The following is a 105132-nucleotide window of genomic DNA, read 5'->3' as shown; positions in this document are numbered from 1 at the left end:
AAAGAGGAAGAGGTTGAGTTCACCCTTGGAAATGCTTGAGCTTGGAGTGCTTTTGTGACCTGTGAATAGAGAGTACAACCGGCAGGGTTATTAATGGAGGTCTACTGTCCAGGAGCAGGATTGGGACAAGAGACCCAGATTTTGTAATTACCAGCAGAGGAGTGGTAGCTGAAACCACATCAGATGAAATTCCTGACAGAGATGGTACACAAAGAACCAAAGAAGCCCTGGTCATTCAGACTTTCCACTTCCAGCAATTTATTCTAGGGAAGGAACAGTAATTCACAACAATTCATAAAAGGAGATTCATTGAAGCACTGTTTATAATTTAAAAACAAGTAGAAACTAAATGTTCCACAATGGAGAATTGGTTAAATAAATGGAATATACGATGGAATACAGTATAGCCATTAAAAATGTTGTCTTAGAAGAATAATTGTAATGGAACATTGTTTGCAATGCATTAAGTACAGAAAGCAAGTTACAAGACCACAATATACAGTATGATCTCATTTTAAATAAAATAGATGAATATATAAGCAGAGAAAAAGAGATAATATCCCATAGTGTATCTTTGGGGTGGTAGTGTCATGGATATTTTTTTTCTTATTTTTGCTTACCTACATTTCCTAGATTCTATACAGTGTTATATAACTTTTACAACAAGGAAAAACACCTATTATAATTTTTTAAAAGTACCTAGAAAAAAGCCTGTGGATTTCCAGACCGTATAGAGTGTGGAAGGCAGAAAAGGAAGTGGCGAAGGAAATAGACACTTGGTACAGAATCGGGGTCATACCCCAGCCCGGCAGGAAGGGGCTGAAACTGGAGCATCAGCCAAAGTGGAACTGTCTGAACTCTCCCAAGGGGCCTTTGCATTTGGTGATCCAATCATCAGTGACTGCTCTTGAGAAGTGTGGAGAGAAGGAGGAGAGAGGGCAGTCACTCCCTGGTCCAAGATGTCTCATGACCACAGAGCTGGTCCCTCGGCAAGGCCCCTTTGGTGTGGGAACGCGGTCCCACCATGCACCCTCCATGCTGGGTGGCTATTTTCTTGCCCCTGCCCCTGCAGTGGGTCTCCGTCCAGGCTTGTTGCCAAGATCTTTAGAACCACCATGTTGCAGACTCCCTCTGTGGCAGTTGCCTCCAGAGGTTGTTAAATGCAGATTCCTGGCTGATTCCCAAACCATCTGAATCAGAATATCTGGGGTGGGGACCCAGGACTCTGCCTTTAAAAGTCTCCCGAGTGATTCTTATGCATGGGTTAGGTTGTGTGTTCAACAGGCCTACTTCTCTAGGTTTCCAGCAGAGTCAGAGATGACTGAACCTGAGAATTTCTCTAAATAGCACAACTGGGCATTTTTGTCATAAATCAGTAAGTCCAGAATATGGAGAAAATATCTCGGAGTCCAGCCGACACCACAGCCTTGCATGTGTCCTGGGAGCCTTTGAAGCTGGGCAGCAGCACACGACCAGAAGGAGAGGGCTTGGCTCCTGGGAGTGATGACAAGGCTTTCAGTTGATTTGCCAACTGGCCTGGGCGGGGGAGCTGGTGCAGCTCCCTTACTGACCAGTCACCAAGCAGCAAGAACATGGAGACCAATCCATGGAGGCTCTCTCACTCTGGAGCCGAAAAGCTGTTAGAAAGTGGTTAGATCAGACCAAGCCAGGGGCCTCTTGATGAGAGACTGATCTGGATAAAAAACCCAAAAGTTCTTACTGAACCAAGAGAGGAAACCCCAAGGGGTACCCATCCATCACATTAGATGTATAAAGACATTGTGCTAGATCGCGTTATGGCTTTTAGCAATTTGGTATACCTCTTGTAAAAGGCTTATATTCCCCACCCGCTGACATCAGGCTTGCCCACGTGATGGGGTTTTGGTTTGGGGTTCATTAACTTGGGGTAACGTGAGTGGAATTAACAGAAGCCACTTCCTTGCAAAAACGTTAAGATCTGTCATCTGGTTCTGCCATCTCTCATTTCTTCCCTTTGTCACAAGACCAGCATATTCCAGATTGAGGCTGCCCCTTAAGTCTGTGTGCCAGAATGAAGATGTAGCCATATGAAAGACACATAACAGAGCAAGAAGTAAATCTTTTTTGCTATAAGACCCCAAGATTTTGGAGTCATTAGTTATCAGAGCATAACCTAGCTAGAGCTGAATTATAAAGAAACAGTCTTTTAGGATTGTACAAACAACATAGCAGTATTGACGAATTTTTAAAGAGAGTTACCCATAATTTATTCACTAGCCGAAACAGACCTCTTTATCAAAACCGAAATGGTCTTGATTTCTACATGTGCCTACATGCGAATGTGCTGAAACAGACCATTATGCTTCATGTTGCGTCTCCCCCTGAATTTCTTCAGAGAAAGAGCCTGTGGTAGAGGAGCACCAACCCCGCCCCGCTAGAGGAGGCCAGAGGAAGGGCCTGTCTGCGGGGCCCATGCCCAGCACAGAGCCGGCTCTTGTCAGGCAGTGGAGTGAATCTGAGAAAAGCCATTTCCTCAGCATCATTTGACTCTTGGAAAAGTAATGCCAATTAATTTCTTCTACAAACAATCTGTCATGCCTGTTTACTGTCCTGCCAAGGCACAGCTAAATATCAGCCCTGTTCTATGAGCTTTCATTTCCTGAAATCCTGGTCCCACCATAGACCGTGAACCTGCACACAGTGAGGGAGAATTTACAGGAATTCAGCAGCGGACAACACAGGCGTCAGGTCTGCGCTCCCAGAGCCTTCAGTCTAGTGGGGTATAGAAATAAATACATTTAATATTTTTAAAAAATCTATAAAAGAAACACACAGGATACTGTAATAGATTGGAAAGGAAGAGACACTAGGAAAGAATATTTAAAACAGTTTTCAAACTGCTGACTGAGAAACATTAGTGAATCATGAACTCTGTTTAGATGTTGATGACCAGATTTTTTTAAAAAAATGAAATAGAACCGAATGGACATGAATAAAACAGAAGACATTAGAGTATGTCACATGTGGTAAGGGTAACTTGTTTCAGGAAATTACTACTTCTGTTGTATATATCCCTATTGTATATTTATGTAGCACCTGATTCATGATATAAAATGTAGTTGTTATAGTAGATAGTGGTAAAAATAAGCTTGAAAAAACTAAGATATGGCCTCAGGAAAGACTGCTCTGAAGAGGAAGACATTACATTGATGACTAATGAATTGGTTGACATTTTTTTTTATTAAGTAATGGAACTTAATACTCATGCTTATATCTATAAAATGAAACAGTAGGGCTTCCCTGGTGGCGCAGTGGTTGAGAGTCCGCCTGCCGATGCAGGGGACGTGGGTTCGTGCCCCGATCCGGGAAGATCCCACATGCCGCGGAGCAGCTGGGCCCGTGAGCCATGGCCGCTGAGCCTGCGTGTCTGGAGCCTGTGCTCTGCAACGGGAGAGGCCACAACAGTGAGAGGCCCGCGTACCGCAAAAAACCAAACCAAAACAAAACAACAACAAAAAAAGAAACAACAAAAATCAATGCCAATCTTTTATTAAAGGAATCAAAATTGCCGTGAGTTGCTCTTTTCAAATATTAATTCAATTGTTTTGAATAGAAATACATCTTGAGTTCTAAATGTTAATTAATAGCAGTAGGTCATTAAAAGACCTCTTCAGAACTTATTGACAATGATACAAATGTGCTACCTAAGTTTCAAAAGTAGTTCTCTTCTTTTCCAGAGCAGCCAACATGGCCTTCAACCAACTCTCATGTAGCAAGGAAGCTGGCATTAAAAACTGCACAGACATTAGAACATAAAGTTTAAACTTAATTCCCACACTTTCTGCTTATTCTCAAAGACTTAATAGAATCATGATCACACAGTCTTGAAACACTCCCAGATGATATTGCAGGTCAGTTCTAGGGGACATCTACAGCTACTGCTGCTGGGCACAGACAAGAGCTCACCCTGCTTTCCCCAGGCACTGAATCCAGCTCTACCCTCTCCATGGCTGCTTTGAAAGCTAGCTGTCTCCCCACCCTTGTCAGAATGAAGTCTACAAAGTGCTTGCTGCTTTTCACCACTAGCTGCTGAAACAGAATGGCCGAGCTCATCTGGTCAGTGAAGTCTGGGTCCCTTGCATATATAGCTGCAAGAGACGCTGGGAAGCAAGTTGCTGGATTCTACTTGGGGAGGTGCTGACTCATAAAGTTGGAATCCTCAAGTTTCGTAAGAGTGTTCAAAGGCTCTGAGAATCATCCAAAGAGTATGATGACCGACAAATGACATATGTCCATAGAGCTGGCAGACATTGTGTTTGGCAAGCCCTTCTCACCTTGGCATAATTTCTTTCAATCTTCTTAGTGTCCCTTTCCCATTATGATAACATTCTAGCTTCTTCTAAGATTCTTTGAAATTGGTGAATTCTCACTGGGAGTTTTCCCTCCTTATGACTCAATGTCCTAATAAGCTGCTCCCATGGATACTGATGGAGTGTGTAGATTCTGTGAGGTTTGATGAGATGAGAAATTGTTTGAGAACCACTGCTCTGAGGTGATGAGAGGGAGACGGGTGTGTTAGGGTGGGGGGAGAAGATGGCAGATGGGAAGTGGGACAACCAGGTGCCAAGGCCACAAGGTGGGAACAAGCTTGGTGTCCTCCAGGACAGAGGGAAGGGTAGTGTGGTTGATGCATGGAGAGCAGAGTACAGTCACAGATGTGGTCAGTTCAGTAGACGAGGTGGCCATGAAAAGGAGCTCGGATTTTACTGGAAGTGACATTGCAAGGTTTAAGAAGAGAAGTGATTTTAAGGTTACTGTGTGGAGTGTAGCTTTTAAAAGCTACTTTAGAAGCCTTACTGGTTTCCTCAGGCAGAGCCAGTCTCTCCTTGAATTCAGTGTGTTTTGTTCCCTTAGACAGGTACATCATTTATGCATCTTTCTCTGCCAGTAGACTGAGTTCCTGGAGGGTCCCCTGGGCAGCCTCCAGTCCTGAGCTGCCACCATCATTCTTCTGGGGACGAAGTGGGATAAAGGGAGAGCCTTCGAAGCCTGTGGTACAGGCTGTCCTTCCAGCTCACAGGGGGCTCTCTGGGGAACATATGTTTGACTTTCTAGTCCTGGTAATATAAGTTCAAATGTTTATGGATTTTTGAAGCTGCGATGAAAGCATGTCTATTCATGCTGGTAGAATCTATGAGCCTTTTTTAGTTTTAATTTTTTTTACAGAAAGCCCACAGAAAAACCTGGGTTACTTGGTAGGGGAAAGCAATGTAGTGTGAGGATGGAGGTGAAACCTTGAGGCAGGCAAACCTGAACGGAGCTGGACGGCAGAGCTCGGGCCTCCTGAACCGGGAGCCTGGGGCCCTGGCCAGACGAGTGGGGTCGACCAGGCCCCGGGTGTACAGCGAGGCAGAAGTTTGGAGGGAGGCAGAGCCCGGCCGGGAGGCACCGGGCCGAGACCACCCAGACGAGACCGGGCCGGCGCAGGGCAGGGGCGGGAGGGGCGGCGGCGGCGGGCCGGAGTCGGACACCGCGCCGCCGGCCGAGAGGCCCCAGACATTCCACGCCAGCCGCGGGAATGCACTGAGCAGGCGGCGCGCGGCCCCGGACGGGTTCGCTGGGCGGGGCCTACGGCCGAGGGGCGGGACCGAGGGCTGCGGGGCGGGGCCCACGGCCGCGGGACCTTTAAATTGGCCGCCCGGGAGCGGCGCACGGGCCCACGACTGACCCAGCCTGCGAGGGAGCGACGACCCCCCCCCGACGGACACGGGCAGCAGCGCCAAGCCCACGATGCTGCGCCATCTGCCGGGACTGCTCCTGCTGCTCTGGCAGCTGCTGCTGCTGCCACCCCCCGCCGTCCCCGGCCCCCTGGACCGCCCCGGCTTCCTGAGGTTGGGGACCCGCGGCCCAGGGGGCAGCCCCGGACGCCGTCCCGCTCCGGCCGCCCCCACCGGCACGCCCTATTCTGGGGCCGGCCAGCACGGCGGGGCCCGCGGCGCAGGTACACGGCCTGGGCGGGGACGGGAGAGGGACCCCAGGCCGAGAGGGACCTGAGAGGGCCTCAGGGAGGGACACCCTCCAGGAAGGAGGGAGATCCCCGGCCGGGGCCGGGCGGGATGGTTGGGTGGGCAGGGGCATCAGGCGTTGAATGAGGAGGAAGAGCCTCCGTCATCCACCAGGTATTCCCTCCATCCCAGCCGGAGCCAGACTGTGGTGCAGGAGAAAGATCCCCTCCCCGATGAATCTTGTGGGGATACTGAGGTCCAGAGAAGGGAAGAGAGAGATGCCCAAGGTCACTCATAGTCAGGGCTAGACTTTGGGTCTCCTGAAGGTCAAACTCCAGCAACTGCCCCCTGAGATTTGGGCAGGGAGGATGGGGCAGCCGTGGGAACACCAGGCGCCTCTCAGCTCTCTGTCCTAGACCCACCTCTGGTTCAGCTCAGTAAACCTTTCCTGAGATTCTGCTTTTAGTTCTCTGGTTGAGCAAAGCTCCTAGAGCAGCAGAGAGGGAAGATCATCTGACACAGCCCCTGACAGCACATATAGGGAAACTGAGGCTCGTCAAGGGGAGGGGACACAGCAAATCAGTGTCAGAGCCCAGAATAAAACTCAGGGCTCAGATAACTCAAGCATGGAACTTTCCACTGCTTCAAGCTACCAAGCTGTCAATATGGTTTACATAAGGTTTTATCTTCATTACCAAAAAGTCCAGCATCAGACTTGTTAAAGTCCTGCTTTAAAGAGAGGCTGCATCAAACCATTTTCTGGATGTCCAGTCTCATCTGGCCAGTGATGCTTCATGGCCCAGGTTGATTTGTGTTGTCTACCCCTCCTGCACCTTTCTGGATAATGTTGAGGAAGAGCACAAAGGATTCTTTCCTGCATCAGCTCCAGTGGGCTGGATTTGATATGGCGAGAGCATTGTCATTGAGACAGGGAGTGCCAGGGTTCACCATGGTTCAATTCAGTTAGTAACCAGTTGGTTGCTCCAGGCCAGGAATGGGGGTAGGGGAGAAGCCTTTCTCCCAGAAGTTAATTTTACCTCTTGTCCTGATCCACCTCCCTTGGGGAAGCATCTGGGAGGGAGAGGAGGGATTCTGCGTGGGGTGGTCAATGTTCCTCCTATGCAGTACTGGTCCTTTATTACCTGAAACCCAAACCAATATTGAATGATAATTCTTTAATAAACACAACATTCCACCCTTTTTCAAATTCACTTCTTTTTGCACCCAGAAACTGCTAAGCTTTGCTATGGGCTTTTATTTCTAGCAGAGCTATCAGAAATGGACAATTATTGTGAGTAAGGAAACATTTTAGGAAATTCAGATTCTCATTTTCTTGGTTTCTGAGAATCAAAGTGCTGTTATCTAGTAAAGGGGAGTGAGATTCAAAAACAATTAATGATGAGGGCGTCTGAATCAGGAAGTAAGCAGATGCTCACAGAATGTCCTGCCATCTGAGTCAAGCCCCCTGTATTTTCTATTCCTGCTGTAATAAATTACCATGAACTTAGCGGCTTAAAACAACACACATTTATTATCTAAGAGTTCTGTGGCTCAGAAGTCTGACACTAGTCTCACTGGACTAAAATTAAGGTGTCAGCAGGGACATGTTCCTTTTGGAAAGATCTTAGAGGAGAATCCGTTTCTTTGCCTTTTTCAGCTTGTAGAGGCCGCCCCCATTCCTTGGCTCGTGGCCTTTTCCCTCCATTTTCAAAGCCGCCAAAGGCAGGATGAGTCCTCACATGTCATCTCTCAGATCTCCTCTTCTGCCTCTCTCTTCCATTCTGGGAGCTGTTGTAATTACATTGGACCCACCAGAATAATCCAGGACAACATCCTCAATCTCAAGCCTTTAACTTAATCACACATGCAAAGTCTCCTTTACCATGTAAATTAACATAATTACAGGTTCTGGGGATTAGGACATGGACATTTTTGGGGGGCATTATTCCTGCCCACCACACCCCTGTGACCTCCCATAGATGATTCCATGTGAAAAATCAAGTGAAGAAGCAAGGAATCCTGCATATTTACTTACAAGAACATAGCCTCGATATTAGTAAGGACACCACTTGGGTGTTAGTGACATTATTGTCAGATATGGGTTTGTATCACATGTAGTTTTCCCTTTACTCAAATTATGCAAAAACGTCCAGATCCAACTCCTGGAAGGATTTTCTTCTTCTTTGCTTTCGATGCATGGTAATTAGGGATGAAATGAAATTCTGGAGGGTTTTTTTTTTTTAAAGAATTAATTCCTTTTGACCTAGCTAAATACATGACGCACAGCATATTTCAGGCTGGTGGCTCAAAGTCACCAAGCAGGATGTTTACTAGGTACATGAGGTAGTGTTAATTTTGGTAGTAGAAAATGTTCCTTCAGAGAGAGGCAACCATGAAATGAAAGGTCCCTTTGGGCTGGGAGTCAGGAAACCTGGAGTGCAATCTACCGCTATTTTCTACCACTTTCTAGGTCTTACAGCTTCCTGAGACTCAGTTTTCTCGCCTGTAAAATGGGTATAAAAACAATCTCTGCATCTCTAACTTCACAGGGTTGTTGTGATGGAATCCTGTGATCCCTCAGTGTTATTGAAAGTAGGATATTATTTATTGTTTTAGTTAATACCTCTAGGAATCAGGCTAAAACCAAGAGGATACTTTTCAGTTTTTAAAAGAAAACTATACAGAGGCATAATTCCTGCTCCAGACTGGGCTTTTTCTGTCATCAACTGCTAGCCTAGGAATTTATTTTGAATGAATAAATACCTACACCTTTTCCCCCTACACACTGAGTAAATTCCTTCTTAGAGTTGCATCAATTTCCAGCCCCCTATTAGGAAAGAAAAGAACCCTGAATGACACTTCATGCCCAAGGATCTCATTTCCATTCAGGGCTTGGTGTGTGTGTGCATGTGCGTGTGCGTGTGCGTGTGTGTGTGCGTGTGTGTGTGTGTGTCGAAAGAAGAGGAATGGCTTCTTTCTTAGCTAGTCCTGACTTTTGGATTTGATTTGGGTGGCTAGGAGAGGGAGGAGTATAGAACGAGATTAGAGGAATAAAGGATAAGAAGGATGTGCTGAAAACAGAAATGTATTGTGTTGCTGTAATGTGCCAGGTACTTTTGTGTGGGAACGATGCAAGTTTCTTGAGGGCAGGGAATCTGGCTTATTTGCTTTTGTAGCCCCATGGCTTAATACGTGGTAGGCTCTCAAAAAAATATATTTGGTGAATGAAAAACATGGAAGAGAGGTGACTGAGACACTTTGGTGGGGGCAGTAGGACAGATACTAGGTCAAAAATCTCTGCTTCTTAAAACAAGACATGCTGACAAAGATGGAAGTCAACAGGGACCAGATTAAGTTGTTATCCTTCTTTCCACTTTCAAACTGTAACTCAGGGCTAGTTGGACCTCAAAGTTCACTAAACATGAGTGAATGGCCAGATGGAGGGAGAATTTAGGGCTACTCTGGAGCAGTTTTCACCGCCTTGGAAGTGGAGTAAAAGAAGGAGGCCAGCACGAGAGCACCAGTGTGCCTTACCTCACACTCTGCCATTGCCCGAGGGGCTCTGAGGCCTGGGCAGGCAGGGGAGGGCACAGTGAGGGTGCCCTGAGTTCACCTTTCACACGATTCAGGGTCACTGTCCCATTGCCTCTGATGGCCAAGAAGCCCAAGAGAGGTCTGGAATCCATTCATTCCTGGGAGTCTAGAGGAACCTTTGAACAAAACTTTAAGCAGAAGGATACGGTTCCCAGTGAAATTTCAAGACTCAGCCAGCCTGTAGGGGAGATATTTGGGGAAATGTCACACCTCTATGTGCATTCTCACTAGGGAATCCTGAAGGCCTCAGTGCTTTCAACATCCAAAGGGAGGGTGGTCTTGGGGAAGACAGCAGACAGTGGGGTATTTGGGATCAAGGGATGCTGGCCAGAGCTCTCTGGGTGGGAGAACTGACCCCCTTTCTTTCTTGTTTTTTTTTTTTTGTGTTGGCCTGGCCGCACGGGCATGTGGGATCTTAGTTCCCGGACCAGGGATCAACCCTCGCCCCCTGCAGTGGAAGCGTGGAGTCCTAACCACTGGACTGTCAAGGAAGTCCCAGAACTGCCCCATTTCTGACTGTGGTCTGCTCATCGCTTAGTCATGTCTGTTTCTCACACCCTTCTTTGCAGGTGTTTGCAAGAGCATGCCCTTGGACTTGGTGTTTATCATTGATAGTTCTCGCAGTGTACGGCCTCTGGAGTTCACCAAAGTAAAAACCTTTGTCTCGCGGGTAATTGACACTCTGGACATCGGGCCGGCAGACACGCGGGTGGCAGTGGTGAACTACGCCAGCACCGTGAAGATCGAGTTCCATCTCCAGACCCACTTGGATAAGCAGTCCCTGAAACAGGCCGTGGCGCGGATCACACCCTTGTCCACAGGGACCATGTCGGGCCTGGCCATCCAGACAGCGATGGACGAAGCTTTCACAGTGGAGGCAGGAGCTCGGGGACCCGCTTCCAACATCCCTAAGGTGGCCATCATTGTGACAGATGGGCGGCCCCAGGATCAGGTGAATGAAGTGGCGGCTCGGGCCCAGGCGTCCGGTATTGAGCTGTACGCCGTGGGCGTGGACCGGGCAGACATGGAGTCCCTCAGGATGATGGCCAGTGAGCCCCTGGACGAGCACGTTTTCTATGTGGAGACCTATGGGGTCATTGAGAAACTTTCCTCTAGATTCCAGGAAACCTTTTGTGGTAAGTCTTTGCTTCCAACTAGAAAAGATGTTATATAGTCAGACATTGTGTATCCGAAAAAAAAGATTTATTCTTTTTTGGTGGAAATTTATGGAAAACTTAAATATAAGCAATGCTTTTTCATATGTGTGTATTTCTTTTTTCTTCTTTTTTTTTTTGCGGTATGCGGGCCTCTCACCGCTGCTGCCTCTCCCATCGCGGAGCACAGGCCTCGGACGCGCAGGCCCAGCGGCCATGGCCCACGGACCCAGCCGCTCTGTGGTGTGAGGGCACCTCCCAGACCGGGACACGAACCCACGTCCCCTGAATCGGCAGGCGGACTCCCAACCACTGCGCCACCAGGGAAGACCTTTATTTTATTTTATTTTTTTTTAGCAACTTAAACATACTTTGTTGGTTTAGAAGTATAGAGCTGCCTTATATATAACTTGGTTTGCTCATAAAAATCTTCGTGTTTGCATTAGAAATGTGAAATTCTGGAAATATCCAGGGTACATGATCCTGCTATTCCCTGATGGGGTCAGAAAAAAATACAAATACAAAAATCTCCAGACACCTCTCTTCTCCCCTCTGCCCACCACATTTTTTCCAGATATTTTCTTTAGTTTTTCCATCTCTAGATTTAACAGAACTCTGCTTGTTTTTGGGCAGAAGACGGGGACTGTGTCTGTCTGTGGAAAGATCAGCTGGCTTCTATTCCAGTGTAACTGTCAGTCAGTGTGTACACTTAGTGAATACTCCAGTTTTCAGATTCAGCTCGGTGTCTGATCATTCCTTGTGGAGGGAGAGGCTTAGGGACCAGGAAGATTAGGATTTCAGCTCACTTGTGAGATAGCAAGAAGCAGGGTATTTTTTGTGTTTTTTAAAAAAATTTTTAAAATTATTCTGTTACTGTTCTTCTCCTTTCTTCCTTTAGGTTGGAGCTTAAATCCAGGCATGCTGATTTAATTAGAAGTTTTAGCATGAATCAGCCAAACCCATGAATATGAATCCATTCAAGGCTCGGGTTTATCTGTAGTCACTGACCAGAATTATGAATCTGTGGGACTCAAACTTTTTAATTTTTACTTTAAAATTTATTTTTATTTTTCATTTAAAAATTTCTGTCTTCCTTTGTTTCTTTCTTTTTATAGTCATGCCTTATTTTTTATCATTTAGAGATAATCTTTCAAAGCCCTCTGTGGAATTATCTAAGCAGGTGTGGACAAATTTCTAGTTCAGGTGAATTTTAAAATGTAGATACCTTTTGCTATATAATCGATTTCACATTTGTTTTTTCAACACGTGTTTATTGATCACTGATGATACAAAGATAAGGTAGTCCCTCCCTACCATCAAGCAACAGTCTGCGGCTGGGGATGAGACAAACAAGTGAACCAATAATTACAATTGTAGATTTCAAGGAGACTTTATATATAAATGAATGTGAAACTCAGCAATCAACAATTTGTCAGGAAATGAGAGACTAAGTCTTGGTCTGACCTCATCTCAACCAGACCTGGCCGGGGACCCTTTATCTTTCCTGCCCTAGGACACTGGGTCTTCACAAGCTGTCCTTGGCTTTGGTGGCATTGACTCAGCATTCATTGGTTTCCCAAAAGAAAATAGCTTTCTTTCTCCCAGAAAACCCCCCTGTGTTTGTGGGTGAGAACTTTTCCATAAAGATGCTGGTCTATGGCAAGGCTGGGTCTCAAAGATAGCACCTGGGGTTGGGCTTGAAGAACATAAAGTAACAAGTGGTGAGTGGTCATCTTTTCATTCTGGTATGAAAGATCTGCTTGTTCTGGGGGGAAAATACCCTCTCTATGGAAAAAAGACTGAGAGGTAGCTGTTGTAGTCAACGAGCTGGAAAGATTATTCCATGAGAAGGCCCTTCTTGGGAAAATATTAACCTGTCCTGTTGCCAAAATAGTGGAGGCTGGGTGACCTGCCACAGGGGTGCCAGCCTCCTGCAACAGGCCTCCTTGGTTTCTCAGAAATGACTAAATTCATTGATTCTTTTATCAAAACACGTCACTGGGGGAAAAAAAATCTGAGGTTAAAAATGGCTCCAGGAGCAAAAAGATGAGGATGCAGTTTAGCTAATGTAATCTAATTTGTTGTTTTCTTCCTTTTCTTTTTACTGGTTTGTATATAGCATGTAAGTTTATTCTCCTGGCAGATATGAGAGTCGCATGCGTATACATTTGGGCTTAGGAACTCATGCCGCCTATTCGGAAGGCAGTTAGCTATGTTGCCCTCCACCATTTGCAATTTCAAACATGTATTGCTGCCCAAGAGTGAGTGGGTTCCAGGCCTAGAGGAAAGCCTGGGTGTGAATTCTGTTTAGACACAAACTATAGAACCCTTGGAAACTGTGTTCTGGTGGCAGTGGGACCACTAGCTCATAGAACTTCAGGAATGACATTACTGTTCCCTTCTTTCTGTTGGGAAGCAAAAGTCTTTTTTTCTGGCTAGGTGGATACATTGAATAAAATATCGAATTGCCTGATTCATGTAAAGTGTTTGGCTTCAGCTCCAAATTCAAAATTCCCTTTCTTTTTTGAGAAAGTCAACCACAAGATCTATGATTTTAAATTAGTTACAATTTAAACATTACTGAGAGTGGTGTTTATAATAAACCAGGGGCAGGAAACAAGTAGCCAATTTTTAGAGTGAACTAAAGGTAGAATCAGAGAGGAACCTGGAGAGTGATTTGTTTTGACACAGGAGGAAGTATCTGAAATGCTTCTTACCTGTCGGCGCTGACTGTTGTAAATTTCCTTTGCACAGCTCTGGACCCATGTGCGCTGGGCACACACCAGTGCCAGCATGTGTGTGTCAGTGACGGGGAAGGCAAGCACCACTGTGAGTGCAGCCAAGGATATTCCTTGAATGCCGATAAGAAGACGTGTTCAGGTGAGGCTGCTTAAGGGGTGGTGGTTGATGGAAACTTATCTGGGGACTCACCCCAGGCTTTGGACTGGCATTATGCTTTTCTCCTAACTGCCCTGTGGTGGATTTACTGTTATCAATGACTTTTCTTGAAAAGGAACATGAGGAGAAAAGTGAGGTAATACCTAAAACAGTATGTAATACTGTAAGTAATGTAATAGTATAAGTACCTGTTATAATACTTATTACTAGGTTTAGAGAGAAGGGTTAGTAGGGAAAAGGGCTAGTGAGGAAGGGGGCCAAAACTCTTCGTCCTTTTGAGGTTTTGGATTTTTTTTTTCCTGGGTTTTATTTCATTAAATACAAGCTCCTCTTACCTGTCTGTGACCATAGAAGATTCATGGAATCTAGAAGTGGAAGAAAATCTAGGGAGGTTCTCACTCATCTGCTCTATGAATACTCACGTACAATCAATGAAGAGTGGGAATTAGGTCCAGTTTGTTAAATCCTAGAAAAAAGTTTTAGAGAGGAAGAAAACTTAGAGATCATTTAATTCAACCTGCTCATTTAATAGAAAATGAAACTGAGACCTCCACAAGAAGGGAGAAGACTTACCTACCCATGTCATGGGGTCTGTTAGTGAAAGAGTCAAGGCGAAGTGGGTTCCCACCCAGTCCAGCAGGCTTCCTCTCGTGCCAAGCTGTCCCATTTCATTAGCACTGTGTGTGTGTGTGTGTGTGTGTGTGTGTGTGTGTGTGTGGTGTGGCCCGTAGTTATTTATTTGCCGTGTTTTCCATGTGTTGACATTTGTCCTGATCATCTTTTGATAGTTATTAATAAGTGTGCTCTTAACACTCACGGCTGTGAACACATCTGTGTGAACGACAGAACTGGCTCTTATCATTGTGAGTGCTATGAAGGTTATACCTTAAATGAAGACAGGAAAACGTGTTCGGGTAAGTGGGGGCAGAGGCTTTACTGTTGCCTCCCTGTTTACCTATCTCCCTAGTCAGTGTTTGGCGGGGGTCACATCCACGGGGAGCTCGGTCTCTTTTCCTCTCTTGCCATCTTGGGCTTTTCCCCTTTCTTATTAGAAAGTTATAAATGGCAGCATGTGTGTCTCATGACCCACATGTGTGAGTGTGTTATTTCCTTCTCTGTACCCAGCCCTAAGAGTCCTTTCCAGAATCTAAAGACAATTTAGTATGTGAAAATCAAATAACAGCCCACAAGGAATTTACTACTTACAGAAAGAAAAGCAGTCATTCCATAGTGGAGAAACCTGGCAGACACCACGTCAACCAAGACATCAGAGTTAACATCACCAGCAATAACACACAGTGACGTCATGCATCTCCTGACATGATGTTCTGAGGGCACAATAGCACTTCTGTGGTATTCTTGCTAAAAATTCAGAATCATGAGGAAACCTCAGATAAACCCAAATTGAGAGACATTCTACACACTAATTTTTCAGTAATTTTCAAAAGTGTCACAGTCATGAAAGGCAAAGACAGACTAAAGAAATGTCCCAGATTGGCGGAAACTAAGGAGATGTGACAACTTAATGCAATGTGTGATCCTGGATTGGATCCTGGACCAGAAAAAGGACATTAGTGGTGGAACCATTGGCAAAATTTGAATAAGGTCTGTAGGTTAGTTAATGGCATTGTATCAGTATTAGTTTCCTGGTTTTGGTAATTACACTGTGCTTATATAGGATGTTAACATTTGGGGAAACGGGGTGAAGTACTGGATTTTTTTCACTATTTTTGAAACTTTTTTATAAGCCTGAAGTGATTTCAAAACAAAAAGCTCAAAGATAAAAAAAAAAAAGTTAAAAAATATCATGTCAGTACAGAGAAAAATACATTGAGTAGCAATTTGGGTCTTGAGTTCTGATGCTGTTCTGAGTCATTTGGTCTACTTTGGACTCAGTTTCCTCATTTATTACAGGAGAGGGTCGAGCTACAGTTTCTTCAAACTCTAATTCTATGTCTTTCTGATTCTAGTATAATTCGTCCCACAGCTGTTAGAATCCCTCTGATTCAGCATAAATACAACAAATCTAAAAGGAACGCTTTAGAAAGTATTCATGAGATACTTCGATTATAAGAGCTCAGTATAGGGCTTCCCTGGTGGCGCAGTGGTTAAGAGTCCACCTCCCGATGCAGGGGACACGGGTCCGTGCCCCGGTCTGGGAAGATCCCACATGCCGCGGAGCGGCTGGGCCCATGAGCCATGGCTGCTGAGCCTGCGCGTCCGGAGCCTGTGCTCCGCAACGGGAGAGGCCACAACAGTGCGAGGCCCGCGTACCGCCAAAAAAAAAAAAAAAGCTCAGTATAGATGATTCTGAAAAGGGGTGGGGAAAAATAGAAGCATAAGTATTGTGTGTGTAGGAGTTTGTTTTACTCAGCTAATTCCTAGTGAGAACAGATATTACTGATGACTTTGAGTGGTTTCTAATAAGTTTGCCTCTCTGCATTGCTAGCTGCAAATAAGAAGATTTCTATATATGGCTGATAAAAGACATTTCCACGTTTAACATCTTTTCTTCTGGACTTCTGTTGGGCAGCTCAAGATCAGTGTGCTTTGGGCACACACGACTGTCAGCACATTTGTGTGAATGACAGAGCTGGGTCTCATCACTGTGAATGCTACGAGGGCTACACTCTGAATGAAGATAAAAAAACGTGTTCAGGTAAGGTCCACTCAGTAACTTCTTTCATCCAGGGCTCTTTCTACTGCAGTGAAACCAACTTGCATTTCACCAAGGGAGAGATTCTTAAAGGTAATGTAAGGAATCGGGCTTCAGACATTCTACCATGCTTTTCAGACCAAGGTAAACATTGCTCAGGAGGCAGTGAGCTCACTAGGTTTTGCAAACATAGCTCACTTCAGAAAATTACTAGGTAATGGGTAGGGAGTGGGGGATATAAGAAAAGCTAATTGAATGTACGGTCCTAATCCAGGAAAATTTTATAGCTCTGTAAAGCAAATAGGAAACTTTAGAGGAAGTCAGCTGGACAGTAAGTATTTGGTGTGATAGGCTGAACTGATCTTTTTCCAATTAAAACTTGGCCTGGAACTTTTCTGTAGCGTTAATCTTAAATCCAGATCGTTTTAGTAAAGGAGGCTTTGTAAATGACTGAATTAGACCCACACAGATCTTCCAGTAAGTCTGAAGCAAGTCCCTCCCTGACAGTTTCTAGATGATCAGTCTTGGGTGAATGTGAGACTTATAACTTGGCGAGGAAGCCCTTGCCGGAACTGCTAATCCTCATTAATTTGATTTAAACTCACTGACAGAACAGAGTGGCATTTGTAATGTAAAACCACTCCTAAGAGAAATTCCTAGCTCTCAGGGTGGTGTTTAGTTTGGGCATATTCAATACTTTTTTAGATTTTATGTATGCTTTCCTCTTCCTTGAGATGTGATGTGTGACCTTTTCAAGAGAGATTAAAGGAAGTGGCATATAACTAATTCCCCTTTTTTTAAAAAAATGAGATCAGTAAAAGAGTTCTGAGCACCTATTTTGTTCCCAGGACTCTGCTAAGCACTGTGGGGATGTAAGGAAGCGTCAGCTTCTGCCTCTGAGCTACGTACAGGCTGGGTGCAAGGAGAAACAGCTCCTTAAGAAAGCAGGGACTCTTAGCCAGGGAGAGGGACCGACAGTGACTAAGGGCGGGAGGGGCTGGGAGGCAGGAGGTCTGGGATGGACAGAGGGCTGGGACTGGAGGTGGGCCTCGGCAGGAGGGCGGATAAGGCTTAGATGAAGGAGTGGAGAGGGCAAGGGCAAGGGGAGTGGCTTGCACTGGTTTGTTCAGGGGCTGGGACTAAGTCAGTTGGATGGAAAGGAGTCAAGGCTGCACTTCTCAAACAGTTACAAGTATCCCTCTTGGTACTTTAAGCAGGACCTTTAATCTGAAGACCTGGGAAGAGGAAACAAAAACACATTTACATGTAAACTAACAGATATTATGGCATAAAATGGACCATTTTATTAAAAAAAGAAATCAAAGGAGATTTTCAGTTAAGGCAGACTACTCCAGGCAACACTTCCAGATAACGGTTTGCCAACATTCTTCAGTGCCTACTGGGTACCATGCACGGTTCTAGGCATTTTAGGCACAGTCACACATTTACTGCTCACAGCAACTTTACTCACAGCAACTTTACAAGGAAACTGAGGCACAGACAAAGTAACTTGCCTATGGTCACTTGCCTAGTGAGTAGCAGAGCCAGGATCTGAACCCAGGCACTTGCTCTGGTGGTTACATATGCTCTCAAACACTAAGCTACACGTCTCATGGTGCAAAGCACAGGACAGCAAAAGGAGATAGAAGAAAAAGACGAGATGGTGAGAAGCTGGTATTTATATATTTTACAGCAATAATGGATGCCATTCTAAAACTGGGTCAGATCCCCTCTAATGGCCTGCCTTCCCCTTGCTGGGCAGTGGCAAGGCCTGTAAATTAAATGTGGAGCCCCAGATCACGGGTCAGGGGCTGGAGGCACATCCACTTGTTATCGCTAGAGTCGCTGCTAAGCTGGGCTGAGGGGAAAACAAAATGTTCTGCTAGTAGGCATTTTGCTGGAAACATCTGAATTGTAGTAGTGAAGGGGAATATCAGTGTGAAAGTTGGAAAGACACTATGGATAGATTACCTAGGGCCTTACGCTTCATGAACAGCTGTTTTATAGGCAATAGTGAGCCATGGAAGGTTTGTGAGCATAAAATGACACTTAAGAGGAGAGTTAGAGGAGAACAAATAAAGTAGTTTGGCTTCTGCAATGGCCGAGGAAGAACCTATGTATCCCAGGAAGCCCTTGTTCCTTGTAATGTATTTACTTGTGACAGACACAAATACTTCCCTATCCAGTCATACACACCATCACCATCATCATCATCATCATTGTTATTATTTTTTCTGTGTGTGTGTGTGTGTGTGTGTGTGTGTGTGTGTGTGTGTGTGTGCAGGCCAGTGTTTTCTGTCCCACTTTAAGCATCAAGGGCAGGCCCTTGGTCAACATAGTTTTTGTGCAGCATCAAATGTAACTCCATGTGCAGGTAGGTCCCTAATAATTTATTTTTGGTGATGGTGAAAATGATCTGTGTATAGCTGGAGAGGTTGGAGGCATTCATGGTCATCAGGAAAGGCTGGAGATAAGTTCTGGAATAGAATCAAGACTCAGTGCAGCCCCAGGACTGCAGATAGCAAAAAAGAGAAGGCACCGAGATAGCTGCAAGAGATAACAAGGAACAAGGAACAAGGAACAAGGAACAAGGAAAGGGGTGTGGGATAGGGAACGGGAAAAGAGGCTCTCTCCTTCTGAAACATGGGAGACGCATTGCTGACGACTGTAGGATTCATTTGCTGCACTTGTTGGCACCGAACGAAAGCTTCTTTCTCCCGGAAGTCTGTGTTTAGTTTCCAGTTGTAATTTGTGAATATTCTCTTTCCTGACCCATTCCTGGTCAGTTCGTAACCAGTGTGCACTGGACTCTCATGGGTGCCAGCACATCTGTGTGAATGATGGGGCCGCGTCTTACCACTGCGATTGTTATACTGGCTACACCTTGAATGAAGACAAGAAGACATGTTCAGGTAAAGACTGTCCCTTTAAGCCTAATTCATGTGCTAGGACAGTCTTAGGAGTGAGCTTTCCTGTCTCCAAGTCTGAAGCACGCTTCTGTGTCTTGCTCCTTGGTCAGAATTCTCCAGTGGTTCCCAAACGTCTTCACAATGCAATAATTCTACCTTTCCACCAGGCATCCTACCCTCCATGGTCTGATTCCATTTTTTTTCCTAATTAAAGTCTCTCCCTAAGTCCAGGTTCTTTTTTAATTACAGTAAAATATACATGACATAAAATCTAGCATGTTAACCATTTTAAGTGTAGTCCAGTGGTGTTAAGTACATTCACATTGTTGTGTAACTATCCCACTGTCCATCTCCAGAACTTTTTTTTATCATCCCAAGCTAAAGCTCTGTACCCATTAAACAAAAACTCCCCATTCCACTCTCCCTACCCATGGTAACCACTCTTTTTCATCTTGTCACTACATTTGGCACCAGATTCACTCCTTCTCTCCAAGACCTGTGATCCAGCCACATGGACTGTTTGATATTCCTGGAGCATGCCCTGTACTCACCTGTCTCCATCCTTTACTGTAATCTGCTTCCCTTGCCTCTTCTGCTTGTCAAAATCCAAGAACCACATCCAAACCTTGTTTGGTTTTGTTGGATTAAACTTTTGTCAGTCTGGTAGATGTAAAGAAGTATCTCCCTGTAGTCTTTCTTTTCCCCATTTCCTGGTTACAAAAGAGGCTAAGCTTCTCTTCTTATATTTATTTGTCACTTCAGTCTCTTATCTGGAAAAGCTATTTATGCCTTTATTTTTCTATTGGGTTATTTATATTTTTCTTACTTATCATAACAACTCTTCACATGTCTGGATATAAATTCGTTGTTGTTTTTATGTGTTGCAAATATCTTCTCCTAGACTGTATTTATATTTCCACTTCTTAAATGACGTCTCTGCAACAGCATTCGTTATGTTTTAATTCTTAAGTTGTGCAGTGGGTTTATCATGCATTCATTTTTATGCATTATGAGGCATTTGTCTTTATTATGCATCTTAACTTACATCAGTGTCCTATAAATTACTTTTTGTGAATCAAATGTTACAAAATAATGTCTGTTTGTTTAATTTCCAGGACTAGCTCAGTTTTTACCCCCTCTCTGTTACAAAATAATGTCTGTTTGTTTAATTTCCAGGACTAGCTCAGTTTTTACCCCCTCTACCAGAATTCCCCTTATTCTTCCATTGAACTGTGTCCTCTTTTTCAGCACTGGATGCCTTGTGTTGAGGTTACTTGTGTGTTCCTTCAATCCTTCCTTCATCCAATCAATAAATATAGCGTCTGCTATGTTCTAGGCACTAGGTATACAATCATGAACAAAACAGGTATGGTCTTTGGTAACAGTCTAGGGGGAAAAGACAAGTACATAACACATTTATAAATTAAGAGCAGTGATGGAAGAGAACAGAATGGGGGTTGGGGAACCTATTTCAGGTTGGGAGGGTCTCTCTGAGGAAGTGGCATTTGAATGCTGAGGATCAGCGGCAGGTAGGTTGAGACTGGAATGCTGGCGGAAGGAGGGAGAGCAACGCCAGGTCCTGAGTGGTGGCTTTAGTGGGGAGAGGAGGTGAAAGGCCACCCGTGTGACGGAAGCATGACCAGCCAGGGATAAGTGTGGGGTAAGGCAGTTTGGAGAGTTAGGCGGGGTCAAATCATGCTGCTGCTCTGGGTCATGGGAAATTCTATGAGAAATGGGAAGTCACGGAGGGTTTGTAGCAGTGGAGCAGCGCAATGCTGTTTATATTTTTAAAAGTCACTCTAGCTGCTGTGTGAACAGCGGATTGAAGGGGATGAAGAGCAGAAGACGACCAGTTCGGGGGCTATTGCAGTTGGGCTAGGATGGTGACAATGTGGTAGAAGTAAACTGATTCCAGACATGTTTTGAAGGTAGGATGAACGGGGCTTGGTGACAAACTGGATGTGGGGATAGGATGGGGGTGGAGTAGGATGGCTTTCCTATTCCACTTGAGCAGCTGGAAGGAGGGGGTATCTTTACTGAGGGGACTGAGAGTGAAGCAGATTTGGGGAAGAAAATGCAAGTTTTGGACTTGTGGTTTTATGCTCCTGTAGACCCCAAGGACCACGGGTAGTAGATTTTGTCTGTACTCTTAGCATCTACCATAACACGTGACAGTTACTCAGCAGACACTTCTTCATTTGAAGTAAAGTGTGGATCAGTTTCTTGGGGAGGGTGAGGGTTAATAAGGAGCAGCTTGCTTGTAGAATTTGAGTATTTCTGGGTGCTGTCTTCCTATCTTAAGTGTTTAATCTTCAGAAAAATCAGTCTTGGGCACTTTTTCTTCTCCTGGAAGGTGAGGATTCCAGAATGGTTTATAATGGCTTAGGCTCTGACCTCATTTCTTTAGCCATTCACCTATTTATTTGTTCAGCAAGTATTCATGGAACTTCTGTTCTATATCTAGTACTCTGTTACATCCCGAGGAAGTAACTGGAGACAGATTAATGTTTTGTGGTTTGCACTGTACAAGTCTTTGCACTACTTTTGTTACATTTATTCCTAAATATTTTATTCTTTTTGCTGCCAGTGTGAATGGATCCATCTCTCAACTTTCAATTGTGCAACATCCCAGTTTTCTATGGGGTGTTTTAATGAGAATATTACACTGAGCCCCTACCCTCACAGAGCTTATAGGCTATCAGGCAAGGTATACTGGAAAAGTATCATAGGTACCAATTTTATACTCTGTACAGGTATGATGGGCATGTACTTGATATTCAGTAGATACTTTTTGGCTTACTAATTAATTTACTGATCGAGATGGGAATTTGAGCTGGCTGTCCCTGAAAGTTTCAATAGGATTTAGACAGCTAGATAGATTAATCAAGTAAATTTATGGTCCTCCAGCCCTGTATCTTATCTTTGTATTGGGTTGACCAAAAAGTTCGTTCGGGTTTTTCTGTAACATTTTACGGATAGAATGTGGGAGAAAATGCAAGAGCAAAGGACTACTCTTTGTCTCCAAGCAGTACTACTACTCAGTTGGAAGCTTATTCATCAGTCTTTAGATCTGGAAGTTACTCTTATTTCTCTTAGGCAACTTTAGGGGCTATGATATTGAGTAGGAATAGCCGCCTCACTGAATTACAGAAAGCAATTGGAGTTAGAATCATCATTCTCCCACGTTCTTTGCTTAAATGTCAATACAAACCTGAATTTTTAGTTCCAAAGTATTTATGGGTAAGTAGAATTTTCAGTTCAAACCATTCAGTAGAATAATAGTCTGTGTAGGAAATCAGGAATTACCTAGTTTTAAACCTTGAAATGTTTTGGCCACACAAATAGAGGACTGTTTTCCTCATTTTCATTTTTTAAAATTGAAGTATAGTTAATTTACAATGTTGTGTTAGTGTCAAGTATACAGCAAAGTGATTCAGTAATATATACATATATAACTTTTCAGATTCTCTTACATTATATGTTATTACAAGATACTGAGTATAGTTCCCTGTACTATACAGTAGGTCCTTGTTGTTTAACTATTTTATATATAGTACGGATATGTCTTAATCCCAAACTCCTAATTTATCTTCCGCCTTCCCCCAATCCCCTTTGGAAACCATAAGTCTGTTTTCTATGTCTGTGAGTCTATTTCTGTTTTGTAAATAAGTTCATTTGTATCGCTTTTTTAGATTCTACATGTAAGTGATATATGATATTTGTCTTTCTCTGTCTGACTTACTTTACTTAGTATGACAATCTCTAGGTCCATCCATGTTGCTGCAAATGGCATTATTTCATTCTTTTTATGGCTGAATAGTATTCCATTGTATATATGTACCACATCTTCTTTATCCATTCATCTGTCGATGGACATTTAGGTTGTTTCTATGTCTTGGCTATTGTGAATAGTGCTGCTATGAATATTGGGGTGCATGTATCTTTTCAAATTAGGGTTTTCTCCAGATATTTGCCCAGAAGTGGGATTGCAGGATCATATGGTAGGTCTATTTTTGGTTTTTAAAGGAACCTCACACTGTTCTCCATAGCGAACATTTTCATTTCGTAATGAGTACACAGTATCACAAGGGATTGTCTTATCTCTGCATTCTTGGCTTCTCCCTGCATCAACTTAAATATTTACTTTATATCATGGAAAATTTCAGACAATTACAAAAGTATAGAGAACAATAGAATGAACTCTCATATAACCATCACCCAGCTTTGACAATTGTAAACTTTTCCTCAACATCTCTAACTCAGTTTCTTTGGTGACAAAGTCCACAGTACTTCCTCCTCTTTCCATGTGCTCTTATATTCTTTTATCTCCTAGAAAATGCATTTAGGTAAGAATTAAAAACAGAAGTATTGGACTTCCCTGGTGGCGCAGTGGTTGAGAGTCCGCCTGCCGATGCAGGGGACACGGGTTCGTGCCCCGGCCTGGGAGGATCCCACATGCCGCGGAGCGGCTGGGCCCGTGAGCCATGGCCGCTGAGCCTGGGCGTCCGGAGCGGAGAGGCCACAACAGTGAGAGGCCCGCATACCGCAAAAAAAAAAAAAAAAAGGAAGTATTGAATCACAGATTTCCTGATTTGCTATGATTTCTAATTAGCTATAACATTTTGTGTATTGTCATTGTCTTCAGCCATTGCAGAAGCACGAAGACTCACCTCCACAGAAGATGCGTGTGCGTGTGGGGCCACACTGGCATTCCAGGATAAGGTCAGCTCATATCTGCAGAGACTGAACACCAAGCATATCCTTTCTGGAAGGGTTTCTGCTTCTGCTTGAAGCCAGCCTAGGTACTACAATTGAGCTGACATTTTAGGACATTCCACAGGACAAGTGCCTTATTCATTAAGTTTTAAGATGAGCCATAGTAATACACAGCTTTAATTTCTTTACTTTAGAGTTCTTTTAAAATGTTTTAAGACCGTTACACCCATTCTTATTTACATGTAAGAGCTGTGTAATTATTTATTTTTCTAGTGCTTCTCCATAGCAGTATAAGCTTCTAATTGCACTCTATTTGACAGTGCTATTACCCTGATTCCTTAGTATGACTTTCTTATTCAGAATCTGTACATGTACAAATCGAGTCAGCTGATTAATGGAGTGTGATAGTTCAGACGACACATAGCTGTGTGCTTTGTCTAGCCAAGTGGTCAAAAAGCAGATTTCAAAATGTAACACGGTACTACCTCAGAAACTTTCAAAATCAGTTTTTTAGCCAAAGGAGTAATTCAGGAAAAGTACTTTTTCTTAGCGTAGTTCAAGTTAACAACACCTTTCCTAGGGATCTTAGAGGCATGGTATTCAGACTGTGATAGGGATACCCTAGGGGTATGCAGAGACTTTCCAGGGGTATGTGGGGACACAGAACATTTTAAAGGAATCAATTTCCAAATCCTTCACTTCCTTAAATCGATCTGCCTACAATGCAACTTGGGGTCAGTTGGCATTCTCTTTTCCCATCTCTCACTTCAGTGTCACCATTCTCTTAAATTTATACAAGAAAGGCATACCTCTTACTTACCCTGAACTTTACTAAGGTGAATTTCTTGGAAAGGTAAACTCTCCAGAGAGCTTTTAAATTAAGCCTTCATAAACACATCTCCCCCAATTCATCCCATTAGGAGATACCTTTCTAATTACAATTCACCTTTTATTTTTAATGATTTTATGTCAAAATTGTGACTTATTCGCTGTTTGGATCAACTGTGTCCCCATAATAGTTGTAATGGTAGCTCAACTGAGACGATTAAAAAAACTTAGCACCTTATGGTCAAAGAAAATTAATTCAAAGGTAATTTCAATATAAATGTGTATGTGCTTGTTGTTTGTATTGTTTACACCAGAGAAGTATAATAGAGTGATAAAGAACAGATTTCCAAGATTCAAAGTAGAATAAAATTGTGGAGGAAGTAGAAAGGAAATACAAATTCAAGGAAATATTTTATTTTAGAAGAACAACAGTAGTAACAATTCAGTATGGTATTAATATTACATGGGATACATTTAGAAGACTGACTTAAATTTTGTTTTAAAGCATCAATATTTATAATATAGCAGAAATTGCATATTTGCAACTAAAACTTATGATGAAAATTTTCATGTAATCTAAATAGGCACAAGATTCACTTATTTGTCAAAATTATTTTAGGGGACATATGAACAAAAAAATGTTTGAAGACCACTGCTTTACATCATGCTCGCTAAAGAACAGAATATCTGAGTTTTAGATAGATTTTTGGTGAGAAAACAATTTCACTCTTTTTGTTCAAAATAGAACTTAAATATATATATATATATATATATATATATATATAATCTTGTATTGAAGTGTTTGAAAGTGTGTTTGCATTTTCTAATGTTTAAAAATATACGGTGTTAGCCTTAACAACTTAGCCACTTGATGACATTTTGGAGAAGTTGCAAGCAAATGAATATGGACAAATACATCGTTAAATTCCTCAAATTTTTTACCTGGAAATATGAAGCATTTGGTGTATTTAATACTTTGGCATACTCCAGTGTTCCTGCTAGTAATCTGCCATTACCAATGCTTTAATGTTACTGGATAAGTAGTATGAGGATCTTCTGGAGAATCTGTATCATTTTTCTAAGGAAATAAATGTCCCTTATTCAGAGCAAATTTTAGTGTCTCTAAGCTATGACTGTGAAATGGTAGGAAACAGAGTGAAAAGTTTCATAATTTCTTTCTTTCTTTACTAATTGAGCCATTTAATTTTTTAATGTCTATATTAATAAGATAAACAGGCTTAAAATGTGAACTTTTGATCTGTTTTCTTGATAGTATTTATAGTGTAAACCAGTCTTGTTACTTTAGAGTGTAAATTGTACAGGGTATTTACACATAAAAAGTTCATATAATTGAATTGAGATGAATACGATTTAGAACTATATCTTCATCACTTTTTGTTTTTTTCTCATTTTTGCCAGAGTATTGTTGAAGCTGTGATCAGGAGATTGTAATACACATGCTTAAGTATAGTTAATACAGATTAAGTGAACTGTTATATGTCATTTTCAATTCATTCTGATGTTAGAAAGAAACACACAACTAGTTGTGAATTAAGTGTTAAACTTTTTACCAAGGACAAAAAACCCTAAATTTACTTTACTGTTTTACTCTAGGATCCAGTCAATAAAATTATATATTTATAAATACTGATATAATAAGTAACAAAACCTAATGTCTTTTAAAATGTTAATGATAAGCCTAACTCTTTTTTTTCACTTACATATTTGATAAATTTTTTTTCCGCTTTTATGCTTATAACTTTTAGAAAAAAATAGTTCTTTAAATTGTATACTACTCATTCTTTTCTTGGTTTATGTTGTGTTTAGTATAATAAAAATGTCAATATCTTTATATATTATTGTCATGCTTTTTTTGGGTAACTCTTATATCAACTTTGCCTATTAACATATTTTCTTAAATTAAGCTGAATTACAATTATTTTGAATGAAACAGTTTCTTGTCAAAGGACACAACACTGTGACTCCTCCTATAATTTAATCTCATGCTCTTAAAATTAAAAATTTAAGCTCAGGTTAAACAGAAAGGCTTTAATCAAGATTGTTGTGGGAGAGGGAATAAAACAAAATTACATAAATTCAGATAAAATAATGATGAGGGTACATTAATATATGCACTTGAAAAGAAAATATAACCTACAGGTGCAAACCCAGAAACAGTAAAAAATCTAAAATATAAACTGTAAAGGGAAGACATGAAAAATGAACACATCAAAGGCAGTAAATATTATATGAAACCTTTATTGTTATTGCTCAACATTTTTGAAAGCACCTGACATAGAGCAAGTATTATTTTCCAAACTTACTTGAGCACAAATCAGTTATATTAATATATCACAAAGAAATGGTGTTATAGGAGGAATAAATGAGAGCTCATGTGCAAGAACTAGGGAAAGGTATTTAAAGAGAGACAAATTTTCAAGAGTGTGACCATCAATAGCTTGAACTAATCATGTCTTAAGCTTAACCAGTTGACTGGAATCCCCTGGCTTAGATAATTGATTTTTTTCTTGAGTCCAGTATAGGGAGCCCGTGATCCGGTGCCAACAAACATATCTTAGGGATGTAGTTGGTGCTGAAAAAGATACACATTCATTTGAAAACAAACAAATTATCTGAATGGGATCGGGCTTAAGTTTGGGAAGGATTTCTCAGGGAGACCTGATGTGTGCGTTTGGCTAGGCGCAATTGGCCAAGGAAGCAGGAACGTCATAGGATATATAAAATGACCTTGGAAGCACACAGGAATAGTGGGATTAAAAAAAGCATACTGGCTTGCTTAAAGTGGGGGCACCAAAGTAAAAACATTTTAAGACCGAAGGAAGATCTGATTTTAGCTTGGGTTTAGATTTAATAGGAAAGGCTAGTACCATTGTCAGTTTTCGAGTACGCTGGGTGAGGCAAGAGACTTGGGTCAAAGGATTTGAACGTTATTTGCCTGAGATGGGGAAAGACGCTAGGTGGGGAAATTAGCTACCGTTGCATAAAGTACACACTAGATTATACAAATCAACAGGCGTAGCCGCAAATATGGTAAAAGGTAAAACCAGAGACAAATTAAAAAAACAGATGAGACTGAATAATTTCATAGGAGTTTCTGCGCTATGTCTAAAATTGTGGTGGTGTGTAACTCTCCAAGCATTCAGAAAGGACAAGGAGAATTGAAGAAAGAAATAAGGTAGAAAAAGAATACAGTGGACCACAGGCAAGAAAATACTAAACACCTCAAGTACTTAAAAATGGGAGGCTATGCCCCAATGGCAATTATATTCTGTAACAGCCCACAGCTCACACATATTTTTTTCTTTTTAAAAATTAAAAAAAAAGTTGAAGTGTATGTAATTTACAATGTTGTGTTAGTTTCAAGTGTACACACTTAATCTTTTTATAAGGACCCTTGGGCTGCAGTAACAGCTTAAACAAGTTGTTAAAAAGTACTAAAACAAACAGAATTAACAAAATCTCCTACCCCCAAATTGCTCCAGGGGGCTCTCCCATCCCCAAAGGCACAAAGGAAGGTTTGCACGCTCTGAAAATGCACGTTTGTACCTTCATTTGGCCAACGGCGCCAGTCTACCAAATACAGTAAATAACTTTTTCCTTTCACAATATTGGGACTTCGGGGCTTACAGAACACCTCATCTTTACGACCTCATTTTAATGGGCGCCCTTACTGACTTGGTACTGACACCTCAGTCGAGTTCCGCCGCGACCATCCGAGGTGTGGCCGGTCCTCGAAGCCCGCCCAGTCGGAGGGCAGCTGAGGCTACGAGCCAGGGCGCTGGGCAGAAAAGCCCAGAAGCAGAGCGACCAGGTCCTAACCGCGACAGCGGGTCTACCAGCCCCGCGACGTCCGCGCAGGCGTACGACGCCCGGCGAGACGAGGACGACGCCGGAAGTGTCCCTCGGCGCCCCGGATGCGACCCAGCGGCGGCGGTTGCCAGGGCGACCGGAGCTTCCAAGAGCCGCGGGTACTAGCGATTGGCGGCTTAGAAGAAGTTTCCTGTGTCGGGCTTTATCTGCTGTCGTCGTCCTCTCGGGGTTCCCAGAATGTTCTTTTACTTGAGCAAGAAAGTGAGTTTCCCGGGGTTCGCCCTCGCTCCTCCTCTGGTCTCTCGACCTGCGGGCGATTCCCGCATCCTGCCGGAAGGGCCATGAGTGGTGATCCCGGCTTCGACGTCCCTCCGCCCACCTTCCTGCATGGTCCAGCCTCGAACCTCCGTCTGATGGTCTCCAAGACCCAAATAATCCTTGGCGGAGACAGCAGCCCTCTCGCATGATTCTGTCCCATTCCTGCCCCTGGTTAGGTCCTTTTGGGGGGCCTGCAGGGCTGATCACTTCGTGTTTCCCTATCTTTCCTCCTTCACCTGTTGCTTATCCAGGTGATTTAAACTCTTTGGATCATCACAGGCCTCTGGGCAGGAGAAAAGTAATAAAAAGGTAGCCAAAGTGTATGCGGAAAGGGAATATGAATTGATGATAATAGATTTATACTTCCGTTATCCCTACCCCCTTTTATTTATTTTTTTAAAAAATATTTATTTATTTATTTGGCTGCACAGGGTCTCAGTTGCAGGACGCGGGATCTTCATTGATGCCTGTGGGATCTTTTGGTTGCGGCATGCAGGATCTTTAGTGTGGCATGTGGGATCTAGTTCCTTGTCCAGGGATTGAACTCAGGCCCCCTGAATTGGGAGTGGGGAGTCTTAACCACTGGATCACCAGGGAAGTCCCCCTCCCCCCTTTTAAAAATCCATCAGGTCACTCCCCATTGGGTTCCTTTGCAGTCACTGCCCTTCTCTTTGTGGGCAGTCCTTTCTTTCCCAAATGGGCCCAGGGCAGTTCAGGGGACTATGCTCATTTTCATAACGGCTCACATTTCTGCAAGGCTGGCCGTTTTTCTTCTTCAGGCTTCGTGTCCTGTAGACTCATTCCCAACCCCTTGGTGAAAAGCTGTGAGAGTGGGTGTGGTTGCTTTTCAGATTGCCATTCCCAATAATGTGAAGCTGAAATGTATATCTTGGAACAAGGACCAAGGATTCATAGCATGTGGTGGTGAAGATGGATTACTGAAGGTTTTGAAATTAGAGACACAGACAGGTAAATGAATGCAAGCCCAAATGTTTGAACTTGATGGAAAATCATTTGGTCAGAGAGATTTGCCCATGGTATTTGTCAGTATGCAATTCTAATTCTTTCAAAAGGAAAAAGAACAAAACCCCAAACATTTTGGGGTGTTCTTCTAGAGTATTTTTGTAACAAAGTTCAGAAAATATTGAATGTAAACATCAGATGGCTTTTGCTGAAATTATTGATGGCAAATGAAAATGAATGAAGAATGAAAACTAAGTCATTATGTTGTTTTATGCTATGTGTATTGGTTGTGCTATATAAATAGGAGTCTAAAATAAATAAAATAAAATAAAAATGATGTGAATCAGCATTTCAGTAAGGTCACAAAAATCTCACGTTTTGGTAGATTATTTACAGGCCTATGTTGTCCTTTCCACTTTTCAGATGTGTTAATAATTATGCACCTAGTTCCCAAGAACAGAAAATGGGATTAAAAAAACCATTTTTAGTAATAAGTCTCTTGTGTTTTACAGCTTGATTTCTCTTTTTCTAGTTCTCTGGAATCATAGCAAACAGTTTCACATTTTTTTATTATCTAATATTGCTCTAGGTCGGAGAGCTAGACAATTTCCAGTCTAAATTGGAGATTTAGATAAGGAGATTGGAGTTGGAACCTCAGCTCTGCCATAAGACTCCTGAGTGTCTTTCAGCAAGTTGCTGAGTACATCTGGGTTTTAAGTTCAGTCTTTTGTAAAATGAAGGGTTGAACTAAATTACATTTTGGATTCCTTACAGCACTGCTTCTCAAGCTTTATCAGGCATAAGAATCATCTGAAGAGTTTGTTGAAACAGATTTCTGGACCCAAGCCCCAGAGTAGATCTGGAATTTGGTCTGAGAATTTGCATTTCTAGTGGTGCTGGTGTTGCTGAATCTCAGACCGCACTTTGAGTAACACTGCTCTACAGCTTTGAAGTGGTAGTTATAAATATTTATTGAGCACTTTCTATGTCTGGGGTGTTTAACCTTCACTATCTAATTTGACTTCACAATAATCTTGAGAGGTAGGTATTCCAGATGAGAAAACTAGGTGCTGATCAGTTAATAACTTGTCCAAGATCACACAGGAAATAAGTGACACAGCTAAGATTTGAAGTAATAGGAATAGAAAAGAATTTTATTTGAGCCAAACTGAGGACTATAGCTGGGGAGGCAGCCTCTCAGACATCTCTGAGGAACTATTCCGAAGAAGATGGTTTTCAGCATGGTTTTATCTCTTGTCAGAGCAAAGAACATCAAACATGACAGGGGTACACTCCTTCAAGGAATATATTTGCTTCCTACACAGCAAGTCAGTATGGCTTTGGCACCTGGGAAGGGAGCCTTATCATCGAAGGAGTACAAGCATTGAGGTCCCAGGAAGGGAGACATTGATCTCTGTCTCCAGAATGGATATTCTTTACTTCTGGACGATGCACACTTTTCTTTAATGGCTAAAGCACATATAGAAGATATGTGTGATAGGCTAAAAAACAGACTGTTCTAATTAGCATAAAGTTTAAGCTAAATAATATGTAAGCCAGAATGACTTCGCCATACCTCAATATGTGAACATTTCTTCCATCAAAACTTAGTTTGTTTCACTTTCAAAGCCTCATTTTTACCCACTATGTGGAGGGCTCATGGCAGCCTAAGCAAAGAGAGAATAATTGTTTTGATGTGCTAGATTAACTTTATGAAATAAAAGGCAAATTTGGAAGGTAGATACTTATGTACCAATCAGAGTTTGGCTTCTGATGTTTAGTAATTTAATCTCTCAACACTTTAGTTTTCTTAACTGTGTTGAAAGAAAATTTTTGTCTCTGTTATATTTCTCAAATATATGTAAGTATATGTACATATACATATTTTTTGCCTTAAAATATGTGGGAAGTTTTAGTTACGTTAAGAAATGCATTATGTTTAATATTGAAGGCTTTTCAAGAAAAAAATTACTTCATTTCCTGTTCTACACTTAAAAAATATATATATGTGCTTTTTAAATTGGTATTTTATTTATTTATTTATTTGGTTGCACCAGGTCTTAGTCGCAGCAGGCGGGCTTCTTAGTTGTGGCTCACAGGCTCCTTAGTTGTGGCTCGCCGGGTCCTTAGTTTCAGCACGCGGGCTCCTTAGTTGTGGCACGCGAACTCTTTGTTGCGGCATGCATGTGGGATCTAGTTCCCTGACCAGGGATCGAACCCTGGCCCCATGCACTGGGAACACATAGTCTTATCCACCGCGCCACTAGGGAAGTCCCTGTTCTGCATTTTTGATGAAGTGTGGTTAGAATATTCTTTGAAATTAGTGAGCGAGATGGAAAATAGTTTCTTGAGAGCCTTGGAATATGGAGTAAATTATTTGTTTTGGAACTTAATGAGTGTAAGTCATGTTGAAAGAGATAAACATGAGAAATATTGTTGGATGATTCTTAAAAGGTCAGTCTATTGTATTTCATAATAATAGTTGTGATGCAACAGATCCCTCCAGTAACAATCACCAGATACTGCATATGCCGAGTACATTTGAAGCACTACTTTGCATCCCCTGTGGTGGCATTCCCAGTTTTCATTCCCTTGCCTTAGAAGGAAAGGAACTAGAATCAGCGTTTGCCCCAGCTTCTTACATCAGGTTAAGATGGGGAGGCAGTATCCTTCTTCTCTCACAGGCCAACTTCCACAGGTTTTGCTGGAGCCCACCTCCTCTCACCTTCTCAGGGACCTCATCACTTTTTTATCCTCTCTCTATTCTTGGAGTATTAGTCTGCTCTCTCCCTCTTTTTTCTCCCTCACCAGTGACTTTCATTTTCCAAATCTCATGGACAGCTTTTTTGGGTTCTTATCAGCATTTGACCTTTCCTTCTGTCTTGAACCATTATTTTTCAAGACAAAAGGAGAATAGAAATGTTTTAAATTATTGTTATATTTATACATATGGCTTTCCCCTCCTTTCCTTTCTGGTAAGTTCTCAGTCTCTTTACTAGATTCTCCTCTAACTGTACGAATTCCTGAGAACTTGGTTCTGGGCTGTCTTCGTTTTACTTTCTCTTTAGACTTGTTCTTTCATTCCCTTAGCTTTAAATGCCATCTATGGGGTGACGATTCCTAAATATATATCTGTAGCCCAGTTCTGATTTTTCAGACTTGGACATCTCCACAAGAATCTTTCACAGGCATCTCATACTTACTTTGTTTAAAACTGAACTCTTGACCTCCCATATATCTTCTTTCATTTCTCTCCATTTCAGTAAATATCTTAAATTTCACCCATTTGCTCAAGCTAGAAGCCCCCTTCTTCCCACTTAACATCACCTTCATCAACAACCCTATGCTTCTATCTCCAAAGAGTATCTGAATCCATCCTTTTCCTTTGTCCCGTGCTACCTCTCTAGTCCCAGCCACTATCAGCTCTCACCTAGACTGTTGTGAGAATCAGCTTCCCTCCCTGCATTGTTTCTTGCCTCTTTCTAGTCTACTCTTCACACTCCAGCTGTTGTGATCTTAAAAAAAAAAAAAAGGAACCAGATCATGTTATTTCCCTGCTAAAAGTATCTAAAGGGCTGCCATCTTGGGCCAGAGTTGCTTGTGGTGGGGTTTGAGGGCAATGGCCCCGACTAGGCATCTCTTGCTCTTCCTGCCACTGCCGCAGAGGGTGCAGTCTACTCGTCTTCATTAGAAGACGTATCACCCTAAAGCAAACATTCGGGTCAGAGAAAAAGTGTTCCAAGACCATGCAAGCCAACTGTAGCCACCTGCATAGTCCTTCAGGAACTGCAGGCAGCGGGAGTGCCTCGGCCTTCTGACGTGCCCATGTAGCGAGACGGACGCGCGAAGCTTCTTGCCTTTGTTCTAGAGATGTCCATAATCCACACCAACTGCATACCTAAAGAATGTGCTGAAAATCCAAGCTCCAGAAATACCAGGTCAGGTGTCCATAGCTGTACCCATGGATGTGCACATAGTCACTTGTAGCCCATCACGCAGAGAAGCAAGGCAGTCAGGTGATCCTGCCAGGGAGTCTGGAGAACCCATAGCAGCTCCTTCTCAGAACCCCACCCTCTCTTCAAGTGTTACCAAAATGTCTTCCATATATTTTGATCCTGCTTGTAAAACTTACTATGCAGCACATAACAGGAATTTCTTTTGGAATTGGGTTGCTAACAACTTTTATGGATGCAAATAAAAGCTAACAAGTTTTATGAATGCAAAATGTAAAAACAGATATTTATGAACGTCAGCCGGGTTTTCCTAAGATAAAGCTGCTCAGAGATTTAGTGTGCTTGGTTACTGGTGTTCTGAGCAGGGTCTTCTGTTCTCCTTTGTTGTATCTCTCATTCTCAGTCACTTTATGACAGTTTAATCTTTTTTTTTTTTTTTTTTTTTGCGGTACGCGGGCCTCTCACTGCTGTGGCCTCTCCTGTTGCGGAGCACAGGCTCTGGACGCGCAGGCCCAGCGACCATGGCTCACGGACCCAGCCGCTTCGCGGCACGTGGGATCTTCCCGGACCGGGGCACGAACCCATGTCCCCTGCATCGGCAGGCGGACTCTCAATCACTGCGCCACCAGGGAAGCCCCCAGTTTAATCTTTTTAAATCCTTTGGACTTTTTGAGCTTCTGGGGGATACTTTGGATGGTTGGAATTACTGATTTCATTCCGAAATCCCTCTTCATGGGTTTCAAATGCCTTCTTTTTTTGGTGCCTCCTTTCATCATGCCTTTTAATTCCAAGGGTTATTGGTATGTGCTTTTAGAAGCACATACCATGCCAGTTTGGTTTGTTTATTGGCCATGGGGAGTTTAATGTAACTCAGTGGAGTCTTGGGATCTTGGTGGCTTTACTCCACCTCACTGAAAACTTCTGACTTTTTTTTTTTGGACATCAGAATTTTCAGGTAGGTTTTGCAGACATTTTCTGCACGATCAAGTTCTGGAGTTGCTGCCAGCAAAAGACAGTGTTCAGATGTGGATGCTGTTTGTTCACCATGTCAAGTAGAATTTCAAAAACTTATTGTCATCTGTCAGAATATATTTTGTTAAGAGTCCTGTACTTTGTGGTTTAACAAAGAGAAGACATACCCGCTATGCAGAATTGTGAATTCAGACCATATAAACAAATGGAAAGATGGAACTACTTCCTCACACTTTCAAATATGTTAGGTCCTGCAAACCCTTGGAATCATATATCACTAATTTTACTTGGTTACAGTGACTATGACTATAGGCATTAGAATGGATTTTCAGTGCTATAAGTTAAGAAGAATGTTTGTATCAAATTTTTTTTAGAAGAGTAGAATAAGGCTTAAGTGTGTAGTACAATCTTTAAAAGAGTCAATGAGTGAAAGAACCCTCTGTTAAAAAAATAATGTTCAACCTAAAATGTATGTCAACAACATTTATTCTATCCTAATTGTTTGACAGATGATTGTGACGTTATATATGTGTATTATTGTTAATGTTACCAAGACAGTAACTGGATAATTAGAACTAATGGTTTTAGAGGAACTCAGGTATTTTTCTTTCCCTGAGATTGTTTTCAGAATAAAGAATATTTTTCATAATTTTTAAAGATACATGTTATCTGAAAGGAGAATTTTCTTCAGCATCAACTTTTATAATTCCCACTCTCACAAATTCTTAAGATTTTCATAAATTTGTATTTTTAAATGAATGTTTTAAATGTTATATTTTACATGTAACAATCAGATTTTCTAAGTGAAGATTCATTTACTGAGACGACATTTTATATTATTGTATTCTTCTCTATAGTACGATTAGTAATCAAGGAGAATAAGTCACTTCAAATAAAAAACAGTCTTTAAAGGCTTACATTGCACTTTGGATAAAATCTAAAATTTTTATCACTTCCTGCAAAGACTTTATAATTTTTTCTGTGCCTATCACTTCTGCCTTATCTTATGCCATTCTCCAGTAATTCAACCACATAGGCCTTCTTTCAGTTTGCCAAAGGCTCTATACTTCTACCCAGGGGCCTTCCTAGCCTGGAATACTTTCCCCACTACCTGGCTTGGCTTTTCCCAGTTTCTCCTTCAGTCTCAGTTTAGATATTGTTTCTTCAGAAATCCTTCCCTGGTTCTCCCTTCAGTCTAAATTAATCCCCTTCTGTTACTGTCTCCTATTATGCCTTTACTTCCCCAGTTTATAATTTTATATATATGCATGTATATTTTTGTGGGTGTGTGTGTATTTAATATCTGTCCCCTTAGTAGACTAAAAGCTCTCTGAGGGCAGAGAGCTTTTGTTCATCATTTATTTTCAGAGTCTTCCACAGTGCATAGAAGAGTGTAGACATTCAATAAATATTTGTTGAATGAATGAATGAATGAATGAATATAAGATTCTGCAAAATCTAGTAAAAACTAGTTTCCAGGCTCCGGACGCACAGGCTCAGCGGCCATGGCTCACAGGCCCAGCCGTTCCGCGGCACGAGGGATCTTCCCAGTCCGGTGCACGAACCCGTGTCCCCTGTATCAGCAGTTGGACTCTCAACCACTGCGCCACCAGGGAAGCCCCAAAGTCTTTGCTTTTTGATCCCTCTTATGCTTTAGAATTCTCAATCTATATGTCATAAATACTTCTATTTGTTATCTTTTGGCAAGGAATAAGTAGCAATAATATTTACTAATATATTCAGTATACTGAATAAACAGTGTTCTTTTATACATTTTGCTTTATTTTGCCAGAATAACATCTTTGCAAGGGGGTAGGTGTTATTGTCCATGTTAAGAAAAACAGATCAGGATAAAGCATGCTTTAAAAAAATCTTTCTAGGGGCTTCTCTGGTGGCGCAGTGGTTGAGAGTCCGCCTGCCGATGCAGGGGACACGGGTTCGTGCCCCGGTCCGGGAAGATCCCACATACTGTGGAGCGGTTGGGCCCGTGAGCCCTGGCTGAGCCTGCGCATCCGGAGCCTGTGCTCCACAACGAGAGAGGCCACAGCAGTGAGAGGCCCGCGTACCGGAAAAAAAAAAAAAAAAACTTTCTAATATTGTCCAGGAATAGGAACTCCTTTCAAAAAAAGCAAGAAATATCAAAATCTTATAATCTGTCACTTTTATATATTTTCCATAGTATTTTTTGTTTTTGTTTTTGTTCTAGATGATGCAAAATTGAGGGGTCTTGCAGCCCCTAGTAACCTTTCTATGAATCAGACTCTTGAAGGTCATAGTGGTGAGTCATGTACATTTTTAAATCATATTTGAATAGTATTATCTTTAGGTATTTAGAAGCCATCTACTTAATGCAAAAATGTCATCATTTTAAATGATGGTAATATTTAAAGTAATCATTTTTATTTAGCCATAATTAACACAGCCTAGAATCATTCAACAACTTTCACATGATTAAGTAACGTCTTCAATAGTTATGAAAAAAAGTAGCTGTAATTTTAAATATTAAAAATACTGTTATCTGTCTATGGATAGGATATAATCCTTTTTTAGAGTCTGTTTTATAGTCCCAGATAAAAGTAGACTAAAGAGACCTGACAACTGAATGTACTAGATGATCCTAGACTGGATCTTGAAATGAGAAAAACAAGTATCTATAAAGGACATTATTTGGACAATTGATAAAACTTAAATGTGGACTGTGGGTTGGAGATAATATTGTATCAGTGTTAAAATTTCTAATTTGTAAAATAGTTTTGAAAGAGAATGTCCTTGTTCTTAGGAAATATACAATAAAGTATTTAAGGATTAAAAAAACTAAAATAAAACCATTTGTACCTATAACCCAGAGGTTTAAGAGCTGCTCAAGAGTGTGTTACTACTAGAATGGAAAACAAGGTGTGGTGCAGGGGGAGAGATTAGGGGACATATTAATGACAAACAAATACCGCCTCCCCCAAAAAACAAGTACTTAGTATGATGTCCTTTGGGCATAATAATCTTGGGGAGTCAGGCAAATTGGGTAAATCTTACTTAGGTTTGTTTCGGTCATCAGCTCTTGCAGCTGATGGTAATTGGTACCGTAGCTGGCACGAAATAGGAATAAACATGAAAATTAGTATTATGCACTATTGTAGAAATGAGTGATAATAGTGACTGCATCCTATGAACATTTCTGAGTAATATTAAAGACTCTTAATTGCTGTTTTTTGCCCAGGAGCAGTATTGATTTTAACATGCTCTTAGTGTTTATTATAAAAATATAAATTTGAAATTAATTGTAGCTCTTTTTTAGTTTCTAAACTGTCTTATAATTTTTTAGGTTCTGTTCAAGTTGTAACATGGAATGAACAATATCAGAAGTTGACTACCAGTGATCAAAATGGTCTTATCATTGTTTGGATGTTATATAAAGGTATCTTAGGAGAGCTGATTTAATCTTTCCCGAATTGGAGTCTGGATTACAGTATTTGAATGGGGAAATAACATCTTTGAAATAGACCCTTTTTAACTGGCAGTAGGAGTTCACAGGGGTGATATTTCTGGGTTTATGGCTTCCTACTTCTCCCTTTAACCTTACTTCTTTTGAACTGTGACCTTGCGTTAAGAAAGTGAATTATGTGACTGTTGGTTATCTTCAAACTGAACTTAGGCTCCTGGCAGAATCGTTTCTCCTTGAGATAGCTCTTTTTTTCAGGTTTCCAGTAAGATTAGTTTCTCTGTGGTCAGTGGCTGGAGTTAGTTCAGCAGATAAAAACACATTTATGAAGATGTCAAAGGCAATAATTAATTTCCTTTAATGAGTCAGTTAACTTCCTTTTCCTTCTTGGATATAGATTTTATCTCAGCTCTGACTACTGGCTCACAATTTGTGTCTTTTGCCCACAAGAGAGAATAAGAGAGGGATTAATTTAGGTGCATCACCATTACCAGAAAAATAACTCATAAAACATGTTTTCTTGGGGCCTGTAGCCATCATCTTTAAAAGAACAGTGTACCTTAGTTTATGTGTTTTGTTTTAAAAACATTTACGGTAAAAAAAAAAAACAAACAAAAAAAACATTTACGGTGTATACCTTTTAAAAATTCTTAATTAAAACATGCTGTAGTACACAAACTCATTTATTTATTTTTAAAGTTTATGTCTGTGTATATGTGTGTAGTGAGTAGAATGTGAAAATATAGGAGATTAAACTTTGTCTTTTGCCAAAGTAGGTCTTCTCTGAGCCTCAGTCTTGATGGATAATACCCTGCTCTGACTAGTTATTCCATGTTACATGATTACTTGCTTGGCTTCAGGCCAGAATTCCCTGTACCAGAATGTAGTAAAGCTTTTTAAAAAACAAAAAGAAAACAGAATAGCCCTGTGATTTGCCTCACATTTGGTTACACCTTGAGACAAGTCACATCTCACTCCAACCCCATGTACAAGAACGTTTTTGTCACTCAGCATTAGTGATGTGATATCACTAATGTGATATGAACTGTTGAAAATTTTTTTCAAGCAGTCTTAGAGCTTTTACATAATATGCTTATATTGAATATGCCTATAATTAATCATTGGAGAGTTTGTGCATACTTATGAAGTAATTGTGGTTATTTTGTTCTTTCCTTGGTTATTATCTGAGGTGTACTCAAGTGGGAAAAGTCAGACTTTGAGAAAAATCAATTGTTTCGGCCTTCAGAAGCAAATGAAGTTTTGTTTTTTAATTGACAGAAAAAATGGAAGAAAAAAAGAAAGCAAGAAAGAGAGAGAGGAAAAAAAAGATGGGCATTTATTGTGTTTTCTGTGATAATCTTTGAAGCAATTATTAGTCAAGGCCTAAGTTATTTTTTCATCTTGTTCTGTTGGATTTGAAGATTTCATAGTTTAATGTCTCAGGTTGTAGAAAGCTTTGCAGTTATTTATCCCACAGTGTATTTTATGGAATGTTTCAACTCTGAAGTACCATTTATTAGATGTGAAAGTTTTGACTTGTCATTTGTTTTTCTTTGTGAAAACAGGCTCTTGGTATGAGGAGATGATCAACAATAGAAATAAATCAGTGGTTCGAAGCATGAGCTGGAATGCTGATGGACAGAAGATCTGCATTGTATACGAGGATGGGGCTGTGATAGTTGGTTCAGTGGATGGTAATGCATTTTTGCACCCAGAGCTAAGATCAAGATTTAGCTGACATTTTTAATCTTTAGAGGTTTAAATTAATTATCATATGTTAGCATTCTGACAGAAAAATAAACATCAATGAGAAAATAGTTACTGTACAATTTGATGACATTTAAGAATTACTTATTTTTAAGTATATTCAAGTAAAAAATCTGTTAAAAAATTTTTTTCTACAGTAGGACTGGAAAAAAATGAATTAATTTCTCAGAGTTATTTTAAATATGTCTACCTAATTATATGATTTATCTTTACACTTGTTAGACTGTATTGTAAATATGTAGATTTTAGTTTCAAAAAGTATATAGAGGGCTTCCCTTGTGGCGCAGTGGTTGAGAGTCCGCCTGCCGATGCAGGGGACACGGGTTCGGGACACGGCTTCGTGTCCCGGTCTGGGAAGATCCCACATGCCACGGACCGGCTGGGCCCGTGAGCCATGGCCACTGAGCCTGCACGTCCAGAGCCTGTGCTCCACAACGGGAGAGGCCACAACAGTGAGAGGTTCGTGTACAGCAAAAAAAAAAAAAAAAAAGTATATAGAGATCTATCACTTTTTAAAAGTTGAGATAAAATTGACATATAACATTAGTTTCAGGTGTACAACATAATGATTCAGTATTTTTATTGTGAAATGAAATGATCTAGTCTTTTTTTAATAGAACTGAGCATGTCATTGTTTGTTGTGTTTTGTAGCCTTCAAACCTATGTCTTTAAAATTCTAGTTCGTAGATAACACTGGGCCTTCTGAGAGTCTGTACCTTTGTTTTAGTGTGAAGTTCTCTCTATTAAAGAAGTAATTTATTAAAAAATTTTTTTGGGTATGAAAAAATTCTGTTTCTGAGAGTCTGCAAAGTGACAGCTGTAGTTTTAGGCACTAGATACAACAAAAAAAAATATTCCAGATCTAGATCAGGAGAGATGGATAAGTAACCAAGCAATTACAATGCGTTGTGATAGGTACTAAGACAGGGAAAAGACAGCAACATGTAGAAGAATTATGTAACCTAGACATAGAGGGACCAGGGAAGGCATCCTAAAGGAAATGATATCTGTGCTGAGGCATTAGCCACAAAGAAGGTTGGCGTGTAGAATGTCCTAGGCCTAAGAGATAGCATTTGACGAGGTCCAGAGGAGTTGAACTTAGCCATGTTTTGGGATATTGAAACAATTTTGAGAATCAGTATGGTATAATGCTAAAGGAAGAAGAGCTGTATGTGATGAAATTAGAAAGATTAGCAGAAGGCAGATCATGCAGATTATAAGTTATACAAGGAGTTTGGACTTAACTCTAAGAGCATTGGGAAGCCAATGAAAGATTTTGTTTTTGTTTTGTTTTGTTTTTTGTCCAATGAAAGGTTTTAAGAGTGGGAGCAATGTGGTCAGATTTGTTCTTTAGGAACATCTCTATGTTTGCAATATGAAGAAAGGAGAAAGGGAAGAAAGATGGGGGCAGGTGTACCAGTTAGGAAATTACTATGGTAATTCAGGTGATAGATCGTAGTGGATGGTAACCTGAACCAGGGTGATGACAAAGAAGATGAAAGTAAGTAGACATATTCTAGAGATACTTAGATAGTAGAACAGATAGGACCTTGTTATTGATTGGGTTGGGGATGAGAGGATGGAAGTGTCTAGAGTGATATCCAGGTTCTTAGCTTTGCCACTGGATGGATGGTGGTACCTATCATTGAAATAAGGGATGTGGGAAAAGACTGGTTTTGAGGGGAGATTTCAGTTTTCAACATGTTGAGTTTTTCATCCCATAGGACATCCAAGTACATATGTCTAGACCACAGTTAGATATATACGCCTGCAGCTTAGAAATATCTGGATTGAAGGCATAATTTTGGGAATCACCAGCATAGGGATGGTAATTTAAACCATTGGAATAGATGAAAAACCCAGGGGCCATCTGTAGAGTGAGAACTAGCACATTTAATGGATGGATAGGAGAAGAGAATTCCATAAAGGCTACTGAAAAGTAGAAGTCTTGGAGATGTCATAGAAACCAAGAAGGAAGGAAGAGGTGGTCAAAACAAAAAGACAAGGAGGGGGGTGGGAGGGAGGCTCAAGAGAGAGGGGATATATGTACACATATAGCTGATTTACTTTGTTCTACAGCAGAAACTAACACAACATTGTAAAGCAATTAGACTCCAATAAAAAAGTAAAAACATGAAATAGAATAATTTAAGTACTTAAAAAAAAAGGAAAGAAAAAAGCATCCGTTGGATTTATCAAGAGGCCATCAGTGATCTCCACGAGGGCAGTTTTACTTTCCCCACAGTGGAGTTATGGGGCAGAAGCCAGACTGTGTTGGGTTGAGGGTTGAGTGCGAGGTGAGGGAGCAAAGATTACAGTGTGGATAACTCTTTCAAGAAGTTTGGCTGGGAAAGGAATGGTAGAAATAGGGCGGTAGTTAGAAGGGAACTTAAGGTTGAAGGAAGAGGTTTTTGTTTGTTTGTTTTTATCTGAGGTGGTAGTTTTGAAGAGGAATAGATCTGAGTATGTTTAAATGCTTATAAGAAAGGGCCTGGAGAGGAGTTTAAAGAGAAAGAGAAGGGGAATTCCCTGGCGGTCCAGTGGTTAGGACCGGGTGCTTTCACTGCCAGGCCTGGATTCAATCCCTGGTCGGGGAACTAAAATCCTACAAGCCGCGCTGAGGGGCCAAAAAAAACCAAAACCAAAACCAAAAAAATACAGAGAGAGAGAGAAAATGTGAATAATCAGTAGAGGGAGATCTTTACAAAGCTCTGAAGGGATTAGATCAGAGAATAGGTAGAGGGATTAGCTTTAGATTGGTGTCTGGTTGGGGACATACCTCTTCCTTTGTATTAGGGGGCAAAGCAGAAAGGATAAGTGTGGGATCAGTTATGTTCTGAATGTTAGAAAGTGGGAATGGGGGATTTCTTTTCTGAAAGCTTTAATTTTCTTTCCAAAGTAAAAGATGAATTCATCTGCTATTTGGGAGTGAGGTCCTGAGTGAGAATTTAGAAGAGAAGGGAGAAAGTTGGAAACAGCTGCTATTTCAAATGCTTAGTGTGTGTTTGGCACATAGTAGGTGCTCAGTAAATGTTTAATGACTGAATAAATTGAACAAATGCATGAATACTGTGAAGAATGTGAGAGCTCTTTAGGGAAACAGAGATTTCTAGAACAGTTGTTAGAGAATCATGACCCTGAACTTTTAAGGAAATAATTATGTTTTATGTTTGTTTTAGGGAATCGCATTTGGGGAAAAGACCTGAAGGGTATACAGTTATGTCATGTAGCATGGTCCGCAGATAGTAAAATCTTACTTTTTGGAATGGCAAATGGAGAAATACACATTTATGATAATCAAGGGAATTTTATAGTAAGTACATATATTCCTTACTTTTATTTACACAACTTTGTATGATTATTTTACATATCATTCATATATGTATACACATTCATTTATTATGATAGTTTGCGTAATCAAGAAAGTCTTCAATTCAGGGTTTTTTTTCCAGTTGTCTAAAAATTCATTTTATTTAAAAAAAACCTTCTGGGTTGCTTCAAGGTAAATTAATGCTCTTAGTTCTGATTTCCTGGTAGCTGGGAAGGACAAGGCTTTTCAATACAAGGCTTCAGTGTATTGAAGCTGAGGGATGATGGGTAGGATGATGTGCAGTTTGATCTTTGTGTGTTCAAATACCTGAAGCCAAAGGTGACGTGAGATACCAAAGATATTTTTGTAGCAAGGTACTAGATTATAAAAAGGATGGAAGATTTAAACAGTAAGGGACAAAAATCACGTCCTGGAAAGAAGGCAAAATAGAATAGGCTTAGGTAGCAGAATCTCAAGAAAAACTCTAGCTTTGTGAGATCTAGCTATGATAGATCTCTGATCTTACTTATGGGCCAGTTTTATTTTTAGTGAGGGTTAAGACGTCACATGAACCCACTCGTTGGTGGAAGTGATAGTAACCAACTTTTACATGCACTTTGCTATTTTCAGAGTAATTTTGTATACCTTTGATCATTTGAGTCTCATAAAAACTCTATGAGCTTTTTTGAAATCCTCATTTTACAAATGGGGAAAACTGAAACTCAGGTGAAGTGATTTGTCCATGGTTGGGTAAAGCAGTAAGTGATGGAGCTTGTATTCAAAACCAGATTTTTAAATCCCATTTTCAGTGTCTTTCCATAATACTCTATTCATACTAATCCCTGTTTTAAAATATACAATACTAACTAACTGATTTTATTTAGATGAAAATGAAACTGAATTGTTTGGTGAATGTCACTGGAGCAGTCAGTATCGCTGGAATTCACTGGTACCATGGCACAGAAGGCTATGTGGAGCCACACTGCCCCTGCCTTGCGATTTGTTTTGACAATGGCAGATGCCAAATAATGAGACATGAGAATGACCAAAGTATGTAACTTTTCTTTTTTTAATGTGGAGAATTAAAAAAATATTTAAAAATTATTCTTAAGCTTATAAAGTTCTCTAGACTAAATATTTTACCACAGTTACTTTTTTTTTGTTGACTAGATCCTGTTTTAATTGATAGTGGCATGTATGTAGTAGGTATCCAGTGGAACCACACTGGCAGCGTGTTAGCTGTGGCAGGCTCCCAGAAGGCCATCACCCAGGACAAAGATGTAAACACTGTGCAGTTTTACACTCCATTTGGTGAGGTAAATGTATTAAAGGTTTTGTCTTTCTTTCGTTCCATTTAAATATGCAGTGAATAAGGTAGGGGAAAGAAGGATGGAGGAAGGGGGTATAAACTTGTCACATTTTTAAAAATGGACATTTTAAGTGAAAATGATGAACTATCAGGTGTATGTCTTTGAATAATATCCTTATATTATAAGCCTTCATTTTATCGTGGAATTTATTTTATAATCTTTACATTTAGAAAACCAGATGTTTCATATAAGAAATCATTAGGGAGTAGTTACTGAGAGTATTTTCTCTGTGATCTGAATATGCATCTCTTTACAGCTGATTTTTGAGTTGTTTTTAGTGTAATTTAGCTGTTTCAGATTAATCTGGGGGGGTTTTAATATGATAAATTAAATGTGCTGTCTATCCTTTTCCCAAACTTCTAGTTGTTTCAATTTGTTGTGGAATAATAGATTATTTTAAGAAAATCTCTTTATAATTAATCTTAGGTGATGCTACATTAAAATATAAACATTTTTTCATAAATAACATGGTATCCTTCTCAATAGTATTATTAATAAATTTAATTTTTGAAGAGAATTTTCTTGAAGCAGCAGTGGAAAATATAAAATAGGAGAATTAACATGTTGTGCATTTTAGAAATTTAGAAAATGAGAACTTATTAGTAACTAAGCTTAATAATTTTTACCTATTTTATTTTCTTACTTTAGACTATATTCAGTCTCTTTTGAATATCCTGTTGTTTTTATAAATTCACCTTAGACTTCAATAATATTTATTTTTGGCTACACAAAAACCTATACCAGTTTCACTATGTTAATACTTTTGAATATATTTTAATAAATTCTGTTAGGGTAAGTAATGATGTCAGCTGATGCTGAAAGTTACCCAGCAGAATGTGCTCTGGAGAGTATGTAGTCTCTGTACTTTGTCAACTAATAATATTTCTGGTAGATGTAAAAGCTAAGAAAAAACAAAAGTATAGTTCTCAAGATTCCTAAATAATTAAAAACCTGAATTCTAGTTATCTCAATGTTTATAGCTTTCTTTTAAATTCGTGTTCTTTATTCGTTATTTTTGTTTGTTGCCATTGGCTTATTTATCATTATATTATCTTATCAGCTTATTTTTGTTAGTTCAGTCTTCTCCAAGTATAAAAACATGCATTCAAAGGCCTGTTTGCTTTATCTTGCAAATCAACTGTTATGTGTTAAATTGAAAACTGTAAGTGGTTTTGGTATAGTTGTAATTAAAGGTATCTAGCATAGGCCCTCGAGGTATTTAGTCATAGTATTTTTTGAATGAGTGAATATATGGGGTATTTATTTTTGGATCTATGTTATTAGAAAGAACTTGGGAAGAAATTAACTAAAGATTGAAACTTAAGGAAAACCTCAGGGAAGAATTTACTTTTGGTTCTGATGGCTGGGGTCTTCTAGTTTTCTCAGTGTGGGCTTAGCCATGGGAGGGGATGACAGAGCATGGGGTTTGTAGTCTGGTTGACCTGGCTTTGGCTTTGAATTCCGTTTCTACAGTGTGGTTTCACTTAGAGAAGTTATTTAACCTCTGAGACTCGGTTAACGTATTTCCTGAAATAAAGGTAACATCTCATGACACTGTTGTAAAAATCAAAGGAGTTAACTCTGGGGACATGTCTACAGTGTTCTTTCCCCGCTGCTGCCACCACCTGGCGTGTTTCTCAGAGTTAGAAGATAGCCTCGTTCTCCTCCTAGTATGGATTGTCAGTACCAAGAGTGATGTTGTGAGACCCTGCTTTTTCCTTCTGGTTTCGTACAGGCAGCAGGACAGATAGAGTGGACCCTCCTAAGTTACAACTTTTTTTTCCCCATTGGTTTCCCTGGCAAAGTGGAGTTTAATATATTAAATTTGATTTTAGAGCATATCTGCTTAAGAACGAGGGATACCAGTATAATTTATTAAAATTCTTGGGATTATACTGTTTTGTCAAATAAACATAGATTAAAAATGTTTTCTTTCTTTGTCCACATTAAAAAAGTCTTTGTATTCATTTATTCATTTGCTAATTTAGCCATTAAATATACTGTTAGTATATGAAGAAATTCACTTGAAGGCATGATACATTTATTTACTTGATATTCTTTTGAGTACTTGTTTACCAAGGAATCTATTAAGGGATAGGGTAATAAATGTGAATATGATAAAGTTAGTGCTCTCAAGTAGCTCATTGTCTAAATTCTCTGGAACCGTAGGGGAAGGGAAGAAGGCAGGAAGTAATATTTAAGTTGTTTCTTGACGGATGAATAGGAGTACTCCTGCAGGACAAGGAGTAGTAGGATGAGGGAGTCTTGGGGAAAAGGAAAGAAGGATTTCAGGCAGAAGAGATATTATATGGGCCAAAGGAATGGAGTCACAGTAATTCCCTCATGAGGAGAACACAGTAATTACAGCTAACTCGTAAGGTGTTGAACCACAGAGTTTTGGGCAAGTGGGGAAAGTCACTGTATACTATTCTAGAGAATGTACTGGTGGGGAGCTATTGATTTTTAAAAATTATTAAACATTTTTTAAAAGCAGAGTAGGACATGATTAGATATGTCTTCTAGAATGATAATCATGGCAGTAGAGTAGAGATTGAATTGGAAGGGCAGGAATGAGAAAAGAGACAAAAGGTAAAAATTGCAGTTAGGAGGCTGTCACCATAGTTCAGTCAAGAAAGAAGGCAGTTGTAGTGGAGGATAGAAAGGAGTGAAAGCAAAACGCTTGGCATCTGGTTGGCTGTTGGGGGTGGGATGGGACATGAACGAGAGGAAAGACTTCAAGGATTGAGTTTATTACTCCAATATTTCATTGATTCTAAGAAGCACAATTCTTTACAACTCTAAATTGGGATGCATCTTAAAATCAAAGTTGTCCTATTTTTAGCTAGCAGTGTGTTTTTCTTTCCTAAGTTGTACATAAAAATAAAGATGTGTGTTTAAATCTCTGGCATCTTAGATTTGATGAAATTTGATACTGAATTCTTTGGCTATAGTTTGTGAATTTCTCCTCTCATATGTTTGCTTTACATTATAAAAATTGAAGGGAAATGATTTGAAGTTCGTAGCAACCTTTCATAAAATAATTTTTGTACCACTTTTGATCTCTGTGAAGTGATTGGTGGTATTTTATTTAATTGTGATACTTTAGGTTAAATATAATTACTTTTTTCAGCATCTGGGTACTTTGAAGGTTCCTGGAAAGCAGATGTCTGCACTATCTTGGGAGGGAGGTGGACTGAAAGTTGCACTAGCTGTTGATTCTTTTATATATTTTGCAAATATTCGACCCGATTATAAGGTGAGTATTAAGAGCAAATGTAAAAAAAAATGTTTTTTATGATATAATTTTGTTATAGCTGAAAGTATAATGTGTGTTTCTTGCATATATTCATAGCCACATTGTTTTATAAACCAGTTGAAAGGAGGCTTTTTTCAGTGTGAAGGCCTTAGAACTGGTAAATGTTCCTGGAATACTATATTTAATTAGTAAAATTACTCCAACAGTGTCAGGGTCTCAGCAGGAAACAGATGGCACAAAGGAGTAATTGAAGAGAGATTGATGAAGGGTTTATTACAGAGGGATGAGCAGAGTTAAGGGGACCAGAACGGGATGACAAAGCAAGCACCCAGAGACTAGCAACAGTGGGCAAGAGAAGGAAGTATTGTTCCTAGAACCCACCAGCTCTGTGGCTACGCAAGAGGATCTACTCCATAGGGGCACAGCCACTGCTAGCTGGCCGGGCAGAGACAGCCTTGGGGAGTAAATAATTCAGCCCATCTCACCACCTGCTGGTGCCTTCTGTTGGCCAAGCCCAACTGGAAAGCAGAAGGCAAGGTAGTCCTGGTAATGGATTTCATAGAAGTCAGCCTCCAGGGCACGGAGCAGGGCAGAGAATGGCGGAGAATGGATCAGAAGGGGAAAATGAGGCTAAGCAGCATAATGACTAATCAATATTTTACCTTAAATTTAACATTTGATCCATAACAAGCTGTGAAGTATGAGACTGAGCTGGTAAACTACTAAGGATACTTGTTGTGAGAAGGCTTATATATCTAATTTTTAAAGGTCAAGCACCTTGGAGAAATGACTGATTCTAGGACTAGGGCAGGGAAAAATGCAAGATAAGCCTGGAGCATCTTATAGTGCCAGAAAGTAAGGAAGTGCTCAAAAAACAAAAGGATGGGGTACGCCAAAGGGACAAGGGAGCCAGCCTGAAAGAGCTCACAGTGGCCAAGGCTGGAACAATCGGAGCAACAAAATAAATGATGTAACATTGGATTGTAACCCAAATTATACAACAAATGTCCATGAGTACAAACTGATATCAATAAATTATTTAAATAAACAAATGGGGGAGAAGAAACAAATCTTCCTTACAGAAGTATTCTAATTTACTAGACACCACCCTGCCAGCAGGTGGAGCAAAGTCCCCTACCTCGTTCCCCCAACTTGAGTGTGGGCTGCCTTTAGTGCCTTACTTCCAAAGAGTGGAGTATGGAAAAAAAGGGGGAAAAAAGAAAGTGACTTTACAGTGGAGAAACCTGGAGAACACCACCTTGTCCAGGCGATCGAGGTTAGCACCATCAGTGACGTCACATGGCTATCACTACCCCCTGATGTGATGTGATGAGAAGAGGTCTTCACCTGTGGGGTGATCTTCCTAAAAACTGGTAACCCCAGTCTAAGCCTGAGAAAAACATCAGACTAACATGAATTGAGGCACATTCTACATACTACCTGACCAGGACTCCTCAACACTGTCAATATCGTCAAAAACCTGGAGAGGCTGAGAAACCATCATAGCCCAGAGGAGCCTAAGGAGACATGACGACTGAATGTAATAATGTGTTCCAAAGGGGATTCTGGGTTAGAAAAAGGACATTAGGGAAAAGCGAATGAAGCCCAGATTGAGTTTGGAGTTCTGTTAATAGTAATGTATCAGTGTTGGTTTCTTAGTTGTGACAAATGTACTGTGGTAATGTAAGATGTTAACAACAGGGGAGAATGAGTAAAGGGTTAGGGTACACTGTATTAGTTTTGCAACTTTTGTATAAATCTAAAATTATTTTAGAGTTAAAAAGTTTATTTTAGAAAGTAATCACCATATTACTTTGAATAGTAAACACTGGAGACTTCCCTGGTGGTCCAGGGGTTGGGACTCTGCTTCCACTGGGGCAGGGCGTGGGTTCGATCCCTGGTCGGGGAACTGGGATCTCACATGCCCCACAGCGCGGCCCCTCCCCCCCGCAAGAAAGAAGAGTAAACACAGTGTTAATAATGTAGACACTGAATATTGATTTATTCAAAATTACGTATAAATTTGTTGGGAGAGGGAAAGCTCTAAGTTCTGTAATCAATCCACATGTGATATGGAAATCAATACCAAAACAGTTACAGCTAAAATAGTTGTAAATGGCTACCCCAAGGAGGAAATTAGGCAGGGGGCTCCTGCATTTTGTTTTTGTGTTAAATAAGCCATGTAGAATTATTTGACTATAAACTATGTGCATATGTTACTCTGACAAAAACAAATATTAAAAAATGTGGATGGGAGAAAAAAGGCAAAGCCGCTATTTCTGAATTTTGGCTTCAGGACTCAGGATTGAACTTTGGCAGGGATCTCTCTTGCTGTTGTCCCCCAAGCAACTGTTATTGACTATTGAAAAGTCTGAAATTTTCACCACTGAAGCTTAAATCTTACAAACTAAAATAAGGAAAGTTAAACCAAATTTATTTTTGTGGTACCTTTTTTTAACTGTCTTTATTACTTTTAGATTTGTTATTTTAGTGAGAAAAGAGATTAAGCTGAATATTCAGTCCTTCTCTCTTCCATTTCTAAAGAATTTGTTTTGTCAGCACCGATAAACCACGTATCTGCAGTATTTCTAGAGGAAAAATATAAAAATATAATAATATGACTTTCCCAATGTTAATTGCTTGCTTTTTATTTCTCTTTCTTTCTTTCTCTCTCTCTCCTCCTTCCTTCCTTCCTTCCTAACTTACTTCCTCCCTCCCTCCCTTCCTTCCTTCCTTGCTTCCTTCCTTCCTCTCTCTCTCTTCCTTCCCTCCTTCTGTTCCCTCCCTTTCCTTTCTTCCTAGTGGGGTTATTGCTCAAACACTGTAGTTTATGCTTATACCAGACCTGATCGTCCAGAGTACTGTGTTATATTTTGGGATACAAAAAACAACGAGAAATATGTTAAGTATGTGAAGAGTCTCATTTCTATTACTACTTGTGGAGATTTCTGCATTTTGGCTACAAAAGCTGATGAAAATCATCCTCAGGTAGGTGTTCCTTGATATCTTAAAACTTAGATGGGTTAACTACTTGGTGGAGTTGGGCTATAGTTCTCTGTCTTCTCAAGCATGGCCTCTGTACTGACAGGTACAGCAAAGTATTGGGTCTATTGGCCATGTCTATCTAGACCTCTGTTTGGAAAGTTATATGACTCTATTGGTTCTGTGTCCCCTGATTTTTTTCTCCAATTAGTTAATCCATTGGCAGTTTATATTGACCTGTACTGAAGCTTTTTGTCTCTGAAATATATTTAAAACACCACAATTCTTTTCCAATTTAAAATTCCATAAGTAGAAATGAATAACCAGATGTCTAGTACAAATGCTCAAGAAATTATGTAACAATGGCCATTTATAACAATTTGGGTAGTTTTGACATTCAGAAATGTACTTTTATGTGGACTTATATTGCTTTAAAAGACAGTGTCTCATAACATACAATAAATAAATAATGCCCTTTAAAAAAGTCTGCTAACAATTTAAATATTTGCGGAAGTATGCAAATTTTTCAAGAAAGGACTACCAATGTCTTTGGCTGTGTTATAAATTATTTCATCCCATTAAAAAGTATAGAATTTTTAGTTTAAGGTGGCCATTGAACAGCCACATTTGGCTCTGTTCTCTCCTGAAACTGACTGAAACAACAGGAAGGGTATTTTTTAAAAAGCTATAAGCCCATAGGAATCAGAAAGGGAGAGGAAAAAGCAACATAATTTTGGAGTTTAGAGAGTAGGGAGATTAGTGGTAATTACCTTAGCAGACCCAAGAAAATGGAACCCTCAGCCATCAGTGGAGAAAGGAAAGAAGCAACGAGTTTACATCACAGAATCCCACAAACACAGGACTTGGTGGTGGTACCTGGTAGGAGAAAGAATTGAACAGAAAAGCGATTTGGAAGTACCAGAGATTATGCAGGCAGGAGAATACTTTGGGAAAAAGAAAAAGGGTCATATAAAGGAGCAGATTTCTAGATCCCCTCCCACTACTGAGCCTGTGGGCAGCTGCCCTTCTAACCACGAGGGAGACTGGTTTACCCTCCAGAGAGGATACGGAGTCCCTGCACTGAAGGGCACCAAGCACAGGGAAGGGTGGTGGAACTCTTGCTGAAAACAGGGCAGTTAGATTAATGTTACCGCAGTCTTCATTTCCCACTTGGTTCCAGAACAGATTTCATGGGATCAGGTATCATAATGGCATTTGACTTGTCAACCTCAGTACTTTGGAGAATTGCTTTCAAAATTCTGAGGGAAAATCATTTCCCACCTTGAATTCCATACCTTAAGCACACTACTCATTAAATATGAGGGTAGAATAAAGACATTTTTAGATGTACGAGATCACCAAAAATTTACCTTCCGAGCTTTCTTAACTTAGGAGGTTACTTTGGGATATGGTTTACCAAAACGAAGAATAAACTAAGAAAGAGGAAGAAACCAGGTAACCTGACAACAGTGGCGTGGACTGGTACCAGCTGGCAGTTGTGCACACGCCTAGGGAGTGAGTCATCAAATGAGAGCAGCCCAGGTGGCTCCAAAAGAAATTCAAGATGAAATTAGTAGAATAGTTAATGTGGTTGACCGCCTGAGGGGACACATAGATAACCGGGAGACAGCTGGGGACTTGAGTTAGTAATAAACACAGAGAAAACTAAGCAAAGAGAAAAAAATAAAGGCAATTATCCACACCAGGGAAAGCTTTAAAACATGCTTGAAAGGAAAACAAATCATGTTATACTTGCCTCAGCTTCACTGAATAGCATTTAGAGTCAAAATGATGTATTCACTAGATTTTTTAAAAAAATAAAATTGTTTAAAAATTGAACTATAATAACATTTTAAAACTTAAATTCCGATTTAACAAGACTGTAGTGGAAAGATGGAGTGATGGGAGTGTGCTCCTGTGTAATGGGGGGCTGGGAAGGAGGGGTGAAAGTAATGCTTACATGATGTCCTGAACTGAAACAAAACAGAACAAGAAGTAGCATTGTAAACATGTTACTTACATTTGTGGAGGTGAATAGCAAAAGAATGCATTACAGGAGCTGAAAGTAATTACTCTAGGGAGCAAGAAATGGGAAGTTGGGGGACTTCTGTTTTTAGTAAGATGTCTCATTTGATTCTTTAAGCTATGAGCATGTGAATAATAATTATGGAAAACATTTATATTTTGTGGCAGTAAATAAGCTTGTTTTAAGTAGTGGAAGAGTAAATTATGATATTTTACTGTATTTTTTTATCATTTAGTTTACGTTTATGAAATTAAACAAGTTTTACTTGAGATACTGAGAAAAGAAGTCTGTGTAAATAGTACGTTGAGCATTGGTTTATTTGAAATTATTATTCTAATCAAGAAAACATCTATGTAAAATATTATTCTTAGTACTAGATATAGAGAAGGTGACTAACAGCAAAAAAATTGAAATTACCATTAGAATAATCTGATGTAAAGTGTGCATTATGTTCGATTATTTTTCCTAATATTAATCATTGATAATTGTGTATGTGTTAACCACTGGGCATTTTAAGTTATTTTCATTGGGTTGGGGTATGTTTTTTTCTGAATTAACTGAATTTTTCTGAATTTCTCATGTCATTTATATATTGCTTCAAAGGAGGAGAACGAGATGGAAACATTTGGTGCAACGGTAACAAATTGTTGGCTCTTACATAGCTGGTTATAGGACAAAAATGAGTTTTGAGGTTATAGCTGACCAGGAATTTTAGAAGTATAAAAATGAAAAGTAGCCAGTGTACTTGTGTTTCTTAAATGGTCTCTTAAAAACCAGTGTTCCACTATATTGAGGAATCAGCCTTAGTTTAATTTTAGTGCATATTTCTTTACTTTTGTCCTGTAGATTATCTTTGCTGTTCTTTGTATTTAATTTTATCAATTCTTTCCATGTTAGTGATACTTGAAAAAGAGATAAGCATGGTATGTTAAGCATTATTTCTTTTACAATACATAAGCAGGAGTTTTGATACTTTCTGTTTTATTTGTTCACAGTTTGTGCTAGTTCTTTGTAATTCTATTGGCACACCTCTGGATCCCAAATACATTGATCTTGGTAAGGAAATGTTAATATTTACTCCCTCTTTAATCAAGTCTTATTTGTAAACTAATTTTAAAATGTAACAATGGTATTACTATTAATTAGAACGGTATTCTCTAAAACAAGGATGAACATACTTCCTGGTTTGCCAGGTTCAGGTTCAGTACCAGTCTATGCCTGTTGTCATGGTAAAATTATTAGTAATGCCCCATTTCACTCTCAGAAGGATCCTGCTTAATACAATAACTTTTAAGTTCACTCTATCTAAAATTCACAAGAATCTCACGACTGCTATACTGCCATCAATTGCTTTAAATGGGAAATATAATTGTATGAGAATTGGTATCCAGTGTAATGATTAGTATGTAATACACTGAGGATTATAGAAAGAATTCTGCCATGAAACCACTTTTATTATTAATAAACTGCCAAGTACCTCTCTTCCATAAAAAACACTTTAGCTGCTTGTTAAAGTGAGTTTGCATTGTCCAGATTTTTCTGATGAAATTAGTTTATTAATAGGGACAACTTAAAAAAATTTCTGACTTTTTTGTTTTCAGAAGACATTTGTTTCTTTAGATTTACCCTTCCCTCTATCCAATGGCTATGAAAGTAACCATAAAAAATTCCAAATCTTATTCTTAGTATTTTGTCAAAAGTTGTTACCAAATATTTTGTTGCCAATTTCACTATAACTTCCAAAAGAATGATTTTCTTTTAAAGTGTATATTAGTTTATTGGATATGGTGTTAGAAAAAATAGTAGGTTTCAAAAATTGAAGACCCATTGAATTATCTTCTGAATCTGAGGACTAGTCTTTTTTGTTTTTAGATTTCACATTCAGCCTTAACAATTAAATGTTAAAGTGTGCCTTCTAAGTATTTTGCTAAGGTATTTGGGTGATACAAGCAAATGTGAAGAATACTTATTGGCCTCAAAGATTTTAAACTCTATGTTTAGGGTCTTGGTAACTTTTAAACATTGAAACTTTTCAACTTCTTGTCTTATGTTCAGTGTTAGGTATGCTTATATGTTTCTCTCTATAATTTATATATGTACATAAATGTTAGTGTTCTTTGTTAATGTTAATATTCCTTAGCTTAAAATTATTATACTTATCACATGAATATCTTCTATTTATTAGAAATATAATAGTCTTAAATCTAAGGGATGAATTCTATCAGTCTTCAGATTATATGCTTTTTCTTTTAGTATCAAAAGTTTTAACATAATATCATAATGATGATAGGGTTAGCCTCAAAGTATTTTAATCACGTGCAGTCTATGTTTTAATAAAGCCAGATGTGAATCCTTTACCTTCATAAAATGGCAAATGCTTGAGGGCATGATTATTTGTATTTTTGAGTCTTGAAACTTTTTTGCGGTCTCACTGGCTGAAATTTTAACAAACAGTTCTTTCACTGGTCTGCAGTAAACTCAGCCAAAAATTCAACATTTTTGCTTCACACATATCCTGTGAAATTCCTTTTTTAAGTTTCTATGCCAAATTTTCATGAGGACTAGAGGCTAAAGCAAAAAAAGTATATAACTGATATTGTTCTAGGAAATGTGATTTGTCATCTGCTCTTCCTGAAAATCTCTAGAGAAACATTTAAAAAGAACATTATGTATTATTACAGAAGTTTAGTTTGTGAGGCTCTGTTGTACTGTACATGTAAGAGTTAGGTACCATTTTTGGGGCCTCTTCCTTCGAGCCCTCAGTATACCTTTGGTGTGCTTCTATCCAAAGTACTTACTCTGCCCTGTGATTATTGATTTTCTTATCTACCTTCCCTCCAAGATTTTGAGCTTCTTAAAGATCTAACCATGTTTATTCATTTCTGTATCCCCACTGCCTAATGCTGTGCTTGCCCCATAACAAATGTTTATTGAATGTACGAAAATATTTAAAATAAAATCTATTTATTTAGCAAACCATCAATGAGTATATACTGTTTCAGGTACTGTACTGGGTACTGGGAGGGATAAGAAATTAACTCTGACTTTTCCTGTAGAATGTCTAAACAGATAATTAAAATATAGGTAGTCTATTGAACAAGGACATTTGCTCCCCTGCTGTGTGCTAGGTTTTGGTGCTAGGTGCTAGATAAGTAGATACCGGTGCATAAGGATGTCAGGGACATTTTTTCTACTTAGAGAAGGTTTCATTTGAGCTGAGTTCTGAAGGATAAGTATTTCTTCAGGTAACACTTTAAGGAGAGGAAACAGCATTTGCAGAGGAATGAAGGCGTGAAAAGTGCCTGAAAAGTACCAGGTGCCTGTGCTGCAGCCATTTTGTGGGGAGCACGTAGGAGCTTTCTAATGGTGGCCGGTAGCATTTGCACTAAGTCTTCTATATAGGCCAGAGAGAGGTGATGTGATGAAAACAGTTCAGTGCAATTTCAGTTTAGCAGCTCTTTAAAGGGCTGAGAAGTAGGTAGAAACGTGGGGGAACATTACAGATGTAGACATTTATTTCAGGCCTCAGCATTAAAATATTACAAGCAGGTTTTACTTATATGTGAATTCCTAGATTGTCCTAAATTATTTTACATCCTTGCTTAGCTAGTAACTATTACCTATTAGTGTTACAAATTTCAATTAATGGAAGCATAATTACTTTCTTTACAATTTTTTCCCAATGATCTTTCTAGATATTTCAAATTTTTTCTTTCTGGATACTGAATAGTTGAGAAGGACATGGACTGCTTTTTTCCTGGTTATATTTTTTTCCTAAAATATTCAGTCTGTTAAAATTTGGTCTTCTAACTTTTTCCTAGAGGCTTAGTTCTAGCAAACTAAGAACTAAACCACCTGGATGGAATAGATAATAAATAATGATCTAGCATAATTTATGTCGATAGGATTATCTGCCCATATGAATTTGCCAAAATTACTGCCATGCTGATTCAAAAGAACATGTTTCATATATATTGTATTTGTTTTTTGTATTGACTCGTGAATTTATATATCGTTTTATTATAAAAAGCAAAAAATAATAGCAACCTCACCTAACAGTTATTAACCCTTAGTGAGAATCAGTCTGCCATAGTGGTTAAGAGCACAGCTTCTGGAACCTGATTGACTGTGTTTGTGTCCCAGCTTCTACCGCTTTCTAGCTGTGCAACTTCAGTGAGTTATTTAACCATTCCGTCCTTCAGTTTCTTCATCTGCTAAAAGGGGGTAATAATAGTGCCTGCCTTATAGGGTAGGTGTGAGTTATGTATGTAATACATTAATTATATATTAATATAATTATATATCATAACTATATAATTATATAAAAATGCATGACATATAATTTTAAAAATTCAATCAATATTGGCATTTAAAATTATTATTATTAAGCATTTATTCTATGCCAGGCACTGTACTATGGTTGATATTTGTTATCTCTCTTAATCCTTAAAGTAGCTCTATAAGGTTTGTAATATTATTATTATCTTCAATTTACAGTAAGCAAACAGAGGTTCAGAGAGAATAAGTAATTTATCTAAGGCCACGGAGTTAGCAAGTGCCTGTGATATAAATCCAAGAAGTCTGACTTGCTATGAAGCACTTTTTAATTTTGAATTAATTAGGCTGATAATAAACTTGTGATTATTTAGGATGTATCAAAAAAAAAGGAAACATGAGTATAATTGTAGCTAAACATTGGTTAGAAAAATGCTTTTATATGCTTAGGAAAAACTATTTTATTAGAAAGCAGTTAAGGTTTGTGAACTTACTTCACATCACACTAAAGGCATAATAGTTACTGGCATCAAAGTACCTGTGGTAGAATTTACTGAATATTTAGCAAATGTCTTATGATTTAGTGCAGATGGGATCAGCAAAAGCTCAGCAAAGCCTAGGCCTGGCCTGCTCATTTGTCCCACTCAGGGCTGCCCCTGAATCGGGCTCTGCCACCATTCTCAGGACTGCCTTCCAACCAGCTGTTCCCTACAGGAAGGCTTCTCACTCCCTCTAGAGTTTGGTAGTGGTACACATTTTGAATAGAGAAATCTTGACAACTCTAATTAAAAAAAAACTTTTTAATATGATTCAACTATACTAGTTATTTATTTAGCATATAAAAATTCTTGCATTTGAATCTCGACTTCTTAATCTGTTCAGTTAACACTATACCATCAATCTAGTTTCTAATTCTTTGTTTAGTTCCTAAGTCTCTTACTGCCCTAAATGTCCTTTATTTGGACTGTGGCAAGAACTCCATAAATGGTAGCTGTTATTAACACTGTGCCTTTATTCTGACTGTATTAATGATTACTTTGTACAGTAGTTTTGAATAGAGCAGTATGTTTTGTACCATTTTAATTGTGAATTTAGAAATTAGCTACTAAAATGATCTTTTATGAAAGAGTTTTTTGTTTTTCTATTTTTTTGTGAATGTGTGTGTTTAATTTTATATTGTTTATTTTGTTTGTGACCTTGGGCAAGTTATGTTACATCTTTAATCCTCTGTATCTGTAAGATGGATTTGATGAGACTACTTCATCAAAGGGTACACAGTAGGAATTTAATTAAATATTCTCTAAGAAATGGAACAGATGAAAAAAATGTTTAAGAGACTATATTCCTAAATTTGGAGAATTTCATTTTCTAAATTAATGAGGAAATATAACACATATGAGATCAGAGGGAAGGATAAAGGCCTGAACCAAGCAGTAATGGTAGTGGGGATGGGAGGAAGGAGTGGGATTTTATTTATCCATTTGGGCTGTTTCTATTTTTTTGACTCTTATGAATGCTGTTATTAATATTTGTGTATGAGTTTTTTTTGTTTTTGTTTTTTTTTGTTTGTTTGTTTTTGCTGTACGCGGGCCTCTCACTGCTGTGGCCTCTCCGGTTGCGGAGCACAGGCTCCGGACGCGCAGGCTCAGCGGCCATGGCTCACGGGCCCAGCCGCTCTGCGGCACGTGGGATCCTCCCTGTCCGGGGCACGAACCCGTGTCCCCTGAATCGGCAGGCGGACTCCCAACCACTGCGCCACCAGGGAGACCCCTGTGTATGAGTTTTTGTGTAGACATATGTTTTCATTTCTCTTGGGTATATACCTAGGAATGGAATTGCTAGGGCATGTGGTAATTCTATTGATATATTTAACATTTTGAAGAACTACTGAGCTGTTTTTCAAAGTGGATGCACCACTTTACATTCCTACCATTTCTCCACATTTTTTTTGCAAATACTCATTATTGTCTGACTTCTTGATTCTAGCCATGCTAGTAGGTGTGAAATGTTATCTCATTGTGATTTTGATTTGCCTGGTGGCTAATAATGTTGAGCATCTTTTCATTTGCTTAGTAGCCATTTGTATATCTTCATTGGAAAAATGTCTGCTCAGATGCTTTGCCCAATTTTAAATTGTGCTATTTGTCTTTTTATTATTGAGTTACAAGAGTTCTTTATACATTCTAGATGTAATTCCCTATCATGTATATGATTTTCAAATATTTTCTTCCATTTGTGGATTGTTTTTTCACTTTTTTGCTGGTGTCATTTGAAGCACAAATGTTTTTAATTTTGATGAAGTCCAGTTTATCTACTTTTTCTTTTCTTGCTTGTGGTTTTGGTGTCATATTTAAGAAATCATTGCCTAACCCAATGTCCCATAGATTTACACATAAGTTTTCTTCTAAGAGTTCTATACTTATGTCTGATTCATTTTGAGTTGATATTTCTGTATGGTCCTACAAACTTTTGACTCTTCTGAGTTCTCAGACTGTTTTTAGGGTATATTGTCTATAAGATGCGAGGCTGGACTCAGTGATCACAGAAGTCTTTTGCAGCACATTTTGTGGTTCTGTCTAATTGTAACCCAATTGCCTTAATGTTCTTTTTAATAGTACCATTGTTTGTTACAATGACCAAAACCCATGTGATAGCAGCTTCAAAAGAAGCATTTTATACCTGGCAGTATCGTGTGGCAAAGAAGCTCACAGCATTGGAAATTAATCAGATCACCCGGTCTCGAAAAGAAGGGAGAGAAAGGTATATCTTTTGATGAACATTTTTTAGTAGCTCAACCATATCACATTTAAACCGGACGTAGCTATTTACAAATTGTCATGCTTGAGAACTGTAAATTGTTTTGATTACTAGAAATAATTTTCCATTAATTTGAATATCTTGCAGATTTATGTGTTTAAATTTATCAGAATAAAAGAGAGGTAGCATGGTGTAACAAAAGAAAAGCCTTTAGAGTTAAAGACTGGAAACCTATGTTTTTATAAGGGATGGCTATTCTCACTTATCTACTCTTGCCGTATTAGAGTTATAATGCTGCACTGACATATGATTGTCTACCCAATACTTAATTCCTATGGGTTAGAGGTAGAGGTCTTTCCAGGACGGTGGGGTGATTCTAGTATCATAATCATCACAGGAGAGGCAGGTCCTTAGACACAGATATGGAGGAGGTCTCTAGGTGGGGAGAATCGGTCACTTGCCTTCTTTCTCTTGCCCTAGATTCCAGGGGTTTTGGGGTTGGAACTATTTCTGATAACTGGGGGTAAAGATGACTCTACCACGTGGAGAAATTAGGAGCCAGGATGGAGGGATTCTTTCTAATAAGTATAGCAGTGCATTTACTGTGTTTCGTAAGTTATATTGTCTCTGTTAGTGATATTCCATGTTTGCTGCCCTTTTGTTGTTATCCTAAGGCTTTAAGCAAAGCATTTGGTTGAGTAATTTTAACCTAATGATTGTTAATGAGGGCACAGGCCTGTGTTGGTGGTGGTGGGCAGCGGGAAGTCATGTCAGAAATCTCAGGTTGCTTTTTTCAAATCATTTTCCTTCACACATACTTGAGATCTTAATGCAATCTTCCCTTCCCTTTAAGACTCACTCGTGTACTAAGGTAGGTGATATAACCCCAGTAAAAGTATTTTGGATACCTGAATTCATGTGGAAGCAGGAAAAAAAAAAAGTGGAAAAATACTATATCTTGTATTCTCTGTAGTTCTGAAAGACCCAGTGGGAAGAACCTTTGGCCTCTTTGTTACTAGCGCTAGTAACAAGAGACCTGCGGTCTGTGGGGAGAAGGTGGATCTTAGGACAAGGTTGGGGCAGAATAGTCTAGCCTCTCCATGGAGTGACTGTGCTCTGTGAACCAGCTAAAGAGATTCTGGCTTCTGTTTAAATAAAGAAGGCATCATTTCCTTATATTTCTGTATACTTCCTAGTTTTAATGACTTTGAGCCAGTTCTCTCTGAACTTCAGTCTCGTCATCTGTAAAATACCATTGGTGACGCTGATAGGAACCAGCGTCGATGGAGTACTACTTCTTGTGTGCCAGACACTGGGAAGTCTAGTCAGTACTCGTATTATTCCTGTTTCACAGAGAGGAAACTGAGACACACAGCGTAAATTATTTGCCAGAGGTTCCCAGCTGATAAAAGGAGATGGGACACAATGCCAAGTTTATCTGGCTCTGAGCCACTTTCCTCAGATTGGCCTTTCTTGTAGTACCCTACTTGTTTTAAGAAAGGGATTTGGGTCAAATGATCTCTTGAGAGACCTCCTATTCTAACCTTTGACTTATATTTTGTGATAACTAAGTAGAAATATTGACTGTATGTACTTAATAAAAATGTATTAGAAAGCAGAAACATGGTACCTCTAAATTAGTATACCTTTCTGTTTTTAATACATTTCTTTAAATTTATTTAACATTTGATCCCTTATTATATTGGTGAAAGTACAAATATGACTTCAATTTAACAATGATAAAATTTCATGATATTTTAAAGATGGAAAATGGCTTAATTTTCCTGTGATTATATTACAGCTGCAATGTCTTGAACTCCTTTTATGTGTCAGGCTCTGTGCATGTGTGCTTTACAAGCATCGTTTTATTTATGCCTCTCAAAAATCCTGCAAAGGGGGAATTGCTAGCCTTCTTTTACAGATGAAGAAATTGAGGCTCAGAGAAGTTAAATAACTTGCCCAGGGCCTCATAGCTACTCAATGATGTGTCTTCTCTGTTCACCTCCATTCATTTTAATGTTTTCTTCAGCAGACATTATAGAGCGCCTGACAGTGTGTGTGTGGCAGGCACTGGAAATGTAGTCTTTGCCTCTAGGAAAATCACCATCTAGTGGGAGAGACAAGGAAACTAGCAGCAATACTGTGGTGTGAATAAGTGTTACAGTAAAGGTATCCGAGAGATGGTACACCAGAAGTGGTGCATCTTCATAACACAGTAGGCATAGGGGAGGGTTCTTTACTTCAGAAAAAGAATTCCATTAGTTAGAGCTTCCCAAATGCACTTACGTTTTACCTTTATTAAGCATATCGTTAGAAGGGAAATTATGGAGAAACAACAGAGAAACTTGATGCTTTAGAAGTTGTTCCTGACCGATGTTCATTGGGGGAGTAAGGGAAGATATCTCTCGGGGCTTCTACCGAAATTCACTGGAAATATATGATTCAGTGTCCAAATATATTTTTGGCATAGCTCTCAGGAGCACGGCACTTGCATAACTAGTAAACACATGGTAGGTAGTTTCTGCCTTTGTAAGATTGAGCTGTGTCAAGAACTCTTTAAAATAATCAGGACAGTAATATTAAATAACAGTATTCTTCGGTGTCATCCAATCCTTTAATTGTTCTAGAGATCATGAAATAGTATAAACCTTACTTATACTATCATTGAAATTAAAATTTTTTTTTTTCAGAATTTATCATGTTGATGATACTCCTTCTGGATCAGTGGATGGTGTGCTTGATTATAGTAAAGCCATTCAAGTAAGTGATTTTATTACTGCCAGCAAATGTTAATATCCATAGATGTGGAAATACTGTAATTTTATTTTGAGACCTGAAAATAATTTGTTTCCAACGAATAGCATTTTACTCTAGTAATTCTTTTAAAAATTTCTATTCTAATTCAAATTTTTCTAGATCCGTTTTTTTCTTCTTTTGATTTTGAAAAAAAGTTTATTTTGACATGATCATAGGCCCACAGGAAGTTGCAAAAATAGCACATAGAGCCTCTTTACCCAGCTTCCCTCAATGGTGACATCTTACATAACTATAGTGTAATATCAAAATCAGGGAATTGACATTGGTAATGATGCTGTGAACTAGACTACGACCCAATTCCTATTCAGTTTTCACTAGTTTTTACATGTAGTTTTATGTAACTTCATCACCATAAAGGAATTGCCTCGTGCTACTTCTTCATTTTCACACCCACTCTCCACCCCCATCCTTGTCCTCTGGCAATCACTCATCTGTTTCCATCTCTATAGTTTTGTCACTCTGAGAATGTTTTACGAATGGAGTCATACAGCATGTAATAGCATGTCATCTTTTGAGACTGGCTTAAAAAAATAATCCATCCAGGTTGTAGCAGTGCCATGCCATTTGCCCCCTTCTTTATTCTGGCACGCGCTGGTCCTTTTGCTGAATGTTCATCTTCTACAGCTAAGCTCAAGTTTTTGTCTCTCTTCGCATTTTGGTATAAGTTTATGCTCTTCCCTCTGTGCACTTATAACTCCTGTGGTTTACCTCTACTGTGATCATACTGTACTGTCATTAGGTGTTGGTTCCACTGTCTTTCCCAGTAGACTTCTGAGTAATCCCCGAGGGCAAAGATTTTATCCGAGTATCTCCAGTGCTTAGTTCAATGTCTGGCATATAGTAGGTGCTCAGTAAGTAAATGTTGGTTAAGTTAATAAATATATAGTTACGGTATTCTTCTTAGTGAATTGTATACTACCTTGTACCAGATTAGCCAGTCAATGAATATTTGTTAAAGAGTAATGCTGATTTATTTTAGGGCACAAGGGATCCAATTTGTGCCATAACTGCATCTGATAAGACATTGATTGTGGTAAGTTGTTAAAAGAAAAACTTATTCTATGAATAATAATCGCTTAACTTGTTAAAAATAGAATAAAACAACATGTTTTGGATTTGGATATCATCTTGCGGGCACCTCAAGTTTTACTAGGTCCAACAAAAGAAATAAGAAAGTTTTAAAGATTGCCTCACAAATTGTTAATCATTTGCCAAAAATAACTTTGTGAAAGTGGTAGAATCATGGCCAGCTGGGGAGAGTTTGAGGCTGGGTTGAATGAGCCCTATAAAGGTTGGCAGATGTGGAGCAGATGGATGGTGGTAGTAGGTCTTGGAAAGTTTCCTCCTCTGTGTGGCCTGCTTTTTCATATTGGAGAAAGTGCTTCGGCTCAGCTGCTTCCATAAGAATTAGAATGAAGAGGTAGTGTGCTTGGTAGCCAGTAAAATAAAGAATGCTGTGGCAAATTTTTCAAATAAAATCAATGTGGTTGTGCCTTTTCTTGAGCTCTGACATTTGAAAATATTAATTTTAGAAATAAATGTTTAATATAGTAATGCTGGTAGAGTCATTAAATTCGAATTATGTAAATAGATCCTTGCGTGTGTATATTTCCAGTTCTAGTTACATTCTTTAGACATTAGCTAAGTTTATGGGCGAAAAAAATCTTAAGAACATAGTATTCATTTTTCCTCACCAGATAAATTTGGTATATGTTTTAAGGCAGTTTGTCTTACAGTCAGGTCAGGTTTTCTTTTTAGATTCTTTGCTATACAGCAGGTTTTTGGTTGTGTTAGTTGTGTTTCTGACATTTGCAGGAAAAATTAAAAAAACATGCAAGTCAGATCAGTCACAAAAATTGACTTAATTCCTAAATGAGAGTCTACCTATAAGAAACACTCAAAATAGTTTTAATATCAGCCAAAAATTTTAATGGAAAAGGTATCTTCTGCGTTTAAAACTTTCCACTGTTGAAATATAAACAGCTTTTAGAACCTTGCCTTTTTCAAACTTTTAAAGCCACAGGACCCACTCTTTCAAAAACAAAATCTTATTGGGTACTTCAGTATAATCTTTTAAAGCCTATACCTCCTTTTTGTACATTAAAAAATATCTGCCCTCCTCACCACTCTCTTGCCCTCCCCAGCCTTTCTGATAGGCCTCTGTGGAGAAGCATGCTGGGAGGGCAGAGCTGCTCCCATTAGAAAGGGGATAGGGAATGATGGGCTGAGTGCAGCCTTCTGCTTTTTTCCCTGTGGCTATGGCCAGAGGCACAGCAGGGTTTGAAAATCACAGCTCTCTCCTGTCTGTTGCTCTAACTGTTGATCTGTCAGCCTTAAGGCTTGCACAGAGTTGCATAGAAACTTATATTCTGTTTTATTTTTAAGCACATTTAAACTAATACTCATTGTATCACTGCTTTCTGATCATCTCCCTTTGCCACAAACTGGTATCACATAGATGGCTATAGGATAAAAACATAGACTTTCAGTAACAGCTGTTTCCTATGGTGATCTTATATTGATTTTTCACGTATATGAAATTTAGTTCAATAAGTGCTTTATATTTTAGCCTTTAATGTACCCTGACTGTTAACGTAGACAACTGTAAATAACCCTAGATACATCTTCCTTGTGATGTAAGACTTTATGTATTATTAAAGAGCTAGGTTTCTGACTTCTTTCTTGAATATTACATGAAAAAAAATTAGATCACCTTCAGCCACTTTAAAAAGGTTTTAATTAAATTATGAGGTAAATTTGTACTCAGAACACGATCAGGATCAGAACTGAGAATTCACTATGACACCATCACTTTGGTTTTGAAACAAATGTATGAACATATAGAGAGACCTGTAGTTGTGATTTAATATCATTATGGTAAATATGCTTTAGTAATCAAAAATACTTTCTGTAGAGTCGTGAATCTGGCACCATTCAGAGATACAGTCTTCCTAATGTTGGTTTGATTCAAAAATACTCCCTTAATTGTCGAGCGTACCAGTTATCCTTGAATTGCAACTCCAGGTAAGTCTGAAAACTTTCCTCACATACATGTTAGACTTAGAAGTCATCCATTAGGATTGTTGTATTTATGTAATAAATGCAAAGACTTGTGTTTGTTTTAAACTTGTCTTTACGGTTCAGTGTGGTTTTACTATAGTATATTTGTATTTAAATATTATATTTACTATACTGTGTCTAGATGTTTTCTCTCATTGGGCAAAATATAGAAACTCTAGTGTAATTAAAAAAAAATTATCTGCATACCAGTTGCTTTAATCCTTTGGATACTTTTTTCACAAGGAAGCAAAATGGAAAGCAGCCCATGTCTTCTATCAAATTTATAAATGTTAGTTTAAAGCCAGTTATTTATTTAAAGCCATTTCTACCTCATTCCCGGGTTCTGATGAACTTATTTTGAAGAATGGTGATAAGTAATTATATTCATAAACGCAGATAGTACTTTTACAGTTTTTTTCCCCCTTCTCCAATTTCATTATTTGTAGTCGTCTTGCTATCATAGACATCTCAGGAGTTCTGACCTTCTTTGACTTGGATGCTCGGGTAACAGACAGCACAGGACAGCAAGTTATTGGCGAGTTGTTAAAATTGGAGCGAAAAGATGTCTGGGATATGAAGTGGGCCAAAGATAATCCTGATTTGTTTGCAGTGATGGAGAAGACAAGAATGTATGTTTTCAGAAACTTGGATCCTGAGGTAAAAACAAGAAATAAGCATTAACAGTACATAAATAATGAGCCAAATACCAAAACCTGGACATTTCCCCTTTGTTTCTTCAAGAAGTTTGTTGGTGTTGGCTGCATGAATTCTGAAAATAAATAGAAACATTTCTGTGGAATTTAAAAATATTTGGTCTTAAGTGGGATTAATATTTATCCTTTAAATATTCTCCACTTTCACTGAAAGGCACTTTCTAAGCATCTATCTATTTTTAAAAGATGGAACCATGCTCACTAACTATATAGTCTTTATTTCTTTCCTTGTCAAAGTTTAAAACAAATAAAGTAGTCTTATTACCAAAATTGCTTAAAACCACCAGCCAAAAAAATGTGGTTTTGGAATTGCCTCGCCCTTTCATTCTCTTTTGCCTGTTCTGTGCTTATTCTGTGCTTACCTTTGCCTTATGTATATTTACATGAACTTTGTCACCTAGTAATCCGTGTTCTTTATCATCCTGATAATCTTACGAACAGGCAAATGTGGACTGTGATTAATAATCTGCTCTCTCTGGGGTGTCAGAAAGCTGCTTTCTCACTGATTTTAAAGTTATATTTTTATTTTCTACTTGTGGCTCACATCAGCTAATTTTTAGGCTCAGAATTTTCCTGTCAGTCTGCTGTGTATCAACTGTTAGCTGTTGTGTTTGGAAATTCAAAATAATTTGAGTGGTAGCCTAATCAAAACATCATTAAGAAGATAAATCTTTTAAACAATTTTCGAATTATCAGTGGATTTTCAATTTGGAATTTTCAATACTCCTGTTATACTCCACTAGTGGAAATAATAAGAGGTGACTTGATAATTGCTTTATGTCATTAATTGATGTTTGTTTGGACCTGTAGTTTCCTTCTTGGGAAGAAATTACATGCTGGGTCCCCTGAGCTACTGAAGATCTTCTGTAATTATTTAGTGGTAAACTAAACATCGTTAATACCCTAAATTATTTTTACATTTCCCCGTTTGAGCCCTACTCAGGATCTTTTGGTCAATGACCTGATGTAAATTGTTCTCAAAGACTTTGTTAAAGCTTTTAGGAGTCTTAAGGATCTTTGTAATTTTCAGGCCCTGAGTAATGGCTCAAAGGAAGGGCATTCAGGGCTGCTGCATTTGACCTATATAAGCATGGACTTCTTTCAAGGGTTCAAAGAAAATTTGACCCTTGGTACAAAACAAGTGTGGAAATTTGACAGGTAACCATGGGATAAACTTGAGGATGGAAGTAAAATACGTTTTGAGTGTTAGGGTCCTTTTTCCATCCTTGGCCCTACTTGTATTAATTCCAAAATCATATGCCTGGAGAAGTGAGAGGATTATGCCTGGCATAATGGTCACACATGGTCAGTCTAGCACCAAGGGAAATCTTTGCCTGGTGGAAAGTGTTTCTTAAGTAGTTTTAAAAGAACAACCTTTTATTTATTTATTTTTGGAGTTTGTTGTCTGGCTTGGCAAGTACTTCCATTTCTATTAGATTTACAGGTAGGTGAATTTCATATAACATTACCATTGGCTGGATTTCTTTATAAACCATGGTGTGCTGTTCTTTTCATTCGTGAGGACCCTGCCTGTGGTCCCTGTTTGGTTAGTTACTCTGCTAGTCACTCCTCTAGCATGTGAGGTCATACTCCTCAAAACTGAACTTACTAGAACTCCTTTAGGACATAGTATTCTGTGTTATTATTAGGGAGATAAACTGTTGTTAGATGGTTAATACCGAATACATTTTTATACGTTTGAGTGTTATTATGAATTCTAGTTTCATACCCTTCCTTAAATTGTAGACCTTTCTTCAGATTATGTGTGAGAAAAGGGTGCCATTTGTGTTTAAAATTCTAATTCATTGATAAAGCGTATTTTCCTTGAGAATTAGGAAGTGAGTATTTAATGTTGATATTCCCTGCTTGATCATTTTCATCTCCAGTGACCCTCTGAAGGTACTGATTCTTCGATTTCTTTGTTGACCCATTGATTTTTTTTAGTTTAGTTTAGATGTTGTTTAGTTTCCATGTGTTTGTTTTATTTCCAGTTTTCTTACTATAATTGATCTCTAGTTCTATACTGTTGTGGTCAGAAAAGATGCTTGATATCTTTTCAGTCTTTTAACATTTATTGAGATTTGTTTTATGGCCTGGCATGTGATCTATCCTGGAGAATGTTCCATGAGCACTTGAAAATAATGTATATTCTGCTGTGTTTGTGTCCTGTAGATAGCTTTTAAGTCCATTTGGTCTAATATGTCATTTAAGGCCACTGTTTTCTAATTGATTTTCTGTCTGGATGATCTTTCCATTGATGTAAGTAGGGAATAAAGTTCCCTAATATTATTGTATTACTGTCAATTTCTCCCTTTATGTCTGTTAATACTTGCTTTATATATTTAGGTGATCCTATGTTAGGTGCATATATGTTTATGAACGTTATATCCTCTTCTTGGATTGACCCTTTTATCATTATATAATGCCCTTCCTTGTCTTTTGTTATAGACTTTGTTTTAAAGTCTATTTTGTCTGATATGAGTATTGCTACCCCAGCTTTCTTTTAATTTTTATGCATGTAATATCTTTTTCCATCCCTTCACTTTCAGTCTGTGTGTGTCTTTAGCTCTGAAGTGAGTCTCTTGTAGGCAGCATATAGATGGGTCTTGGTTTTTTTTAATCCATTCAGCCACACTGTGTCTTTCGATTAGAGCATTTAGTCCATTTACAGTTAAAGTGCTTATTGATAGATATGTGCAGTACTTATTGCCATTTTGTTACTTGTTTTCTGGTTGTTTTTGTAGTTCTTCTCTGTTCTTTACTTCTTCTTTTAGTCCCTTTCCTTTTGGTCTGATGATCTTCTTTAGTGTTATATTTGGGCTCCTGTCTCTTTGTTTTTGTGTATCTATTGTAGGTTTTTGGTTTGTGGCTGCCGTGAAGTTCATATATATGACATTTCTATATCTATATCTATATTTATATGTCCATATATCTATTTGTTTTAAACTGATAGTCATTTAAGTTCAATTGCACTTTGAAAGGTCTACATTTTTTCACACCCCCTCCCCCCACGTTTTATGTTTTGGATATTTTACATATTTATGTATATCCCTTAACTGTTTATTGTAGTTATAGTTGACTTTACAATGTTTTGTTTTTTAACCTTCATACTAGCTTTTTAAAGTGATTGATCCACTGGCTATACTATATATTTGCCTTTACCAGTGAGTTTTTTTTTCCCTTCCTATATTTTCTTAGTTCTTGGTGATTTTCACTATTCTGTCTTCCAGGTTGCTCATGCATACTTCTATATCATCTACTCTGTTGTTGATTCCTTCTCCTGTAGTTTTCATTTCAGTTATTGCGTTCTTCAGTTCTGATTGGTTCTTTTTCATATTTTCTAATTCTTTGTTGAAGTTCTCACTATCTTCCTCTATTCTTTTCCCATGTTCGGTGAGCTCTCTTAAGACCATTGTTTTGAACTCTTTTATCAGGTAAATTACTTGTTTCTGTTTCATGAGGGTTCTTCCCTGGGATTTTATGTTGTTCGTTCATTTGGAACATATTCCTCTATCTTCTCATTTTGTTTTACTTTCTCTTTTTGTCTCTATGAAATTAGGTGAAACAATTACCTATCCCATCCTTTAAGGTGTGTCCTTATGTGAGAACATCTGTATGCAGTCTGTGTGTGCCCAGTGGCTTTGGTGGGAGAGCTGCTTCTGAAGTGAGTGTAGGCCGGGACTTTTTCTAGGGTGTGCTGGGGCCGTTGCCTTGGAGGGCTGGGCTGGATCTGGGGAGGGGAGTAGGGGGCTAGAACTGGAACCCAGCATAGGTGGGGACTTCTCCCGGGACTTTCTGGGGCTGCTGCCTTGGCAGAAGGTGGGGCTGGAGCCGGAAGGGCTACAGCCAGGGCCCAGTGCATGCTGCGTCTTCTCCCGTGGTGCAGTGGTGGTTGCCACCTCTGTGGGGGGTGCTAGAGCTGCAGCCCAGTGCAGGCTGGGAGACTGTGCTGGTGCAGTCTTGGCAGGCAGGTCAGGGTTCCAGGCACTTTTCAATCTGCTGCCTCTGCAAGCAAGACTGTGCTTGCACCCTTTAAGAGCAGAGTCTCAGTTTCATACAGCCCTCTGGTAAGCCCCACTGGTTTTAAAAATCAGCCAAGGGAGCTTGTCTTCCCAGTGCTGGACCCCAGGGCTGGGGTGCTCAGTGTGGGGTGTGAACCCCTTGCTCCTTAGGGAAGATCCCCATGCTTGTGATAAGCCCTTCCGTCTCTAGGTTGCCTGCTAGGGGTGTGGGTCTCGGCTAGATCACTTCCCCTCCCCTCCTACCAGACTCGGTGTGTTTTATCTTTCTGCAGCCTTGGTTGTAGAAGAGCCATTCTGCTAGTCTTCAAGTCATCCTCACAGAGAGCTGTTCTATATGTAGGTGTAGTTTTGGTGTGTTTGTGGGAGGAACTGAGCTCAGGGTCTCCCTGTGCCATCTTGGTGCTGCCTGATCTCTCTCCTTATCCTTCTATTTCTCCTTTTCTCTTTGTTTTTGTATCATTTTTTATCCACAGATCATCTTTTGTGACTTTATCTTTTGACCCTCTTGCTTTGTTAAATTATCTAGCTAAAAATAAAAAATTTTCTAGTGATTAACCTTTTTATAAGGGTACACTTAGTTTACATGTAGTACCAAAATAAAGTATATGAAAGGCCCCTATAATTTATAAGAAATATTTTGTTACATGTGCTTTTTTTGTGAATTAAATTTTATTCTTATTTTTTCGGTTCATAAAAGCATACTGTTTGCCTATATGTAATATAATTTTTTTGAGGAAATTTAGGGATTTTATAAAATTTTCTCATATAATTTTAGTCAATTTCTACCTTTTAAAGAAAATATACATTTTAAAACCCAATAAACACATATAATGTGCCTACAAGAGCCTCATTATTAAACTTAGACATATTAAATGCAAACTAAGTATGATTCAATATTTACTTCTTATTTTCATCTTTTTAGTGTCTTACCATGATAATAATTTTTGTGGTTTCTATTATATATGAAGCACTAACTTTCAGAGTTATAAATTTGATATGTTATTTCATTTGGATTTAGGTTACTTTCTATTTCACTATGACATCACACACATATTTTAAAAAATTGAATTCTGGAGTTATGTTCATTATCAGACAACGTTATCTTATTCTTTTTACAGTGTTCTTGGAGGTGTTAAGTATATTGGGAGTGTTATTTCTTTTAGTAGGAATTTAGGACAACTACTTTACATTATAATATGCATTTACCATACTTTATTTCTATAAGCTTGTATAACGCTAGGACAAGAAACAGACATATAGCAGGCTAATGTGTTTCCATGTTGGCAAATTAAATCTTCTTATGTAGGAAATGAATCTATCAAGGATGGCCTCTGGCTAATGTTACAGAGAACATACTTTTCAGTATGGTATGGGACTTTGATATATGTGCTTAGATACAAATATAGTGTTTGTCAATTTCATTAAATCTAATGTTGCATGGAATGAATAAGAATTATCAAACTGTATAAACCATTTTTGGATTAATTCAGAAAATTTGAACTGATACTGGATCCTATTAGGGAATTAATACTGATTATGTTAAGGTATGATAATAGTAATGTGGCCATGTAAGAGAACCTCCTTATGTTAGAGATATGAAATAGTTAGGGGTGAAATGTCACATCTAAATTTATTTTACTTTAAAATACCTTAGCCAAAAATATTGAAGCATATTTCTAAAATGTGAATAATTATTTAGGTGATGTATATATGGGTGTTAATGACATTCTCTCTCCTTTTTTGTTGTTTTGAAAATTTTGATAATAAAAGTTAAAATCATGATATGGTAAAGAAGGAAAATTTTGTACAGTTAAACATAACATTTGTTTTTGTCTTTAAAGGAACCCATTCAGACTTCTGGATATATTTGTAATTTTGAGGATTTAGAAATTAAATCTGTTCTTTTGGATGAGATATTAAAGGTACTTATTAAAAAACAATTATATTTCTGTTGCTGGCTTGACTGGGATTCATTTTTGTACCAGACAGTGTAGTGTCCTGGTTAGGAGTATGCAGTGAGGAGTTCCAGCCCTGCCCTGTCACTTATACAACCTTTAGACAGGTTCCTTCATCTTTTAAAGTTTCATTTTTCCTTTCCTGTTTATGAGCCTGTTTTTACCTCTATAAAATGTGGATAGTAATAGTACCTGTCTTACCGGATTGTTATTTTATAAGATAATGAGTGAAAAACAGCACAGTGCTATGACCAAGAGCTCATAAATGGTAGTTAGTTGTTTTCATTATTTTTATATTAATAACAGAGATACTGAAGAAATATTTGATAATTTTCTTTAGTCTTTCACTTGTTCTAGGATATTTGAGTAACTTTTTTATTTGGAGGTCCACTGTTCTCCTATTTTATTTTTCAGGTTTTATAAAATAATCTATTTCTAATTCCAGATAATTTTTTAATCCCTACTTTGGCCTTCATTGAACATTCTTTGAAAATTTTTTTCTCTAAGAATGTATTGAAAGTTTACCTTCCTTTTATCCAAAATATTTATTTTTCTATGTACTACATATGTTTTTTGGAATTGGAATAGTGGATTTTAAATTTCCAGAAGTTAGTTGCATTTTGTAACATGTTTTCATATTTTGGTTTGACATGTAAATTGCAGCTCTTTTATTGGGAACCAGTTGTTTTCTGTGTCATGACCACCTTGCCGCAGCAGGAATGGCCCCCACCCTAAATTTGGTTTGCGTGTAAAGAGTGATGACACCACAGATACACCAAAAGGGTGTAAAACGGTCTTACAAACTTAATGAGTTTTTAGGGGAGAAAGGATAGGCTTCCCAAGCTGCTCCAAAATTGGTTTGAGAGCAGGGAAAGAAGACTGGCTTGGGCTTTTTGGGCAGTTAGAGGGTGGGCCTAGGATGAGGGTTCCCATGGGTAGGTAGAGATATGTGTGGTTTGAAACTCCTGCGTCACCAAAGGATGGAACGCTTATGCTTTCTTATCATCTTGTCCAGATGTGAGGCAGAAGGGGAAGGGGGAAGGGTGAGGCTTAAAAGCTATCAGCAGTCAAAGTCAAAAAGGAAGGTCTGAAGTTCTGTTACAGTCTAGATCTCTTAATGATTAACATTAGATAAACATAAGAACATTATTCTGTATAGCTGTAACCAGTATGTGGAAAGATAGATTTGATAGATTAGATAAATAAACAGAAGTAATTTTATAAAAATGACATCACTGTACAATCTACTTGTTTAGTGTTTAATTTTAATTCAATAATGTGACAGTGAATCTGAAGGAATTGTAGAACATTAATTTTTTTTCACCACAAATGATCCAGTTTTTCTGGGTTAAGAAAAAAACTGAAGAACTAAGAGGTTATTGCTTTTAAACTACATCTTAATTTTTAATAGTATCGATTGTCACTCTAAAAGACGGTGTTTTTACATTTTCTCGCTCTTTCGCTCTTCTTTTTGTTAGGCACATTGTTATTTTTATGTTGTCAAGATTTAGAACATTTACATTTTGTTTTGTAACCCTAATTTTCCACATATGTAGTCTTATATTTAAATGGAAGCTATTACCAGTCTTTTTCTACATTTTCTCTGTACATGAGTTCTTAATTTTGATTAATCTTTTAGTTGGTTGGATTTCATCATTATAATTTTTTTCAAGAAAGACTCATTGTTGCTGATTGCCTTAAATTCTGGAATGCTTAAAAATGCCTGTGATGTGTTGCTCTGATGATTATATTGACTTTTATGAAGAATTTTTTAAAACATATTTAAACTGGTTAGATGTACTTTAAAATTCTTGATACACATTTTGTGCATATCTAATGCTAGGATAAAGAAAGTCAGGAAGAGAAAGACAAATACCGTATGCTAACACATATATATGGAATCTAAGAAAAAAAAATGTCATGAAGAAGCTAGGGGTAAGACGGGAATAAAGACACAGACCTACTAGAGAATGGACTTGAGGATATGGGGAGGGGGAATGGTAAGCTGTGACAAAGCGAGAGAGAGGCATGGACATATATACACTACCAAACGTAAGGTAGATAGCTAGTGGGAAGCAGCCGCATAGCACAGGGAGATCAACTCGGTGCTTTGTGACCACCTTGGTGGGGGTGGATAGGGAGGGTGGGAGGGAGGGAGACCCAAGAGGGAAGACATATGGGAACATATGTATATGTATAACTGATTCACTTTGTTATAAAGCAGAAACTAACACACCATTGTAAAGCAATTATACTCCAATAAAGATGTTAAAAAAAAAAAAAGAATAACTACAGTACTGTTGCCCGGTTTACTGGCAGGCGTTGTTAAACTGTGAGGGAAAACCAGGTTCTGTGTGACAAGTTTGTTATCTGTCTGACTTACTACACAAAAAGCCGTAAAGAAAAGAGTATTGTCATACCTTAGTTCCCTCTGAGGTCTTGTTGACCCAGGAAATATTTAGCTGAACTGTGGATTCCTTCAAGCATACAGTTTGAAGAAACCACATGAGTGTTGTACACCTAAAACTAATACAATGTTACATGCCAATTATATTTCAATAAAATAGGAAAAAGAAATAACATGAGAAATTTCTTGGAGGACTAGAGAAGAAGGAGTGCAGAAGGAAAAGGACGGGAATTAACAGTTCTCTAAAGTTCCTTTGTATGAGATGTTTGTTTGTGATTACAGCTGTACCTGGTAGATATTACACAGACCTCATTTTTAGGTGAGGAAGGCTCTTAGTGGCTGAAAATGATTTACCCAAAGTTCATCTGTTCATTGACTCAGCAAATATTTATTGAGAGCCAGTAAGACAGTTCCTGGCTTCAAGTAGAGGAGTTGGGGAGATAGACAAGAACTTCAGCAACTGGAAGAGGGGCAGGGGTGCTGTGGTTCAGTCAGTAGGTGTATCTCTTCAAAGGTCTGAAGCAAGAGAGCATTGGGTCAGTTCTGAGACGGTGAATAATGTGAATAACACGGCTAGGCATTGTGCTCAGTGTTTGATACGTGTTATCTCACTTAATCCTCCCAATGCTAGGAAGTAAGTTTGATTACTATTCCATTTTTTCAGAGGAAGAATCTGAGGCTTGGAGAAATAAGCTGATTTGCCAGTGATACCCGGTTAACAGTAGGCAAAAGCATGGTTTGACTCCAAGCTTTCTGGCTTCAAAGCTGGTGTGTGTAACTGTAGTGCTGGCAGAATTGAGGCTGGGGAGAGGTAATGGGGTAGGGAGCCCAGGTCATAAGTGACCTCGTATGCCTTGCTGTGGAGTTTAGACTTGATCCTGGAGTCGGTGGCGGAGTAATGCAGGAGAATGACATGATTAGGTTTATATTTGGGGAAGATGGCCCTGGCTTCCTGGGTGGGTAGGGAGTGGGGTAGGGCAGGTTCTAGAAGGAGCTGCCACGTAACCAGCAAGGGATGGAATTAGGATTTGAGCTAAGGACTGTTGGAGTCCAAACCTCATGCTCTTTCCATCCTACTTTGCACGGTAGTTCCCTAAGAACTTTTCAGTTTATAGATACAGGGGTTCAGTTGCAGGGTGGGGAAAGGGTATGTGTGGCTCAGTTAACCTTTTCAGAGAACTCTGGTCCATGGGAGCCATTACTCTTTTACACATGGGGGCTCTAATTTTCTTGTATGCTTCACTTTTTCGTTACTTAGAATATGTAGAATATTGGTGAGATCGTTATAACTGTTTTCTTTCTCTGGCTGTTAGCTAGTTCTTTGCTGCAAGACTGGCCTTTAAATTTTTTTTCTTTGTCAGGCTGCTAAATTATAAAAGGAAAGTAGTGATGAAAACCAGCCCTTTTTCTTTTTTTTTTTAAAAAAAATTTGTCTGCTGCCCAACAGCATGTGGGCAGCACTTAAATTCTATTTAGCATTTTACTATACTTGCTGTGTCATATTTCTGTCTATCTGCCCATTAATCAGTCCTGTTTTTTAATATATTTCAGAGTTAGTACACATATACTTTAGCATGCATATCATTAATTAAAGTTCACTAATTCAAGTTCAGTATTTGCTTATAGTTTTCTTTCACTTGAAATAAAATTTGCATACAATGAAATGCACAGATCTTAAGTGTACCAGTCAGTGAGTTATGACAAATGCATACAATTGTGCAATTCAAACCCCTGTCAAGATACAGAACATTACTATCATGCTAGAAAGTTCCCTCATGCCTCTTCCCAGTAAATCTGTCCATACCCACCCTCAGGGCAACTGCTATTTATAATTTTTTTTTCAATAATAGAAAAAAAGAGTAGATTAAGGAGTGAGGGGTAGAGGCCCTGCACATGGTGTTTTCCGCTCCAGTGGAGGCTGGCGGCACTTGGGACGGGAAGAGAGTAGCTCCTGGGGAAAGACATTTTGAGCCCAGGGAGACAAGGCTGCATGATTGTAAGGGACCCCTTTGACGACTGTCCCCTTTTCCCCTGATTGCCTCAGGAGGGACTTCACTTGTGGACTGTGGGTGTTTTCCAGATAATTCAAAAGACCCACACATGGCAATTTCTCTTTTTCCCAGTGTTGCTCATAATACGATGCAGTTGTTTGTTTGCTATTTTTACTGCAAAAAAACCCCACAACATACTCTAAAGGCAACTATTTGAATTTCTTTCTTTTCATCTTTACTTTTAGAATCCAGAATATCCAGACAAGGATTATATCATTAACTTTGAGATTCGGTCCCTGAGAGATAGCCGAGCACTGATTGAGAAGGTTGGAATTGAGGATGCATCTCAGTTCATAGAGGATAATCCACACCCCCGACTTTGGTATTTAAAAATAAATAAATAAAGCCTCTCAAATTTTCAGGTGTAAAGTCTCAGCTCTGTTGTCCCCAGCTCTCGTACGAGGCTCCTGATGGGAATCGGCTTCTGTTCTTATCCTTTTTAGATTTAAAGTATAGAAATTTATTTTAGATTCAGAAGTATTCAACATAAGCATAATATTATATGAAACGTATAAATGTGTTAAAATAATCACTTTTGGGCTTCCCTGGTGGTGCAGTGGTTGAGAGTCCGCCTGCCGATGCAGGGGACACGGGTTCGTGCCCCGGTCCGGGAAGATCCCACATGCCGCGGAGCGGCTGGGCCCGTGAGCCATGGCCGCTGAGCCTGGGCGTCCGGAGCCTGTGCTCCGCAACGGGAGAGGCCACAACAGTGAGGGGCCCGCATACCGCAAAAAAAAAATAATAATAATCACTTCCCACCATGTTTCACTAGAAACAGTAGGTGTAATAATTGAATTCTGATTCAAGACTTGTTTATCCTTAATTCGCCATTGGCTTTTCTGTTTCTCTTTTTAATAAAGGCGCCTACTGGCTGAAGCAGCTCTTCAGAAACTGGATTTGCACACTGCAGAGCAAGCGTTTGTGCGTTGCAAAGATTACCAAGGCATTAAGTTTGTGAAGTGCCTGGGTAACCTGCAGAGTGAGTCCATGAAGCAGGCGGAAGTGGCTGCCTACTTCGGCAGGTTCGAAGAGGCTGAAAGGATGTATCTCGATATGGACAGAAGGTAAGTGATAAAGGTGCAGGCATCCGGACTAATTCCAGAATTTGTGATTTTTTTTTTTTTCACAAATGAGGATTGTAAAATAGACTAAATGTATCATACCATCTCTTTCAGAAAATAATTTCAGTTTGCATTACAACCTAGATAGTCTACATGACCTTCATTAATTTATGCTTTGTAATTTGGGGGCAGCTTTCTTCTCTGTTTTTATGTAATATTAATGACTGGCCATGGGAGACTTTTTTCACTTGGTAGGAAATAAATTCATATGACTGCAGAGACTGGAGGCTTTATCATTTATTATACCACTCATTATTTGGGTTCTCTTTTTTGGTTTAGGCCATTATTTAATTTTCAGTTGTCAAGGAGCATGAAATAAAAATCAGAGGTATTTAGGGATTGAGTTTTATTCTTTATATTTCATTTTTATTTATATAAAATACTGATGAACTTCATTTCAGCTGTGAACATTATATCTAATTTTTATTATTTGTACTTTCAGGAGGTTGCTAATACAACTCAAGCCCTGAAAAGAAATATAAAACCAAACATGTAAACATGAAATAAGTCTGATTATGTCTTAAGAAATTGATGAAAAGAAGTAATTATTATTTAAGTCATTATTTTGCCAAGTAAATTGAAAGTCTAGGAAAATAAGAGGCAGGAAATTGTTTCCTCTTTCCTTTTGCAGGTTCTCTCCATTGCCTCTTACCTGGTGAGGCTAAATTTCTAAAATGTTTGGAGTTACCTTATCTGTCTCTTCATTGTTGTGTATTCTCAGTACCCTAGAACTGAACCTAGCACATAGTAGGTGCTTGATAGATACTTGGTGAATGAATGAATGAATGTCATTTTTTTGTAGAGATCTGGCTATTGGCCTCCGGCTGAAGTTGGGAGATTGGTTTCGAGTACTCCAACTCCTGAAAACTGGATCTGGTGATGCGGATGACAGTCTCCTTGAACAGGCCCACAATGCCATCGGAGACTACTTTGCTGATCGGCAAAAGTGGTAGGTAACCTATCTGGACCCCCTCATCCGTTCATTTGGCACTTAAAATTGTAACTGCCTGAGTACTTCCCTATGAAATAATGCTAGGGAAATGAAGACCATCCTTCCAGATCCCAAAATTCACATAGCTCTGGATACACATTGAGGAGCAAGAGATCCTTCAAGCTGTCAGGTAAGCACTGTAAGACTTTGGAGTTTCAAAACCCAGAAGGCGTAAACTGTAGTTCCAGGCAGCTTTCTACTGTTCGAGGCCACAGTTTATATTTTCTTTTGTTATTATAGATTATTTTCAGAAATCACTGACTTTTATTCTTAAGTTATTTTGATCAGTATGCTCATTTATTTATGTCAGTGTTTGGAAATACAACTGTATATCAGATGAAAACATATTTCTTAAGAACATTCAAAGCATGTTGTAACTCAAATATGCTATGCAGTCTTTAGTTTTGCTTTTTGTTCAATTTATATGCTTCAAAGACATGCTGTAACTAAAGATGATTGGAATAATACTAGTGCTGGCATTCTAATGAAAGAACGTTTTTAGTAAAAGTGCTTATTTATGAGGAGATTCACATTAGTTTTAAAAGGTTTTTTTTTTTCTTCCCATAGGTTGAATGCTGTACAATATTATGTGCAAGGCCGGAACCAGGAACGCTTAGCCGAGTGTTATTATATGTTAGAGGATTACGAGGGATTGGAGAATCTTGCCAATTCACTTCCAGAAAACCACAAGTTGCTTCCAGTAGGTATTATAAATTTCAGTTTTTGGAGTTGTTAGGTTACTTTATAAGGTTTTTATGTCGTAGTCTGGAAATGCCCTCTGCAATATAGAAAATTAAAAATTAACTAAAACTTTACAGTTTCTTAGGCATGGAATGATGCTTTAGTTATTAAAACAATTTACCAGTATTACAGAATGCTTGAAACTGGAGAGGAAGAAATCAGTCATATTCCTACTATTTTAACATGATCACAGTCTTGTGTAGGCTTGTCAGTTTTGTAAACTTGCTTTAAAAAATTAGCTGAACACGTGAAATATTTACAGATGAAATGACATGTCAGAGATTCGCTTCAAAATGATTTGAGGTGGGTCTGGGGAGTAGTGTATGCATATGTATGTTGGAAATTTGCTATAAGAAAAGTTTAAGATAGCTTAAACTTTTATTAGGTTCACAATAAACTTTTATTAGGTTATATTAGCAATAAAGGTCAAGATAGCTTGACTTTTATTAGGTTATATTAACAATAAAGGATTTAATGTTGAAAAAAAGAGAAACTAAAAGCAGAGCTCTCTATAACTTTGTTCTAAATTTTCTTTTTAAGGCTCTTTAAATTAATTGTTGAATAATGTAAGTGGGCTTGTATTTTATTTGTTTTATCAGAAAGGTAAATCACTGAGTTGTATAAGACCTGGAGAGGTAGTAGCTCTCAACTGCAGGGTCTGGACGTATATCAGTTGTGGGTTCTGCTACAAAATTTTGTCGGTTACTTAATAGATGAGTATAGAATTCTGTTAATTCAGTTCTTTTCTCTATTGTGTTTTAGAGCAATTATCCCTGTAATAATGGCATTTTTACACACCCTTATTCTCAATCTTATATGTTCATTTGAGTAGGAAAACTGAAATTACTTACAACCCTGGGATTAGGGACTGTGTATCTGACATTATACTGTCATCTGTTAGGTGTGTCTGATGATGCAGAAAAAAATGTTGCTGTACGGTATCCAGAGCAGTAATATTACTGATTAAGTACTAAGTAATTATAGCTATAATAATTAAATATTTAAAATAATTTTAAAATTTCAGTAGTACTGCAAATTTTAAATCAAGTTTTGGAGGATTTTTTAATAATATGGGAAAATGTACAAAATATTTAAGTGAGGAACACAGGATACAAAACTATATATAATATGATTACGATATAGTCACAAACACACATATACATATATATTCACAGGATACAGATATTAGGAAATTACACCAGAATAGAGAGAGAGGTTTCTTATGGGAATAAGATTATGTGTACCTTTATTTTTTCATATTTTCTAATTTTTTTTACCATAAGAATGTATTACTTTATAATCAGGAAAATATAAGCATTACTTTGAAAAAGATAGTTGGGTACAAAATTGTACTTTTATGATATATCCCAAAATATTTTAGGAGTAGGGATGGGGAGAGAAAACTCTGACCAATTAGATATTAAGAAAGAAAAAAAAGTGATATTCTGAAGATGGGAAGTACAGCCCAAGGGGAGTGATCAGTGGTTGTTGTGGTTCTCCTCCTCTGTTTTTGGTCCAGCTTCCTGAACTGATGAATGGCCAACTTGTCTGGGGCATTGCTTTACAGAGGGATTTGAGAGCCCTCTGAGTGTCAGGTTTCCCTTAAACCTCTAATTAATGATCGACATTGAGTATAACATCAATTGCCTTAAAGGGTTTTTTTTACTTGCTAGCGTGGGGTTTGTTTTGGAGCTTGGTATTTCTGTAAGCTAGCTACTGCACTGAGAGAAGGTAAGAGTGCAGTATCTTCAGAACCTGGTTGAAAATAAGATCCGTGCTGTGAGCCAGTGAAGCCCAGATTTTATAGAAAGTGATGCTTTAGCATCTCTTCTGGTGTGTAGCCCCTGCCCCTACGTCCATTTAAAAGAAAAATTACTGTAGCCACCAGAAAATTTAATATTCTTATGTCCCTATGGAGTTTTACAAGTTAAAATATAAGTGATTTCCTTGTTCTATGCGATCGATAGTATTATCTTGTCCACAGGAAATAGCACAAATGTTTGTGAGAGCTGGAATGTGCGAACAAGCAGTGACTGCGTTTTTGAAATGTAATCAACCAAAGGCAGCAGTGGATACCTGTGTACATCTCAACCGAGTAAGGAACTGAAAAGTAAAGTCACCATAGTGATGCTTTAAAGACTGTTGCCTGTAAGGGTTGGAGAGCTTGAGATGGATTTTGTGAAAGGAGCCAGATAGTCTCTTACTTAGTTGAGGACTGAGAAAATGTTGGAATTTGCATTTACCTCTTGAAATGCTACCATTAAGGGAGACCCTCTCATAACTAACTCAGTATGGGAACCTGAACAAACCCTGTGCTTTTAGTCTGGCAAGTTTTCGTCTGGAAGTAATTTCATGATTTTCTGCATTTTATTAGGCTTGGGTTTTGTTTCCAAAGAAGGACCAGTTAATGGTCATTGCAAGAGGAAGGAATTGAGTTACTTTATCAGAATTTATTTTGGCAAATCTATTTTCCTTTCCCCTTATAGAAAACACATATTTGATACTTTTAAGAGCTCGAATTTAACTAAAATTAAAATGCAGAATTGTTGACTATCAATGTATTCTTTTAAGTATTTTCTTGAAGTATTTTATAAAGCTCCATTTGCTTTATAAAAATAACTTTTAAATGTTAAATCTGATAGGACATTTTCTTAACTGAAATTGTGTATTTTTTTTCTATAAACAAATGTATCTTTTTCTTGCTCATAGTTTGTGCAAAATTAGAATTATAAGATTAATGTGATTATAAACTTTGACGCTTTCTTTTTCAGATGTACTTCTTAAGCAAATCAGTCTTAGATCATTTGATTATTTTGACATGTTTGACTCCTAAAATTTATAATTGCTCTGATTTTAAGTGATTTTTAAAAACATATACCAGTTTTTTATTTTGATGTAGTGTTATTTATTATTATAAACTTAAAGCTTTATTATATGTATTTTAAGACATATCTGACTATAAATGCTTGGGTAATTGTATGCTATATATATTGTTTACCCAGTGGAACAAAGCTGTTGAATTGGCTAAAAGTCATAATATGAAAGAAATTGGTTCCCTGTTAGCGAGGTATGCATCTCATTTATTGGAAAAGAATAAAATTCTTGATGCCATAGAACTCTATCGGAAAGCCAGTTACTTTTATGATGCTGCTAAGCTGATGTTTAAGGTAATGTAATAATCTTGGTGAGTATTTGGCTTGTTCTAGTTACCAATGTTTTCTTATAACTCAAGGATACATTTTCCGTTTTTTGGAAACAATTATTTGTTATAGCAAAATCCCTCTCATTTATTACTGCTATAACTATGTGTTATCTTAGTATTATTACATTTTACTAAAAAGGCTGTTTATTACTTTTAGCACCTTATTGATGCTTAAGCAGTTTTATATTTACTTAATACCAAGGTTAACAGGGAATTATAGAATTTTCAGGGACCATAAAGTACAAATTCCCTTAACTGGAATTTAAATCCTAATGATAACAAAACTTTAAGTCCTTTTAAATGTGCAAGTTTTAAAGACATTACACTTTTTTTTTATTTAAGAAAGATTTTATTATATATCACTTTTTTTTTTATACAGCAGGTTCTTATTAGTTATCTATTTTATACATATTAGTGTATATATGTCAATCCCAATCTCGACGTTACACTTTTCATAGTATGCATTTGGAGAGAACGTGACTAGTAACAGTATTAATGTATGCAAATTTTACATTCTAGTCTATACTTTTCCCATTTGATTTAATGACAAAGGAAAAATTTCCCTCCGAATCATTTAAAAAAATTTAAATTTCTGAAGGATGTACCATGTTAAAGCCATCTTATCTCTGGGTACTTGGAACATTATTTTAAAAATCTCTTTGTTATATAAAATACTAGCCACTCTATGAAAGCTTTCTTCATTTTGATTTAATTATTTACCAGCATCTGTTGTTTTCTTAAATTGTTTTGAGTTATAACTCTAATGGCTAAATACTAAGGAAAGAACTAAGTACTTATCAGTACTATGGAAAAGAAAATGGGTGGTATTTATATTCCACCATACTGACTTCCCTCCTGTTTTTAGAGAATCGTATTTCAGAAATGATAATATTTGTACAAGTATAGATTAAGAAATATTTTCCCCCAATTCTTTAAATGTTTAAAGATTGCAGATGAAGAGGCAAAGAAAAGAACTAAACCTTTACGTGTTAAGAAGCTCTATGTACTATCAGCTTTACTTATAGAGCAGTACCATGAGCAAATGAAAAATGCCCAGCGAGGAAAAGTTAAAGGAAAGAGCTCAGAGGTAAGGTAACATTAAGTAACATTAAGCCATCTGAAGTGTTTAAGGAAAAAAGAACTATCAAACTTCTCTTTATGGACAGGCCATTTAATTTACTTGTTTGCATTTATTTTCTTAAATGATATGAGGAAAAGGAATGACTGATTTGGAATTACTGCTCACATTTAGACATTTCAACTTGGAAATATTGAAAATTATATTTTTTTACTAATCTGTAATCTTTGCTTAAATTCCTTACTTGGTAAATCCTTTCTAATCAGTGAGTTTTAAAAACTTTCCTAGAATATATATATTATTTTAATGTGCAGATAAGCCTTACATTAACTTAAAGTTTAATCAATTCTATTTAAAAATTTGATGTTACTATGGGGAGGAGAGTTCTTTCACAATGTACCCGTATACAAATCACCACGAAGTACACTTTAAATATCTTACAATTTGATTTGTCAATTATACCTCAATAAAACTGAAGAAAAAATTCGATCATATCAATTTAACAAAATGTGAATTATAATGGAGACATTAAGTCTGTAGTGACAGTTTTATAATGATAAAATCTGCTAACTGAGCTATTTTAATGTATTGATATACCAGTTTCAGAAATCATCTCTATTGGAAGGACCATTGTTAGGGTTGTGCTGACAGAAAAAGTGGGTCTGCTTTACTTGTAGGCCACTTCTGCTTTGGCTGGTTTGCTGGAAGAAGAAGTTCTGTCTACAACTAGTCGTTTCACAGATAATGCTTGGAGAGGGGCTGAGGCTTACCACTTCTTCATACTGGCGCAGAGGCAGCTCTACGAGGGCTATGTTGACAATGCATTGAAGACAGGTGGGCATGTTACCTAATGTATATAACATGTCTAAAAAATCATAAATTGTAGATGAAGGGCTAGCTCCTTCAAGTTGCCCTTATATTAATTTCAATAACACTTTTTTTCTGTGGATTTATTTTCATATATTTGAGATTTGCTGTTTATGATCTGTTTTTCACACTCCCTTTTTGAAGTTCTTTTTATTTTTTAATACATGGAAAGAAATATATACGGTTCACAGAAAAACCAGAAGTTTGAGGTAAGCAAAAAGAACATTTATAGCATTCACTATCACTTAAACACTTAATAGCCCAGTTCATATCCTTGTGTGTGTGTGTGTGTGTGTGTGTGTGTGTGTGTATGTGTATATATATATATATATATATATAAAATATAAACTATAAATATTTACATATTTAATATCTGTAATATGTATTACATTATGTATAATAATTATATAAAATATATATTTAAATTAAAATAAGTATATTTAGAACTAATTTGTTTTTTTAAAATATTGAGAGTATAATAAACCATACTTTTGTGTACTTTTAAAAAAACATAATGATATGTTGTAAAATATTTCGATATTAGTAGATAGATTTCTATAGCATTTAACTGTGTGTTAAATGTTTTTTATAAAATTGATACTTACATAACAATTTCAACCAAAACAGAAAAAAATACAAAAAAGGTAAAATAATCTTATAATTCAGAGACAATCATTGCTAACATTTGGGTGAACCTCCTTTTAGACATATTTTCCAAGCCTATAAAATTGTGTACAGTTTTATTTAAAATAATATCACACAATGTATGTTGCTCCTGAGTTTGATTTTTACCCTCAACAGTATATTGCAGTTATCTTTCTACGTCGATAAATGTCGATCTATGTTGTCATTTTTAATACCTATATAATGTGCCATCGTATTTATGTACTGTAATTTATAGAAGGTTATTTACAGGTAGTATCAGGATCTTCATTTCTGGATTAACAATATCTTCAAGTTTAGATAGGTTAACTCCAAAAGAGCATAGTTATGAGAATTATGTTATAAACCAAAGCATATGAATGACTAAATTGTTACAGCGCTTTCAGATGGGCCATGACAGCATTGCCGGCACTGTCACTACCCACCCTGGGTCACATTGGTTGGGCCACTGTGAAATAGCCATCACCGGCACACATCATACCCCAATACATCATCAATCTATAGTACAACGGCATCATCTTTCAAAGAAACCTTCTTAGAGAAATTCTTTTATTTGAATGTTTCTGGAATTCTATAGTGATGACTTTTCTTTTTCTTTATTCATTATTTTTGTAAGAGCTCTTTAGAAATTATATATAGTAACCCTCTGTCATATCTGTTGATTTTCCCTGGCACTTATAAGTTACAATTACTTAACCTCTCTAAGCTTCAGTTTCTTTTTGTGAAAAGTAGGGATAATAGGATCTTCTTCATAGGGTTGTTTTGAGGATTAAGTGAGAAATTTATGAAAAGAAAATTTACTTATTATAGTGCCTGGATATTGTGAGCCCTCGAGAAGTGGTAGTCATGATGATGATATTGACAGTGGCTTTTTACATAGTCCTATCAATCAGTCTTGATGGGGTCATGCTGAGGAAGTCCTTCACTTCAAGGTTATTAAATATTGTATTTTATTTTAACTTCTTAGTTATTCCAAAACCATTTATTAAAAACTTATTCATCCCTCACGGATTTGAAATTCTACCTTTATGAAACTAAATTCACACATTTTGTTAATCTCTTCCTAGGCTGTTATTTTCTAGACATGGACCTCTGTGTCTGTACTTTCTCTTATTTACCTAACTTTTACATTTTAATATCTGGAATATCGGTTATCCTTCATTCCTCTTCTTTTATGAAAAACATTTTGGGTATTTGCTTGCATTTGTTCGTTCAGATTAACTTTAGAATCTTTTTGAAGGTGGGAAGAGTTTCAGTGAAGTCCTAGTGGATTTTGAATTAGAATTGCATTAATTTAATGTATTAATATTGGGATCATTGATATATTTATAATATTGAGTTTTCTCATCCAGAAACATCAACTTTTAAAAACATTTTGTATATCTGTGTTTCTCTCTAAAGTTCTGTAGTTTTATTGTATGTTCTGTACATTTCTTTTGTAGCTGATTCCTGTTTTTGTCATTGTTAGCACTGGGGAATGTACCTTTTTTTCTAATTGATTATCAGCTATACATAGGAATCATTTTTATTTTTGTATGTTTATAACTTACCTTCATTGAATTTTAACTGATTAATATGTGATATAAGTTATGCACTGTTTAAAATAGTTGTATTTTATATAATTTATGCACAGTATCTAGACTTACTATATTACAAGATCAGTTGGACTTTTAACTTGAGATTCTTTACCTACTGGGTGAAGATATCCATATGCTTTAATATGGTTGTCGTTCAGTGATAAAATGATCTGAAACAATGTGTACTCTGTAAATTATTGCCTGTGAACCTGTGAAATTAGAGGGTATGCTTTATTGTAACTCAATGAATTTCCTTTTTGTAAATTTCTTCCACTGAACTTTGTTGTAAACACTTGACCCCAACACCAGTTTATAGGAATCTAGTTGTAAAATACATGATTATGTTGTTTTAAATTGTTTTGTGAAATTTCCAATATCATACTATAACAAGATATTTTTAAGATTGCAAGGTCTAGAGAATAAAAAGATACAATTTGGTTACCAATCTGATATTAATTGTGCAGTGCATTTTAAAGAAAGAGATTATATCTCCAGCATAGAAAAATTGAAAATAAGGTATGGTAGCTGGCAAAATAAATTGTCTGAACTGACAACTTGCAGTCTCATTTTCACTTCTTTTTTTCTCAAAGTTCTGTTGTTTCAGTAAGACAAACAAAAGCAATAATCTGTTCAAAGAAACACAAAGAGAAAACATATGATTTCATGCTTTGCTTTTTTAACAAAAAGAAACATGATATCTTGAGAATCCACAGAAATTCTAACATATTTATATGCAACAAAAGATGGGTGTTTTGACACCAATTATTTTTGGTCTGTGTATATATTTCTAAGTGGCACAGCCATGTGCATCCTTCGATGATGGTTATTTTTATAGGCCCTGAGCTGTTAGCTGGAGTTACAGAATGTGGAGATCCTGGAGCCTCCTTCCTCCTACTTGTTCTCTGGGCACGTACCATTGTTTTCTTTAAGCTTGCTAAAGTTCCTGTAGGTTAAACTGAAACAGCTTAACGTAGATTTTTTCCCATGCATGTTCAAGATATCATGATTGCTTTAAAAAATCCAAATTGTCTTCTCTTTCCTAGCTCTTCACCTGAGAGACTATGAAGACATTATCCCTGCCGTTGAGATCTACTCTCTGTTAGCACTCTGTGCATGTGCCAGTAGGGCTTTTGGCACTTGTTCAAAAGCTTTTATTAAACTTGAATCTTTAGAGACCCTCAGTTTGGAACAGAAACAGCAATATGAAAATCTTGCTCTGGAAATCTTCACCAAACATACTCCAAAAGATAACAGAAAATCTGAATTGGACAGCCTTCTTGAAGGGTAGGCTAAATGTAACTAGTAGATGTCATTCTATAACACCTTACCAGAAGCTTGGATTTTTATATCTAAATAGTGTAATATAATAATTAAAGCACTAAATCTTGAAGTAATCTACCTTAACATTATACCCTATTTAATTTAGTCTTATAAGTGTATTAATACTTGATTTTCTCATTGTAAGGAAAGTTTTTTATTTGAAACTTATCTTGAAATGCTTTTCATTCTTCAGTTTTTGTAGTGTAATGAAGTTTTAAGGAATTAGAAGTTTCAAAGTATAATTGTCCCCTCTTATTTTACAGAGGAGAAGGGAAGCTGCCAACCTGTGTTGCCACAGGAAACCCGGTCACTGAATATCAATTCTGGACATGCAGTGTGTGCAAGCACTGTGTCCTGGCTCAGGAAATAAGTAACTATAACTTCTGTCCCTTATGCCATAGCGCAGTGGGATGAAGAAATGACAAACTGCATATATAATAGGAGTGTTTACATAACAATGTTGACTTTATGTAAATAAGCATCATTATTTCAGTTGTATTTTTATAAAAAATTTCTCTCTATATATAAAATACATAATATATACATATATAAAATTTTGTGTAAAAATACAGCCATGAAATAATGATGCTGATTGTCATATAAATGTATGGCAATGGACCATATTATCTGCCTGTCTTATTTATCTACCTATCTATTTATCTATCTTGTGATTGGTTATATGATACTATGGAAATATTCCAAATAAGAAAATTTTTCTCACAGTGTCACGGTTACTAGCAGGGAGGGATGGGGGAAACATGGGAATGGGGCAAAGTTGATTTTAGGGAACTGACATAACCTGTATTAGACGGAGGTTAAACAGTTGTAATACCAAAATGAGCACTGTCTCTAGCTGTGTTTAATTAAATAAGCATTGAAAGTCTTCTCTATTTTATTTTCAGAAGTGAAGAGAAGGCATTTTAAGACATAATAGTTTTTTACAATTTGAACTGTTTCTAATAGCTTAATTTTTACATAGCTTGTCCTTTTTAATCTACCCTTTTAGTTTCATCTAAGAGATGACATTTGGCATTTTACTCTTCATATTGTTGTGCCAAACACTTAGCTGTATTTATAATGATATACATTTATACAAAAACATCTAGTTTGTAGCTGTAGTTTTACTTGAAACATTGTCACCAAGCTGGATCCTTTCTTTAAACAACTCTTGGGTTGTGGGGAGTGATTCTCAATATGCATCTGTTTTGACTTACTGTCATTAATTAAAAAAAAAAAATTGTAATCAGTAATGGGTAATTTCTTACCTGTTTTATGTAGCTAATAATATTCTCCATTTCTCACGATCTTACTTCCTCTCATTTTACGGTTTCAGGCCAGACTTAAGCACTATTCCGTCAAGATTATTTGCTGAAAGTTTGGTTGATATTTAGCAGAGGCAGCAAAGAGAAATATGCAAGGTTGTTATTGCAGCTTCAATACTTAGGTTAGTTAACTCTCTCAATGTGATATGTTTCTGGTCCTTTAGATCCAAGTTAAGCCTGATGCAGATGGAGAATAGTGAGCTATGAGAAGAGGTTTAGAGCTTAAATGAGCTCGTCATAGATAGCAGGCTCCTGTGCGTAAATAAAATGAGAAGACCAGAAATCTTCGAAGTCTCTGACTGTGTTCTCGTGCCTTTTGGGAAGTTGCCTTGATATAACGGTAGCCTCCAAATACACCACCAAGCAAGCCATTCCAGAGGTCACGGACCAGAAAGGGTTACAAGCGCAAATCACATGGTTTATTGAATCAACTTGAAGTATACAGTGAAGAACAAGGAGAGAGTGATGGGATAGATTAACACTATTAGTATAGGATGCCAGTCAGGTAGAGAGAGCACAGTTCCTGATTCCTGAGTTGTAATCTGTTCTTATGCCCTGACTCTTACTCTGCCTCATCGCCTTCCCCCTGATAGTGTGGCTAGGAAGAGGACCAGAGCTGAGATTTGAGCCGGGGGACCGATCGAGTGGAGTGTGCCCGAGGCCAGTGAGGCACATTTGCTCAATAGAAAAGGCAGTTTTACCTGGTCATAGCTGTAGGTGCCAGTGAGCCTGCTGAGCAGTTGTGGGTTCAGTTGTATTTCCTGGGCAGAGGACAGACCAGAATAAGTGTCATCAGTGGGTAATTGAATTAAGACCTCCCGCATATTGAGCTCTTGATAAATCTTATGCATACCTAGTGTGCCGTGAATATTTAGTGCCTTGGTTGCCTTTTGTATTTTTAGTGCCTTGTCAATATTAGGTATAGTCACACATATATGCTCTATTTACTTTGTCTAACATGTCTCATAAGTTTCTAACTTATCTAAGTTTAAGACAGTGAATTTCATCTATCTCATTTGTTTTTGTCTGTAACAGAATGCAGTATTCCCCCAAATCAGAAAACAACATCCTAACTAAGATATCAGCCCTAGGGAATATATCTCCTGTTGAACTTAATTACATCTTCCCACAAGACTTTCTCTTTTCAGGAATGAAACTATTCTCTGCTTCATCAATGAGAGAGAGGTTTTCAGGGATGTAGGTTTAGGAATTCCTGCAGGACTGCCTGTTCAGAGTTGTGATTCTTGGTCCATGGTCTGATGCCTGAATATCTCTTCTTTCCTTTCTCATCCCAGAAATCAGCTGAGAACGCAAAGTTAGATTGCCATTCTCTAGCCCTTACTGTTGCTTGTTGATTACACTCCCATTTGCTTCAATTCCCAGATCAGCTGTTGACTCCTCAGACTTTTCCTAACGTATCTTATGGGAACTCTCTTCTGGAGCCTTCTCATTTGCCACTAATTCCTTGCTACCTAAGCGCTAGAATTTTTCCTCCAACTAATTATTTCAGATAGATCCCGAGTTGTTGTCACTACTTCTTGTTCAGTTTAATCAAGAAACCAAAATCTCTAAAAACAACCTCTCATACCTTGTAGACCTAGATTATCACATATGTATATGTGTGTATGTATGTATATATACTTCTACACATACATATACCCACATGCATATACACATATATATATGTGTGTGTATATATATATATATATATATATATATATATATATATATGTACACACACAGACATATCTTTCCAACTACTGTAAAAGCTTATGACTATTTGGGATTTATATCTGTGAATGTTTTAGGGATCTGCCGTAATGTCTTGGGGACAGACCTTTGTCCTGCTTGAAAATTGGTTTTATTCAACATGAAGGAAATTTCAGGATAACACCACCAACAGATTCTCCCCTGATTAAAGGGGCAGTGAGAAGCAATATTGTCTATATACAACAAACACTTGGAGAGAATTTGGATAGACGGAATGAGGCAGTATATTGAAGACATTATAATAAAGGTGGTTCTCTTCTTGTAATAAACATGAGCTGACTCCCTTTAAGTAATGCTTTTCTTTATCGTAAAATTGGGCCTGAATTATGTTAAGGTTCAAAGTAGCACGGTAGGCCAAACTATTGAGATGATCGAGCTGATTGATAAAGCCATACAAATAAACAGCGTGCGAACAAGCAGCATAGCATTGTTGACCTGCTGTCGTGCACAAGTGCGGATTTTATTTTATATATGTATTATATATATATTACATACGTGTTTTTGCTAACATACACTTGAAATTATCTTTTTGTATTCTAAGAGCTGAGATCTTAGGTTTTATGTGGTATTAGTGAAAAAACATAAAAATAATAAATGTTGAGGTAAAAATTGTATTTATCCTGTTTTCTTTATCTATAACTCATGCTAACATGGTATTTGTCTTGTTTTGATGTAAATATTTTGGTGGGGGTTGGGTCGAAGGGCATTGGGCTCCAGAGTGGATAAGGGGAGATAGGGACAGGAGGTACAGTAGTTGTACAATATCACTTTTGCTACCTACAGGAAAACAACAACAATTTATTAAAGATACTAGGCAAATGTCTGATGACTGGAGGCTGCAGTGAATTACTCCTTAGAGATCATACAGAGTTCACATTTAGAAATGGGGAAACATTGTTCCCAGATTTTTAATGGAAAATCAAGAATACCTAATTTGATGATGTTATAGCTCCAAAATATTGCTACGGAGTTTCTAAAATGAAAAATAGCAATATTACGTTGTCCCCTACTGCCTATTCTTATCATTTTCTCAGTTCGTTTTTTAAAAGACATTAACACTGTTTTTTTAAAAAAAAAAATTATTTATTTATTTATTGGCTGCATTGGGCCTTCGTTGCTGCACGCGGGCTTTCTCTAGTTGCAGCGAGCGGGGGCTACTCTTCGTTGCGGTGCACGGGCTTCTCATTGCGGTGGCTTCTCGTTGTGGAGCACGGGCTCTAGGCGTGCGGGCTTCAGTAGTTGTGGCACGTGGGCTCAGTAGTTGTGGCTCACAGGCTCTAGAGCGCAGGCTCAGTAGTTGTGGCGCATGGGCTTAGTTGCTCCGCAGCATGTGGGATCTTCGTGGACCAGGGCTGGAACCCGTGTCCCCTGCATTGGCAGGTGAATTCTTAACCACTGTGCCACCAGGGAAGTCCCACTTACTGGTTTTTGAGTGTAAAACTAACATATGTTCATGTGAGAAAATTTCAAAAGTACATAAAGAGTATAGATGAGAAAGTAAAAATAGTCTTAATAACCTTTTTAAAAATAAAAGGCATTAATTTATATTTCAGTTGAATTTAGGAGAAGAAAAAAATGAGGTGAAATGGGAATTCCCTTGTGATCCAGTGGTTAGGACTCCACGCTTTCACTGTCAAGGGTGCAGGCTCGATCCCTGGTAGGGGAACTAAAATCCCGCAAGCGCCGCTGTGTGGCCAGAAAAAAAAAAAAGAGGTGAAACTGAAGAAATTGCTGTTCTGTAAGTTTTCTTCATAATAAGAGCTCTTTGTTTTTAAGAGATTTCTCAAAAATTAAAAGAAAAAGTAGACATTAGAGTTTCTATTTTATTTACTCATTTCTTATTTGGCACAGTTTAAATTTCCAGTTAGTAAAATATAGAGGAATTTAGAGAAAAATGAGAAACCTCTACATACCCACTATAATAGCTAGAATTGAAACTGACAAGTGTTGGTGAAGATATGGAGTAATTGAAACCCTCATACATTGCTGGGGGAAATGCAGAGTAGTACACCCACTCTGGAAAAGTTGAGTTTTAGAAGTTCTCTATATATATGTATAGTGTATGTGTGTGTATACACATATTTTTAAATTTTATTTATTTATTTATTTTTACTATCCCAGTCAGTGACAGGGAAACCTTACTGAGGCCCCTAGCCATGGGGCTCAGGCAGGGGGCTGCCCTGCAGAGGAAGTAGGAACTCGTGGAGGAGTCTTATTTGACTTTCTTCTCAGGGCACAGGCTGTTGTTGTGGCCACACTTCTTGAGGCAGATGACAGTGTGGGGTTAAAGGCAAGCATGACGCTTTCAGCAGATCATCTTATAGTTGTATTGCTGGCTGAGCTGGCTGAGGGAAGTCTTGATGATGCCACCCTGCAGGCAAAGCACCGAGTGCAGGTGGACTGTGTGGAAGCCGGGCAAGAGAGTCGGAGAGGGACAGCAACTGAGCCTGGGCCCAGCAGCTCAGTCACGGGGCAGGGCCCTCCAGTGTCCTGTAGACCAGAGCTTCCCAAGTGTGATGGAGACGCCATGTCAGATCCCTTCGTCCTGTGAGTAGATGGACACACCAGCCCAAACCTGCTCCACAGAACCTCCATCTTTGCATTTCACACCCATATCAGATACATGATTTGCAGATATTTTCTCTTACTCTCTGGGTTATTTACTTTGTTGAGTCTTTTAATGCACAAAAGTTTTTACTTTTCATGAAGTCCAGTTTATTTTTTCTTTTGTTGCCTGTCTCTTTGGTGTCATAGCCAAGAAATCATTGCCAAATCCAATGTCATGAAGCTTTTGCTTTATGTTTTCTTCTAAGAATTTTTAATCTTTAGCTCTTACGTTTAGGTCTTTAGTCCATTTTGAGTGAATTTTCTAATATGCTATTTAGGTCCCACTTCGTTCTTCTGCATGTGGATATATCCAGTTTTCCCACCACCATTTATGGAAAAGACTGTCTTTATGCCAATACCACACTGTTTTGATTACTGTGCTTTAGTAAGTTTTGAAATCAGGATGTGTAAGTCCTCCAGCTTTGTTATTTTTCAAGATAGTTTTGGCTATTTGGAATCCCTTGAAATTTCTTATGATTTCTAGGATGGAGTTTTATATTTCTGTAAGAACATCATTGGGATTTTGATAGGGATTCCATTGAATCTGTAGATTGCTTTAGTACGAACATGGTTTGTCTATGGCTTTGTTTCATCAATGTTTTGTAGTTTTCATCTAACCAAGTCTTTCATCTCCTTGGTTAATTCCTAAGTATTTTATTCTTTTTAATGCTATGTTAAATGGAATTGTTCTCTCAGGACTGTTCATTTTACGTAATTCTTACTTGGATTAAACATATTGTGCTTAATACATTACTACATGGGTTTCCCTTTGGCATAAAGGGCCTGGCAATGCAAACTGACGTCCTCGACCCCAGACTATTAACACAAAATACTATTCAATTAATCCTTACACTATTCTAGAAGTTCAAAAAGGTTGATAAGTTTGCAGTCTAGAGCCTTGGAGTTAATAAATGGTAGTGTTTGAAACTGGACTCAGGTCCATGTGACAACTAAGCTCATGGGATTTCGACATAAAATGTCTCAGTGTAACCACAGCCTACTTAGAACAACCTCTAGCAGGTGGACGCAGGAACCGGAAAAGTGCTACAACAAATCCGTGGGTCCTTTAGCCATTCATAAAACAAACCTACATCTTTTCCGCTTCCGGCACCGCCCCCCTGCCCCCACCATTCACTGTAACAAAGGGCAAACTCCTTGCGACACGTAACCACGGACTTGGAAACCAGTTTGGGAGTCGATCTACTGCTTTTCTGGAGACAGGCAGGCGAGACCAGCAGTAACAAGAGAACTGCACCTCACAGGGGTCTGTCTGCCCAAGCTTTCCTGAAGCACCTGCGCTCGCCACCAGCAGCGTCATTAATCCCGCGAGACGACGGGTCCGCGGAAGGCACAAAATTCCCCCTTTTCTAGAGCCCAGGTTTTTGCCGTCAAGTTAAATTCCGGGGTGCGGAAGTAGCTTTGTCGTGCCGCCTGTAATCGCTCAGAAATCAACCCCAGTTCTACACGGAAAGCTAGGCCTCCGACCGCTATGGAAGGGCAGCAAGGGCAAGAAAAGCTCACGACCCTAGCGCTTGCCCAAGCTCATTTCCAGAAGGGCGAGTACGCGGAGGCCGAAGCGCTGTACTCCGCTTACGTTCGCCAGTACGCCTGTGCGGCCTCCGAGGGAGAGGCGTCCGGGAGGTAAGTATCGCGAGAAGTGGACACAGCGGGACCTCTGCAAGGTGGGCGGCAGGGTCCGTCTAGTCTGGTTTTCGGCTACCCGAGCTCACCGGCGCAGCGGGCAGACGTTTGTCTTTCCAGAAAGGCAGTGAGGGAGCATCCTAGAGCGCAGCCCTCTGCGCGTTCCTCTGGGACACCCATGAAGGTGTCCGAACACCGGGGCGCCGGCTGCCTTTCACCTCGAGTGTCCGTCCCCATTCTATGTTACTCTGATCCAGAGTCTTAGAGCGAGACCTGGTGAGGGCGAGGTGCCGTGGGGGCCACGCTAGCACACAGTACCGCAGCTCCGCGACATCACAGCAGGTGTTTTGTTTTTCACTGTGAAAAATTTAAATATATGGAAATGGTGTAATGAACCTCCAGGTAACCATCACAGGGCTTAAGCATTATCAGTTCATCCAGGGCATATTATTCATCCATTGATGTTTCAGAGTGCATTTCTAGATATTAAGGATTTAAAAAGGTGTAACCACAGTATCATTAGCACATAATTGCTAATGTCAAGTTTTGGAATTTTCCTGGTTGATCAATAAAGGTTGTTTCGTTTTGTTTGCTTGTTTGGTTGGTTTTTAGCAGTTGGTTAAAGTCGGGTTGCACGTCAAGTCTTTTAGCCTTTAAGGCTCCCCTTCATTTTTTTGCCTTGCAGTTCATTTGGTGAGGAAACCGGGTCATGTGTCCTGAGAGTTTCCCGTATTTTGGATTTGCTGAATTCATCCCCCTGATGTAATTTAATATGGTCCTCTGTCTCCTACATTTCTTGTGAGTTGGTAGTTAAATCTTGAGGTTTGTTTTGATCCAATTCAGATCCAGAATTATGGTGAGAACACTATTGTAGGTGGTGTTGTGTCCTGTCAGAGAACATGTAATGTCTTTTTTTTTGTGATGTTAGCAGTCTTGATACCGACTAGGGTTCTTGGCCTTCCCCAATCAATAGAAACTGATGAGACTAGACAAGAAATTCAGGCAAGGCTTTCTTGGGGCCCCTGCTGCAGCCGGAGGGAGCAAACACAAGTAACAGATTCCCTTGCTCCCCGAGGAGGGGCGAGCTGGTTCCTTATAAGGGGTGAGGGGAGGGGGTGTGTCCGGGGTCCGGCTGGCTGGAGGGGTGGCTTAGGCGGTCTGCCCACCCCTTTGGGGGCGTTGAGTGCAGGGGGCATGCGCGGTGCCCTGCTTTTGCTCCCGACACCTTGTTTTTGCTCCCGGCTCTTCAGAAATGGCAGTTGGCGTTTGTTTTTGTTTTTGGTCTTGTACCTTGTCCATAATTTGCACCAACTTTTTAGTCCCGTATAGTTTCTTTGTATTTTGTTGCTCAAGGAGATGTTTGTCCAGGTGCAAGCACTGCAGCAAAGGGTCCCGGGTCCCAGCTTGTCTCAACCTCACCTGCTAATACCTACTCTCTCAAAGCATCTTGGATTTATTCTTGAGTGTGTAGCATGTGCTGTACTCCAGGTTTTGCCTTTGTTGTTCTTGTTGATCGTGTTGAGTGGTCCAGGATGAGAAAAGAAAGGGCAGCTGAATGAGCAGGCTTTTTGACAGTTTTGAGCTGTCTGCACGATCACCCTCCTCTCCCCTCAAGGATTTGATTTTTCTTGACAGGATGCCCGCTAGTCTTATTTGTATGAGGCTTATGATTCTTCTCCTGTTTGTTAAACTCCCACGGAATTAAATCAGAAACATTTAGTGGCTTTCTTATTTCAGTCATACACCAGACTAATAGTTAATAGAAGTTTTGGGACAAGCAATAAGATGGTACCCACCCCTCCCAAAGTTAGTAATCATAGAAAATGTAGTTTTCTATTCTTGTTTCAAGCTCTAAGCATAGACTTATCTAGTAGGTTAAATTTTTTTTTATTTTTTATTGAAGTATAGTTGCTGTACAATATATGTTACAGGTATACAGTATAGTGATTCACAATTTTTAAAGGTTATACTCCATGTATAGCTATTATAAAATATTGGTTATATACCCCGTGTTGTACAATATATCCTTGTAGCTTTTTTTTTTTTTTTTTCGGTACGCGGGCCTCTCACTGTTGTGGCCTCTCCCGTTGCGGAGCCCAGGCTCCGGACGCCCAGGCTCAGAGGCCATGGCTCACGGGCCCAGCTGCTCCGCGGCATGTGGGATCCTACCAGACGGGGGCACGAACCCGTGTCCCCTGCATCATCGGCAGGCGGACTCTCAACCACTGCGCCACCAGGGAAGCCCCCTTGTAGCTTATTTTATACCGAATATTTTGTACCTCTTAATACCCCACCCCTGTATTGCCCCTTCCCCCTTCCCCACTGGTAACCACTAGTTTGTTCTCTATATCTATGAATCTGCTTCTTGTTTGTTATATGCACTAGTTTGTTATATTTTTTAGACTTATCTAGTAGGTTTCAAAAAGGATTCGTCAGCAACAGGCATCGATGCCTCTAGTCTTGTTACTCCTCCTCCTTTTTTCATCTCAGCCTGAGAGCACAAATTTGTTATGTGGCAAATGTAATTTCTGCCCCTTACCAGCATTGGAAAGAAAATCTGTGGAGGTTTAGCAGAAGGTTGCTCAGCACACCTGCATGGACCTTCTAATTTCCTTATAGTTCTGAAATTCTTCTAGGAACTCATGGTTAAACTGAATTCTGTCATTTCAACTTTCTTCCTTAAATATATCTTTTAGGGTTCGTTTATTTTTAAAACAATGGGTCAGTGAATCATTTTGAAACAGTATTCACAGTCTTTGTATGCCTGCCACTCTGAATGGTTTATAACGTTTTCTTTTAACATCCAAAAGTGCAGCCTTAGCCATAAACCTAATTTCCAAATATATTTTTTTCTTTGCTAAAGTTAGTAAGTGCAAAGAAAAAAAAATCTTTTGGATTAGGTGACTTGGTTATATTCCATCCAAGTAAACACTATCATTACAAAATTCTCAGTATTAAAAAAATTCGGCTTTAGCTGTTAGCCCATGTCTTTAAAATATGAAACGATTTCCATATGGAGAGTAGGCTTTTAGAATTTGTTGTAATGAGATCTGATTCTAAATCAAACATTTGATGATCCTCTGATAATAAGACACTTATAACAAAGTTTTGAAGCTTAGAAATTTAATGACTAAAGCCTTACCGAGTCCTGAGGCTGCATTTTTCTTCATACTCTTTACTGGGCAGCAGTTCAGCTATATCATAACAGAGAGAGATAAACGGAGTGTCCCTTCTTGTTCACTAGGATTTAACGGTGGTGCTAGCGGCATCTAGAAGTGTCCATGTACCCAGTCTCTCTCAGTCCTAGCTCACAGAAACAGACATTTTCTAAAGTTGCAGTGATTCCTTTCCATTGTTAGGAAACTTAAACTTGAAGGAGACCCCTAGGCTGTGAGTACCGCTCCTAACAGCAGTAATTACAGCCCCTGTCTGAGATCTCAAGGATCAAGAGGTTAAGAGAAGTAACTTTTAATAACACTGACTGCAGTCACAAATATTTTCTGAGAACTAGGCTTTGAACTGTGGAGTATAACGAAGAATGACAGCTGAGTTTAGCCTGCATCTTCCCTGTTTGGTTCAAATTTGAGAATCCTCTTTGAAAAAAAAGAAAGGAAAACAGAATCATCTCTGACATGGAGCAGAGCCCACTGATATTCTCTGTGTAGAAGATTTGTCCAGCAGAGGCTGGTGTGTGTGTGTGTGTGTGTGTGTGTGTGTGTGTGTGTGTGTGTGTGTGTCCTGTTGAGCTGGTGGCTGGTCAGAGCTGCCTGGGTGTCTATCTAACCACTCACAGGAGGCTGCTCACTCAAAGCTCCTTGGACCACCTCTGGAGCCCTCAGATGCGGTGCCGTTTCTGCACACAGGACCCCCAGTGTGGACCAGAGCCATGATGTCCCACTAGCAGGAAGCCAGTCTGGCCTTGGGAAGGATACCTGCTGAGGCTGGAGGGAGGGCGATTCTATCCCCAGAGAGCACTCCCTAGGGATCAGCATGTTGATTTTTCACTTAGAGTTAACCTCTGTTTCTTTACTGGTGGAAAATGAGTTAAAATCTCAGTGTTTTGAGATCATTTAAAAATTTGAGGATAAAACTGATTCACTTTATGACATGTCCGTAGCACACTTGAACTTTGGGCTGGCTTTCCCTCCTTGCTTCATTCAGTTCTGAGCTGTCTTCTTTGCCTCACTGGCATGTGCTTTAGAAAATAAACATTTTCATATTATATTCAACAAAACAAGTTGACAATGAACAGGGGCTTTGAACACACAGTAAAATGAATGTGCTTTTCAGATTGACATTGCAGTGCTATATAACCTTGCAAATGTAGAAACCAGGATTAAACAAAAATTGACTCCACTGCTTTATTTCCTTGCACTTTGTTTCTTCCGCTTGGTTTTTCAGTGTAGATACTGCATGTTATAGGCTATGAGTTTGACAACACCCAAAAGAGAATGAAAGGGGAAGCAAGAGGAATTTGGCAACACTGTGTTTTTAATGTGAACTTTTTGTTTAAAGCAAATGCAGCCCTGAGGATTTGGCTACTGCATATAACAACAGGGGGCAAATCAAGTACTTCAGGGTGGATTTTCATGAAGCCATGGATGACTACACATCTGCCATAGAAGTCCAACCCAATTTTGAAGTTCCATATTACAACAGAGGGTTGATATTATATAGGCTGGGTAAGAATCTTTTTCCCCCCTTTTGTCTTTGACTGTATTCTGTGAATTCAGAACTCTCAAATGTTGTAAAACTAATGTAGCAATCATCCAGTGTGAAAGTGATGTGAAATTTAGGTTTAGAGCCTGGAGCAAAGGAAGCCTACCTGAATTTATTTTAGGCTTTCAGTAGGTGTTACAGACCACAGCGGGGCACTGGGATGGGAATTGGACCTGGGCACCGGAGTGAGAGTGATCCCATTACTTTGTGCCTCTGCATCCCCAGCTGCGAAATGAGGGTAATGCTTCTGATCCCCTGGGAAACTTTTCTGAGTTAAAATCTTTGAAGGCATACAAGACAATATAAAGTGAAGGGGCTTTAGATTCTTGGACTAAAGGGACTGTTAGGATCGTTTCTCATTAAAGTGTTAAAAAGAATATTATTTCCTGTTTCTTAATTTACTGTAATTATATAAAATAGGTGATACGATTTTGTTGAAATTTTGTGATGATTTAGGCTATGTACCTGTTAAATGCCAGTACGTAAACGCATAACTAATTTTAAGTGTATTGATCTGTAAGGGTACACAAAGTTACTGTGATTCAAACATCCCTACATCATTATCAAGAGGAAAATATTCCTTTAGTAGGAGTGGTTGAAAGCTTGTAAATATAAGAGCAAAAGTATATGTATCCAAACTTTGCTATGAATAATATATAGAAATACTCAGTGTTTTTTCTTTTCCATTTTTTTGGGTTCCGGTACAGGATACTTTGATGATGCTTTGGAAGATTTCAAGAAAGTATTAGACTTAAATCCTGGATTTCAAGATGCTATTTTGAGCTTAAAACAGACTATTCTAGACAAAAAAGAAAAGCAAAAAAGAAATTATTGAAAATTTTAACTTAGTTGGAAACTAACTCATGATCCACCTGGCATCTCATTGTCTTTAATTTAAAGCTGGTGTTAAGCTATTTTGATTTATATTTAAGATAAAGAGATTCATGCATCATCACTGAAAGTTAAATGATGTACTTAAGGTAGTTAATTTCAGATTGAGTAACTATGTTGAGTGGGTATGCTTTTATGAAGTGTAAATAAGTAAAAAGAATGTATAATTGTATATTATTACAGTAAAATATTTAAAGAAATGTGTGGTATTTTCTTCAGTAAAACTATTTATTTTGCTATTTTTTATTCCCAACTTTTTATTAAAAAAATCTTACCTCTGCAGAAAATTGGAAGTATAGTACAATAAACACTTATAAACTTTTCACTGAGGTTCACCAGTTGTTAACATTGTGTCGCATTTGCTTTTTCTCTTTACTTAAATATATAACTTTTTGCTGAGCCACTTGAAAATAAGTTGCACAGATATCATAATACTTTACTCCTAAATATTTCAGCCTGCATTTTCTAAGAATAGAGACAGCCTTCTTTATAGCCACAATACCGTTATAATACCTAATAAAACTAATAATTCTATAATATCATCCATACCCAGCCCATATTCGAATTCCCCAATTGTTTCCAAAATGTCTCGTGTAGATTTTTATTTCTGGATCTGGAGTCAATCAAGTTACACTGCATTTTGTTGTTAAGTCTCTTTGTGTTCTTTTAATCTACAATAGTCCCCTGGCCATTTTCTCCCCATGGTATTCACTTTGAGAGCAAAGCTATTTTATGTAGCTAGGCTAGAGAGACATAACATTTGGGCTTAAAAATAAACACATGTCTTGCATGAGAGCAATTTGAAAGAATTCAACTTACACTTGATTTTCTCTAGTAATCATTGATAAGGCAGTTAAGATTTAAATATCGAGCATCGTTTGTCTCTGGATAATGACACTAATACTCCCATCATCAACATTTACTGAATACTCGCTATAAGCCAAGAACTGTTCACACTCTATATAATAAATTGTGAGTGGAATGGGGGTGATGAGAGAGGTGAGAAACTGACAGAAAGCACTTAGTAAATAGAAGGCTTTTTAAAAATCTATTTTATTTGGGTGCTGCAACGCTCGATTAGGCTATGATGAAGCTTTCGAGAGCTGGGAAGGATCTGAAGGGAAAACGAGCCAGAGACACCATGTCTCACCTACATTTGTGTGTGTGTGTGTTTATTGTTGAGGTTTGGCTTTCAAAGATTCAGAGCCTGTATCTGGGGATCTCCCAAACTAGTTTATTATTGCTGTGGCAAAAACTGTTCTGGGGTGGAAATTGCCCTAATCAGGAGAAAAGAGTATGTTTGCCCAGTGTCTCCAGAGGAGGGCTCAGCATAACTACTGTGACCTTCTCAGATGCAATCACCATCATCACCCTTAAAAGGGTGTTTTGTTCTGTTTTGTTTTGTTTGAGTTTAAGTGATCTCATAAAGCAGAGGACGTAATTGCCTCGTTTGTAATTCATAAATAATATCTGGCAAAATACATGAAGAATTTGGGCTGCAGGTGAATGAATATTAAAAGGAAATGAAGTTTGAAAGGAAACTAAAATCTCTATTTCTGGAATGATTCACATTTTCCAGTATGACTTATCTTATGTTGGAAATGTCTTTGAAAGAATTTATAAGGTTGCATTAAAATGTAGAAAAATTCCTCTTAAGATAACTTGTTTTAAAAACTTATTTTACAACTTACTAAAAAAATAAAATAAAAAGCAAAGTCCGTAGACCTTGGGAAGGTTTAAAGCCAGTCTATCCTGAAAATCAAATACTTAAAAAATGCTTCGATAACTTTATTTTCTCTTGGCTTATGTTCTCTTTTCTTTACTCTTGACTGGGATCAGATGTAATATGAAAAAAAGCTTATTAAAAATTTAATTTGGTTTTGTAGGGTTTTATTATTCAACGTTTCTTCATCCTTTATCAGAAAAAAGTCACTCAAGTTCAGAATCAGCACTTGCTGATTTGGAACCCAGACACTTACTTACTTTTCTCAAGTTACCGGAAATAACTAAAGAATAATATATTTTCCTCATGTATTTTCTTCAAAACTTCCGACATTACACATTCAGATTCTAAATTTCTGATTGACTAATACCTTTGCTATCTGCCTTTTTTTAAAGATGTTTTTGATGTGGACCATTTTTAAAGTCTTTATTGAATTTGTTACAGTATCGCTTCTGTTTTATGTTTTGGTTTTTTGGCGGCGAGGCATGTGAGATCTGAGCTCCCTGACCAGGGATCAAACCCGCAGCCCCTGCATTGGAAGGCGAAGTCTTAACCACTGGACCACCAGGGAAGTCCTGCTATGTACCTTTTAAAAAAGACGTTATTTTATGTTTGCTGTTGTTTATATTTCCCACATTTCAGTATATGTTGAGCTCTTTTTCTACTAGAAAAGTGCCCAAACTATATTGTTTTCCAGTTTTTTTCTCTCTACAAACAAGGCAGAAAATTGGCGTTTGTTTTAAGGTTTGTCCTTTACAAAGTAAGGTAAGAGAGAATAAATGGATATAAATTACTTTTGAGCTTAGAAAATAACTTTTAACTCTTAAGCACAGAGCTTTTTTTTTTTTTTTTTGTCTGAAATCTGGAACTGAATGAAGCATGTGGACTTCCTTTATGATAACAAACCACAGCCCAGCTGCTGGATGAGCAAATGAAATTTCCAAGTCAGCTTTTAATCATTATCTGTTTGCCCTTTTCTAGATTTTTTCTGTTTTTTCTGCCTTTCACTGGCCTCTCTACCCCTTCCTCCCACAACACTATACAGTCTTAGCCTTCCGCCGTTTCGCAGGTCTTCGTCTTCCTCAATGGGCAGAATATATTTCCGCCCTGCCACTCAGCACAGATCAATCCAGCATACAGCAACACATCTCAATATCTCCATCTCTGCCAAGTCTAATCCCCCTTAAACATCTAACTCTAAGCTTCAAATAATTAAACCCCTATCTTGCTTAACAACTTTAATTTATCCTTGAAAATGCTTCTGCTAAGTGAAAAGCCATAAAATGAAAACATTTTACATTCATTTTAATTGGAAAAATTACAAATTCCATCTTAGCCCAAGATACCCAAATACTTTTTGCAGATAGAAAAATATATCACGAAATAATGCCGTTTGCAGCAACATGGATGGACCTAGAGATTGTTGCACTGAGTGAAGTAAGTCAGACAGAGAAAGACAAATATATGAAAATCGCTTATATGTGGAATCTAAAAAAAGGGTACAAATGAACTTATTTACAAAACGGAAATAGAGTTACAGATGTAAAAACAAACTTATGATTACCAGGGTGTAAGGGGAGGGAGGGATAAATTAGGAGATTGGGATTGACATATACACACTACTACATATAAAATAGGTAACTAATAAGGACCTACTGTATAGCACAGGGAACTCTACTCTATAATGGCCTATATGGGAAAGGAATCTAAAAAATAGTGGATATAAGTATACGTATAAATGATTCACTTTGCTGTACACTTGAAACTAACACAACATTGTAAATCAACTATACTCCAATAAAAATTAAAAAATATATATATATATCAATTGACTGATAAAGACAAGTTTATATAAGTAATAATTTGGAATTACATAATTACAACAGTTACATAAACTGTAATGGCATGAATGCTTCCTT

At 38.3% G+C, this 105132-nt stretch overlaps 3 protein-coding genes and 1 pseudogene across 9 annotated transcripts; all 4 read left to right on the top strand.

Moving 5' to 3' along the window:
- The first annotated feature begins 5705 nt into the window (after positions 1-5705).
- On the top strand, positions 5706-26585 carry MATN3 (matrilin 3). Of its 2 annotated transcripts, XM_032653525.1 has the most exons (8): positions 5706-5980; positions 10148-10714; positions 13487-13612; positions 14419-14544; positions 16164-16289; positions 19073-19198; positions 23841-23951; positions 25608-26585. In XM_032653525.1, the coding sequence occupies exons 1-8, from the start codon at positions 5770-5772 to the stop codon at positions 25661-25663; spliced, it is 1449 nt and encodes a 482-aa protein (XP_032509416.1). In that variant the 5' UTR covers positions 5706-5769; the 3' UTR covers positions 25664-26585. The 2 variants fall into 2 exon arrangements, with proteins under 2 accessions (XP_032509416.1, XP_032509417.1); XM_032653526.1 differs by lacking the exon at positions 19073-19198.
- Positions 26586-28699: 2114 nt separating this feature from the next.
- On the top strand, positions 28700-92244 carry WDR35 (WD repeat domain 35). 6 transcript variants are annotated; one of them, XM_032653197.1, is made up of 28 exons: positions 28707-28831; positions 29740-29857; positions 36983-37054; positions 38096-38188; positions 39778-39906; positions 43159-43292; positions 44174-44339; positions 44460-44605; positions 47790-47915; positions 50718-50903; positions 53527-53559; positions 53919-53979; positions 59814-59958; positions 62646-62715; positions 63752-63805; positions 65687-65796; positions 66279-66489; positions 72409-72489; positions 77166-77302; positions 77841-78044; positions 78904-79050; positions 79660-79792; positions 81818-81928; positions 82836-83000; positions 83982-84122; positions 84791-84947; positions 88264-88504; positions 88804-92244. In XM_032653197.1, exons 1-28 carry the CDS (start codon positions 28808-28810, stop codon positions 88952-88954), a joined length of 3546 nt encoding a protein of 1181 aa, XP_032509088.1. In that variant the 5' UTR covers positions 28707-28807; the 3' UTR covers positions 88955-92244. The 6 variants fall into 6 exon arrangements, with proteins under 6 accessions (XP_032509083.1, XP_032509088.1, XP_032509086.1 ...); XM_032653192.1 differs by lacking the exon at positions 53527-53559 and having other exon boundaries at positions 28700-28831; XM_032653195.1 differs by lacking the exons at positions 47790-47915; positions 53527-53559.
- On the top strand, positions 32184-35024 carry LOC116764177 (annotated as a pseudogene).
- A 3155-nt stretch (positions 92245-95399) lies between the features above and the next one.
- On the top strand, positions 95400-103617 carry TTC32 (tetratricopeptide repeat domain 32). Its single transcript, XM_032653425.1, has 3 exons — positions 95400-95880; positions 100396-100562; positions 101307-103617. The coding sequence occupies exons 1-3, from the start codon at positions 95729-95731 to the stop codon at positions 101432-101434; spliced, it is 447 nt and encodes a 148-aa protein (XP_032509316.1). The 5' UTR covers positions 95400-95728; the 3' UTR covers positions 101435-103617.
- Positions 103618-105132: the final 1515 nt, after the last annotated feature.

Source organism: Phocoena sinus, chromosome 13 (assembly GCF_008692025.1).
Source record: "Phocoena sinus isolate mPhoSin1 chromosome 13, mPhoSin1.pri, whole genome shotgun sequence".
Classification (NCBI taxonomy): Eukaryota; Metazoa; Chordata; class Mammalia; order Artiodactyla; family Phocoenidae; genus Phocoena; species Phocoena sinus.
Note: the sequence above shows the minus strand (reverse complement) of the source record. Positions and strands in the feature narration are given on the sequence as shown.

What these genes read in the sequence shown, in the direction of transcription:
- WDR35 (XM_032653197.1), top strand. Translation starts at nt 28,808, where the DNA reads ATGTTCTTTTACTTGAGCAAGAAA. An exon ending in GAAATTAGAGACACAGACAG is followed by an intron (nt 29,858 to 36,982) that starts GTAAATGAATGC and finishes TTTTTGTTCTAG; the next exon opens with ATGATGCAAAATTGAGGGGT. An exon ending in GAGACATGAGAATGACCAAA is followed by an intron (nt 44,340 to 44,459) that starts GTATGTAACTTT and finishes TTTGTTGACTAG; the next exon opens with ATCCTGTTTTAATTGATAGT.
- MATN3 (XM_032653525.1), top strand. Translation starts at nt 5,770, where the DNA reads ATGCTGCGCCATCTGCCGGGACTGCTCCTGCTGCTCTGGCAGCTGCTG. An exon ending in CGGCGGGGCCCGCGGCGCAG is followed by an intron (nt 5,981 to 10,147) that starts GTACACGGCCTG and finishes CCTTCTTTGCAG; the next exon opens with GTGTTTGCAAGAGCATGCCC. An exon ending in GCAGAGACTGAACACCAAGC is followed by an intron (nt 23,952 to 25,607) that starts ATATCCTTTCTG and finishes CAACTTAGCCAC; the next exon opens with TTGATGACATTTTGGAGAAG.
- TTC32 (XM_032653425.1), top strand. Translation starts at nt 95,729, where the DNA reads ATGGAAGGGCAGCAAGGGCAAGAAAAGCTCACGACCCTAGCGCTTGCC. An exon ending in GAGGGAGAGGCGTCCGGGAG is followed by an intron (nt 95,881 to 100,395) that starts GTAAGTATCGCG and finishes TTTTGTTTAAAG; the next exon opens with CAAATGCAGCCCTGAGGATT. An exon ending in GTTGATATTATATAGGCTGG is followed by an intron (nt 100,563 to 101,306) that starts GTAAGAATCTTT and finishes GTTCCGGTACAG; the next exon opens with GATACTTTGATGATGCTTTG.